The sequence below is a fragment of the Opisthocomus hoazin genome, chromosome 1 (genome assembly GCF_030867145.1).
Source record: "Opisthocomus hoazin isolate bOpiHoa1 chromosome 1, bOpiHoa1.hap1, whole genome shotgun sequence".
Classification (NCBI taxonomy): Eukaryota; Metazoa; Chordata; class Aves; order Opisthocomiformes; family Opisthocomidae; genus Opisthocomus; species Opisthocomus hoazin.
Genome location: NC_134414.1, coordinates 34,077,037 through 34,220,889, shown reverse-complemented (window position 1 = coordinate 34,220,889; position 143,853 = coordinate 34,077,037). Strand labels below are relative to the sequence as shown.

Sequence of the window (143,853 nt, the reverse complement as noted above, 5' to 3'; positions counted from 1 at the left end):
GCAGACTTTCGGCTTCATCCAACATGGACATTTTATTCTTTAAAAAATGTCTTCTTCACAGCATTTAAAAGAACATGGGGCGGCTACTGGTAGTTAAAAGGAGACTCGGGGCAATTCAAGATGCTCTGAGCCACCTGCAGGCATCATGTCCCAGGCGAGAACCGCCAGTGCTTGGGGCAAAGGTATGATGAGTGGACAAGTGCGTGCCAGATCCTGCCCCACTGACAGCCTGGTGGAAGGGTTTTGCAGGACTTTCATGCTGCCATCAATGTAAACAGGCCAAGGAGTGTGTTTTAACTTTTGCAGGCCATTCAGTACTGCATGCTAAGAGGAACTCAACAAATACACGTTCCCCGTCGTCATGGAAGTGGCACCCCCCGACACTTTGTGTGCCTTTCCCAAGTTTTCCAACTTGGAAAAGGGGAAAAGGCAGTCTTGCTGTGAGTTGTTTGCTACTGACTCTAGCTGGCATCAATGAACCTTTGCCTCATAGCACCATGCAGGTTCGCTATGCAATTAATGCTGACTTGCAATGCATTTTAGGCCATTTTCAAGCGAACTTTGAGTGCCTGAACATTGTGCTGTGAAGGGCACTGCTTTCAGGGCTTTGTATATTACTTTGTATATTACTGCAATATGGGTTTTGGTAGCAGATTGGGAGAGCGCACAGATAAAGGTTGCTGAAAAAAGGCACCTTTTTCCTACTCATACAGACTGAAAACAAAAAGTCTTGCTAAAGTTATCCTGATTAAAACGACAACAAAAGGCCTTGATGAGACATACTGAACAGAAACCGTGTTTAGAATTTTTATTGATTACTGATTTACGCTGTTGTCTAGATGCACTCTTCGTGGGACTGGAATACATCGCACGCTGCGTAGCACAGCCATGGCATGCCTGGATTTGTATAACCGTGTGTCCAGAGCGAGCTGTCTGCCTTTTAACCAGATGCAACTGGGAACACGTGTACAGCACAGGGAAGGGAAGCCCACACTGGGCAAGAGGCTAACTGGCTGGGAGGCCAGCTGTGCTTGGATCGGGGTTTTGTCTTCAGGCTTCTTGCAGTCCAGCTTTGACTTCTGCTTGGTGACCTTATAGCAGCCTTGCAGTACCTGAAGGGGCCGACAGGGAGGATGGAGAGAGACTTTTCATAAGGGTGTGTAGTGATAGGACAAGGGGGAATGGCTGTACACTAAAAGAGGGCAGATTTAGGTTAGATATTAGGAAGAAATTCTTCACCATGAGGGTAGTGAAACACAGGCACAGGTTGCCCAGAGAAGCTGTGGATGCCCCCTCCCTGGCAGTGTTCAAGGGCAGGTTGGATGGAGCCCTGAGCAACCTGGTTTAGTGGAAGATGTCCCTGCTCATGGCAGGGGGGTTGGAACCAGGTGATCTTTAAGGTCCCTTCCAACCCTTACCATTCTATGATTCTATGCTCTTCTCTAGGTGCCATCCTGCTTGTAGCTCTGCTCAATCACTGCATCGGTAGCATCTCTGTATATGGGCAAAGCAGTTTTGCTGAGAAATCAGGACTTGTGCTTACTCCTCTCCTCAGAGGATAAGAAAACCAGGGCCAAGTGAAAGCTGTGTGACTAGGCAGAAAATCGAGATAACTAGAATGTGTTAGATGTATTTTCTGGAGCACATGGACACAAAGAAGTGGAGCCTGGCTGCAGGCCAGCACAACTCCGTATGAAGACAAGACTGTGCGGACCAAGAGAGGAACTGGGCAGTGACTGCCGCAGCGTAACTTACTCTGGTGCAAAATGACTCCAGGCTTTAGGAGGAGTCCGAGCCACCCAGCAATTCACCAGTCAGGCTAACGCCAGCAGCTGCAGATCCTTCTACATCAGTGCAACAGGGTTTGCACGGGTATAAATCATGCGCATCGCTACAGTCAGAGACAGCAGAATAAGGAAGGAAGAGAAACAAAGGGCAGAAACAGAGATGGCCCTAAAAGGGAACTTACTTTCTTATGGAACAATCCTGGAAGCAACAACAAGGTACTAAACAATAAAGCACGGCTAAGCAGTTCGTCGCTACGCAAGGTCACAGTCTACCTTCCCCCACAACCGCCTGCAGCGGGAAGCTCATTGTGGAGCGACGGATGCGGAGCCGAATTGACAGTTGAACCTGGGGGATCTGGCCATTTCCCCAGGATGGATCTGACATCCCTGGCTCTTAGGATGAAGACAAAGGGCGGGAGAACAGAAATGTTATGATTCCCATTCTACAGAGGACGAACAGCAGTGGTGTTAAGGCTATCTGCACAACAGGGCGGTTTTATCAGTACCGGAACAGCAGCGTGATATCCTGCAAAGCACGTCTAGCGAGGACAGAGCTATTTCAGTAAAGCAGGAATGTTTTTTTAGCAGAGTAACACCCTCCCGAATGCAGTCAGCAGCGATGCAGCTACAAGCAATGGTTTTGACAGTTTAACGCTCACTAGCCCAGAAGCTGCTTCCCGCTTGCGCGGCTGTGTTAGCTGGGGATATCAGCCATTCCCTCTCCTCACCGACAGAGCTGGCTTGGTTCACCTCATTTAGACTTTCTGTGTGACCTGGGACAATATACTTAGGGTAGAGCTCTACCAGAGCCCTGCTGGAGCAGGAGAAGTGTGCTTTCCCACCAGTTACCGGCACTGACTCTTCCCGTCCCACCCCACCAGGACAGCAGCACATGCAGAGGGCTTCGGGTTTGCCTCACCGTTCGGTCCAGCTCTGGCTCCTGTCCCTGGAGCTCCAGCTTTCAATGTGCCAACGCTGCTGAGAAGCCTCCAGGCAGCTCGGTTTGCTTCCTTCTCCCAACCAGCACAGCTCTGCAAGGAAAAGCTTCAGCAATACGTGGAGTTACGCTGGAAAAAAGGCCGTCTGTCACTACTGCTCACTTTGTTTGAGGAATTGATTCAAGCAGCATCGGCAGAGCTCTTTCGCTGCGTGACGTGCATCTCCCGCAGGCGGTTTAGCTGACAGGATTATGTTGACCATCGCTTTTTAAGTAGGGACAAACTTTCCCAGAATTTGGGAATTGTCAGCCTTCGACAAATAAATGGCTGGCATATCACTGGTTTTAATACTAGTGGGAAAATGGGTCTTTAGAGCAGATGAAGACAAGATGATGAATTAGATGAGAAGTGAGGAATCAGGCTATAAGCAGCCCAATCCTCTCCAAAAGAAATCTCTGGCAAAATACAGACTCTTAAGATAATTAGATGGCCCTCCCTTTACTGTAAAATCCGAAGGTGTGTTCACATCCCCTACTCAGGGAGCTTAATTTAGGAGTTCTAACTACTACATTCAGATTAGTCATGAGTGATTCAGACTGCTCAGACTTGATTCCTCAGACAATGGAGAGATGGAGTTGTGACAGGCGTTAGGGTACAAGCAGTCTGAACGCGGCCGGCTGCCTCGCACTCCCTGGATGTGTTCTCCCTGACGTCCCCCCGGAGCGGGAAGCACTATTTCCATCCTACATACAGGAAAAGATGTCTGGAGCATGCTACCAGCTTGCATGAAACAAGCTGCTTCTACAAGCTTATCTCAGTTTTGCCTGAGTTTACTTTGGCCAAGAGCTGCACTTCTTCCACACAAAATCCTCACCAAACTACTCATTATTCAGTATAATATTTTTTCACTTATGAAAAGGTCATAAGCCATCTTATACTGAGTACGGATATTTTAAGGCAAAAGGGAATTTAGATTTCTCAACAATGGGGATTTTAACATGTACTGCTTGCCAGTATAATGAGCACATCCAAGAAATATGACTCAAATCTTCACGTTTCTTGAAGCTAGGAACTGTCTTGTCTGCTAAATGTGCCAGAGTTTTCCACGGATGTGACTTGGCTTCTATTTTTGCTCTCCCTGTATTATCTTGAATTAGATTGCAGGCACAATGCAGCCTAAATACATATACACAAAGATGTAAATTTTTTTTCTTGACATGTTCTGGACATTAGTTTGATTTATGCATTTCTCTTCACACTGAATTTCTGGCATTTTAGCAGATGACTCCCCACAAGAATGTTCTTTCAATCTCACTTAATCCCCAGCCCACCTCTCTTGACTGCAGCAAAGGAAATTCCAGTGTCTAAGCAACTATTCCTCTTCCCTGGAAGTGTCAGACGTTTGGAGCACGTGGGGAGATAAAGAGCTCTTCTGCTGACTCATCTTGGCAGCCAGATCAGGTGGGCTTCCTTAGGTCCAACACAGGGCTCGAAAAGAGTCTAGGAAGAGCTAAAATGTCTGGATGGGGACAAAAATAATAATAATAAAAAAAGGCTCTCAAGCAAGCAAGGAAGAATTGGTCCTCCCAGCTGTTTGTTTGTTCTTGCAAATATTCAACCTGCAAAAATTCAACATTGAAGTCACCAAAATTTGCCCCAACAGAAAGCTTACATGAAGGACTCAAGAAAAGCAAAGATCCGCCACTGTACATCTGAGAGCTTTCCCTAGCCCCTTGAGCTTTTGTCTAGAAATCCATATCCAAGATGTCATTAACCTGAAAAGTACTTTATTCTGGAACTGGGTAGGGGAAGGAACAGTGAAGAGTATCATCTGGCACTTAGACTTATTCCAAATCTTCTGTCACAGGCTTCCTGCAAATACTTTAGCGGCATAGTTTTGGACACATTTATGCAACCAGATCCCTCACTACAGCAAGAAGTAATAGCTAACCCCATTTCCAAAAGCAACATTGGCTCTTAACACATTAGATGTCTTGGGGGGCCTGGATCCTTGGGCCTTAAATCCTGGATTCAGAGACACATAAGGATCTATGCTTCGCTGATTCACTTGCACAGCTTTGTGACACCTTATCTCAGCCACGAGCTTGATCAGCTGTCAGCACACCAAAAAACATCAACACAAACTGGTAACAAAGATGAGTGAGAACTGCAAAAATAATCGAGGAACTTGCTCAGATAGGGTCAAGAAATTCACATCAATTACTAGGACCTCGTTCCTTCTATTTTTTTTTGCGCACAGCTGTATGCACAGGAGTCCATTCCCAAGAACACCCAGAGAAAGGAAAACCAGCGCGAACATTCATGCAAGACTGTATTCTCATGAACATCTGCACCTGAATAGCATGTCCTGCCATCTCTGAACGCTCTTTGTAGGCCTGGGAGTAGAACTGCTCTCAATGGGATTGAAGGGACCCAATGTACATCACAAAGTTTCTCTTCGCAGAGCATCGATTCTACCATATCCTGGCAGGATTCTTTTGTGGAAGAGGATCTTTTCAGGCAATTCTTGACAGGTATTTCTAGCTTTACAGTATCTAATTAGGATTTTAATCTCCTTGGATTAGTACTACTTGACTTCATCTACCCCCAAAGCACCATAAACAATGCCAGTATTATAATAATAATAACTTGACTGATCTATATGCAACTTGTATTATGTGTCCTGTCAGTTCTATTGATTTGTGGATGCACAAATAAAGTCTGGTTCAGACTTTGTATCTTGCTGCCACAGTATAATCTCAAAAGGACTCGGAAAACACACAGGATTAGTCAATACAAAGTTTCGCACTCAGAGATAGGGTGTCCAAATTCTAACATCCAAAGATTAAGAAAACATTTGAGTACAAACAATTACTGGAAATACCTCAACCATTTCACTGGGAAGCATGATTCATTCTTATTAAAATGAATTTGCTACTAGTAAATATATTGCTAAATCTTAACTGACAATTACTTTCTAGTGCAACTTTTAGAAACAGGTATTGCATCTCATTTCTCTGGGCCAAGTTAGGACTGGGAACACATCTGGGAGAACATCTGGGTTTCTTGCCAGATGCTGAAATGACACGCTGAGACACAGGTTAATTCGCATTCTATTTCTGTGGCCTGTCTTCTTACCCGTGCAATGGAGTTAACTGTACCCCTGCTTCTCTTATGAACTATCACCATAAAACTTATTGTCAGGTGAAAACTGTGTTCTCTTTCCATTTTCATAAATAGATGGTAATAATATTTTATTCACACAGTCTCCCCCCCCCCTTATTTTATAGAGTTTCCCCGTGTCACCAGTTAACATGAAGTTTTCTGATTTTTACATAAGAGGTGTAGTCACATTGCACGGTATTACAAATGCGTCTTACTCTGTTTAAGATAAGAAATGAGGAACTTTGAGCTATAAAAGCAGGCTCTTTTCTTATTTTTGGTGAACTTAGCAGCTATTTTGTATAGGCTATATTTACCAAAATGTTTTCCATTTCAAACACCAGCTTTGAAGAAGACAGCCTTCTCTGTGTTTTAAAGCAAGTCTACATTAAGCTCAAGGTAGCAGCTTTTACTGTTAAATATTCTTAAACACAGCAGACTTCAAAAAAAGTTGTTTGCTGGATGGAGTTAGATAAAGTGATAAGAATTTCTTTAAATACTTCCTCCTTTCCCAAGAACACGAGAAATATAATTCCATAAGAAGCACTTTCATCTCAGTAATCTTTCATGCTGAAGAACCACTGTTGAAGGCATTGTTGAAAGATATCATAAGGAAAAAGGACACCCCCCCCTTCCTTTTCCTTTTATGAGTGTGTATATATATATGTATATGTATGTATATATAATCACGTCAAGTTTGAAGAGCTGACAAACTTGATTACAGAATCTCTATGGTATGTGTCAACTAGTATAGCAATATCACCTCAAGGAAGAATCACAGAGTGGCTGAGGTTGGAAGGGAGCTCCGAAGGTCACCTGGTCCAACTGCCCTGCTCAAGTAGAGTCACCTTCAGCAGGTTGGCCAGGACCACGACCAGATGGCTTTTGAATATCTCCAGGGATGGAGACTCCACAACCACTCTGGCCAAGCTATGCCAGTGCTCAGTCACCCTCACGGTAAAAAGTGTTTCCTGATGCTCAGAGGGAACATCCCGTGTTTCAGTTTGTGCCTGTTGCCTCTGGTCCTGACATTGAGCACCCCTGAAGAGACCCTGGCTCCCTATTCTTTGCACCCTCCCTTCAGGCTTTTATGTAAGTCGATCAGATCCCCCTGAGCCTTCTCTTCTCCAGGCTAAACAATGAGAGGTGCTCCAGTCCCTTCATCATCTTGTGGCCCTTCTTCAGACTCTCTCCACTATGTCCACGTCCCTCTTGTACTAAGGAGCCCAGGACTGGACAGAGCACTCCAGGTGTGGCCTCACCAGTGCTGAGTAGAGGCGAAGGATCACCTCTGTTGACCTGCTGGCAACATTTTGTCTAATGCAGTCCAGGATGCCATTCACTTTCTTCGCAGCAAGGGCCCATTGCTGGCTCATGTTCAACTTGGTGTCCACCAGGACACCCAGGTCCTTTTCTGCCAATCTGCTTTCCAGCTGGACAGCCCCCAGCGTCTACTGGTGCATGGGGTTGTTTCTCCTCGGCTGCAGGACTTTGCACTTCTCCTTGTTGAACTTCATGAGGTTACTGTCAGCCTGTTTCTCCAGCCTGTTGTGGTCCCTCTGGATGGCAGCATGACCCTTTGGCATATCAGCCACTCCCCCCAGTTTTGTGTCATCTGCAAACTTGCTGAGAGTACTTCAGCCCCATCATCCAGATCGTTAATGAAGACGTTAAACAGGACTGGACCCAGTATTGACCCCTGGGGTACACCGCTAGTGACTGGTCTCCAAATAAACTTCGTGCTGTTGATCACCACCCCCTGGTCCCAGATATTCAGCCAGTTTTCGGTCCACCTCGCTTATCCAGGCCATGCATCAATAGCTTGTCTATAAGGATCTTATGGGAGACAGTACCAAAGGTCTTAATGAAGTTGAGGTAGACACTATCCACTGCTCTCCCCTCATCTACCAGGCCACTCATTTCATCATAGAATTTAAGTTGGTCAAGCATGACTTTCCTTTGATGAAGTCATGCTGACTACTCCTGATGATTTTCTTATTCTTTATGTGCCTGTAAATAGTTTCCAGGATTAGCTGCTACATCACCTTCCCAGAGATCCAGGTGAGACTGATCGGCCTGTAGGTCCCTGGGTCCTCCTTCTTACCCTTCTTGAAAATCGGAGTGATATTTGCTTTTCTCCAGTCTTCAGGCACTTCTCCCAATCACCATAATTGATCCAAGATTATCAAAAGCGGCCTCACAGTGACATCAGCCAGCTCCCTCAGCACTCGTGGGTGCATCCCATCAGTACCCATGGAATTACAGATGTTCAGTTTGTTGAAGTATTCCCTGACCTGATCCTCTTCCACCGAGGGTGCATCTTCCTTGCTCTAACCTTTCCGCTTGGTCTCTGGGATTCCTGAAGGCTCATCTTGCTAGTAAAGACTGAGGCAAAGAAGGTATTCAGTATCTCAGTGCCCCGGTTTTGGCTGGGGTTGAGTTAATTTTCCTCTCAGTAGCTGCTGTGATTTGGATTTAGGACAAGAAGAATGTTGATAACACTGATGGTTTTAGTTGTTGTTAAGAAATCAAGGACTTTCTTCAGCTTCTCATACTCGGCTAATGAGCAGGTGTGCAGGAGTTGGGAGCGAGCACAGCCAGCCAGACAGCCCAAGCTGGCCAATGGAAATATTCCATACATTGACATCATGGTCAGTTTGTAAAGGGGGGTTGGCCGGGGGGCAGCAATCTCATTTTTTTTTTTTCTTTCTCTTTTCTGTGAGTTCAAATTCTGTCTTGTCCAGGAGCTCAAACTTTTCCAGGAGTTTGGTCTTTTTCGTGAATTTCACAAAATTTGCAAATTCACAAGTTCCGGGTTCCGAGATCGCTGCTCAGGGACTGGCTGTGAATCTGTCATCAGGCAGTGAGAAAATTGTATTGTGCATTGTTTGTTTTGCATATTCATTATTATCATTAGTATTAGTAGTATTTCCTCTGTTGTCTTTTTAAACTGTCTTTATCTCAACCCACGAGTTTTACTGGTCCATTTCTCCTCCCCATCCCATGGGGGAAAGGGGAGGGGTGAGTGAGCGGCTGTCTAGTGTTTAGTTGCCAGCTGGTGGGTTAAGCCATGACACCCAGCCCATGGCCCGTGCCACTGGGTCTCCCATCTCACTGATCAATGGGTGCACGTTTTCCCTAGTCTTCCTTTTGTCTTCTGTGTACTTACAGAAGTCCTTCTTGTAGCCTTTGACATCCCTAGTCAGATTCAATTCCATCTGGGCTTTAACTTTCCCAGCTTTGTCCCTGGATGCTCAGACAATGTTTCTGGATTCCTCCCAGGTTACCTGTCGGCCCTCTGTATGCTTCGTTTTTGTGTCTGAGTTTGGCTAGGAGCTCTTCTGTTCATCCATGCAGGCCTCCTGGTATTTTTGTCTGAATTTACTCATTGGCATGGAAGTCTATTGAGCTTGGAGGAGGTGACCTTTGAATATTAACCAGCTTGCTTGGGCCACCCTTCCTTCCAGGTCCTTATCCCATGGGACTCTTCCAAGCACATCTTTGAAGAGGCCAAAGGCTGCTCTCCTGAACTCCAGGGTTGTGAGCTTGCTTTTCACCCTCTTCCCTGCTCTCAGGATCCTGAACTCTACCATCTCATGGTCACTGGAGCCATGGCTGCCTTTGACCCTCACATTCACAACAAGGCCCTCCTTGTTGGTGAGCATGAGGTCCAGCAGAACACGTCTGCTCATTGGATCTGCTATCACGTGGAGGAGGAACTTCTGATTAACATGCTCCATGTTCAACTTGGATTGCTTCTGTCCTTCTGTGTTATGCCTCCATCAGATATTGGGGAAGTTGAAGTCCCCCATGAGGACCAAGGCCTGCAAACTTGAGGCTGCTCCTATCTGTCTACAGATGGCCTGATCCACTTGTTCTTCCTGGTCAGGTGGCCTACAGCAGTCATCCACCATGTCACCTTTACCTGTCCTCTCTTTAATTCTAATCCATAAACTGATCTCAGCTGACTCCTCATCCATCCCCAGGCAGAGCTCCATGCACTCCAGCTGCTCTTTCACCTAAAGGGCAACTCCCTCTCCTCATCTTCCCACCCTGTTCTTCCTAAAGACCCTGTATCCCTCCTTTGCAACACCCCAGTCGTGGGAGCCATCTCAACACATGTCCATGACCCCACTAAGACTGTAGCCCTGCAGCTGCATACAGGTCTCTAACTCACCATGTTTATTCCCTGCCCTGAGTGTGTTAGTGCACAGACACTGCACAGAGCCACCCTAGCATGTTGACTTCCTAGAAAGGGTTTGGGGATTTCTTCATAACCGTGCCCTGCAGGCACTTCCTTGCTTACATGCAAGCGCTGGAAGTGACCCTGCCTAAAACCTATTTTGTTGATGTTGTGATCACATCACACCACCCATGCCCTTTGCTCAGCGAACCTGCCCATCACTCCCTCACTCTCCCCCTCCTCCATCACTCTTGGTTTAACGCTCTTCCAATAAGGTCAGCCATCCTGTTGGTGAAAATAGCTTTGCCCTGCTTTGTGAGGTGGATCCTGCTCCTCCCAAGAAGATGCTGACCTGCAAACAGGGTCCCACAGTCACAGAACCCAAAACCTTGTTGCCAACACCAGTTCTGCAGTTAATTATTGACTTGTCCTATTAGTGCCCTCCTCCTCACTCCCTTTCCCCTCACCAGCATGATTGAGACCACCACCTGGGCCCCCATGCTCATGCCTACCATCCCCAGTGCTCTGGACTCACTTTTGATACCATCATTTGCTCCCACATGGAGTAACAGCAGGAAGTTGTAGTCAGAAGGCTGGATGAGCTTCAGTAGTTCCTTCACAGCATCCCAGATCCTGGCCCCCAGAAGGCAGCAAGCCTCTCTAGATGATTGGTTGGGTTGATGGATGGGTGCCCCTGTCCCCTGCAGCAGGGAGTCACCCATTACAATGACTCACTGTTTATTCCTCGTAAGTCTTGCATGGTTTAGGGTTAGGTGGACCATGTTCTTCGCTTGAAGGCACATCTAGCTCCTCTTCAACTTTGAGGGCAGTTGTAAGCCCTTAGGTGGGGCAGGAACCTTCCTCTTGGAGCCAGAAATGACCAGCTTCCATCCTTCACCTTCTCCAGAGGTTTTGCTTACCTCAATAGCGCGAGGTAGACACTGCTGACTTCCCTGTTGCAGATGGGGTCTGAGAATCTTCAAGCTGTTAAATCTCAGAGATCAGTCTCTCTCCCTTTCATCTTCTCTGTTGTGGTGCAGTCTGCTCACTTCCTCCTGTAACTCCTCCATTTGGCAGCACAGCTTCTCTGAAACAGCACACCTCCCGAAGGACAGAGGGCCATCTCTCTGGGCCTCAGAGGCAGGCCCCAGGCAATCCCTGCAACCTGGGACTTGAAGGGCTGCAATGGCCATCTGAAGCTCAGTCTGCATGGAAGCGATACTGGGTTTGCACGGCAAGGTTTTGGTAGCAGGAGGGCTACAGGGGTGGCTTCTGTGAGAAGCTGCCAGAAGCTTCCCCTATGTCCAATGCCAGCCGGCTCCAAGATGGACCCGCCACTGGCCAAAGCCAAGCCCCTCAGCAATGGTGGTAGCGCCTCTGGGATAATGCATTTAAGAAGGGGAAAAACCGTGCAGAATGATAGCTTGAAGAGGGGAGTAAGAACATGTGAGAGAAACAACCGTGCAGACACCAAGGTCGGTGAAGGAGGGGGAGGAGGTGCTCCAGGCGCCAGAGCAGACATTCCCCTGCAGCCCGTGAAGACCATGGTGAGGCAGGCTGTCCCCCTGCAGCCCATGAAGGTCCACGGTGCAGCAGACATCTATCTGCAGCCTGTGGAGGACCCCACGCCAGAGCAGGTGGATGCCCGAAGGAGACTAAGACCCTGTGGGAAGTCCACACTGGAGCAGGCTCCTGGCAGGACCTGTGAACCCATGGAGAGAGGAGCCCATGCTGGAGCAGGTTTGCTGTCAGGGCTTGTGACCCTGTGGGGGACCCACGCTGGAGCAGCCTGTTCCTGAAGGACTGCACCCTGTGGGAAAGACCCACGCTGGGGCAGGGAAGAGTGTGAGGAGTCCTCCCCCTCAGGAGGAAGGAGCGGCAGAGACTTGTGATGAACATCCCCCTGTGCTGCTCAGGGAGAGGAGGTGGAAAATTGGGAGTGAATTTTAAGGAGGGGAAGAAGGGAGAGGTGGGGGGAAGGTGTTTTAAGACTTAGTTTTTGTTTTCTCATTATCCTACTCTGATTTGATCGGTAATAATTAATTTTCCCCAAGTCATGTGTGTTTTGACAGTAATCGCCAAGTGATCTCCCTGTCCTCCTCTTGACCCACAAGCCTTTCGTCATATTTTCTCGCCCCGTCCAGCTGAAGAGGGCAGTGATCGAGCAGCTTTGGTGGGCACCCGGCATCCAGCCGGGGTCAACCCACCAGAGAAGCCTCTGCCCTAGCAGGGATGGCTGCTCCCATGTCTACTGGGGAAACTGCTCGAAACATCTACAGGGGAAACTGAAACAAAACACCTGAATGTTTTGCTTAACTCAGATTATATACCTGACCACAGCAAAGCAGAGCAGATTTCAAGGGGAGACAATAAAACTGCCCTCTAATCTCCCTAGCTCTGCACCATAATGCTGACAAGGGCATCATTCCTTTCAGGCTGAAGAGTTCTACCCGACACTGTCATGTGATGGCAAGGCTAAAAGGAAGGCAAACACGGGCCGCTCAGAATGAAAAGACAGACGCAGGAAAATCATAAGGTGAAAGGCTTTGAGAAAGCTGTTTGTATTTGAAAATTTCAGAATCAGATAATTTCTAAAAATATTTAAATAAAATCATTCATTTATGCAAATGCATTAACCCAGGAAGAGCCAAAACCAAAAAACAAACATCCAGTATGAAGATTTTCTTTACAATAAAAACTCTTCTAGGAAGTATATTAAATATGACAAGAGGGGAAAAAAAAGCATCTCACAATTCATATTCGAGGGCATCACATTTTAGAACAATGTCTTAGCCATTAATAATTTATAAATGATTCACAAAGAAATTAAATATGCTATTCCATAATAGAATAATCTAATTTACAGTTTAGATGTAAGGCTTCACCGTAACATCTCACACCCTTCACCTGGCTCTCTGCATACCCAAGTTGAGTGATCCGTACTTACTCTCCTACCAGAGTAACACAGCATGGTGGTCCTGAAAAACACAGGCCGTGTTCAGGTTTACTCTTTAAGGTCCAACAAAAAGGTATTACTAGGAAGTGTCCTATTAAAAGCAAATGAAAAGCTAGGAGAAATAGATAAGTTACATTTGCTGGTCTAAGATTGAAGAAATGGATTAAATTACACCTTGCAAAGAAAGTAGCTAGCTGCTAGTTATGCCTTTGTTATTATTAGTCATCGTGCGCAACTGGAACACCGCAACTCCAAATCGCAGACTAGAAACACAGTGCTTCCTTTAAACAAAGTACATAACTTTTGTGAAAAAAGTTGGAAAAAAAATGAGAACTATCCGTCTCCATAGCTACCATGTGCATAAGAACTACTTGCTTTATAGAGCTCCAGTTTATTCAAAATACTGAACGTAATACTGATGACAATAATCTCCCTTGGTCTCGCTATGCATCAAGTACAAATCAGAGAAAAACCCTGTCCCAAAACACTCATTTTCAGCCACAAAACATTTCCAGAAATCTCGTATTTGCAACAGAGTTACCTGGTGTTGCAGTTAACGTATTAATTCTGCAGACAACAGTCACAAGTACTTACTAAAAATACAGATATGTTTCCTAAAAGTGAAGCCTTATTTAAGATGACAAAGCTTTTGTAACAGTGCAGGGTGCAAATTTTCGGTATGAAGACATTCAGAAGATTTGCTGCTCAAAGAGGATCTTTTCAAACCCTGGTGGAGGCGTATGATAAAAATCACTGAACTGACAATCCAGAATGGCACTGTCATCAACTGCAGAAGAGAACCAAACAGAAGGAATTAGAGAAGGAACACTCAGTGCGATCCTCTATTACACCATCTTACTAGACTACATACTATGCTCAATCCATGAAGAGTATTCTCCAATACATCTGTTACATATACACAACACAATTAAAAAAAGTACCTTCCACAAATTTGCCAAAGCCCTACACACATATCCAGGGAGAGCAAATCATATCTCTCTCCTGCTGTGTACGTCAGTTGGTAACAGCCCCTGGTGAAGTCAATGTGAACGCCACCTCTGATTTCACCGGGAGTGTAAGCAGGGCTTCAGGCAATTCCCTCCACATTTTCTACTCTGTTTCTACACAAGTCTACAGATTAAGGACATCACCAGATACATATTGCAGGGCTGTCACCTCCTCAGCTGCGTATTTTTCTGTCCACTTCCTAATTCTGCTGCAGTATCAGCTGCCTGCAATGATTTTTCTGGAGGTTTACAAAGTTTCAGATGTCTGCAATGCTTGGTGTCAGACCATCTGTTTTAGCATGTGATCCAAAGAAAGCTTCTCTGTTGCTTCTTTACACTGGAAGTTAACGGTCTTTTTACAATACTTCTCCCAGTTTTGGACCCCCTGCATAATCTGAGACACAAGTGTTACCACCTTCAACGTAGAATATAAAAAAGAAACTGCTGAGGATTTTCACAGCAAAGCTTTCATGCACTGCATTAGCAAACTGAACTACCAAGCCAGTCAGAAAAGCAAGCTCTCCTTCAAAGACAGCTTTTTCCAAGACGAACCTGGTACACTAGCAACATTAGACTGAAATCAAAAAGCTTCATCTCCATATTCTAGTTTGCAATTTAGATATCTCAGCGCCAAGGCAGGAATTTTTCCCTCCTGGGCTCAGTTAAAACTCCTATTGGTATATTTGTACAGTTCTGTGGTACTTGTGCAGTGTTTGCATCTCACTTCCGCAAAAGTGCCTGAGGTACAGTTCCCGCTGTAGGGAACCTTTAAGTCCATTTTTCTGTTTTACATTCTCAAGCTTGACACCGTGTTTGCCTGCTCTATCACGTTTCTTTTAAAAAGTTATTTATAGTTCTAGTCTGAATTATGGATAGAGTAAATGCTTAAGAAACTCTCTTCTCTATGGTCAAATCCCTTCACACGACTAGAAGTTGTTCACATTAAATTAAGGACATTTATAGTTGATGTTTATACCAAGTAAGTGCCATGCAAAAGCAATTTGAAGGCTTCAATTGTTAGAGCTATATGTAGGAGACATGATGATTATGATGAAATTATGCCCACTTGTGGAAGATGATCGTAAGAGCCTGGCAATAAAAGGTGACCGCATTCCCGAGGCACAGAACTTCTTTAGTCAAAGATGATTTATAGTAGGTTAACACGCCACCAAACGTTTTCTGAAAGCAACCTGCATTCTCCTTGCTGTGTAACACCATTTCCAAAATACAGGGACGATGGAACAGTCAATCACCACAGCTTTTTGCGCAAGCGGATCCCGCTACCGCCTGCCACCGCATTTTCGCAGCGCCATCACGTGGCTTAAGGACACATCTCAAAGTGACCACATAAAACAATTTCCACCCCAACAGCTTGGAGCTACAGTTTGTCAACTACACTGACAGTCTTCAAAGGCTCTACATCGCACCTAGAGTATTTTCTTCCTATTTATAAAATTCAGTATTACAAATGTATGAAGATATAAACGGCAACATGCCAACCGTTCATCAGGAACCGACCATGAAATGAAAAAATTATCCATATCACACAGCTAACGGTATCAAGAACAAAACAATTTTGGAAGAGGCTACTACTTAGATGAAGCTCACACAGGAATAAAAACAAACTGGTGAGGGCTGCAGGTGTAACGCAGGGAATCTGATGAGCAGCTACCACTTGCTGTAAGTCACTCGCCAACCCAGAGCGCAGCAGCGGTTACGCACCGGGCAAGGGGAAGCACTGCCTTTCAGACGAGATGTTAAACAGAATTCTGACTACTTGGGAACCACAAAATCACCGCCAAGTTCTGGAAGAGTAAATTGTTAACACACGTCTTGGCCAAATTCCAGCTTCCATAATTCATCAATTCGTTCTCAAACTGCCTATGCAGGGATTAATTGGATACGGAATTTCTTTCTTGTTCAGAACTGTGGTGTTGTATTGATGGATGCTGGCAGAACAGCTACCACAACTAGCTCACCAGTTGCTGGGTCTCAAAACTGGGCATCAATTTGGTATAGCAGCAAAGAGCTGTACCACTACACAGCAAGCAGCTGTACCAGTACTACATTAAAGTTATTATTTCCATAAGAAAATACAAACAGCAATTCAATATCTATTCGTATTTAACACTGAATGGATTTATGAAGTATGTGAAATTAACAGGCATAAATACTAAGCTTCAGAGATAAATCAGATTAGCCCACAAGTCTACATTACTTTGAATTTGATGTTTTTCTTTTTTCCACCTGCTTCACTGTTTTTTCACTTAGCAGTTTTTAGACTGAGTGCAGTAAGTCCCCAGCTTGTTGCATGTGGACACTCTCAAGTAGTCAGTAAGCAGTACTTTGTTTTCTAGCTATTAAGCAGCATGAAAAATGAGGTGAAAATATGCTTTTGCATTTTCCTAGTTTTGTATGTTCATGCAATTTATTGTTGTAATTGCCAAAAATAAATGATTGATGTGTGTTTCATCTAAGTGAGAGAACAATACATAGCTCAGAAGACAGACTTGGTACGAGAATATTGTCCGTGCAGTGAAACAGTTTGAAAAACTCTGACTTACCATAGACCACTGGATAGACAGTCCCTCGGATTCCTGAAGCTGGACAATGCATGTTCTTCCCATTTAAATATACATTTAATTCTACATGGTCATACGTAATGCCCTACAAAGTACAGAAAATTAACAAAAAAAGCATCAACAAGTTTATACATCTAAGATTGCTACTTAATTTAGCTTTCTTAGCCACTGGCAAATTTTAACACCATTATGCAAACCACAGCATCCTAGAAAATCTCACCTGAAATATTCCTGCAAAGGACTAGAAGTTAATAAATTACCAGTAACACCTGTATTTTCAAATACTCAGAATTCCTTAACACTCATTCAGTTTGGATGCAGCACAGTACTGCACACCACATCTTACTAAAGACAGTTTACAAAACAAATTCCCAGACTTTTCTTCACCATGTTAAAGAAACACAAAATTTTCCATGATCTTGAATATTAAGCAGTTTGTGGTCTTCTTGGTTATATCTCCTCAGGGAAATAACTTTAATAAATAGTGATGGGATGAATCAAGTTTATCTGTCCCTACTTCCATATGCAAACCTCTCTCAGCTCATTTTCTCTGCCAGCAGCAACAGACCATGGTTTCATACACAACGCTATAAATATGCTGACTACAGAGCAGAAAGCAAACACTAACAAGGTAATAAATTACTTATTTGCTAGCTAAATGATTTTTTCGACTGTTTCGGTATGGCTGAGTGTGACAATTTGTGTTGTCATACGCTACTTCAGAAATCTATTTTTGTGACAGAACAAAATAAACTGAAATTTATGAAAACTGGGGAGTCAGCAGTAACACATCAGCTACTTTTTTTTGTGATTAGTTGAAGCTGTTCAGACTACATAGGTTGACCAAACCCTGAAACAGTCTGCAATCCTTGAAAAAAGCAATTTCAGAAGGGGATTAAAAGAATAATATGGTATCTGATGGTAAAGGATGAAGGCATCAACCTTAGCTGTTTGGCGCTTCTAAACATGAAATTTCTAACCACTGCTATATAAAGGTAAGGTTATCCTGCACGAAAAAGTAGCGGTGATAAACGGTCTAAACTTCATTGCATTGCTCCCATGTATTTTTGAAAATAAACCTCTAATAGGACATTGAGAAAATGACAGCAATAAAATACAACCCTCTGAACCAAGTCACTTCCAGATGTTCTGAGAAACCTGGAATAGCAAGGTACAAAAAATCTCAAGATTCTCCATTTGCACTCAATCATTCAGTGCGCATTACTCTCTCCCCACTTAATATCTCTCCTTCCCTACAAACGTTTGGCTAAAAATACAATTCATCTACCACCCACGACCTATCTCTGCTCAGCTCTGTCCTTCTAATCATTAACCAGTTAGCCACGGGACCTTGAGTTCAGCTGGGCATGGTGCGTAGCTATGCAATGCATCCCAGCACATTATTTGGTCAGGAAGGTCCCATCTCAAACAACGCAGCATCCTCGTGATGGGAGTTATCCGTCAGGTAGATACCGCAACCAGACCGCAACAGAGCATTAGAAACTGCTTTTCTAACACTGGTAAAGTTTGTCCCTCATTCAGAAATGCATCAATGCTGAGTATGAAGTCCACTGGTATCCAGGCTGCTGATCTGTTCAAACACAACGGGAGTTTGTATCAGCACTTTCCGAACTGGGAGATGCAAGCCGAGCAACTTGATTGAGACAGTCAGTCTGACCACAGAGCTGTAAACGAGAGGAAACTGGAAACAACTGGGGAAGGTAAAGAAACTCACCACCACATCGCCCTCCTGAGGAAGGCTGTTTGCTGGTAGCCTATTTTTCTCCTCATTGTTATAGTAGAGAGCTCCATCATTCCTCATCACCAGGCTATGGACATCTCGACCAAGTGGAATTTGATTCAAGTTTGCTTTCTGGGTTGCAACTCCAATACCCCAAATCCCTAAAACAGGACATGAACACGGTAAGAAAAAACATTATTTTCAAGACTATCTGATTGAAGGAGGACAGCATAAAGAAGGTACTTTTAACTAGTCCCATGCCAGTACTACCAGCAAATATCTCTTGGAAATACCAGGACTACTGTGAGTTAGCCCTGGTAGACAGCTAAGCACCACCCAGCCACTCACTTCCCCCCACAGCCTCCAGTGGGACGAAGGAAGAGGAAAGGAAGAGTAAAACCAACAAAACTTGTGGGTAAAGAGAAAAATTGTTCAATCAGCAAAGGAAAAGTGGAAGAAAGAAAACAGAACAAAGCGATGTAAAGGCAATCGCTCACCACCTCCCACGCGTAGACCGATGCCAAGCCAATTCCCAAGCAAAAGATTGCTAACCTCCCCAAATCCCCTCCACTCCCTCTTGCTGCTGAGCACGACATTATGCGGCATGGAATATCTCTTTGGTTAGTCTGCATCATCCGCTGGGTTGTGTACCCTCCCAATCTCTTGAGCACCCCCAGTCTTCTTCACGCCGGGGGGGGGGGGGTGGGGTGGCAGAGTGAGAAACAGAGAAGGCCTTGATGCTGTGCAAACACTGCTCTGCAATAGCTAAAACATTAGCGTGTTATCAGCATTGTTTTGGTCACAAATCTAAAAGACAGCACCACAGGAGCTGCTATGAAGAACATTAACTCCATCCTAGCCAGACCCAGCACAAGCAGTCACAAGAGACTGAAGATAAACAGCATCTATCCTGAAAAAGAAGGATCCAGAGAATTGTAACCACTTAGCTTAACTTTATTCCCAGAAAAATACGAGAAACAAACTCTGAGAATACAGGAAGCTGTAAAAAACAAATCCAAATAGTGTAAATTTGTGAACAAGATGTTTTCCTTTCCAGGTGGTTAGACAAGCGTTAGGGAAAAAGAAGAAATTGTAAATGTGACAGATCTTGATTTGGTAATGTTTCTGAACCTCACAGAACATTGAAATAGTCAAATTACAAAAGCATGGTCTAGACAGTTAAGCAACAGGAATGCACAACCGGTTAGAACACTGTATTCCAGGACTACTCATCAGTAGCAGCCTGTCAAATCAAAAAAGATGACTCAAGTGGGGTTTGAGGTTTTGCATTGAATGCCTAAGGTCAGATACTGTTCCATATTCACATCAATGACTTCAGTAACACGACAACATGCTTATTGCCAACCTGACAGGACTGCAAGCTCTTCAGAGGCCCCTCAAGCTTTAAATGATCCTGACAAATTGGTTAAGAGGTCTGAAATAAGGAAAATGCATTTACCTTTCCTGAATTACAAAGAACAGCAGGTAAGTAGGAATAGTAAGCGGCAGAAACAAAATAGTGGCTTGGAAACCAGTTCACAGAATATAATTTGGAGGTTATCACAGACCACATGCTGAGCGTGAGTCTGTATGCTACTGTTCTGAAAAACTTCTGGATCTATGGCATGGATAAAGCAGACTTCTTGCACGTACAGCAGATGAAGGACGTCTACTGCTGCTGCACCTGGAGCAGAGCATCCATTTTAAGCATCATACCTCAAGACAAATTAGGTCAATTAGAGGTATTCTAGAAGAAAAAACAAAACCAATCAAAAGTCTAAAAACTTAATCGGTAAGGAGACAGTGAAAAAACTGGGACTGTTTAATCTACAGAAGACTAAGATGAGGCAAAAATATAAGAAAATCAGTTTCAAAAGACAAAATTGCAGAACAATTTATTCTCATACTTACATGCCCAGAAGGAAAAGGACAAGAATGTGAACAAGATTCAGACTAGACTTCAGAAAACTTTCCAATAATCAGGATGACAGCATAGATGACCGTTAATAGATTGTGCAAGGACACTCCTGGGAATCAAAGTTTTAACCTAAATGATCTACAACTCTACTGTCTTGGGGCACAGGAAGACATGAGACAGCTCATAGGGACTAGGAAAGATTATTTCCTGTGTTTCTAAAACTAAGTGTAAGAACTAGTGTAAGAACACGGACACTCTGTCTGTGTGAATAATAACCATATACGAACAACAGCCACGGTGGATTTTTACCCCAACAGAAAGGATACTAAAATTGCCAAGTTAAGACTGAGCTGGGGTTTACACGTAGCTTAAACCTAAACAACTGGTTTGACTGCAAGGTGTTTTGGAGAGATTTGTGTTCACGCTGCCTGCGCTCCAATTCAACTGAAAGCAAACAACCCTTACCCAAAAGCATCGGGTTCAAGCTCCAGCTGGTATCATAAGGCCTGTCCTGGACTAACACTCCCCTTCTTCTTCCCTCCCCCTACACACTTAGGGAAAGAACAGCTTCATTTTCACAGTGCCTATTGTTTTTAAAAACACAGGCAGATTTTTAATGTCAGAATACAGGTAAGCCTGTGCGTTGCATACTAGTGAAGCCGACCGTATGAGTAAAAGCATAATGCTTCCAAATTTCATTCACTCTTAGCTGCCTTGCATTAGATCTGTGCAAAACAAAGAAACAGGGTGCCGAAAGGCTCCTCTTCATAAGGCAGCGTCAGAATAAGCGCTGCACATTTGAAGAGCAGACTGTAGCATAGGGAGTGTTACTCCTGGTTGGGCAAACACTGTGCATGTTAAAAGCAAATGGAGGTAGACAAACAACTACAAATATTGCTGGATAAACTGCACTATTGAAAAAAAAATCCCAACTTTATAGCTACAGTGTTTTATAGGGTCATAAGCATTTACTTACCAGAAAACATTTCTAAAATATCCTAATTGAAAAACATGCATATAACAGCACACAAAACAAGATGGTGTTTTCTGTATTTGCACTCCTTTAGTAATATACTTACCATTCTTTTTAATGTTTCAGCATCACAATTTAAAAAAGAAAAAAAAAGAAAGAAATTTCCTTTTATACAATGACAACTTATAAAACTCTTCCAATGTTCACAAGTTCAACAACGCAATTAGAAAGATGCATGTGCTTGGTATTTGAGATATGACCACCAGCCGGCAATCTGACATACCTTCCAAGTTTAAAGTTGTATGTTTTTGCTGACTAACCTGTGGACTGGATTTTAAACTCAAAATAGCTCTTGTTCTGATGCAAAGGTGCATTGGCTAAGCAGCCTCCCGTGCCACATATTCTTCTTCCATTTTTAACAATGACAACATCTGTTCCTGCAAGAAGAAGAAAACCCACAAAATTTCAAAACATTTTTAGAAGTCTGGAAGCAGCCCTTAAGAGCCCTAAACATTGAGAACAGTTTTGGTTCCTTCAGCCCCAAGTAAGAGCTTCATCAGTCTGTGAGAAATATGACAATGGGGCATGCTTTGAAGTAAGAAAACAGAGGCTGTTTACAGGCTAGTTCATCTTTCAACTAGGGTTTACTTATCTAAAATCTATATGCTGCTCTAATTTCACCTCTCTGGTTTTATGGCACCATGCTGATTACAACCTTTGCTCAGCCACATCAGAAGCATAACTTACAATTTAGTCAGGAAGGGTTTGCTGTGAGACCAAAGCCCTGTACCCTGTCTCTATCCACTGGAGAAAAAAAATGTACACAGAGAAGGAAAAGCACATCAGGTAGAAATGTTTGATGGAATTGCAAAGTGTTTCATTATTCTCCGAATAAATCCTTTTATTAGAAACATGTCTGCAAACAGAGAGAAAAAATCCTCTGCTAAGTTTTCCTTTTCCAGTGGAAGACTTCATCTTTAGGCACTGTTGTCATGGTCGAGAACATGGGAGACAGTCAAGGTCCACCGATACAACTGACTAAAGACAGGCTAATTAACTGTGCTCCAGGATTGGCCACACCACTTTCCTCCTAGCTCTTTCCCCGGCTCTGCTGCAGCTGACGCAGATCGCTTCTCTCCTCAGCAAAGCTGGGGCAGGGCTCTGTGGTTAGCTCACGCTAAGCATGGCACTCAAAAAGGCTGTTTAGTCTGGAGAAGAGGAGGCTGAGGAGGGACCTCACTGTTCTCTACAACTACCTGAAAGGAGGTTGTAGTGAGATGGGTGTTCACAGAATCACAGAATGGTAGGGGTTGGAAGGGACCTCTGTGGGCCATCTAGTCCAACCGTCCTGCTGAAGCAGGGTCACCTACAGCAGGCTGCACAGGACCTTGTCCAGGCGGGTCTTGAATATCTCCAGAGAAGGAGACTCCACAACCTCCCTGGGCAGCCTGTTCCAGTGCTCCGTCACCCTCAGAGGGAAGAAGTTCTTCCTCATGTTCAGACGGAACTTCCTGTGCTTCAGTTTGTGCCCATTGCCCCTTGTCCTGTCACTGGGCACTACTGAAAAGAGCTTGACCGTGCGGTGTTGGTTGCTTCTCCCTGTCTCTCCTAGAGATAGGACAAGAGGCAATGGCCTCAAGCTCCATCAGGGGAGGTTTAGATTGGATATTAAGAAACATATCTTTACTGAAAGAGCGGTCAGGCATTGGAACAGGCTGCCTGGGGAGGTGGTGGAGTCACCATCCCTGGAGGTGTTCAAAAAAACTTGTATATGTGGCACTTTGGGACATGGTTTAGCAGGCATGGTGGTGTTGGGCGCATGGTTAGACTCTATGATCTTAGAGGTCTTTTCCAACCCACAATTCTATGAAAAAGCGGTATGGACAAGACTCTGCATGGCCTGGCTCCTTCTGCGTCTCCATTGCCGTAACTTGCCCCCTCTGCTCTGAACCACCCTCCCGTGCCCAACCCAACCGAGACCTTCACTGCCCGCCGGGCAGCCTTCCCCCCTCACCGGGCCAGCCTTCCCCCCTCACGGAGCAGCCCCGGCCTGCCGCGCCCCGGGGCCGGGCCTGCGGCCTCTCCGCCGGGGAAGCCCCCGCCCGCCCCACGGCACCGGCAGGGGAAAGGGAGACCCGCGCCCGCCCCGCTCACCCATGCGCTGCGTGTCAAGATGCACCGCCGGCATCTCCTTCAGCGGGATGTGGCCGGCGCCCCCATCCCTGCACCAGGAGAAACAGCAGGAGGCGAAAGCGGCCATGACTGGCGGGACCCCGCCGCACGGCGCAGCCGCACCGGCGGCCAGAGGTGCCGGCAGGGAGGGCGGGGCGGGGTCAGCGCCCCCTGGCGGGCGGGAGGTGGCGGAGCGGGGCGGGCGGTCCCCTCGCCGCCGCCCGGCCCGGCGCGACATGGCGGGAGATGGCGGGACATGGCGGGTGGGCTCGTGAAATCGAGTACGGCCTGAAAAAAACCCCAAAACCACCCCGCTGAAACCCCGTCTTTCCTCAGGAAGTCAAAGTTTAAATTAAAACTGAGCGCGGGCGGAAACCTGCTCCTCCTCCTCCGCAGCTGAGGGGCCGTGTTGGAGCACAGTGGTGGCTTGAGGCGGCGGTGGCTCGGCCGGCCTCCCACAGCCACCTACGGACAATTTATATGTATATATATGTGACATTTTATATACACATTTGTAAGAGAGGACACCGATGGTGCCCTGGGCAGATGGTAGGTGTCACCTCAGCGACCTTCACAATGCTGGCCCTGTGGGAAGGCACTCGGTCGTGGAAATTTACTGGTCGGTTATTCCCGGCTCCAAGTAACAAGAACCACATTTATCTTCCCCCCCCCCCCCCCCCCCCCTTTTTTTTTTTTATTTCTTTCTTGGAAAAGTGAAGAGAGGCAGGGCTCCCTGAAGCGACAGGCTGGCGCAGCCCGGCCCGGCCGCCTCTCCCGCCAGGGGCCTGTCCGCCTGCCTCCATGGCGTTTGCTCCTGGTGCAGTGCCCTTGCTCCTCATCTTCCAAACCTGTCCGGCTAGTGAGCCTTAACGCTGAACTTTTTGGGTCCTGTTTGCTTCTGGAGTATGGTCTCTCATCTGTCCAAAAGCTTTGGTAGAGTGTTTAGAGCCGAACTCAGCTGTAAAGACCGCTACAGTGAAAAGCCAGCATGCTATCATTGCACTTAACCGTTTTATTGCGAAGCATACTTTGGGATCAGCTTTGTGTCCCGTTCAGAGAGAATGCCATGGATTTTTAAAAGCTGTAGCTTGACTTGTGGCCTTCGGGTTACACAAGTGTTTCTTTAGCAAAAGCCCTAAAGCTGTCCCTACGGCACACAGCTTCCAAAACAGGGGCCGCAAACTGGACTCCAACAAACGTGGTAAATAGTGATAGCACAGCCTGTACCTACTTCACATGTTTAGTTATTTACAGAAAAATATCCAATATATGTTGTGCCGTGAACTGCTGATCTAGCATGTTTTGCAGACAGCAGATCATTTAAATACGTATGTTTAATGGCTTATTTATCTTCAAACCAGTTTGGGATGAAATTTTTGTTTCCCATGATTTTCGGCTGGTCTCTTACTTTGCCACATTTCACCCAGAAATCTCCCTTAGCATTTTGTTACAGTCTATAATATGATGCGACTAATGTAACCCATGTGGTACAACACTGTCTGTCGGGGGGGGGCGCGGTTTAAACGGATATTCAAAAACACTTGTTAAAAGAAATCTTCACAGCAAGAAATATCTTACTTGGTCTGAAGGAGCTTTATCAGTCACACCTCTTTACTTGAAACATGAGGTGAAACGCTGTCTCTTTCTCAAAATTGTGCCTAAAACCAATCTGATTTTAAGAGCAGCTTTAAAATATGCTTCCTTTCTTTTACTGGCCTTACTGTTACAGCCCATAAACATTTGGGGTCAAGAGCTCACTTCCTTAAAATATGCCAAATGGGATTAGTCTGGAACTTCTAAGAAGTAAATATTAGATGGAAACTGATGTTTGTTTATTTCGTATGGAGGGCATCATGATTCTCATTGGTAGCTTGTTGTTCACATAATTAGTCCCATTTAAGTCACTGCAGGATTTTTATTGCCTGTCACACACTGCGGGTTTGTTACAGTAAATGCTAAATGACAAACATTAATATCTTTAAAAAATATAAAAAAAACTTAGAGACTCAACCTCCAAATGACTCCCCATCCCATTTTTTTCCTCTGTGCCCCAGTAAGTCCTTTTTTCCCCAAAATGAGCCCTGGGAAAACAAACGCATCTCGCCACATGAGGTTAGCATTGCCAGATCAGTTGGACTCACGGGGATGGAGCTTTGACGAGCAGTGGCCGGCTGCGCCTTGCTGCCGGTTTCCTGCTCCGCTGCTTGCTTAACCTGAGAGGCTGGTTTTACAGGCCAGCAGGCTGCAGCACTCGTGGGGTAAACTGCATGCCGCAGCTCAGAGAAGTTGCCGGTGGTGCTTTGGAGCACATCGACTCCAGTGCCGACACGTGCTCAGTGGGCAGGAAGCCTCAGGGGACGAAGGTCAGTGCAGCTCTCATCCCTGCGCCTGTCCTGCCTCCCTCCAGGTGCGGAGCTCAGCTGCTGAGCACCCTGAGAGCAGCTGGTGACAGCTCAGTGTGACAATGGGTCGCGCAGGAACAGCAGCAAAGCTGTACGCGTGCCCTGAGCGAAGGCTTCGGCGCCGGACAAAATCAAGCAGATAACAACGTTGGTCCAGTGGAAGTAGGGCAAAAGTCGGCTGGTCAGCTGGTAAGAAACATATTTGCAAATGTAAATTCGTCAGCCTGTTTAGAGCATATTTGAACACCAAAATGTTTACAGCGCATGAAGAACTGCCCCAAGGAACTGAAGATCCGGGCTGCAATATTTAGAAGTATAATTGTGCTTGGTAATGAAGGGTTAATTCAGCTTCTGCCTTTCTTAAACGTGCATTTCTTTCACTGGGGAGGCCAAGTATTTAGGACCCTCCCACACTGGAAGCAAAATTATGCTCAGCATGCCTAAACATGTTTGTTGCTTGCAGGGTTTTTACTTTATTTCCTTGAACAGTAGCAGCAGAGACATTTTGTCTGGGAACCATGTTAGAAGAAGAGGAAAATGACGGGTCCCATCCATTTCACAAATGCAGGCGTGTTTGGAGGTCCTGCTGAAAGAAAATGATGGTCATCAACTTTTGTTCTCTAGCTCAGAGCTTCGTTCACAAAATGCAACTGTCTCTCATTAGCTCCGCAAAGTCAATCTGCAGGCTGTGGACAAGTGTGTTCCAGAAAGGTTCCCTGATCCCGCCAAATTCACGCGAGAGAAGGGAATTCTCTCCCGTTGTTACAGCATGCAATACAACACAACTAATCAGTTCTCAGAAAAATCATTCTTCTTTGCCTTGCTAGTAAAAACCGCTGGGACTTGCTTCTCCGCTGCCATGAGCTTTGTGGAAGCATTTACACCTGTGAAAACCAATGAAAAAAATAGTTATTAAATATGCTGGAATGGATTTAGTCATGTCTCCATGCAGCTTGCACAGAAGTAAGTGATGGTGCAGGACTGGAAAATCAAGGTCTGTTTATTGAAAGCAATCCTTCCACTCCCAGGGTCAGGCCTGTGGTTTGGAAGATGACACAGACAAGGTCTCAGATGAAAAACAGGTTGTGCTTGTACTTTTGAAATCTTCATTATAATGTGTTCTTGTGAGGATTAACATTCTGTAGGAAGTCTTCTGTTTTATACAGTTAATCTGACGCTTGCCAAGTCATAGAAGAAATTGTGTATGAAAATTAATTTTGTTCCTCGTTGTTCTATTTACTTTGGAGGTCACTTCTCCTTTCCTCTTTATGCGATATAAGCAAAACCCACCGGAGCAGAGCTTTGATCTATAGGCAATCACAAACCTCGTTAAAACTAACAGGCATGCTGGCCATGCTTCGTTCAGGAAGGAGCAATTAAGTTCTTTTACGGCGTCAGAAAGCTAAAAACTAGAAACCGCTGCCCACGGCACAGGGCTACATGGCCAAGCGCTAGGATGAGCTAACTCGTATGAGCAAGCACTAATTTGGGGAAAGTCAGAGAGGTTTCTCCAGGGACTGCCTGCGAATGCGGCAGCGAGCGAACAGATTGGTTGCAGCTGTGTTTGCCTGTGTGCATGTCCGGGACCGGAAAGACCGTGCGAGAGCCAGCAGACAGTGGGAGAAGCAGTGGTGCATGGCCCTGAGAAAAAGCCAAGGGACAGCTTCTTCTGGGCAAGCATCCTGGCGAGAGCAGCAAACTTGGACTGCCGCACAGTACTCCCTCCCGTTCGCTTCCTCTGCGTGCAAGGAAATGGGACGTGGCTGTACATTCTTTGTAAATAAACAGGGTTACACTAAGGAGATAACTGAATTCATCATTGATCTCCTCCCCCCCCCCCCCCCCCGCAGGAAATCTGTCAAAGTGTTGAGTATTAGTTAACTGCGTGGGTCAAAGTTCCGTATGCAAAACTACAGAACTTTTCAGTACCGCTAAAATAGTCATCGGAGACCCCGCAGATGTCAAGGCAATCTCTGAAATTCAGACCTCAAACCAGCAGTGGATCATTTCAATCACTGATGATCCTTCATGGATTTTTAATGCCTGGTATTTCTACAATGCATATTAAAAGTAGCTTTTATGGAACAGTAACAAGAAACTGCTTTCTCTGATCCCTCGTTTGGAGTATTTAATATAGTCCAGATGTATCTGTTGAAAAGAAATGTAGTCAGATATGATACAGTTGTGGAACGTTTATACGTGCGTAAGGTGTTTGATACACAGAGCTGTTTTGAATAGTTTATTTGTGTTATCTTACAGCATCTTCTTACCAAGCTGCTATCGGCATCAAAGCTCTTGCAGATTTATTGTCGTATTTAGCTCCCCGCATCGTACATCTCAGATTGTCCCTCTCCATTTGAGAGTACGCTCACACCAGCACCGCTGAATAAAGCAGTGTGGTTCTAGAAGTCACTGTCCTGATGCTGGAGCGCACTCTGTGTGTGCTCTGACACCTCTGCCACGGGACGTGAAGCCTTAACCTCCTTCGGTGGGCAGGCTTGCAGCCAAGGGTAAGGCTGGAAAATGCCCTCAACTCACCTCTTTTCCTTGGTGTTTCCCTCTAGGAGACAATTACAATCTGGTAGGTCTGTGGAAGCATGGCTTCTGAGAAGCCTTACTGATGGGGTATACAAACCTGGGAGGGGAAAAAAAAACAAAGAAAAGCTGCTTTTAACTCCATCTACATTTATCAATCAGTTTTGTGCCAGACATCTTCTCCAGCACAGCACAGGGGGTGCCTGGGGCCCGGAATGAGCAGCTGGTGTGGCTGAAGGGCAAGGCTGTGTTACTTTTGGCAGCGGTGCTGGCAATAGCTGGCTGGAAGCATTTGTGAAATTCTGGCCTGTGAGGGCAGTTCTGGTTGATGCTGACGTGCGTGCAGGCTGCCACCGAAACAGGCCCTCTCGCTGGCTCATCCTGGCATTGGTGTTTGTTTGGCTGCGGGATCAGCTGGCTGCCAAAATTGATCCTGCTGAAAACTTTTTTTGTTTTGTTTTTAACTGGATTAGCTTTCAGCTCTGTTGGCAAGTGGATCTAGCCTAACATGTGGCCCCATGAATGTTGGAGCCGGCGGAGAGGAGGCATCAGGAAAGCATGACTAAGGGAAGCGAAAAGGATGGAATTATCTCTTTTGCCAGTAGCACAGTCTCAGCTTGGCTTAACCCCCTGTGAATCTACCTCTCGGGGTAAAATTACCTGTTACAGCTTGAGTCCCCTTAATGGCTTGCTTCTGCAGAAAGGGAAAAATCTTGTTCCTCTTTTCCTCACTCCTCTGATGTTAGACCTGGTGATTGCCTGATCTTGCACTGAACTGGTTTAACTCGTTAAATCAGCAGAAAACTCTTCTCCCCCCCCCCCCCGGCAAAGAAAAGGGAATAGGGTTCTGCTGGCTGAACGGGTTGAATCAGCTCAGTAGAGCATCTGTGGGGGCTGGCAGAGCTGGTACAGGTGAGAAGGGCAGCAGCAGTCAGCTCTGAGGTCACTGGCTGGACCACAGCATGCAGCTTCATTCTCAGAAAGTCCTGTCTAAAGGCTTAGTAGAAGAGCCACGATCCGGCTTCTCTCTGTAGTTTAGAGGTAACAACAGGCACTATCCTGTTGTCTTACAACAAACACAGTGCTTGTCTCATAAAGCTGGAAGTTGCCACTATTTTACAATTCCTTCCAAACTCGTACTCCTGTATTTTCAACCGTCCCATGGGTAAGTGACACTTAGGGTAAGTGACATTTATCCTAACACTTCCCTTCAAGCCAGGCCTCTCCTTTGAGCCTAGATTTCCCTTGGTTTTGTTTCCTTATTAGATAGGGAAATATTACCACAGATCTATTAATGCTCTTTTCCATCAGCCAGAACTTTTCTCTGAAGCTTCAGCAAATGGCCTCTGATGCTTGGGGAAGACGCTCTGCGCTCCCTCAGACGCGGGAATGCAAGCTCATAAGCAAACCGCTGTTGAGAAACCTCAACAAAGGGTTACAAAGAGCACGGAAAGGTGGAACTGCGCGTGTGCAAAACAGTTGGTTGTGCGCAGCTCCCTCAGTCAGACAGAGGCAGCAAAATGCCCAAATTGTATTTGATCACGCTTGGGACAGCCATGGTACCCTTAAGTACGGTGCTGGCTGTCCACCAAGCGCAGAAATCCCGTGCTGTGTTTGCCCAGAAGTTCAAGCTTTCATCTTTGACAGACGAAAGCTCAGGCAAGGAGGGACAAGAGTATTTTCAGATGGTCCTAATGAAAAGAGATATCCCGGGCAGGCAGGCGTCCACTCTTTTGCCCATACAGCTCCTTCTTCGTCTCTAAGGAGACAGAGTAGGACCAGTCCAAAGAATTAATGAAGAATAAAATGTACTCTAAAAATATATCAGGAAAAATGTTATACGAGAAATACGGGAACTTAATGATGAATGAGGAATCTGAAATGCCATGTTGCTGTTAATATCTTTAACCATAAAATTACGGAGAGGATTAGTAGAATCAAGAAATTCTTGATATAAAAATGGCTGTTGGGAAAGCGTGGACTGGGGTTACTTGGAAAATGTAAATGTGCAAGCATTGGGATGTCACTTGAACGCAGTTTGGGTAGCTGAGGAATGGATTAAATTATCACTGTTCAAAAACTACCCAGAACTACTTGTTTTTAACAAATGGCAAAGAAGATGCTGGACAATTAAGAATAAAGAAGCAGGATGCTGAAGTGTACCTGAAGGTCCTGGTTGCTTTAGTGCAGCACCTCTACCTTCCGGGGCCGTTCTGCAGTAGATGTGGGATGAAACGCCCAAGGGTGTGAGCACTCTGAGGGGGGTGTTTGAAAATACTTGTCCTTGACCAAACTACCCCCGATGAGTCCAGCTGAGAGGGCAGGCCAGCGCGGGTGGAGGCCGCAGGAGGGAGGGCAAGGAAGAGGAGAGCTCTTCCTTCTGGCTGCAGTAAATTGGGGAACCGCAGCCTCAGCGTGTTATCGAGTGGCTTTTAAAACCCAGATTCCTAAACAATCAGAAGAAAGGTGTCAGGTGTGTGAGAGAGATTCGTTCGATAGAAACAGGGTCTAGCCTGTGACGACACTTGTGCGGGTGGTCCTGAACGTGAACAGTCCCCCCCATGCCGGCGAGTGACGTGACTGTGGTGGGTGAGTGCGGAGCAGGGGAGTGACAGGGGTGCAGGAGGCAGAGCGCCTGCGTTTCGGAACAGCTTTTGACGTTGTGTTTCACAAAGCCTGACTCGAAAGTTGAGTTCAGTTTGGCTGCGACGTGAGACCCGTTGACTGGGAACTAACTGAAGGACTGCAAAAAAGATACAGATCGCAAAGGTCCTCCGCGGTCTCGGCGCTTCCAGCCGTGGTTTCGTAGCCCTGTAACTAGCGGGTCCTCCCAGGCGGACGCGGGGTCCCTGCGGCTCGCTGGGACCAGTCCGTGCCGTCGCGGGAGCCCCGCGTGGGTCTGACAGGCCGCGCTCCTCTCCGACACCTTCACCGGTAGGAGATGGCGCAGCCAGCGCCTCAAGGCGAAAAGGAGCCCATCTCCGTCCCCGGACGAAGCGCGCCAGGACACCCGGCCGCGATACCGTTATTTTCTTCAGGAAGAGGTGGAAGACGCCCAGCGGGATTGCCGCCCAGCAGCGCCCGGCCTGCCGCTGCGCACCGCGGCCCGAGGCCGGGCTTAGCAGCGCTCACCGACTGCAGAAACCCGCAAACGCCCCGGCGGAGGAACGGGCGGCCCCGCCTCGGGCTGCAGACCCCCGCCGCCGGCTTAGGCTCCGGTCCCCCGGCAGCCCCGCCGCCTTCCCCTGCCGCTCCCAGGCGAGCGGCGGAGCAGCAGCCGCGGCAGCTCCTGCCCCGGGGCCGGCTCAGCGGCCGCCGGCCAAGGTGGGTGGGCGCGCCCCGTCCGCGCCGGCGGGCAGCGGCGGCCGGGGGATCGCTTCTGCGGGCCGGGGCCTGCCCGCCCCTCCCGGGCCGAGCGGCGGGGCGCGGCGAGGAGGGGCGTGCGGCGGGGCGGCCGGCGCATGGCGGCCCTCCGCATCGCCCGCTGCCGCTGACCGCGCCGCGCCCAGGTGAGACGGGGCCGGGCCGGGCGGCGGGGGGCGGGAGCGACGGCTGCAGCCCGGGCCCGGAGCGGGGGGCGGCGGCTGGGGCCAGGACGGTGAGTAGCGGGGGCGGCGGCGGCGGCGAGGGCCGGGCCCTGCTGGGCGGGTGAAGGCCGCGGCGGCGGCTCGGCGGGCTGCTCCGGCCGCGGCCCTCCTCCCGCAGCAGGCCCGCACCCCGCGGCTCCCCGGCGGAGCGGCTGCGGCCTCAGGGCAGGCCGCGGCGGGCGGCGGGGGAACGCCGTGGCTGCGGCGGGCGGCGAGGATCCCCCCGGGATGGGGGGGGGGGGGGGGGGGGGGGGGGGGGTTGTTGCAGCGTGCCCCGGCGCTGCCCAGCCGCGCCCGCGGGGCCGTGACCGCGCTGAGCCGGCGTTGCTCGTTTCTCCGGGCCTTGCCGCCCCTCCGGAGGCTGAGGGTGCCGGATCTGCCTGCTGCTCCCGGGAAGGACTCCGGCCGTGGAATAACCGGTTTAAAGCACGGCCACGTTCCTCGGCTCTTTGTGGCCGAGGTCAGTCGCTCCGCGTTGAACCGTCTGCGCTGACCCTCCGCCGGGCTTCGGCTCCTCTCGCTGCGGGGAGCAGAGTTCGGGTCGACGCTGCTGGAAGGGCGAGCTCCCAGCTGCCGTCCCCCCGCCTTGTCTCGCCCCTGCGGGACCCTGCTGTGGGCTGACGCAGCACACCCAGTCTGACAGAAGGCTGGAGAAGTTGCTCGCAGGAGATCCTGCCAAGGAGCGGGGTGCTTGTGAAGGAAGGGAGCCCGGGATCTCTCCTTGCCTAGCTCAGCTGCTCGTGGAAGTGCGGCCTGGCTCGGTCAAGCTTTATTTAGAATACTTACACGCCATCGCAGGAAACTCGTAACTCGAGACCTATCTTTTTGTTTTGTTTGAAGCTTGGTGAAATTTTGGTTTTGCTTTCGGCCCGCTGCTGGCCGATAAACCCAACTTCTGTGCTGAGAAGCATGCTAGATGAATTTCTTCTGGAGCGTGGGAAAAAGCTACTGTGGTTGGTTTTGCTTTTATGGTTTGATTTGTTTTGCCATTCTTCTTCCTAGCGATAAAACTATGCAAGTTGCTCTTGCTGATGGCTGACATCTGCTGGGTTTGTACCCAGAGGGTTTGCGCAGCTCAGGCTCTGCCTTTTGGCCCGTGTGCTGCGAGTGGGGAATTCCGTCCAAACCTGGATCGGAAGCTACCCAGAGAAATTTCCAATGGAAAAGTTGAAATGTTGCTGTAGTTCCTCACACAAATACCAAGCTGTTAATACCAGAGGATGTTTCAATCTCCAGGCAACTTACTCTCTGAAATTAATGTCCTGAAGAAGACAGAAGTTCAGCTGTCCCAACCAGTCCTGCAAGTTTTCAGTGGTTTTGGTGTGGTGTTACTGGTGGTGTGGTAAAAGAGGAAGAAAAACGCTTGTCGACTTCTTTTTTTAAAATCCTAAGTTCTAATGCTGTCATACAGTGTTTTTGAAGTTCAATTATATTTCTAAAACATAATTATTTAATTGGATAAGTGGCGTTGGAATGCACCAGGACAGTTTTATTTGGATCACAAAATCTTTTTGTATATGTTTTTTTGTATTTTTAGGAGCATGAAAGCCTTCAGTGTTTGTCCTGCAATTTTGATGGAACGTGTTGTAGTAAGCATTTTCTGCAGTGGTTTGCAGCCCTCGCTGTCAGGCATGCAAAGCTGCTTTTCCAGCTCCCCAAGTAAGAAGTAAAATTCTCCCTGATAAAGGAGACGGACCACAGCAAATATTTTCTGCATTGTGAATTTCCATTTACTGAAAGATGGGGAAGTGCCATTTTAGTTTTGTAGTTATTATCCTCTCAACACATGAGCACAACGGACCTTTGTGCTGCTACCATGGCTAAAAGCTGTGAGTACAAGTGGGGAAGAGGTAACTATTCATGAAGCAGAAGACTCAAGAGTATAGGGGCAACATCAGCCTCTTCCTGCCACCCCATTCTGTTCATCAGTAGGAGGAGGACGGAAGAGAAACCTTGATTGTTCTAGCACTGAGGGGCGCTTCAGAATTATTTTCTTCCCACAGAAAATGAAGTTTCTGAATGGGATCTGCGGCCTTACAGGAAAACTTTGGCGGTAAACGGAGCCATTAGACCTTTTCTCTGGGCCTTTATCCCCTAGCTGTAGTGGTGGCCACCTTCTGCCTTACGACCTCCGTCCTGAGGCTGAGTAGAAAAGCTGGCAACGTTTTCAGCCTCTCCTTGTCCAAACAGGCGTGGGGAATCCTCCTCGTCACTGGAGAAGCATGGGAGGTTTGCTGACATCTTTCAAGAACAGCCCTTTCACTGTGAAGTCTCACTGGGACTATATCTGCTTTCTTGTGAAAGAAACTCAGAGCTGACCTTGCTTTTCTTCCCTGTAGTTATCTTTGCTTTGGCATTGATTTTATTGCTCTTTTTGTCCTGTGCAGCGTGGATCTTGCTCTACAGCTCTCCTCTTGGCTCCCGTGCTTGCCACTTTTTATCTCTTTGAGGGGAGAAGAACCTTAATAATAACATACAAACTAATTAAAAGAGCTCATTCATATGCCTTACTGTCACAGGCCTACTTTCATGCTCTTTTCTGTGATACATTGTTTAATCTATAACAGGAATTTTATTACATATATGGATGAATACATATTGTATAATATGGAAGGAATTTATACAAGGGAAGCATCTTTCTAATTATAGCTCAAAACTAAGTGTTTGAGAGTTTTGGCTAATACAAACCATCACCCATTTTGGTGTTCATTAGCTATTTGTTTTCCTAGAGCATGCTGTAAATTATAAGGTGTCTGCATCTGAGAACTTCGCTTTGGCTAGAGGCACCGGGAGAGTAGTGTGCTGGGTCCCTTCACTCAGACTTTCCAGGACAAAGAAGTACGTGATAAATCCTCTTCCTGTAGGTCCTGTCCGCAAAAAGAAATTGCTGCGAGAATGGATTTGGAAGTAGAGATTGCGGATGAGTAAAAACGGTTAACAGTTTTGTTTCACGATGAGTTATCAAGGGTTATGGGCAGTTGTTCTTTGAATTATTTTAACTTTGTGCCGAGTAGCTCAACGATAACACGTGCACTTGGTTGTTTACAAATACTGCAGGAGCAAGAGAAAAGCTAACTTTGTAAGTTAGTGGTGACTCCCCTTTGTCTTCGCAGGTAGAGCAAAGAGCCACATCACATATTCTGTAGGTGAAGAAATTATGAAGCTGGGCTTTTTCAGTCACCTTTAATATTGCCTTCTTAGAGTAGGGGTCCATGAGGTTTGAAACATAAACTTTGGATGAGCTGAGCAAGCAGAGAGTAATCAAATCATATCATATGGCGTATCACCTGGGTCTCTTGTGAAAATTCAGTTTCTGGGTATTGCATCAGTGAAGAAAGACGTAAGTCTTGAACTGTTATTATGAATACATGAGTTATTTTCATTCAAAGTCCTTGCTGGGTTTGGCAAGCCTATTTTTCCTGCACTGCTAGCTGAGAAGCCAAAAATGGTTCTGCCTGGACAGGGAGCCGACTTTGTGCCTGCCATCTGGTGGCCAGATACCACAGCTAACTGGACTGGTTGCAAGAACCCAGCTGAGGCTCTGTCTTAAGGATACTCGAGAAAAAAGCAGATCCTTTTCTCACTGAGCTTTGTCTTGGATGGGCATTGTTTTTTGCGCGGTTTCCCTGGAGGAGAAACAGATTTTGTAAGTTCTGTTATCATCTTTCTTCTCTTTCCTAGGACATGATGGAGCTGCTAGAGGAGGACCTCACCTGTCCCATTTGCTGTAGCCTGTTTGACGATCCTCGTGTCCTGCCCTGTTCACACAACTTCTGCAGAAAGTGCCTGGAAGGAATTCTTGAGGGAAACGTGCGGAATGTGCTTTGGAGGCCGTCCCCTTTCAAGTGCCCCACGTGCAGGAAGGAAACTCCCGTTACCGGAGTCAGCAGCTTGCAAGTCAACTATTCCCTGAAAGGTATCGTGGAGAAGTACAACAAAATCAAAGTCACTCCAAAAATGCCTGTGTGCAAAGTGCACAGCGCGCAACCCCTTAACATTTTTTGCCGGACAGACATGCAGCTGATCTGTGGGGTTTGTGCCACCCGTGGTGACCATACAAAGCACGTGTTCTGTTCTATCGAAGAGGCTTATTCCCAGGAGAAGCGGGCTTTTGAAACCCTGTTTCAGGGCTTTGAAACCTGGCACTGTGGAGATGCCCTCTCGCGGCTGGATACCTTGGAAACCAGTAAGAGGAAGGCTCTGCAGATGCTGACCAAAGATTCTGACAAAGTGAAGGAGTTCTTTGAGAAGCTGCAGCACACGCTGGAGCAGAAACGAAATGAGATTCTCTCTGACTTTGAGACCATGAAGCTGGCGGTGATGCAGGCCTATGATCCGGAAATCAATAAACTGAACACAATTCTGCAAGAGCAGCGGATGGCTTTTAACATCGCAGAGGCCTTCAAAGATGTGTCTGAACCCATTATATTTCTGCAACAGATGCAGGAGTTCAGGGAAAAAATCAAGATGCTCAAAGAAACCCCTTTACCTTGTTCCAGCGTGGACATCAGCCCTACGATGAAGAGCTTTGATACCAGCCAGTGGAATGGAATAAAACTAGTGGATGTGGACAAACTTTCCTTACCGCAGGAAAACAGCACTCTTAAATTCAAAATTCCCTCAGTCTTTTCGCGCAGATTTATAGTGACCTCTCTTATTTGCTTGTTTATTCTTGCTGTCACCAGAATGTCCTTCGTGGAGTCAGTCGTTGACAATCTCCAGTGCTGGAAATCTCAGTTCTTTACAATTAGCTTGTCCTATTTGGCAGATACAGTGGAGATAGCAGATCATGCTGTCTTTTACTGGGAACAGATGACAGATGGAGCTTCACTTCTAAGAGAAAAGTGTAAAAACTATACGTTGGTTGTACTGGATAATGTTGCACAGTTTGTGTGCAAATATAAACTCTTGTAAAGTCCCTGCTGAAATACAAGAATGAAGAGAGATCTGGTGAAGAAAACGTAGAACTTCTTAAAATTAATTGTTTTTTAAAGACTTCCAGTGGGAACATTCATGCTGTTTGCATCGTTTGAGCACGAATAAACTGGAAGATGAAATGGAGCTTTGAAGAACACGTTGTTTCTGGATTCTTTTGTCAGTGGCAATTATGGGAATATTATTGACTGTAAATCGTATTTCTTACCAAATCATAAGGCCAAACTGTGTACTTAGTTTAATATTAATGTAATTGTAGAACACAACAAAAAGTGCCACTTCCTAAAAAGTCACAGTTAATTTTTTTTTTTTTTTTGCTAACTGGGAGGTGGTTTGGAAAGAGGAAGAATGGTTGTGATTGAGAAGAGCGCTGTACTGAGAGGCTTCTTGGGGACTGCCCGTCCCCTGCAAAATACAGAGTGCATCGTTCACGTTCTGGATCCACTTTCTATCTGAGGATGTTACTTCTCGCTGAAATAGATACATGTATTTTTTGTATAACCAAATGTTGTAATTATCCCTTGCATTCAGATTGCTGTAGATATTGGTTATTGTTTACATGTTCTATACAAAAATATATCTTCAGGGCAAGCATAAATTCTAGGGGTAAAGAGAAATCAGTTGAGGTTGATAAGAGAAGAACAAGCTGCAAGGTAGTATGAACTTTGCAGACAGTACATACTTTGCAGTTTACTTTTCCAGCATGAAATTGTTGGGGTAACTTCAGCTGTCTTGTTAGATCCACGTTTCTCTGCAGCCACACTTTCTTTAAAAAGTGGCCTTACTGTAAACAGTGCAGTGTGGTGAAAGGCATGGACCGGTCAGCCACACGAAGGCAGCTCGAGCCTCACAAAGGTGGCAGGTGGAGCAGTTTGTCTCTGCTCCCTCTGTGTCTCTGCAGATCGTAATTCCAAAAGCCAGGGAGAATGATGGGACGATTCCTTGGAACAGAGTGCACAGCGTGACAGGAGTGTGGATGTTGTTGGTCTTTGGAAGTGCTGTAGTGCTGGAACATATATAGGCTCTTCTACTGTTACTGTATTTTTGTGTACCTTGTTTCAGGAATTAATTGAATTTTGTGAGTGTATTGACTCAGCTGTAAGATAACAGTGATTTAAAGTGAACTGGAAGCTAGACTTCTCTGAAATGCCTTTCTTTAAGAGCTTACCATACTGAAATACATTGCTTGAAGCACATCTAGCCTCTTCTTGCTGTGGTCCTATGAGCAGCAATATATAGAATGAAAACATTTAGTTGACATTTCTGGGAAACAAATGTAACATGTGCCATACTTTCGGGATATTCGTTGGCCTCTCAAGGTTTAATAAGTTGTGACGGTCAATTCACTGTCTTCTAGTAGTCCTTGCAAGCTGTTCATTTCAAAACTAAAACATTAAATTCCAAGAGTCAAAGTTTCCAAGCAACCAAACCCTGCAAACAAAACTACTGCACATGATATTTACATCTTTGTTGCCTGGGAATCCTGTTGCTGTTCCACACCTCACTCCAAACATTTTGCTAAAAGCACTGAATGGTTCTTGCAGCTGCGGTTGTCTTGCAGGTTAGGAAAGATCAAGTCAGAAACATGTAGATCAGAGAGTTACAATTCTTGAGTGGCTGAGAGAGCAATGAGTAATCGAGAGGTGGTAGTTCTGAGCGTCGGAGGTGTGAGATTTGTAACCCAGGCTTCCACCTTGCAGCAGTTCCCTGAGTCCAGGCTAGCGCGGATGTTGAACAATGATGACTGGGAATTTAAACTGGTGAATGGAGAGTTTTTTGTGGACAGAGATGGAACTTTGTTTAGTTACATCATGGACTTCCTGAGGACTCTCCAGGTCTCCTTACCTACCGATTTCTCAGACTATCAGAGGCTGCAGAGAGAAGCAGAATTCTATGGGCTCTACCCTCTGGCCGACCTCCTGAGCCAGGAACACTTGCTGAAGCCGAGGCTGGAGATCTTGGAAGTGCGTTTCTCTCTCCAAGAGATGCAGGCCTTTTTCCGGATCTTTGGCTCCTGCAGTACCACTGTGGAGACTCTAGCTGAACAGATCACTGTGTTTACAGGGCAGCAATCAGGACAGAGCTGGAACAGCCCTTTTCCTTCTCAGAAACCACTTGTTCCAGTTCCTTTGGAAAGACCATCTCATCACGACATGGTTTTTCGGTGTGGTACTGACTACTCTGCTGGTGACCAGTTTGTGGCCAGGTACTCTCCCCAGTCTGACTTCTCTTTATGGAAATGTCTTTGTGACTTCCAGTTCATGAAGTGTGCGCTGTGTGCTAGCAAAGCTTGTGTTAAAGAAACTATCAGACAGCTGTCTGAGATAAAAGAAATAGATTTCCTTCTTTCTGCTAGTTTAATGTTATCTTTTTCTAGTTCTGAAATACCCAGTTTAATTTCTGTTACACTGATATTTGCCTGTTCTTCAGCTTTCTAAAATACTGTTCTTGATGCTTGTTTTTGAGTTCTGTTGGGGCTTTCTCTCTCTCTGCTCTTTCCACCTCACTTGCTGTCCCAGGCTTTAGAATTTCACAGCATCAGTGACCTTCTAGAGGACTTGAAAAACACAGAGTAAAATGAAGCAAAGGAAACAAAATAAGGAGTGAACTACTGGGGAAGCCGAAAGTCTCCACCAGCTCATGGTCCAAAAGACTTTCGTATGGAAAAGAGGAAAAAGAGAATGGCTAAACAGGTTAAAAACACCAGTGGAACTAAGACAGAAATCAGGGACTGGAAAGCTTTTGGAGAGCCTTTTCTTGGAGGGAGGGAGAAGGGGTAGATTATTAACTATATGCTACACAGTGGGTTTTCTTTGAATTCAGAGCCAGGTTCTGTTTTTATGAAGATTACTGTATATCAGTGATTTTTGTGATAGCAGTATCGTATTCTAATGACAACTTAGATTTTTTTAAACAAGCTTTTGCTGGATGTCTCTATTGTTTGGAGACGTGTTCCTACTGTATAAGAAAATGTAACCTGATTTGTCCTCTGTGGCTGTTAGAACATCTGGAATTTTATGGGAATTTCACTGAAATATTTCCAAAAGGGTTATTTTCTCTGAATATATGAATGAACACAGCAGTCTTTTGATTATTTAAAATAAATAATAAACTTTATGTTTCTTCTAGCTTTCTTTAGCTAAGAAAGTAGAAGAAAAACTACTTTGCATTTGCAAAGCAACATACATTTATATGCCAAACCTTAACTTTATAATGTATTACTGATTTTAATGGACTAACAATTGGTTGAGTAACTTAGGGCAACTTAAATAGTGAGGAAAATGTTCCTGATTCTTCCTTTGTTTCTTCAGACTTTGTAAAAATTTTCCTCTGTGGATCAATAGAAAAGCTTATCTTGAGTAATGAAAGAAGTGAAGTTTGATTATGTTGCCTGCTGAATTTCTATTGACTTAGTCTTTGTGGTGACTGTTTTGCCTTTTTAGTGCTTTCCATGAATGTTTGGTGTACTTTCCCATGAGCTGTGGAACAGTTTCACCCCTGTCAGCTTATGTATTTTGTAATAGTATTTTTACCTGACCTCTGTTCCTCAAAATGTCTGGATAGATTCTTAAACTGTACTTTATATCAAGTAAAATCATTTGAGGCAATGTGAAAATGATTTCCATACTTGTTACCACAAGACCTGCTGTACAAGGTAACTTTGCAATAAATGTCACTGTTTGTAGAGAGCGATCCCGTGTAATGAAAAGTGATGCTGCTGGGGTGAGCGTGACTTCACTGTCCTTTCCGTCATTTACTCTTGCCTGAAAAACTGTTGCAGCATTATACAGAGCATGCCATTCACCTCTCCTCCATTCAATGAAATGAGATGGAGGTTATCACAGATGTTTCTTAAGAAAGTAAGTTTTGGTGTGGGGGTCAAAGAGCAGTGCTTCTTCCCCAACATGTTACTGGATGAACTGAGAATTACTGTTCTTATAATGAGGGAAAGAGCTAGATTGTCCTCAAAGGAGGAAAAAAACCCCAGAGCCCTGGTTGCTGTAAACCCATGCAGCTGTGCTGACTCGCACCATCTGAGGACCTGGTTTGTTTTAAAAAAATTGATTCCATCCTTCAAGAAGTAATTAAAGTGTGTTGTAACTGGGTTTTTTTTGTATTTTAGGTATGTTTCCATAAAGCCTGATAATAGAAAGCTGATTAACGGTACGAATGTGCTAGGCCTGCTGCTTGACACTTTACTCAAAGATGGATTTCACCTCATAAGTGCCAGGACCATCTCCAGTGAAGAAAAAGTCGAATGTTACAGTTTCGAAAGGATGAAGAGGCCAGCAGGCCTTACCATCACAGTGGACCAAACCCCAGGGAGCTCCGGGATAGCACAGGCAAAGAGAAGCCAAGCGCAGAAAGGGAAATAAAGGCTTCTCCTTTCATATTTGAAAGTGGAAGAGGGGTGTGTCAGCACTAGTGGCCTTTTTCTCTTGGCTTGTTTGAAACTGCAACTATCGAGGGAAGTAACAAACAAACAGAGTTTTGTTTTTTTTCAAGTATTCAGGAAAGAAAATTGCTTTCCTGCCTTTTACCACTCCACCCGCTTCAACTTTAAATAAAAGAGCCATGGATTCAATACTGGTTTTGTGGAGCAGATTCCAGCATTTTCAAGGCTTGTTTTTGTTTGTGGCTAAAATTCATTCTAGGACTCACAAAAAATCAGCCATTCCTTCTAGAAAATAGTTTTTATGTTCTGTGCTAATCTGTCAGTAGATTTTAAATATGTGATAATACATGAAGAAATAACAGCTTGACACAACTGTCATCCCAACAGTTTGGAGAAGTGGCTGGAGGAGGAATGCAAACCCCGACGACTGGATATTGCTTCTACTTTCAAAAGATACACATACACTGATTGTCTTGCAGTTAGCTGAAAGCAACGTAGCAGCAACATCCCATGTTGTATTGCTGTGTGACTCCAGACACGGGAACGTGGCGTGAAGCCACCGCTAGTGTCCATGAAATAACGCGCTACTGTCTCTCACAGAATGCTCCTCTGTCCTCTCCTCCCACTCCAAAGGCATTAAGCAGCCCTTCAGTGCTGAGAATTAAATGATAAAGGTTTTTGTGAACAAAGGGTCAGTTAATTTTTAGAGCTTTAACACTGAAAAGAATGAAAATGTGATAGTCCTTCAGATGGAAGAGCTAGTACGGTTTTAAACAAAGGATTTCTTAACGCTTGCTAAATGCAAAACATATTTAGGAGGAAGGCTTGGCAGAAGTGGCTTTAAAAGCCTTGGGAGTGTTGGCCCTGTACAATGCTTTGTAAAGATGCCAAAATTAGCTCAGGTACCAGGAGAGGTTAGTTAATGAGGCCTTACAAATTAAGAATTTTTTGTCCTCCCTTCAAGGCAGGGAAAGAAGATAGCAATAACTTCAAGGATTCATTATTTGAGTCTGACTTTTGTTGTTGATAAAACACCATCTTTCCAAAGTTACAAACAGTCAAGCAGAGCTTGCCTGGGCTTTCTTGGCTCACTAATTAGATCTGGCTTTTCATTAGCTTTAAAATGTGAATTTGTTACTTCATTTGCACCACTTAAAAATGGGGGTGGGTGGTGGGAATCACCTGCCTGTTTCTTCCCCTTAGGAGTTTCAGTGAAAGGGATCTTCCCAGACTGGTGGTGCCACTATCGGACATCTCTCTTCTTTTGCTACCACTGTAGTGCATTTAAGCTTGATGCAAGTTCAGAAGTTCAGTGGCAACAGTGAGGTCCACTTTGCTTGTTCTAGGGCTTTCTGGGTTGAGAATAACGTGATTATGGGACTACATCTCCTAAGCTGCTTACAGGTTATATAATGTAATAAATGTTGAGGAACACAAGAGTGAATGCTTTCAGTTCAAGTGGGATTTTTTTGTCAATAATGTCAATATGTTCATATTCATCTTGATATAAGACATTTTTTTACAGTGAGAACCATGATTCAGTGGAACAACCTCCCCAGGGGTGTGGTGGAGTCCCCATTGCTGGAGGTTTTCAAGGTGTGATTGGACAGGGTCATAGAATCGTAGAATGGTTTGGGTTGGAAGGCACCTTATAGATCATCTAGTTCCAACCCCCCTGCCATGGGCAGGGACACCTTCCACCAGACCAGGTTGCTCAGAGCTCCATTGAACCTGGCCTTGAACACTGCCGGGGAGGGGGCATCCACAGCTTCTCTGGGCAACCTGTGCCAGTGCCTCACCACCCTCAGAGTAAACAATTTCTTATATCTGATCTAAATCTATCCTCTTTCAGTTTAAAGCCATTACCCCTTGTCCTGTCACTCCTGCCCTTATAAAGAGTCCCTCTCCAGCTTCCTTGTAGACCCCTTCAAGTACTGGAAGCCTGCAATAAGATCTCTCCCTGCAGCCTTCTCTTCCCCAGGCTGAACAGCCCCAACTCTCTCATCCTTTCCTCACAGGAGGGGTGCTCCAGCCCTCGGATCATTTTTGTGGCCTCCTCTGGACCTGCTCCAACAGCTCCCTGTCTTTCCTGTGCTGAGGGCTCCAGAGCTGGACGCAGGACTCCAGGTGGGGTCTGACCAGAGCGGAGCAGAGGGGCAGAATCCCCTCCCTCGCCCTGCTGGCCACGCTGCTTTTGATGCAGCCCAGGATACGGTTGGCCTGCTGGGCTGCGAGTGCACACTGCCAGGTCATGTTGAGCATGAGTGTGCTAGATAATCTCACCTGGGCTCCCTTTCCCATGAAAGGTTGGACCAGGTGATCTTTGGAGGTCCTTTCCAGCCTGGCCCGTTCCGTGATTCTGTGAAGAAGCTCTGTGCCAGATGGCCTGTCATGGTGGACTTTGAGGTCAGACTGCTGATGGCAGCGTTTGAGTGACGCAGCAGACAAGCTGTATGGTATCACTGTCCTGAGAGGTTGCTCTTACTACAAAGACAACGCTACTTAGATTTTCTAAGTTCATTTTGAGGTCCATGTACTGACTTTCCAGAAGAGTTCCCATGCCTCAAACTGGGACAAAACTGAAAGCAATGATGATGAGTATTGAGTGAGTCAGTGACTGGGAATATTGCTGGTGAAGAGACTTGCCAATAACAGCAAGAAACACAAGACAAAAGGGAAAGGAAAAACATGAACTTGAGGCTGTATTTAAATATCACGCCTTAAATGATCTCTGATAGCAGCAGTGGAAATTGGGATGAGTTTCAGAACCTCTTGCAGTAACAAAATTATGCTACTTCACCTGCAGCAGAAATAGTGAGATTATTTTCCTTGCTGTAGCAGCCACTTTGAAAACTGAAGTTTGGATTACCTTTTGTTTTAAATAAAGTCAAAGAAAATATTAAATATTTCCATTTTAAAAAAGCCCTGGAGTTTTACCCTATGCCATCACTCATGCTCCATGGCTTTGGCAAAATTAATATTTGGTACAACCATTTCAGTAACACAACTTGCGAAGGGCTAGTGCTGAACACTTTCTGGTTCCTCTCGTGGGTTAATTTTTATTCAGCACATCATTCACAACATCATTCTACGAATGTAATATTTTGGCTCTGAGAAAAGATACCAGTGCAAGTTCCTGTCCTGTAAAGAACCATACATGCTTCACCTTGACCTCGTGTAACAGCGTGCTGTGAGACTACACATCTTTTTGAAACAAAGCACATGACTGTCAGCAAGTCGGGATCCCCAAAGTTCTTATAGCATTTACTCAGCACTGAACTGAGAAGCGTCACCCGCTGTCACTTGTGCACTGGCAGGGAACATGACTAGGCTCTTCCACAATGCTTTCGGTTCATTGTGGGTTTTTTTTTTTGACACATAGTTGCTTAAGTATGTTTGAGAGCATGCGTGTGTGTGAGTAACCTGGCAGAAATCTTGTGGAACTGACAGAGATCAGTGGGATAACCGTACCTTTTAATTGAAGATAATTTGGTATAAGCTGGTTCTTCCAAGGAAAGCACCTTCCTGGATTTCTTTATGCAGAAATTGGAAGCAGTGATGGTAGAGCTACAGGTGTTGTAGCTTCAAGCTACAACAAAATGGCAGTAATCATGGAGGAAAGCATGAAAGTATGTTCATTTGCAGGCAAATGAATATAAAAATAGCATGAAGTTACTAGAAGGGGCTTCAGCTGGCCTGGGTAGCTGCTGCCCTCCACCTTCCAAGATTATTTATGTTACTGTGAAGTGTCACTGAAGCAGGACGGCAGTTTTTCTGTGCCCTCTTAGGAGTGGTGCGCAGCACATCCTGCAGGCACTGAGGCAGCTGTTTAGAAGTAGTGGCAGATATTTTCACTGCGCCTTTTCCCTTCTGAGGTCCAGAACAGGCAGGGGCGCAGCAGAGAGCAGATTGTGTGGTGTGTCGTCAGCAGAGTGGTTCACACTGGTGCATTGCCACAGAAGATAACAGCTCTACAAGTAGAAGTGAACTTGGCCGATGGGAGCCCAGATTAGCTATGAGTCTGAGTGATTTTGAAAGCCTTCTGGTCAAAACCAGATGATGGGTTAAACTGAGTACTTTCACCCAAAGCTTGGCAGGCAAGCCAACTCTAGTATCTCACCATATGATCTCCGCTGGACTAGAAGTGTATTGTAGGTGACTTGGTCCTGCTTTTGCATACCACAGAACCAGGAGCTCTGATCGCTCACATCTAGCTCTATTTTTGATTAAGCAGGAATGGGATTTTGAAATTTAGACTTTTTTCTTCCAATGAAGTTGGAGTTTGTGACCACCAACATGACCCACTTCTTCAAGTCATTGCCAACTTTCGGAACAGAGTTCCCTGTTCCTGGGAAGGTGCAAAATTTGCTGATTTCAGTAAGCTTACTGCTATGTTTTCCTTTTTATTCTCCCTTGGATTCAGGAAAAATGTGCAAACTGTTCCACTGCCTGAGATGCTAGAAACTGTCTGCTGTAGCGGTGGGGGGCAGCCCTCTCGCTCACTTACATCAAGCAGTGAGCTCTCTTCTGCCTTTTAACATGCAAGTGAAGTCCCAGGACAGTAAGATCTCTAGAGGGAAAAGAAACTGAATGGTAGGGTAATGCCGTCATTCTGTCCTACACAGATTGCCGTTTACATGGCAGGAGTAGATTGTTTAAATAGCTTGGTTGTCTGACAGCTTGCTGCTAGATTTGTAAAATACAGATCATTCAGAAAGACAACAGCTAATCTGTCTTATATTTTCTTTCTTATTGTAATCACTTTTACCTCCTTTATAGATGGATTTCATCCTGTATTTCTATATTCAAGACTGTCAAGAGCTTTACCAGTAAAGCCTTGAGATGCATGTTGGATATCCCACCAGGATAGAGGCACCACACTTTTTCCATCCCCCTGTTCTTGCACTGTGTTGACTTCCTTTCATAGGGATTGATTACATTTTTGGGCTTTTAAGTAACTTTTTGTCTGCTTCTTCACATAAGTTCTTTTATGTCCTGCTTATCTCTTTTGGGGGCATGTCATTTATTTACCACCTGAATTGTCCAGTAATCTGCTGATATCAGGGAACAGAGAGTCTGATGTGAAACACTTTCATGTTCTTTAGGTAGTGATTTCAGTATGACACCTCATGAGGGATTTTGTTCTTTAGGAAGTGCAGTCACTGCGTTGTTATAGGTTCTACAATCAGTGATTGTAAGATTGTATAATTGATTAAGAATAGATGTTTAAATAAAGCTATTGTCTCTTAGTGTTGGCCTTAGTAGTGGGAAGTTAGCCCCTTTACTAAATAATTCCAAACCATTTTTCACTTCCCTGCATAGCTGAATCTCATGGAAATAGTAGAAGACTCCACCCTAAGATGCAGTATAGGAGGAATTAATAGCCATAGGGCAAAAGAATGATGCTGGAGTAACTGCATCCTGCTCTGCTTCTACAAGCTTGCAAACAGGGGTTCTTCTGACTTTGGAGAAACTTTTGGGCTATTCCCCCTTTTTACCTATTTTGATTAGTTTTCAGTTTTCCAGTGCTCAAAGCCAACTCCTTTAATCTGAGCTGAGCAAGGCTGATGTGCTTTTTCTGTCTCTGGAGGGGAAAATTCTGAGGTATATCCGACACACAATCTGGGTGATTCTCCATTTTGATCTGCAGCTTAATTCAGTCCCAGAAAGCCACCAAAGTGGATCAGAAGTCCCATCTGAGATCACAACGAAGAATTCATAACTATGAATATATTAGGGTTTTTTTTTAAAATTCGTTCCCAGATTGCTGGAGCGTGTTATTGAATATTCATTGGGAAACAAGCTGGGAGCTATCCAAGAAGGGGAGGGAGACTCACTGCCTTACTCCTTCCCTCTGATTTGTGCTGATCCATTGCCAGGCTTTAACTTTACAAGGTTTATTTTTATTGATTTTCAACAATAAACAGTGGGAGTATCTACAATAAAAGATTTACAGCACATCACGAGGAAATACAACTCCCTACCAAATATTATATTGATCCATTCCCAGATGCTACTGAAAGAGTGCATAAAAGCCCAAATCAAGTCCAGTGATGAAGAACTTCCTCTCTCTAGTGACAGATGCGTATGACTGTTATGTCTTCAGAAGACAATAAAAGGGAAGGGAGTGACTCGGCTTCTTTGACCGTATCTTCAACAGCCCAGTTAAATCTGTCAACTCAATGTAATCCACATAAATAATTTGGGAACCGAGGGAACTGCTAGTGCGTCTGAAGATTCTCATTCTTTGAAGCTGCCTCTCCTGCTGCAGTCAGGCCATAATTAGTCACAGAAGGGCTTGTTGTGACTAGTAAATGGATGGACCAACAATGATTTGAATAGTCTGGAACCAGCTGGAGATATGCCTGGAGCTCTGAATATTCTCAAATGGGTGGGTAGGATGTAAATCAGTAGTCATCGCATAAAATACAAATAAATCTGACTTCTATTAAAAAAAAAGGACAATGTCGGTTTTCTAGACCATCGTGCAGTTTCTGCTGAAATAACCCCCTGAAGTGTGATCCGATGTCTAAATTTTTCCAAGAATCCTTCCTCCATTTCTATTCTGTTTCCATTCTAATGCAATGGTTCAATAATTGGTGGCTTCTTTCTGGTCAGAAAGATGATGAATGTAGCCCTAAAGGTTGGAAAGATTAATGTGTACAAGTCTACTTTAGAGAATTAATTTAGGGCTTTGCTTTCTAAGCAAGTTTCTGCTATGCCAGTCAGCTGAGTGCCTGCTGAAACTCTGAAGACTTGAACGTTGCAACATTGTTCCATCCTGATTCTCCATTGGAAAAAAAGACAAGAGATTGGAAACACCATGTCTCAGGTTTCACTAGCACTTTGGAGGCAGGAACTCAATTTTCTCTGAATTTCAAAGGCAGTTTGTAGCTTTCATTGAAAGCTTTCTGAAAAGGCTGGTCTATGGTTTTTGGTTTTGTTCCCCCATGATAACTAAACTGAGTAATAAAATAATTGCTGACATACCATTTTATTTACAATGTTGCATTCAACAATAAACAGACGGCTTGCTGATCCTTCTGTCCTTTAATCTTTGCATCTTTTTACTGTGTCTTCAGCTCACTCCTTGGCCTGGTCACTGGTGGAATAGAGGAAGAGGATACATGATAAGGGCAAGCAGAGATCCACAAAAGAAAGCAGACCCATTTCTTTCCCATTGCACAGAGGCAGTTAAGGAATAAAATTCAGCTGGAAAGAGTCGCTGCCTTTGTGGGACCAAAGAGACACAACTTACTGTATTGAAGAGAGGACAGTTAACAGAGCTGTCAGAAACTTCAACGCCACCAAACAAGGAAAAGCAGATCTTATAGGGGTGAATTAATGGGTGGGTGATAGCTGCTAAAGGAACGTGGAAAAGGCACAGAATGACTTAGATGGGAGACTTCAACGTTCACGAGACTATAGGGACATTTCATTTTTTCCCAATGTGTTAGGTAAGTGGATCTGCAAAACATTTTACATCAATAGCTTGCACACCTGAAGAACAAAATTTCTCTCTCAGAGATCAGTTCTTCATCTGTGCTATGAAGTGAAACATTGCAGGATCCAGACATAAGATGGGTTAATTGTGTTGATAGCGCACATCTGGAAACAGAAGCAAAGCTTTTGGTGGCCAGATAGACAAACTGAACATCAGAATACCAGCACTGCTTTGGCAGCACTGGGGTTATAAGCCTCCTCGATAACTACTGGATACGTCCTGTTGGTGGCCTTTGTTCCAATCCCAGTTGCAGTATGGTGAGCAGTAACCTGATTAGTAAGCTCAGAATTTTCCCGTAAACTGGAATTGTATCTTCCAGAACAGAGTGGTTTACATTATGTTTTCCCCATTTGAAAATAGATCCTTAAGCCATATAATTTTCCTTTGCTACCTATGATTGTTCAAAACATTATCTTCTGAAGATGGCTCAGTAAACTGTGGATCCCTGGAACACGTTAATGGCTTAATGATTAATATGGCCATGTCAAGTATGTAAATGAAAAATTGTACCTACATGCCCCCTGATGTAATCGAGATCCTTCTCCCATCTTTGGTTAGGCTAATGATGTTTTCTGCTGTTATTCAGTAGGAGTTTTCTTTGGCAACTGAAGTATGATGCAATCCAGAGTTCACTGGTGTTCATATGCGGTCCCAAAATCTCTACGGATACATGTGGAAAAGGATGGGCAAAAGATCACCTTTTTGCTAGACTCATCTTTTATTTCAGAGACTCGCTGCAGAAGCTTAGCTGGAAAAATCACAGAATCACAGAATGGTAGGGGTTGGAAGGCACCTCTGGGGATCATCTAGTCCAACCCCCCTGCCAAAGCAGGGTCACCTAGAGCAGGCTGCACAGGACCTTGTCCAGGCGGGTCTTGAATATCTCCAGAGGAGGAGACTCCACAACCTCCCTGGGCAGCCTGTTCCAGTGCTCCGTCACCCTCAGAGGGAAGAAGTTCTTCCTCTTGTTCAGACGGAAATTCCTGTGCTTCAGTTTGTGCCCATTGCCCCTTGTCCTGTCGCTGGGCACCACTGAAAAGAGTCTGGCCCCATCTTCCTGACACCCATCCTTCAGACATTTATAAGCATTTATAAGGTCCCCTCTCAGCCTTCTCCAGGTTAAACAAGCCCAGCTCCCTCAGCCTTTCCTCATAGGAGAGATGCTCCAGTCCACTAATCATCTTTGCAGCCCTCCACTGGACTCTCTCCAGTAGTTCCTCATCTTTCTTGGGGAGCCCAAAATGCACCAACAGGCACAGGGACACTGGTGTGGCTGCTCCGTTGGCTGTACTTCACCCTATAAGCTGTGCTGCAGCAGTCCCTTGTGCTTAGCTACTGAAAGCCTGTCACATGCTCCCACTCAGCTTCCAAGGTAGGCTTTGAGACTGAACAGAAAAGCTGAACATCACATGAAATTACACAAGGCTAATGGAATATCAGTCTGCTATGGTTCTGATCATCTATATTCTGTGAAGGATCTATACTGACTTTTTGTCTACTCCCAGTGTGAAGATATAGCCATGAGTGGAAGATCTAATGACATTCTTAGGACTTGACATCCAGAGCATTCAGGATATAAGTATGTGGACTTCTGTTCTTCTGAAACAAATGGTGACAGGCATACAGATCTTCTACTGGAGGCAATGACTCCTGCTACAAAGACCACACAGCTCCTTTGGGCTGGGTGGGTAACAAGGTGGAAATAACCCTTTTGAAAGAGCAGGGCATTTTAACCTCGTGGTGAAAAACTTCTAGCTGAAAACATTACTCCATCTGATCTTTCAGATGTATGTATTCACATCTCTTGAGATCTGGCACAGCCAAAGCAAACACTATGCTGGAACTGAGTCATTACCACCATTTTCCCTCCCTTTTTAAAAGATAAAGCGAGATCTCATTTCCATAGGAAGAGAAGTGATGTTACTAATGGTCTAACAGGCTCTCATTAAAACGCCCTGGGACAGAATGGAGTCAATGAGTGATTAAAATTGAAAACACAAGCCTGTCTCTGTGGCAGCTGGTAGGCACTAACCTGTTATAAAACCACTTCAGTGGTTGAAAGGAAAAGGTGGAACATCCTGAATATTCCAGATCAAACAGTCAGACACTCTGCCACACTGATGGAAGAAGCAGTTAGACTGCTACATACAAGAAGGTTTGTTTTTTTTTTTCTCTTTAAGTCTCGTGCTGCTTTGCTGGAGGGCATGTAGGTCTGCAGGGTTGGAAAGCCTGTGCTTGGGACCTGGTGTTTACCCTCTTCGGGACCTAAGAATAGTGTGCACAACACTGTCTATACAAACAGATCACAAAAACAGCTGCTCGAATTTCAGAAAACCCACAAAGAAGTTGTCTTTATAAAGATGTCCATCTTTGGAAAAGTTGTTACTGCTAAAAATGGTCTCTGCTGCACCATATCTAAATTCCTCCCTAGATGCCTTTGGCAATTCTTACCATTTTAAATTAGTATTTTCAAATATTAATTAATAAGACCCTATTTAGCTCATATGGCTTCATAGTCTGGGACCTTAATTTTGGGACAGCTGCTCTTTCTGCAGCAGAGATAAAACTTTGTCTTCCTTTTGCTCCGTATTGATTTTTTTGCTGTTATTGGAGATCATGTTCTAGTCTGATGGCATTTCGTAACGGTTTTGGTATTTGGTAAAACTGTACTGCTAATTTGATCTTTGAAGGCTCTGTATTCACTGGATGCAGGTATTGGGTTAGGTGCTGCCTTGTAGTGAGAAACAGAGAATGAAACATGGACATGGATGCTACTCTGACAGCTGACGACTTGGCAACAACAGGCTTTCTTTGAAGGCTGAAGTTGAAGGTCCGGACGGCACCTCAAGGACCACTGGCGTTCAGGAAATGTTAATGAGAATACAGAGATGCTGAAAAATGCAGGAAGTTCCCATCTCTATAAGCTACCCTAGTGTGAACCACACCTGAACTCTCTACCTAGCGTAGTATGTCCAGCTAAAGAGAACCTTACAGAAGAACCTTTCAGTCCTCTTCTGGTTCTGACTGAGCATAGGAATATTCTCTGTGGAACTAGTCCAGCCAGATGCTGGAAACTTACAGAAAATGATCTATTGGTACCAGCAGAGTAGAGAACGGTTGACTCAATACCAAAGGCTGGACATCCACGGAGGCTCATGAGGGGTGATTCTGAACCCGATTTGACAGCGGGGTGCTGGATTGCTCCATCTGCTTGCAGCTGGAGGATCCAAAGGCAATTTGACCTTGCCAAAATTAGTTTTGGCGTCATTGTTAATGATAATTTCTGCTCTAGCATCATGGTTGCTGAGGGATCCAAGACCACGTATCACAAAGTATCCAAGGTAATTCCAACCCTGCATCATCGGACAGGTTTGAGTTATGCTGCTTCTAAGAATAATTTATGTAGGAGAAAATCAGGATCTGTTTTGCAAATGTTCTGTTCTTCGTCACCTTCTAATCAAGGTCTAGCCACGTTAGGAGACTTGCTGACAGCCTAGGGGAAGAAGTGGAAACAGCAAATTAGTTTTGTCCTTTCTCAGTGTTTCTGCTCAGGTGAACTGGAACCAGAGGCCAGGTGCCTGTATCACTTGTGACATCTTGAGGCAAGATGTTTTGCTTGCTCCGCTTTCTTAGAAGATTCAAGTAAAACTCATCAAGCCAAGTAAAATATATCTTATGTGGATGGGCTTTAATGACACCACTACATGACACAGTATGAGAATGCTAGGGGGGTCGTGCTCATTCATGGGGTATACATCGATACAGAATTCCTCCTGGGCTAAAGCTGTTTCTCCAACAGAAAAATAACAGAAATGCTACGATTTCTAAAACTAAATCCAATCTTAACAGTTATTTAAGTGTCAATATAAGTATAAATTAGTGAATAATAAAAGACTACCTGGTATATCACTGGCTAATGGAAAGCTCTCTTGGTAGCCAGTGGGCTGGAGGAGGATGGCAGGATTAACACAGCCCTTGCACAATGACAGACAGCTATTGCTTTCACAGGTGCTGCTGAACGATGTTTTCCCCTACCAACGGCTGCACGCAGTGCCCGTGTACCAACGCACAAACACACATGGAGAAGAATTCCAAGTATTCTTGAAGACATTTGAATCCAGGAGGTTTTTGGGTTTGTCTATGTAGTACCAAGAGGAGGATGAAAGAAACTGGCAAAGGAAAAGAAGCTGAATATAAATTACTTGGTTTTAATATAAAGGGTGACAGGGAAATTCCTATCCCAAGGACATGCTTTATGGGGAATCAGAGTAGTTTCACCAGGCTTAGACATCTCAAAGGAAGAGCCTGTTGGCAGCCTGAGAAACTCAAACACCATAAATCACCAGGACATGATGCTATTTTTACAAGAACTCTGGAATAAATGTGAAAAGTAAAGATACAGTCAAGAATTTGTCAATTACCATTAAAAATATCTACTTCTCTGGACAACTGCTCAGAGCTGAAGAGAAAAAGGTGCAGTTTTAGAGGTAAATGATTGAGGATACTTTCATACCATAAGGCAGTACCTTTCTCAGGCTACTTTATGCCTGAATAAGCATAAAATCATGGGATCATAATATCACAGCTTTACAAGTAACCTCTATGTTCTAAGCTACTAGAGTTGTTGAACAAAATAAAAATTATAGATATTCCAAGAGCCTTGAGGAAATCCTAAAATTTAATCCCAATTTGGAAATGGACTAAGTAACCACTCCTCAGAAGAGGAAAAATGTTGTATTTTTTTGGATCAGGGTAAGTTATTTGAATCTTCTTCCACCTAGAAGAGGCTCTTATCAATTCCACTAACTTGGGAGGGAGATTGTAAACCTTCCTGTCAAAAAAAAAAAAGAAAAAGAAAAAAAAAAAGGAAAAAGCCTCCTCAAACATTTTAAAAAAAGGAAAATAATTGACAGTAGAGTGAAAGAGGGAAGAGGTGAATCCCCTTGCTGGTTGTTGAACAGCCATGAAATTCTTTAATGTTGCTAGTTGCTCCCTGCTTTCCCTCTTCAGCAGCTTGAGAGAAAGTAGGAGCATAAAGCAGTTTAAAGCCACCTTTACTGGTGCTCTCTTTAGCAATAAAAAACAGAACTTGGGCATAACAGAGGTCTGTGATGCAATTCACAAATATTCAGTTATCTCAGTGTTCATCTACTGGAAACATAAGGTATTCCTTTAGTGAGCTTTAATGGGTACTTATATTTATTGTATGCTCATTTTACTGTTATTTCATGAAACATCTCAGGAAAGGTATATGGAACTTGCAAGGAACTGCACAGTTAGTCCAATAAAAGCAAATTCCACTACCCTTTGAAATCCTACCTGCAGCTTGCTTTCATCTGCTAACGGTAATAGTTATCACTGCCAACAACCTTTGAACATAACTGTTTCGTGACTTCTATTCTTTTTTGCACATATCCTTGATTTAACAGGAAAGATGGGGAACATCTGTGGGCAACTTCCACAGGGCACTTTTTCGGAAGCATAAGATGTCAACTTGAATCCCCTCGGGCTTCTGAAACCCAGGTTTTCCGTTTTACAGAAGAATCCTCTTGCCTTCAGATTTCCTCAGCCAGTTTTTCTTAAACTCTTCTGATGGATTTTAGCAAGTCATGACAATTTTTAAGCAGCTCTTTGGTCTCTCCCTGTCTTTCCCACTCCTCCTCTTCAATCACAGCATGTATTCTTACATCCTTACTCTGTTTTTTTCGCTAACTGTTCTAAGATATCTGATTACAATTGATTTTTGAATGTGTACCAAAGGGGAAAAAAGAAAAGAAGAGTCCTTAAGCACTTTGGCTTTCTTGGCAGCATGCTAGTCTTCTGTTCTGTGTTCTAGTAGAAGATGAATTCTCACATCAGTTTACTACTGTTACAGCTATGGATTTTTAGCCACAAATCAAATTCTTCGAAAGAAGATGAGCTTTTACAACCTGGGCCATACCTGATGCAGAAAAGACATCACCTCTGTACTGTCTGTCACAGAACAGAAGATCCTGTGCCTCTGAGACAGAGTTCTTCCTGGAACCTTCCTTGGGTCATCCATTCCCACCACAGACAGTGCCTTTTAAGCATGGATATCTCACCAGATTCTAGAAATAACTGCTTGCATGCATTCATACAGTACCTACAGCATTCCATCACCACATGGGTATAGTTACCATTACAAGGCAGATTTTAGGTTCCCTTTACAAACACTTAAAAAAAAAGCCAAAATACCTAATACATATCCTTCAATTACCCAGTATTTTATACATTTATTTCTTTTGAAGAATAGGGTTTTTGGTTTCTTAACACATGGGAAAACACAAACTGGAAGTAAGCAGCTAGTTGCATTGGTAGCAACTTAAACCACATGCAAAGGAACAGATTAAAGCAAAACAAACATGAATAAAAAACCCCAAGCCACTTGGTAAAACTGTACCTTGTTAAACAGCAGAGGCTCTCATAGACATGCCTGCCAGAAAGCCACAGTCATTAAATAAGGCTGGAGCCTATACCTGGCTAGTTCACTGCTAGCTTACAAACTTTTATGTTTTAAAATCTATTACCTGTATTCTGGATAGAAGTTTATCTAAATACTTTGCATTAGCCAGGCTGTAAATGGGGACAGTAAATCTTAAGTTTTCATCACAATGACAAAGTACTGTTCTACATTTTCACTGCAGCTCTTTAAAAACAAGCTTCTATAAAGACATTAAGAAACGGAGTGCAGATACTCTAACCAAGCTTTGATATTTATCTTATACATAAGCAGGATAAAACTTGATTCAATGGTAATTTTTACAAGTGCACACAATGCCCCCCCCCCATCCCTTCTCTATTTGTGATATGGGAATGAAAAAAATAGCTTGTTGAGTGCAATGAATTGCTGAATTCAAGCACAATTTATTTCCACAGCAATATAACCAACAGGGGGCTGTCTGGCTACATGATGTTATCGACTCTAAGTGAGATCCTTTTTCTGACTTCACAACCTACCATCCATGCACGCTTCCTAAAACTAGTGGTTGCACAGGTCATGTAACAGATTTCATACCTCCAGAACAGGAGAACCTTTTCATCTTTGTCTGATAGTACTGGAAATTCCTTATTTTTGTGTCTGAAATTTCATTCTACATAGATGGATAATATAGCTTATATATTTATTGATACGTCTGAAAATAACAGACATTGCTTATTGGAAAAGAGGGAGACTTTCACATTGTCTTGATGGCAGGAAAGGTGTGTCACAGCTGTTTCCACATGCTAAGAAACTTTCTATGTGAGCATTTTTGTGTTAGTTTCGTCTGTAGACACCAGTCTTCTGTAGAAGGAAAGTGGCAGACCAAGATGTTGTTAGCCTCTTTAATACTGATTTGAAGAGCAGACAGGCAAAGTCTGTCTGTAGGAGTATCAAGAAAGGAAGAATAAGGCCCTCAATATTCTTTAAATTAGTTTAAGCAATGGAAATTAACTCTAATACTGGACTGCCATTCTCAAGAGCAGAGGGAACTGTTCCTTGGTGCCAGCACTGTTGCTCACGCGGCAAGCACATTCAACTGGCTGAGCTTACCAAAAACTAACCCAAAGTCATTCAGTGAAACCACTGTGGAAATATCAGAGCCAGGCTAATGTTGAAGGAAACAGGAAGACTGTGTCAGTCCCAAACCTGTCTGGCTTGAAAATCACAGGACTGTAGAACCATAGTCGTATATTATTGTTGACTATTCTAACTGCTCCAAAAATATAATCCCTGAAGCTTTTCCTTTGCCTTTATTTCAATAAAATACTAAAAATGTATACATTTGAGACTTCATATTCTATAATTTATGCCTTATATAGTTCAAATTTTATAATACTTAAGTTTTTTTTTGAAGTATTTTATGAGAGATTCCAAAATATTTTACTTTTAAAACCACTTCAAAGTGTAAAAGCTGCTGACAGAAGGTTCTTTTATAGGTAATAAAGCCACATGCTTGCCCTGCAAAAACCATAGGGAAACGTGAAACTTTCTATCTATGGCTGTTTCCTACGGCTATAAACAGCAGAAGCAAACATTACGGATATATTATTCCTATCTCTCAACAGAAGCTAAGTAAGTCAGCCTCTAGCTACTCTGCACTGTATACTTAGGATGGAAGATTCAAACTCGATAAATGATGTTCTAATTAATTTGTTAATTTCAGAACTTTTGAACATAGGTTTCAAATATTACATTAAGACACAGAAGCAATACTAGATAAATTTCATTTGATATATTAGTGTGGCCAGCAGGCCGAGGGAAGTGATTCTGCCCCTCTGCTCTGGTCAGACCCCACCTGGAGTCCTGCGTCCAGCTCTGGAGCCCTCAGCACAGGAAAGACATGGACCTATTGGAGCGGGTCCAGAGGAGGCCACAAAAATGATCAGAGGGCTGGAGCACCACTCCTGTGAGATAAGGCTGAGAGAGTTGGGGCTGTTCAGCCTGGGGAAGAGAAGGCTGCAGGGAGAGATCTTATTGCAGGCTTCCAGTACCTGAAGGGGCCTATAAGAAAGCTGAAGAGGGACTTTTTACAAAGGCATGCAATGACAGGGCAAGGGGTAATGGCTTTAAACTGAAAGAGCACAGACTCAGATTAGATAGAAGAAATTGTTTACCCTGAGGGTAGTGAGACACTGGCACAGGCTGCCCAGAGGCGCTGTGGCTGCCCCCTCCCTAGCAGTGTTCAAGGCCAGGTTGGACAGGGCTTTGAGCAACCTGGTCTGGTGGAAGGTGTCCCTGCCCATGGCAGGGGACTAGGAACTGCATGATCTTTAAGGTCCCTTCCAACCCAAACCATTCCATGATTCTACGATTCTGTTAACACAGAGCTATTACAAGTGAATCAAATTTGGAAAAAATCCTGAGTTGTTGCACCTGAGAGACATTAAATAAACTTCCAACACAAATAAAGTTTAATTTATAGTGAAATAGTAATGCCCCAGTGATATTAGCCCCCTTGCAGAAAGATGAACAATGTCACTCGTGCCACTGCATTTTCTCCATCATTTTTTCTTATTTCTGTTTGTAGTTAAACATTTTCTTCTGATACACACAACTGCCACCTTCAAAAAAGAGATTCATACAAATGTCAGACATAAGTCTTCCTTCAAATACATTTTAAACTTTTGTTTATTTTAAATGAAGAATTGCTGCTCTGCTTCAAGTTAAACTGTGGTTAAATAGTAGATCTCCCCTTCAGATATATTTCTATCAATCATTTTTTGTGACTTCTATGACAGGAGGTGGTGATAAAGAACATAAAGGGAGTCTAAATATTTCAAATTTGAAGCATTACTGCTAGTATTGCTACCTGATCAGGAGAGACTTCCCCCAACACTTAAGAAGATACCATGATTAAGGGAAAAGCTGAAATATTTTCAGATCTCTATCTGAATATCAAGCACAGAACTACTCTCACTCAGTAAAGTGTGCCACATGCAGTACCAAGAAAAATGCTTTGAAATTTTAAGACCAACAGCCTGTAGAAGTCCTAAATACACAGGTGTAAGTCACTTTATATTTTTAAAGGTGCACTGTTTACTACTCTACATAAGAAAGTAAGTGTTACAATTTAACTAGTTCATTCTTTCTGCAACATAGATCTTTACAGGTAAATTTATTGTAAAATATGCTGAAGTTCAAACATGAACATTACCTTTACCATATAAAAGATTCTGCACAATACTGAATGTGTTACCCATGAAACCACATTCCAAAAATGGGACAAACAAGTGTTTAATTATTATAGCTGTATATGCTAAATGAATCAGTGACAAGATAGGACACGAATCAGAGTATTTTGCAGCTTACAGGACTGGACGAACAGCCCATGAATCAACAACATGGAAACTCTCTGTTTCTCAGCTTGAGCTGGTAACAAGGAAAGTTGACTGCTGATCTGGTCTTTCAAAGATGCACAATACTCACCTCCTCCTCTGCAATCAGAATTAATAAATGCCATACAAAATTCCATGAAGGAACGCATTACTGTAGTATAGCTACTAAACAAAAGTGGGTTGTTTTTTTTTAAACAAACAAAAACCCAACAGCCCTTCAGATAAGTACTTATTACCTCTATTTTAAATGTGACATAGTGGTGTACAAACTACAGTAGAATGCAACAGTTTGAGGTACCCTGTTTAAGACGACGGGAGACTATCAGCAGACATAACATTACATAGCATTTGAATTCAAATGACAAGTCCTAAGAAGCTTAGCTGCAAATGTGAACAGCCAGTGTTTCCATCAGACATAAGGGTCTTCAGTCAGACACCTCTGAAGCGAGGAATACAAACAGTATGAAAACAATGGCCTGGTAACTTGTTTAGCATCATACAGGAATAAAGGCAGAAAAATAAATATCACATCCAATTCTTAGGAATTCAAATTTGCCATAACCATGAAGACATGTTTTCCTCTACTTGCAGTCTTTTGTTCCATCACCTACAGATTTTTCTACCAATCTCAGCAGCGCCTATAGCAGGGTAAGGCTTCTTGCTTGCACAGCTCACAAACTTCGCTGGCTCAGCACCACAGCAGGCCAATCCAGTCATTAGATTATATATTCTGTATGATCATGAAGGTTGCTTTATAGTACACTAAACACAAGAGAGCAAATGAAGATTGCAGAATCTTAAAGCAGGAGTTATCTAACTTCTTAGTGTTTCATTTTGTGATCTTCATGTTCTTATTACAGTTTTTACACTTAAGTTATTAGGATGTGTTTTGGCTTTTTCCCTCAAAATCATTTTCCCCTTTGAGTTCCAACTCCCATATTAGTTGAAACATTTTATTTACTTCACAAAGGGCCACAAAGACGATGAGAGAACCGAAGCACCTTTCACATGAGGAAAGGCTGAGAGCTAGGACTCCAGCCTGGAGAAGAACAGGCTTGTGTGTGCGTGATCCTATCAAAGTTTAGAAATGCCTGCTGATGGGGGAAAGGGAGAGTAAAGAAGACATAGCCAGGCTCTTCTCTGTCGTGTCCAGTGACAGGACAGGAGTCAACAGGCACAAAATGAAATGCAGGAAATTCTGTCTGAACAGGACAGGTTGCAGAGTCTCCATCCTTGAAGATATTCAAAACCTGACTGGACACAGCCCTAAAAAACCTGCTCTGCCTGACCCTGCTTGGATCTCCAGAGGTGCCTTCCAACCTCAACTACTCTGCTATTTTGGGATTTCTTTTCAGGACAAAAATTCAAGAAGTAGCTGAGAGCGCTAATAAGATTGCCCTCTTCTGTGCAGAATATGATGAGGGAGATGAAATTGACAGTGATTTCACAGATGACAGCACAATCTACTAAACAGCATGCATTCTCTTCTGGATCTGAAGTGCAGAGCGCTCTAGTGAATGTTAGGAATGATCTGAGGTGTACAAGCCCCATTCCCCAAGCCTGACTTTTCTCTTTGCCTCAGGGCAGATCCCTTCTGTCAGGCTGCTGCTTCTTTCAATTTCAAGAAACAAACAAAACTCCCAAATCTTTGCCCAACCTGTCCAAATCCTTCCAATTTTCCAGTTCCTCAGATCTGTCCTTCCCCTATCGGTTCTCAGCTCCAACCTTTCAACATCAGATTTTTAGACATGGCCCTCTCACTAGCTGTCTTCAGTCCTATGCAGCTACAGTCGCAGTTTATTTTCAAGCAGGCCTATCTTTTGTTTCCCTTTTATATGAAATTAAGCATCTTTCTCCCATACAGTTCCTTAGCCTAGCAGAAAATGAGCAGCTGAACTGACAACAGTGAGCCTTCCTTTCTTACATCATGCACAATCCTTAGGACCCCTGAGCTGCAATGCAGAGGGAATTCCATTCAGCCACAGACTATGGTGCCGCTCATGCAGGTAAACCTCTGGAAAATACAATTGCTAATATTATTTAAGACAACCGTAAACTGTGTGAGAAACAGGATATTCGTCTCAAAGGTTTATGAACTGAATAATTTCAATAGGCCTTCATAAGCACTTGAAGTAATTTTCTTAATCCAGATGGGAACTTTGGTTCCTCAGTTGAGCTCTGGTTCTGCAAATGCTCAAATTGTATTTTCATCACCTCACTAAACTGTTATAAGCTGCTAGGGCCACCAAACAAGGCAGTCCAACCTTTCCCCTTCTTCTTCCCACTCCCTGCCATCCCCTGCCTTGTGCCAACTATAGGGGTTTGCATGGTGAACCAGAAGGAAGCAGCCTGTTTTGCTATTCACACAAAGGCCTGCACTGGCACAATGAAGTAGTCAGGAACAAATGATTTGGCTGCTGGACTTTGACAAAGCAATGCAAATAGACTTATTTGCTGCATGCTCTCAGATCTTTCTGATCACCTCTTTAGATCCACATCTACTCATAGAATCCCAGAGAAAAACCCCATGTACATTAAAATACTGGATCTACAAAAGTAACAGGATGGATGGCCCTCGGCAAGCACCACAGTCTGCAGTGTGCTAACAAAAAAATCACTGACCTTTCAAAGGAGGTGAATAGTGGAAGAATAATGTCTTTTTCTCTTATAACCCAAAGAGTCTGGTCTTTTCAAGCATTTTTAAGATTTCAAATGGCTGAAATGTATGTGCAGGTCTTTAGTATTAAGCAGTTACAGGTAAGCAAATATAACATAGTGCAACTTAAAGAAGCCTCAGTGAGAAAGCTATCCAACTTTGAGCCAGATAGCATATTTTTTCTGAGTAGTTAAACTCATTTTGGCCTCATATTTTAAGAGACCTGTAGCAAGTAAATGTACACACAGTAGTGTTTACTTCATGAAAAGCTGCAGGCTATCTATTAGTGCATAGCTTTACTACTGAGAACTGCTCAGGTCTGAACCAAATCGGAAATTTTAGACATCGGTAATTTCACCAGTTCAAATCCATAGCTGAGGCAGGTAAGAAAAGTGTGATTTTTACCAGCGCATACACCAGACTGAAATTCTATATGGTCAAATAATGCAGATTTATGAATTATAACAGCTGGATTCATATTCATCTGCGTCATCTTTGTACCTGTGCAACTGCACCAGCAGCAGGCCTGTGAAGCCTGAAGTCAAAACAAATCATCAGTGCAGATAAGCTTTTTTCTCCTTTTAAAACATATATATGATGTATAGACTTGAATCTGTGAGCACTTATTTGAAGAAGCCGTGTGTATTTTAATGGTAAAATATAACAGGGCTAATAAAATATTAGCAAGTGATACTGAGTCATGATAGTGAAGAAAATAAAATCTTAAAAGGAAACACACTTTCAGATCTTGACTGTATCCAAAATTAGTGACATTTACATAACCATTAGTCTACATTTGACTCACCACACAGTTCTTGCATGCAGCTTTTAAAAGGAAAGAAGCCCAAGTAATTTCCATTCTCACTGCAGCAATTTCAATCGTCTCAATGAAAGATTCCCCTGCAAGAGAAACATCTTAGTGGAAGATGGAGGGGGGAAAATCAGTAAATTCAGTCAGATACAGAGTTTAAACATCTAACCATAAACCTGTTACCTGTCTATAACAGATACAGTGATTTAAGAAATGTTTAACAAGTTTTTTTTTTTAATTTTGGAAGACACTTTTGCTTTACGTGCTCACTTCGCTAAAAACATAACAAAACATTTCCCAGTTCCATTAAGAAAATGCTGTAAAAATGAACACAGTTTTAAGATTTTTAATAAAGAAATACTGTCATTTAAAGTAACACTATTTTTATAATGTTTTTATATGCATAAATATATATACTTACCAAAGCACTGTTAGAGAGGTGTAGCTTGAGGTGGCTCGTTTAATAAATTCAGCTTTCATGTAAACCAAAGCGTTCAGTTATATACATATATATATATATATCTAATCTGTATTTACCATCAGATACTATGAAGTCCTAAGTATTGTTTCTGAATAGGTGAAAATACAAATAAAAGCCAAGAAAATGTTCATAAACAATAAACATATAATTTCTAACAACAAAAAGGCATCAGAAAAACACATGAAACGTCCTTTTTTATGACTCACATGCAGAAGTGGCTAGCCTTACTTCAGCAGCACAGTTAATACTGGAGATATTTACAGTCTTAACACCAATATTTACGTGCTGCTAAAGTATGACAGACATCAGCATCACAAGATTGACTAATTCATAAATGATGTTTCTCTTCAGGATGATGGAATCCTTGTATTTTTGAGGCAGCACAATATGGCCTGCACCTTTTCAAAACCCACAAACCATTATGTGCTGCTACGTTATGCCAAGGTGTCTAGGATACTTCAAGGAAACAGAAATGTACACTGAAAGCAGAATTTTCTTACTGAACATTAGTTTTCATGTACTGACATCAGCTATATTAATAAACTACAAATGTTTATAAAACATTTGTCCATCACCAAACTGTACGATTATTTACAGTGCAGCCCTAGACTTTATTGCCAACTGTGCGCAATACCTTAATGGGACACGAACCAGGAACTGGACAATTGTGCATCTGATCAAAGGAACTAAAGATTATGCTGATGTTTACTCCAAAACAAAAAAGTCCAGGTTATTTTCTAATCTAACTTTTGGTCATCTGGAAACCTCTGATGTGAAAAAAACCCAACTTTCATATATAAGAGAATAAGAGCTAATTTCAGATTTAGCTTCTGTCAAGTACTGCATCAGTCCTCAAGCCGTTTGTTACCTCTGCAGGTTACCCTTGCCACAATTTTTGGGCAGACAGATTTACAAGTCCTTCTTAATCCATTTCAGCGAAATAAAAAAAAAAAATTAAAAACCCTGTAACAGATTGTTAGCAAGAGCAGTAACTTAACTGTTATTAGGAGCAGGAGTTCATCTGCCCCCAGCCTAAAAGGACCATGCTACTTTACTTGAAGAGGTAGGCAAGAGACTTGGAGTTGAGATCCCTGCCAGGCATCCTTTTCTTCTACTGAAGTATGTCAGCATTTTAAGTGTGCGCAGTACTTTTACTGGTTTCTGAGATAACATGAATTATGCTTTCTTTAACGCTTTTATACCACATTATTAAGACAAAAGCTTACAGACTAAAGACACAGCACGGACACAAGCACTACATTCCATTGTAATGAGCCTTCTAGTCGGTTAATGATAAAACAACTTCTGTAAATTAACAGGGCTATCTGCAAGCACAAGTCTGGCAAGCCACAAAGGGGGAAAGTTTGGTGAGTTCTCCTTTTCTCCCTACCTATTTTTGCTCCTACAATGATAATGCAGGACAATCTCTGCTAGAAGGGTCTGCTGCTACAAGTGTGCCAATTAAAGTGAGATTTGCCAGTGTAAGTTTACAGTAACCGCAGCAGCACTGAGATTTTTATATAGCTATCTAGGTACAAACCCTACTTTAGGAACTGTATGAGCCATTTCCAGTATATTTTATACACACATAACTATATTTACAGCTTTTTTCCCCGTTTTACTATCTATGTTTTTTAAATCGACAGCTAAAATAGGCAAGCTAGATTATATAGGCACAACTTACCCAGTACGTTGGTGAAGTAAAATCTGAATGCGAAGTCAAAATAAACCTAACTGTAAAGGTATGCTGTGGCAGTTGGTCTCCCTCTTGAAGGAACAGTGCTAGGCATAATCCAAGAGAGCAAGAGGTAAAGAAAAATCTCCACCATATATACATAACGTGGAAAGTGAAGATAAAGATAGGTGCCAGCAAAAATGCTATCCAGCAGTAAGAGATTTACTTAAACTTGTCTGGGAAAAGAATCTGAAATATGTTCTCCAGCAAGAGGAAACACTGCTTCTTACTTGTAGATTTACAAGACTGAAAGGGAATTATTTAAATATGAGAGCTGCAACATTTAATACCTTTGATAGCACATTTCTCATTTGTACGTTCAGGCCAAATTCTTCATCTGTAAACTTTGTTTAACTAGATACTGTTATTTCAATTGCCTAGTTGTTTTTAGCTTCTAGCTTAAGCATGGAGTTTTTTTCTGTTGCGTAAGTAAATCACTCTAAAATTAAACTACACACCATGAAATGAAGACTTGGCAGCACTATTATGCTATTTCCTACAGTAATTAAATTAGTAAGACAACTTGCAGGTAATTCCCCCCACCCACCGTAAAACATGAACCGAAAACCTCACAAGCATTAAAGGATTGGGGGGGTGGGGTGTATTTTTTTTTTTTTTTTTTTTAAAACTTCACTACCAAAAATGCCCCAAAACAAAACGGAAAACCCCAAACACAAGATGACTACATATTTTCTACATTGCTATTCAAAATATATTTTATCTGTAAGGAGAATAAGCAAGTTTTCACATAAATTCCAGATGTTGTATGTGAGAGAAGGGGTTCAAGAACAGGAAAAGGATGAAAGGAGGAAGACTAAGATAAAAAGTGTACCGATAGCTAAGCCAGAAATCTACTTAAATACAGGAGTTTCGGCACAAAGCTTTGTACCTTTATGTTTCCATCATAAAGCTAATATAGTCATGCTATCAAGAGTGCTTCTCCTACCTCTATGCTTGTGCCTTAAGATGGGGGTCTGTGGGTGAGAGACAGACAGACAGGAGACCTCAGTAAAAGCTAGCAATCACATATGCAGGCAGCTCCACTGGATCCCTCCAAGCCTCTGAAAGCGAGAGCTCTGCTGAGGAAGATGGAAGAAGAGAGGATTCTGAAGACGCGGAAACAAAATCCCATAGAAGCAGGCTCTTTACACATACACAGAAGTCAGGAATGCTGTTAGAAAAAATTAATTAAACTGTTTAATTTAAAAAAAAAAAAAAAAAAAAAAAAAAGGGTGTGTTTTTGCCATTGGGGTATTGCCAATCAAGGAAGGAGTCTTTCCCTGATTTCAGTATTTCTTAGTTGATTTATCAAATGCCAAGCCTAATATAAAACATCATGTTCAAATTTTATTGGTTTATGGTTAAGAGTTTATGACAACACCAAGCCCAGTTCAATCTCTTTCTGACCCCACCAAAACTAGCTACAAGTGAATTTCTGGGTACTATAACTACTAATAAACTCCTTAAATGCTAGTGTAGCTCCCAATAAGCTCCTAAAATTCTATGTAACGTACTGTATCTGAAAAGGTACCACTAGCCAGCAATCTGACAGTTCAATGATTCAGAATAAAACATATCAAGGCCTTTCTGTTAAACACTGTATATTGTCTCAGATGTCCAAGAACATGACATAAGATTAAACATTTACCTTGTGCCTTTTGCTCATACAACAGAAGCAGTCTCTTGATATTTCTTGGCCAAAACATCTTCCTCCCTGATAGCGTTACAGACTACTTGCACACGATCATATTCCATTGCTGTGTTACCTACTCATTAATACAAAGCAATTCAGTTCCACTACGAAAGCTACGTTATTGTTTCACTGTTCATTGTGACTCTCTCCCAACCTTATTTCAGTTTAAAATTAGAAATATGAAGGTGAAAGACACAGAAAGACTCTTCATGTTCCACAGTCTAAGCATTATTTGTCCACCAGTGCTACGCTCCCCCATAGCACAGACATCAGAACGTACATATCCATGTCTCAGTTTTCCCAGTTTAGCTTCTTAGTTTAAACTAAAAACGAGGCAGGGTTTGCACTCAGATGGCACAGCACAAAGTCAGGCAGTTTTGACAAGCGTGCCCTGTTCTGTGTATTCCATGAAGAGAGTAACTTACTCCCACGGTAGACAGGTCATTTTGCAGTGACAGCTTTTGTGACAACTGCTGGTGAATTTACAAAGTTCTCCTCTCAGTTCACAGTTCAGTGCCACTAATACACTATTCTGTATGAATAAACACACTCAATGTTCAACTCTTGCTGCAAATATGTTGTTTGTTTATTTGTTTTACTAAATTAATCTGGGCAAAAGACAAAATTAGAGACAATATCACTTCACTACTAAGAAATCTAACCACTTCTATCCTCAAACATCAAAATTCTGAGATCTAAAAGTGTATGTAGCTGTATCTTGATAATATACTGTTTACTCCCCCACACCCCTTTAAATAATAGTAGTTTCACTTTATTATTGTCATATGCTTACTCAACGCTGTAATATCTATACTGCAAACACACTGGAATTTGTAACTCTTGCTCATTCTTAAAACTTATATTTAGAAGTATATTCTTTTACTCCTGCCTTCTGACTGCTTTTGTTAAGGAACCCTCTTTCCCCCTAATTCTTAGTGTTAGCAGCCTCTAAAGTGATATGCATATATTTTTTAAAAAAGGAGAAAAGATTCAACTGAAACATTTCAAAGTATTACTTCAAAGTTTTCACTGTAATTTTCGCTAGTATTACATTATTATTTGGTTCAGGTATAACCTACAATATTGAGTTAATTCACTCAGCTAAATTGAGGCTACTTTGTGGTCATAGAGGAAGAAAAATTAAGAGAATGAACTCCCTTGATTGCTATTCTCCTGAAGTTACAGTAAGATTTCAAACTCATGTTTAAGATTACAATTCTGAAAAACAATCTGTCTCTAACCTAGCAATTCTGTGCTAGGGTTGGTATGTTCTGTGGGTTTTTTTTTGGTTGGTGGTTTTTTTGTTTGCAATTAAATGACTGTAATTCTGCAACAAATTAGCCCCACTTCACCTCCAAAAGAAGCAGTCATTCAGGATGAGCTTGTACACACTCTCCATGTATAACAGATCTTCCCATACCTTCTACCAAGTAGTTGAATATTTCTAAGACTATTATTAATTTGTGTTTAAAATTGACAGTTAATGCTTTGGATAATTTTCTGAACACAAAGATGAATATTTGAGCAGAGATAACTAGCACCAATCTGGAGTTTTGGTTGAAAATCATGGGTAAAGTCGAGCATACAAACTTTGACAAAAGAGGGATTGTCTATTAACTATTTCCTGATCATGTCAGCAATTTTCCCCACATAACCATGGCAAAAGACTGGGGGAACTACAGAAGTTGTTTGCAATGTAAAATATCAATAGTAAAAGCCAAGCAGGTAACTGCCGATTACTGTTACTAAATTAGGAGAATCTGTGTCATGTGTCCAGCCATCTCTCCAAGGATCATGAACAAACAGACTAGCTGGAGAACTACTGCATAAGATAAACATCAAATAACAAAGCCAGCTAAAAATAAAAACCAGGAAGTAAAACCATTAAGAAATTCAGAAGTATAAAAATACCTGGAAATTTGGAAATGCAGTTCGGGTCTATGAGGATGAAATTCAGTTTTACATCCTTTTTACTTCACCTCAGCACTCCAGCCGCTGCTTGTACTAGCTTGACTCACATATTCATTTGTACTAGGCGCACTCCCAGCCGCCCCTCACCTTACAGTCATGAAAACAAATCAGAGTGAAGACAGTTATTTTGTACTGCAATATTGGTGCTTCTATTGGAGCAATGAACAGCCACCAAAATGCAGTGGATTTATGTGGAAGGCAAGAAACTGAAGGTAGTCAGTTCTGACTTGAACAAGTACAGGATGTCCAACAGTTTTTATAGCTTTCTATCTAAAAAAGCAGAACTAAGGCAAGCCAACATAGCACACAAATATTATCAATGTATATTTTAGTATATTATCAGCATATCTGAGTATCAACTCTAGTTTAAAAAATTGAGTAAGACTAACTTCTCCCACCTCTTTTCCCAGTTTCTAAAGAGTGTTTTGTCAGATGTTGATGCATTAACTAGATTACTATATGAAATACTTTACAATGAACTTGTAAAATCTAACAAGCTCTGAGTTCTAACAGAGTTTGCAAAAGTTGTATTTCAGAAAAGCTTTCCAGATCCCTCTTGCATGCACTGGTATAGCTTGCACTCAACTTTTTAAAATCTGTCTTCCCTGCACCTTTGGCATGCACACAGGAAGAAAACTGTGTGAACATTTTCAATCTGTACCAGCATTCTTTCTGCTTCAAAGGACACATATAAAATTAAGAAAAATGAAGAAGCTATTTTCTAAGTTCTACAAATGAAGTTTTAAATTTCATTATAGTGGTCATTAAAATGTTCCTTTCCCCTGATTTTATCACAAAACATATTAATACTCCGTCTAGTGGATCTACCTAAAAGAAAGCCAGGTCTGTCTCAAAATACAACTTCAGTTTCTAGATTAGTATTTTAAAAAAATTTCATAACTCCTTTTCAGATTAAAAAAAAAAAAAAAGATCAAGTTACTTTCCCCCCCCCAAGTTCTCCAATAAACATATCCTTAGATTATTACACTATTACATTCAGAAAAGATTATTCTATGATTATAGTTCAAGTTTAAAAAACCTGAAGTACACAGAATCATTGCTGGTAAAAGAGAAAATGGAACAATCCTTCTCCAAATAATAATACCCATACAATACAAACCAGCTATATAATGGAAATTTATTAAGATAGGGGAAACAGGTTCTTCTCAAATATATTAGATTCTTAACAAAAAAAAACCCCAAAAAATCCCCCCAAAACACCAAAACACATCAGCCAACTATTAATTTTGTGTCCCTTTCATTAATTTCTAGCTTTCTTAAAGAATTTTAAAAAAAGTTAGATTTATTAAATTCTCAGAAGACTTACTCATTTAGTCTATGAAGCAGTCACAGACCTAGTGTAAAATTTTCTGCTCTCCTAAGCTGGCATCCAGTCTTTTATGAAAGCAAGCCATGCAGAGATTGCTGTTTAAATCTTCCAACTCTATCATATACAGCAAAGCATTTCTTGTGCTCAACAGAATACTTTATACTTAAGTAGCATTTTGCAGGAACCCTGGTGGTCTGCACATAGGATCAGTTCCCAAAGTACTGCTGGGAAAGTGGAAAATACATTAGTCAGTGTTAATCAGACTGCCTTCTTAGCTGCTATCTTATCTGAAACTGCTAAATAATAAAAAATTATAGGACAGTAGTATAGCAATATATATATATAAAAATGGCCTGATATGTAAATAATACTACTTGGACTACACAAACCCACAAATCTTAAATTTTCATTTTGTTACATCTCAGCATTGTATGGAACGATCATGCCTAAAGACAAAAACCAGGCCCATAGCTCAGAATGCAACCCCACTTGTAAAGGGCTAAATTTGCTGCATGTCTGCTTCCAAAGATTTAGGGTCAGAGTGACAATGCTATAAAATAAGGGTCAAAGCACAAAAAGACCAAGGCCACAGAACAAAGAGCTTTTCGTGTCCTGAAAGAAGTTGCTTTTTGTAAGCCTGCCTTCTGGTTCAGACAGTAAATTTGTCCTTTTCTTGACATCCTCCCCACACGACTTCTATAAAACCTCAGACAACTGCATGACTTATGAAAGGTGAGACTGAACTGCTAGAAGAAATCAATGCAACTGTTAAGGGAATCCACTAGTTAACAGCAGAGGAACACGTCGTAGTAATTGCTATAACCTTCCCCATCCTTAGCTGTGTTTCTACAACTTCATTATTTAATTAGGCACTCCAGCAGAAGTTTCAAGTGTCCTTAACACCTTTGGGGTGCAGATTCCTAGTCATATTATCTACTTAGATTATTGTTTATTCAGTGGTAGCTGAGGAAATATGCAGAGGCAGCAACTCAGAAAGTTGTTTTAATCTTCCCCCCACCCCTCTGTGAAATACACATAGAAGAGATACCATCTAACACACAGACATGTATACTCCCTTTCAAAAACATTTATGGGTTGGTTCCCCACTTCCCCATCAGTGAGACCCACTACACACAGAATTGAGATAATGCAAAATAAAATGGTGCTTTCTAAGGCTGACACAGATTGCTAAGCAGTTTTCCAGCTAGAAAATGAACTTCATTTAGGACATGTTTTTCCAAATGAAAAGAACTTTATGCACTTAAAAAAAAAAGGTAAGGACGCTGGATGCCTCTTATGGCTTTATATTAAGCTAGATTTTCAATATTTCACTAACAAGCTTAAAGTAAAACCATACTGAATTAACTAGAAGTTAAGATATTAAAAAAAAGATTTATAATACAATACCTAAAACACACTAGTATTAAAAAAAACCCAAAAATTGTACTGTCAGCCCTATCAAACTGTCTAGTAAATATCCACAAACCAAAAAAAGACATTAATCTCTGAACAATTAGCATATGACTTTTTTTTAATAAAAGGCTAGCTGACAGTACATTCTTTGAGCAAGTATCAGTATTGCAAGAAGTCTCCTCCATCATAACTCAAACCTATATGAAAGAATCAGAATTATCACTAAACTGTGCATTATCTTTTTAGCAGGTCTACAGCATGACATTTTGAAAATCAGATTTTCCTTACTTCAAGTAATTATTTTCCCTTCCAAAACAGATGGCTTCTGCCCTCAAAGTTACTATATTTAATTTTTTTTTCAGTCCTACTAACTTACTTAAAGCTGGAACTGGAGATTCAGGTATGTGGAACTAGGTTAAAAAAAAAATATAAAAAACTTACCTTTCGACTGTGGAGATCTACAATGGTTTTTGAGTTTCAGTGCCAGCAAAACAGAAGTTTTATGTTTTCAAAAGGAAGCAGATTCCTTTGCTTTTACTCTGCATTAAGCTATAATATGTCTGGTTCCTATTTTAAACATCAAATGTAGCATTTAAGAACATTATTTTTTTAATTCCTAAAAATTTTATAGAACTGAAAAATATCTTATTATAGGAAAAGCCTAGTGTAACATATGAAAGGCCTACTCCAATCATTCTACACTTTCTGAAGGAAATGATTACTCCTCATCTCTCAAGAAGCACTGGTGCGAGTATACTGATTTTCCTTGTGGTGAATAGCAGCCCACAAGTTAAGGAACTGATGCAAACTGGCAGATTTCCCCTTCTAATTCTGAGTCATATGCGTCATCTTTTTGTGAAACGCTAGGAAGAAAAAGAGTCTCTCTTCCAGCCTGCCACATGAAACCACCTGCTTAAAGACAGAACAGACCAATACTGCAATATTGGTCTGCACATTGCTGGTACTTACACATTTGTTCTTGCTTTGTTCAAATAAACAAAACTCTGAAGACAGTCTTAATGCTAACTTAATGACAAAACCTACGTCTATGATTTAGGGCCAAAAATCAAGCTTGTAAAAGGAAAAAAAGGAGACGAGTCACATTGGCATGAAAATGCTTATTCTTAAATGGGTAGTGTCTTACCTGCAGAAGAATAAGGATTCAGTTCCTTAAAGCTTACATGTATGCTTGATTTAAGCACTTGAGTATTCAGATAAGATTTGGTATAAATATTCACATTCTCAAAATCAAGAATTCATGTATGTGATTAAGACCTCTTTATCACTGTACCTGATTACCAACTAATTTCTCACCCACCCCCACCCCTCAACAAAACCAAAACCCTCCCCTAAACCCCAGAGAATCTAACAACTTCAGTGGGTTAAATTCCACATGTTCCTTTTTTTTTTTTCTTTCATGCATTTTGCAAATTAAGCAGTGAGTAAACTATTTTCTTCTTTCACAAATTCATCAAGGTCAGTCATTGTTGGACTATATACTCTGTGATGACACAATCTCTCTTCCAAAGGCTCCAGCACCGATTAAGGTTGGGCACATCATTGCCAGCAGACTACATATTTTCAAATTGCACTGGAGTTGCTGATCAGACCTGCAGAAAACATGTGTAAATGTTTACTGAAACAATGCATGGTAGTATTTCTATCGACTTGTGGCACTGTCAGAGTGACTTTAAGTAAGTATTGTTTATAAAAAAAATCCATGAGAGCAGTTAAAGCAAGAATAAGTTTTAGACATTTATAGTAAGTTGTGCAAAAGAATCCAAAGGTAATACTACTTGAAAAACTGGTACAGTGTTGGCACAATCTTGCCATTTTAATCTTAGATTAGCTCTTTCATATACAAGTATACATAAAAAATATTGTAATATATTATATATGTATATAAAATTAGATAGACAGGTATAAACAAACACACACACTTATAAAACGCCCTTGTGTTGAAATTGGTACTGTGGCACAAGCATCTACATGGCTGGGTGCATACATTTCAATATAATGAGGGAATTTGCATTGCTAAAATAAGAATTCTTGAGTGCTTTTCAAGAATCATGACATACCATTTGCATTACAGGTTGTTATTTACAAGCATTCAGGATACTCTGTAAACCTATAACGAACATTGAAACTGAAAACTGTAATTTATTATGTAATGCACTGTTATATAAATTGTTTAAATTCTGCACAATATACACAGATGATCTCTCCTCCTCAGTTAAATATTAAATACAGCACCTGATTGCTCACCTTCAACTTTTTTTTTTTTATATTTGAGATAATGTATTTTTCTTGATAAAATTATGCACACAAAGTACCCGTCTGATGCCTTATCCTGTTTGTGGTGTGGTTTGGTATTTTGTTGCTTGGTTTTGTTTTGTTGGGTATTTTTAAATGAAATGAATTATTTATACTGTCTTATTAATTAGCATAACTTTGCAGTATTTTGTAAGAAATTTGTAAGAATATATTTTCCTCACCCAGTATTCCAGTTTCCTTGATACTTAATGAAAGGCATTTAAGTTTCAGTGCAATGTTATCTTACCTCCCAAACCCTAGCACCTTTCAGACACAGGGTTCAATGTAGCACCAGATCAAATTCAAAGCAAACAAACAAAACCCACCAGTGAGTAAGTTATGCCTTTTTGACAGTGGCAACAGTGAGTAAGGTAAGACACTGCATAAGATGTCTTAACTTCTAATTCAGCAAGCATAAGAAGTGGCTTAACTTCCTCCTCATTCAGTGGAGCACTCAAGGATGCATTTACTGGATATGAAAAGCGAGTTAAATAACTGATTTCAGAGGGTAATGACAAAGACCAGCTTTTGCCTGGAGGAGACCCTGGGAAAGTCTCCATCGGCTCCCTCTCTTTCAGCACAGGGCCACAGGCACCCGTAACTGTTCTGGGGTAAGCTGCTGCTTTGAATTGCCCTCTAGTGTTAGCCTTCATGAATTCCTACCTCAGTGACAAATTCTGTTCAGGTTTTTACATAATGGAAAGTGGGTCAGCAACATAAGTTATATTAATCTAAAAATAAAAAAATTTGAACAGCATCTCGAATGATCATTTTCAGGTCAGAAGACTGTGAGGTTAACAAATTAAGTATTACACACCAAAAATCCAAGAAGAAATCTGCACATCTAAACAGAAAAAAAAAATCAATGACAAAAAAATTAAGAGATAACTTATGAACATTCTTGTATTTCACATTTCTGTTAGTTTCTCATGCAGTTTCACAAAAATATCAATTTCGGAAACAAACACTCAGTATTCACAGCCAAATTCACTGTAATTACAGTGACATAGCTAGGATCATAAACCTTAATGATAATTGAAGAGTTGCTGGTATAAAAACAGAACAGTCTAGCAGTACTAATACCCTGGAAGGAATTATTCTCTCACTGCCAATTCAAGAGTCTCCTAGTTACACTCTAAACCTGGATGCAGAACAGGCACCATGCAAATGAAGATCAAGATTTTAAACCTGGTAACTCTAGGAAGGAAAGTGCAAGAATTTTCCCATGAGTTTTTCAAACTATATTTTATTTACTCTTGATTAGAGACACCATGAGTTTAGGATTGAAGAAGTACAGAGAACATATTAGTAACACCTGCATTATCATACAGGCTATGGATTTCCACACACACAAAGCATTTTTTTTTTTAAACAAAGGGTCATATCTTTAATACTCTGGTCATACAGAACTACGATCCCTTACTAATACTCACTTTGCCTGAGAACTGAAACATATTGTTAGAGTTAGGTGATAAAACAGATGAAGAAAAATATACATTTGACTGCTGCTTGTATAACTCCTGTGCTTGGCATCGAAAGCATCATTCTCCCTTCTCCTGAGAAGCTGGAAGAAATATTTTGGTTTTTGAGAGCATGGGGACAGGATAACCAGTTCATACCCATTCTTTATGATAAGGATTTTTTTTGCTTGTGCAAGATACTGACATAAGCATAACACCATCAACAGAGAACTCTGTTCTGCAATAGACTTTTGAATATGTATTTTGATTTAGAGACAGGCTTTCTTGTAAGAGTCATTACAATGTTTCACAACAGATGGAGCATCCTTCTTTTCTAATTCTTGATCTTGACTAAAATATGGACTAGCTTGTAACAGGAGGAAGCAAAGTGGTTTCAGAATTATTAAAGTGATCACACACTTAAGACCACAGTATCTACCCATCCTACCAAGAAAAAATTTTGCCCCAAGAGTATACAGAAATTCTGAAGCAAATGTTCTGATTTATCAGATCCACTGGAAGTCCTGTCTAAATCTAAAGTGACTTATATTATACTATATCTATTTTGAAGTAGGAAATTACCAGTTAAAGTTGGGAAGATCATAATTATGATCATAATTACAATACTTTCAAAATGTTTGTTAACTTTCATATTAATACTTAAATCCATTTCCTACGTGGGAGAGAGGGGGAATTAAAAAAAACAAACCAACAAACCGCCCCCCCCTTCACATCAACTAAGAAGTGGATGGATAAAATCATTAAAATCTTTGGCCCGAAGGCTTAAAAACAGCAAAACCCACGAAATAAAAAAAACCCAGAGGACACTCACAGGAAGTAAAAAGTAAGCTCTTCAAATTTAGTGGGTTAATGGAAAGGTGTAGACATTTTAGAGATATTTGCACATTACTAAGATTTTATGTACTGCACATATTAAAAAATAGATATTGCTGATTTCTTGCTTTGAATAGATTGTCTTAGTAGTATACTTCTCTAAAAAGCACCAATTTTATCAAAATATTACTGTAAAAACTTAGAATAATGTAACAGAAAAAAACTTGTTCTCTGAAAAAAAAAAACCTGGCCCCAACAAACTTAGGAAAAAAATTTACTGTATATCCATGTATTTAAAATAAATTTAAAATTAACAAAGCTAGAAACAGTGATTTATTAAAAACACACTATGCACTTAGCAATTGCAGCTTCCTACATGCCCTTTTTGAAGTTAGTGTGCGAATAGTGGTCTAAAAGAAGGGGGATTAATGAGCCATCAATACAGTAGCTGAACATTTAAGAACTTTGAGTACATTTCTCATTCCCACACCCACATCTTCAATGTATGAGTTGACGTAAATTTCTGCTTAGGTGTTTGTTGAAATAAACAAAAAAACATATAAAAGTAAAAATAATAAAAAAGGGACAATACCTTACTTTCATATATTTGCGTTTGAGTGAGAAGGATAAGCACTTAAATATCCCAGTTAGCATATTTTAACTGTTTTTCCTAAAGAATTTGTATGTCATTTGTTTTTCTTTTCCTATTGCCTTGCAAGACCATTTTATCAACAGACAAGGAAAAATGAGGTGTAAGTATACCAGCCTTAAATCCTTCCTGTATACATGTTTCATTAAATGCCTAATCTAATAATAAAAGTTAATATCTATTTAAATCTAACAGTACACAAAACTCCATTTAAAAATTATGTTAGGGCTGGATCTAGTTTAAAGTAACAAAATCCAGAAAATTCAGTTGTTTCAGATTTCAAAACTTAAAACAGCCATGCCTAAGATATCATAGGGTTTCAAACAATGGCTGATTTCACATGTGTTGTAATAACTAGGCATGGGTTGCATTTATAGCTACATATCTCTTTCAGGAAAATTATTTAAGTTGCCTTTGAAAAGCAAGAGAAGTGCTTAAAGAAAGCATAGATGAGTTGACAAAGTAATCTGCAACAGTTCTTTTAGACGAGCAATAAGCATGCATTGTCAGTTTGCAAATTATGATTCAGTCAACAAGGTCTGTAGAGCCTCGAGTGTATACCTATAGTATGAACAGTAAAAGTGGTCATGAAAAGTTACATGAGAAGCACTTCAGCAAAGTCTGTACATTTTTATCTTTTCAGCTTCATGACAAGTAGATGTTGCAAAACAGTTTACAAAGTCAAGCGTACAATCTGCAACAGCCACACCAACAATTTTTAAGGGGCCAGCACTGCAGCCCTTATTTCAGGCTCAACTTCCAACAAAATCAATTGTAGTTTTGCTAAACAAGAACTACAATAGCAGAGGCTAAGATAAGAAAATATAACAACCCCCCCCCCATCTCTCTCGCAAGTTTTACCTAGTCTTCAGGTCATGAAACAGCCATGCTGATTACCAAATACAAAACAGTTCTAGGAAAAATATGTAATATGGGCCAATTTTCAGCATAAAAATGTTCTAGAGCAAATCAACACTTAGAAAGTGGATTCTAATGATAACTGACAACCGCAGCACTCTTGAAAGGTATTTGAGCTTGTAAATGAGTAAGACTCAGTTACTGCATTACTGCAAAACTCTTCTCTTTGGACTTCCTAAAAATTATTTAGACATGTCTCAAAGTTCAAAATACTTTAATATCTTTTATTCATTAAAGGAAATAAAGTTTGCATCTAATGAGAACATGATTCTGCAAATCCTTATTCATGGTAGTGGGCCATTTAGGACTAGTGTATTTAAAAGTTTGCAGGATTAGGCCCTAAATTTTAAATCCCTTTGATTTACAGTTGGGAACCAGAAACCATATTTTTTTTGCTGAATAAGAATCTATGAGAAATACTCTGAACTTGTGTCAGACCAAGGAACACTTCATCAAACTTTCACCTTTTAAATATGTCACAAGGGAGCCTTAGATACCTTTGCCTTGCAATATAATCCTGATTTTCATTAACAAGAATGTAATTGCATTTGTACAGAAAAAAAAAAAAGAATGAACAAATTCAAAGAAGTGTTGTGTGAAGTCCTTATATTTTTAAGAGAATCAGAAGAAATAGAAAAGGAAAACAAACCCAGAAATGCAGTGCACTCAGAGCAGTTTCTGGACAGACTGTGAAATATTTATTTATTTGGGAGTTGATTAGGCATGTTACCCAAACATTGTTACAGTATTAATAAAAATACTTTCACTGTGATTTTTAAGCACAGAAAGAAAGACAAGATTAGAAATTAAAGAACTACCTACTCAGCAATCACAAACTGCAAAGCTTATATAAAGTTATGTTTCACTTCCTATACTTTCTGTATTCAAAGTTCTGTTTCACAGCTGATGACTTTCTGTAGGAGGTCTTAACTACCCTAAAATCACAGTATTATACGAAAACCACATTCAGAACATGTCTGCCTTAAATACTTCTATAACAGGAGGTGTACTGCTGGTAAAAGCTGGTAAATTCTTCAGTTAGACTAGCCATTAGTTACAACAATGAGGAAAGATGAAATTTACACCTCACTGGATTTGCTTGGTATAAACTAGCAGTCACTGGGATAATCTAAAATTTGGGGTTTTAAGACTTCTCTTATTTTATGGTACAATTACTTTCTACAAAAAAAACATGCTCTTGAAGACAGACCGATTTGATTAAGGATAAAAACTGCAGTCCAGCTGAAAGCTGGAATTGCTAAAGTCACGACATGTTCATAAAATTTGTTGTACTGTAATATATTTTGCTGAAGATAAAGTCTTACAATTTTTACTACTCCATTTGGTATTTAAAACAAATTTACTCAATCCAAGAGCAGTTACTATTTTAATTTCAGTTGTTTATGTAAATGGTTAGTTAAGATTATTCATATACAAGTAGATAAGTTATGATTACTCTGAATGGATTTCTCAGTTTCAGCCAAATTAGTACATTTAGTGCAAAGCAAGACTTGCAGTATGAGTGTAGCATATGCCATATCAATTATTCTCAAATATTCACTGTTTTACTATAGAATATCTATTTACTGACAAATATATAAAATAAATAAGATTTCTGACTATTCTGGTACAGGTGGAGAGCTCTGAAGGCAATTTTTTCCTGTTTTCTGCCTCTTTGCTTATCAAGTAGCTAGTTTATTAATGCCTTTAAAAACATATTTTGCACAGTACACTGAAATGCACTCAGCTAGCTCTCTGCTCTGTTCTTTTACACACCCTCTCAACAAAAAAAACAAAGTTACTTAAAAATAAACACTATATTATCCATACTCTTTTTTTTTTTTGGATTAGCAACATTTCAGTTGGAGTAATTCCCAAGACAACAATATGAGAACAACACTATATGGAGAATTTATATAACTCCAATGATCAAGGCTGTTGCAAACTCAGCTTTTTATACATATTTTTGGCCACTTCATTTCCTTCTGAGCACAGCTTGTGTGAATACTTATACTTAGTCTTTTGTAATTTTACAGAAGGAGTGTAAAGAGGAATTATTTTAACAAATAAAAAAATATTGAACAAACCGAGCAGAATTGGTCTATTTTTAATAATCTGAACAAGTTATACTATTTTAAAATAAAGAACATATGTAATAAGAGATATGTTAATATAATATATACCATGCTCGTGCTCCATCAACCTTCCAGAGAGAGTTTTTCAATCATAGGAGTAAGCCGTTCTCCAAAATCAGCTCTCCATTGAAAGGTCGAAACCTGCAATAAAAGTGTCATGTATTATAACATATTTCCAACACCCACAGTTTCATGGTTGATCCCCAAACATAGATGTAGGTCATCGGCTTGACCCTTGCATTGTCTGTGTTACAGGAAATCCTAATTTTAAAAATACTTATTTTTTCTAACCAAACTGACTTGATTAGGAACACCTGTGATATGCCTCTTTATTATCAGAAGCCTCATGAAACAAATCAGATTAGCATGTTTCTGCTTTCATTCTTCCCGAAGCATTTTAAGATGAAAGTAGTAGAAGAAGAAAAAAAAAAAAAAGGAGCGGGGGAGGGAGGGTGTTGTTCTCCCTGCCCTCAGTCTTTCCCTTCACCCTCAAACAAGCAACCAGGTAAGTATAAACTGCTTAATGGATGTGTGATTACTACTGTCATATTTCCTAAAATATGCTATTGACTGTTAAGTATTTAACTTCTAGTGTTTTTCTTTAGGGAGCTTTAATTTTTTTTGCTCTTCAAGGCAGTACCATTATTGCCTTTATTAAATGTAGCCTGCTAATATTAGCTACTTTAAAACATATAATGGAAATATTACAGTCATATAATACGCTCTGAGAGATGAAATAAAATTTTAAAACTAAGAAAAAAAAAAAAGAGCCATGAGAGTAATTGGCCATGATCAGGTAAGAACAAAGTATAACTTCATAGAGGTAGTAACTACAGTCAAGTATCTCCTGGAGAAAACAATGCATTCACACAGCTAAATTCTTAAAATTTATTTTTACTTTATTGTGGCTTTTTCACTGTAGATACCAGGACAAGACACATCCTATGCCTAATAAATGAGTAGCATATGCCTAGATCAGGTCACCTGTTTACAAATATTTCCATAAATTTGTTTTTTATTCTTTAAGTGTATTCCAGAAAACACTAAAACCTCCTTCACAGCTATGGAACTATATAAGCACCCTGATTTAACAAGAAAAAGGAATCTGTCTTTATTTTCACATATTCCACACACCTTCTATTTCACCTTTTTAAAAAAGTTTCTGTTCTTTAACCAGAAACAAAAAAGTTCTTCTGAAAATTCCCCCCCCCCCCCGCTTATATTGAGATTTAACATACTTCAAGAGAATATTGAAACTGGACTTACACAAAACCATTTAAAACGAAAATACAAGCTTAAGCACCATTTGATGTGTAATTATCATTTTCTCAGACCAGATCTCCAAGTGAATTTTAGTTGATGCTAAATAAAATAATTAGTTCCAACTAGATTCAATGTTTAAAAGTTTATTAATAATCTGTTTACTATGGATACACTCACTGCAGTGTCTGAAAACAAACTAAATAGTCACGGGGTGGGGGGGTCCTCTTTCTAACAGTGGTTTCCTTTAGACATTACTAACGATCACTGAAAGTCACTGCTGTTTTTCAGTTTTAAGCAATATAACAATATCATCTTCAGTTTTAGAAGACATCTCAGGAAACTTTCAACAAAATAAAAGCTAAATGTATGTAATTCACATTTTCTACTGTTCTGTGTATGTGGTAACAAATGTATGTGTGAGGTCATCCTTACACACTAGCAACTGTTCATTACCGAGATATGGAGAAGTGTTCAGAATTATATAAAGTTCTGAAATGTAGTATTTTACTAAAACCTATTTTTAATGATATACTAAAATATTATTAGATGCAAATATTAAAGTAAAAAATTGCCAAAGCGTTAGCTGCACTAGAGCTCCAGTTCTGCTACCCTCCTCTAATATTCATGGCAAGCCTGCTGGAGTTCTCACACAACAACATACGAAGCTAAGATCAAAACTATTCCTCAACTGTTGTATTATCAACTGTCTAGTGAATACATAGACCCCAAAGTTTCTTTACTACAACTGAATCATTTTAAAAACCTACCATAAAGGGTTAAAAGAAATAGTTACAGACATTGCCTTGCACCCTATTAAACATGGGCAGAAATTCTTATACCTAGCTCTTTCTAACCGTTTCTGAAATTGTCCAGTATCCAAAATTAAGATATTTTTCAATAAAGAGATTCCTTTTGAAACCTAACTTATCTAGCTTGTTGTGTATTAACACATCAGTTACCTGCAAATTCTACGTAAATCCTGCCAATAATGCACAAAAGAAAAAAAAATTGCAAAGCAACATTTTCACTGAGTAAAAAAGTTACCGAAAATCTGTGGCTACACATCTCCACTCTGTCTGATGTCCCCTTCATATTTTGTGGGGCATATAATTTTTTTTCTACATTTAAAATACATTACTAGTTCCACTAAAAAAATACATGGCTGTGAACCGAGTCACAGGGGACTGTGTACAAGTATAATTTCGGCAGCCTGTTGAAACAGAATTTTCCAAGAATTACTACTGATAATAGAAAAGATCATAACTTTTGAGATCAGGTTCCAGTGTTAGATGCTAAGTGTTTAGAACTTGTAATAATAAATACATGTAAAAAAAAAAAAAAAAAAAATCTGGTGTTTAAAAAAAAAAATCTACACTTACTGGTGTACATAAAGTTATTTCTAGTTTTAAAAACTTTATCATAAAAATAGTTTTCTGTTTGTACATAAAAGCCTACAATTTCATTCCCTGTTTCTTTCACAGACAGTCAAAACTAGCCCAAGATGCGCTCTACCTTTGACAGTCTGTAATGAATGTAAATTACTGGAATGACTTGCAACAGGCCTTTGGGTGGAGGTGGATGACTATCTACAAAACAGAATACCTGCAGCATATTCTTAGAATACAGTGATAAGCTTCTCAGTTCTCCCTTATATATTCAGTAGTTAATTGTTTCCCAATGAATGCAAAGAACAAAAACCAGTAAGTTCCTACAAAAGAAATGCTGTTATGTGGCTACTTTTTATGTAAAGAAAGGTCGTGTGCTTCTACATATGTAAAAGTGTTACAGAAAAGCGTTGGTACACCTGTTAGGATAGCTTTTGACAGTCAAGATGGATGAGATGTGCACCTTCCCTACAGTGTTGACAGGCAGGGTGTACATAGACAGGTAGCGTGTATACAGTTCCAGTTGTAGTTCACTACAGAATCTGACTTATTAGTCATAAGGATGACATAAGGATAATTAAGGAAATAAAGACTACAATTTAGCAGCAAAATTCCTTTCGTGACATTGCATTTGGATGGAACACTAAGAAGTTCAGAATTCTAGAAGCTAAGCAAAAAAACCCCAAACAACCAATCAAACAGAAAAAGAACCTCATGACACCTTGTCATCGTATACATAGTCTGCCTTTAAAATGTTACTACAATAAGTTTCTTATGTAATACTACCCTAACACTTGCAAAAGTCACACAGATATATAGTCACACTTTCAAATTACTGTTATTTCCGAAAATTAAATATCTCAGAGTTACTCCAAGCTTCAGTAGATTTATACCTATAAAATAAAAGGGTACCTCTTGGAAACTTTCAGTACAACTCAGTTGGCTTAAGGGGAAAAAAAAAAAAAAAAAAAAAAAAAAAAGACAAGCTTATTTGGATGTTTTTCCTAAGAATCAAGATAAAGGATTAGACTGACAAGAAACAAATTAAAAAAAAAAAAAACACCACACCCCCCCACACTATGCTACATGGTATACCTAAGCAATATTCTGTTAAGCATAGACCTTCAACTTTCACTCACTGATATAATGTAAATATATATGTTTAGATCTTTAAGTTCATTTGATATTTCTTTCGAATGTAACTTTTCCAGGGCCAAGTAATCCCAGTTAATGTTTGACATTTTAACTAAGGTGAAAAATGCAAGCAGTTCTACAAGGGTCTTTTTAAGCTACATGATTTTTCCCCCTAAATATCTCAAAATAAGGAGTACATCACATGTAAGAAAGGAAACCCTACTTAACATATACTATATATTGATAATAGATTGCTTACTGCTTTCATTTTAGCCACACCCACCTTTATGTAATTGTAAAATATGGGAATGGTGCAGCTGAGAAATAAAAAAGCTGAAAAGAACAGCTGGTTTCTGTAGTCAAATATGTGCTAAGCGCAGATTTTAATTAAAATGAAAAATAGGTATAAAATGCATGCTATTGAACATCACTGTCGAATAGTGGGAAAAGATGCATACGCACCTGTACAATACTGAATTATAGTTTTATTTTCTAAATTAGCTAGAAGTCAGGACAGTTCTTTCCTTGAAAGTGAAAGTCAGTGTCTGGGAGTGCACTTCCACTGCTGAATAGTGTAAATCTCTTCAAATCCTGATATTTCGAAGTATACACAGCTACAATGAAAACAGCTTTCTGCACATTCCCATACTAAGTGTTAAAAACGTTTCTGAAAACACTCTGAAAGTAATGACGCGAACCTAAAGAAATAAGTGCTAAATTTCAATAGGATCTTACTAGTATCACAATTTCAGAGATTAAACCAAATTTTCTAGCTATCAGGGTATAAAGGTATAAATCGCGGAGACAAACGAAGCAGCTATTCCCAGGAAAAAAAGGGCTGAAAAACTGTAATCTGTGTACTGGATTAAAAGAACGCAGGGAAACTAAGGGTTCGAGGCAGAAAAACCTCCTTGAACCATTGTGTGTCTGCGTTGCACAGAAAATACCTTGAATCACAATACAGTTGCCATGCTGGAAACGCTAAGTTTTGCATTTCACTTTAAGACTACACGCTCTCAGCCGCGCACGCAGCAATCTTTTTTCGTACAGCACTTCTGCACCCCAACTCTCCTCTACGTCCCTCCTACGTTCTTCGTTTAACTCGTTATTCTCGGCGGCGAGGGTGCTAAGCGCAGGGCGGCCGGGTCTGGCTTTGAACGGCGCGGAGGGATGTGCGGGGGGAGCGGGGGGGGGGGGTTGGGGGAGGGGGGTGAGAGGAGTGGGGAAAGGCTGTGACCCGCTCCAGCCTCTCAGCCCCGACACCGCGTCCCCGCAGCCACCCCTGGAGGCGGGGGGGGGGGGGGGGCAGCAGGAGCCGGTCCAGAACGGGCGCCTTAAGTGGAGGGGGGGGGGGGGGGGGGGCGATGCTGCCTTGGCTGCGCATCCTGCGCGCCCGCCAGCTCGACGGCAGCCCCGAGCGCCCGGCGATCACACCGCGTCGGGGAAAATATCCATGCGCCTCCCTGCCTCCGGGGTGGCGGGGGGGATAAATAAATAAAAAATAATAATTAAAAAAAAAAAAACCCAACCGAAAACGGTCGGTCGGCCGAAAGCGAAGAGGGAAGTAGGAAGAGGAATGAAAAGTAACGCTTCGAAATTGTGGCTGGGAAGGAGCCCGCGGGCCTGCCAGCGCCGGAGCTCCCCGGGCCCGCCGTGCGCGGCGTTATCCCCCGCCGCCACGCAAAAAGGAGATGCCTCGCGTGTGCGCGGCGTGCGCGACTCCGAGAGGAGAGAGCCCACGCCGAGCCCGGCCCCGAGAGGGTTAAACGGCGTCGTGGAGGGGGAAAAGGCACCGTTGTCACATCTCCTGCGTCGTGCGGCGGGGGGAATCGCTCGGCGGAGGGGCTGCCCGAGCCGTTTCGGCGCCCATCGCGGTCGCGCTGGTACGGCTACGAGAGACCCGGAGCTGCCGGCCACCGAGAAATGACATAGAAACAGCCACCAAAAAATAGCTAAGCCAATGACAAATAGCGACCCGGGTGACAGAGACAGAGAATTTTGTAGGCGGAGAAGAGGAGGTGAATGGCCAGCTCCGAGCCCAGCCTAATACTGGGATATCTACGGGCAGGGTTATTTACTCGGTTTTGGGGTGTGTGGGAGGAGAGGAAAAACACCTACAGATAGCTGGCACGATTCAAACGGCCTCGGATTATGTTCTCCCCCCCCCCCCCCCGCTCCAGTTCAGGAAGGAAACTCGCGTTTTAACGCTAGAAAAGGCGGGGGGGGGGGATAAGACCTGTGCAATACGCGATGAACACCACTTTGGTCCTTCGCTAACACCCGAAGGGACAGGGATGATAAATGCGAGAGCATGTGGCAGCATAACCGTCACCCCAGGTTTCTGCTAAAGGCGGCTCCGATATCGTGACACGGGAAATTAAGCGCTTAAGTGGGAGGTGGAGGAGAAAGCGCTTCAACAGAGAAGTTAATCTGCTAACATGGAAAGGAAACAAGCGGAGGAAAAAAAAGTGAAGGTTGTCCTCTTATTTGGCGGGGGGGGGGGGGGGGAAGAGAAGGGAGGGGGAAGAGAAAGAGCGAAGGGGCATTAATCCGGGTTACGAAAACACGGGGAGAGAGGAAGAAAGGGGGGGGGGGGACGACGACGAGGGGACGAGGGAGAGAAAGGGAGATGTGCCTGTAAGCGGGGAAGTCATCCTGGCTGCTGCTGCAGCGCCGGGAAGCGGGAGCCGCCGTGTCCCGAGCGCTGCCCCGACATTTCCACGGCGGAGAGGCGGCGGAGCAGGCGGGAGGGAGGGATCCGGGGGGAGATCAGAGGAAAGCCTGTCATGTCATGTCACGGGAGAGCGCGGCGACCCTCCGCGCCGGCTGTCCCGCGCCTCCCGCCCGCCCCGAGCTCCCCCCCGCCCGCCCCCGCGCCGCGCTCCCCCCGGGGCGGGCCGCCGGGGGTGGGAAGCGGCGGCTCCCGGGATCCCCGCCCGGGCGAGACGCTGCCCGCCGCCGCCCCGGGGAAGCGGGGTTACCTGCCGGAGGAGGCAGCCGCTCCCGTCCGCTCCCACCCTCTGAGGCTGAGGGAAGCGAGTGACAGATCAGCCCGGGAGCCGGCGGCGAGACCTGCCGCCACCTCCGGGAGCCGCCCGCCCGCTGCCCGCCGGGCTCCCGAGGCGGCTTTCCCCGGCGGCGGGCGGCGACGGGGCACACGTTGCCTCCGTTGCCCGAAGACGGGGCTTCCCCCGCCCGCCCCGCTCCCTCTGCCCCAGCCGCGCCCGGTCCCTCCGGCTCTTACCGCCTATGCCGGTGGCGGCACCCGCTCCGAAGCACGGCGGTGGTGGCGGCGCCGGGGGTGGGGGGGGGTAGCGCAGGGGGAAGGAGGCGACTTTTGGCGGCGGGCGGCCCCGCGAGCCGCGGCTCCCCCGCCGCAGCGATGCGATCGGGCATCACTCGAAAATGGCGCCGAAAGAGCAGGGCTCTTCATTCAAATTCGTTAGAGCCAGCCCCGCTGCCCTGGGGCATGCCGGGAAGGGGGGGGGGCGCGCGGGGGGAGAGCCGCTCGCGCTGAGGCAGCGCTGCGGACACGGCGCTCGCTGTCAGTGCCGCCCCTCCCCCGCCCGCCGCCCGGCGCGCGCGCTCCACGCCCTCCCCGCTCGCGCGCGCTCCCGCGCTCCCAACCCAACCGCCACTAATGGGGGGGGGCAGGGGAACGGGGGGGGGAGGAGAGAGAGAGGGAAATGTCACCCGGAGTCCCGGCCCGCGGGGAGCGGTGGCGCGTTAGAGATGTGTGGGGGAGAGAGAGAGGGGGAGCGAGACCTCCGCCGGCCCCGCGGACTTGTCAAGGTAAAGGCGCCGGGGGGGGGGGGGGTGCAGCGCGTTTTGGGAAGGTAGGGAAAGGAAGCCGGCGGCGGGGGGGGGGGGACGGGACGTGCGCCGGAGGACCTGAGGAAAATACGGAGAGCGCCTGCCCCCCCCGGACCCCCCCCCCCGGACCCCCGCGGCTCCCGCAGCGCTCAGGTTGCAGCCCCCCCCACCCCCCCCCCGCAGCCCGCCGAAGCGGGAGGGTTCGCAGCGCTCGGCGCTTGCCCACATCGCAGCCCGCGGGCCCGATCCCGCCCTGGCGGCCGCCGCTCCCCCTCCCCCTCCCGCCGCCTCACGCGCTCCGCCGCACCGGCTCGGCGGCAGCGGCCCGGCAACTCCCCCCCACCTCGGCTCCGCTCCCCCCCCCCCCCCATCCCGCCTCCGCCCGGGCTTGCGGAGTGGCGGAGCGCTGCCGTGTGGGCGCATCGCGGGGCAGATTGGGCCGGGAGTGCCGTGCGCTCGGTCATTTGAAAAAAAATAATCTCTCCGAGGAACTTGAGGGAGCGAGGTTCAACTCTGAGAGCGCTCCCGCCTCGGCTGCTCGCAGCGCTCGGGGGGGGGGGGGGGGGGGGAGAAAGGCGAACTTTCATTTTCACGCCGCGTCCCCCCCCCCCCCCCCCCCCCCCGACGCCCGCCCCAAGCTGTGGCTGATCGCGAGGTACCTGATGGCCGGTCTGGCGCTCCCGTCCCGGTGTCACCGACGGGGAGGCCGAGGCGGAGGCAGCCGGCTGCCGGGAGCCGGGCAGGGGCGGCGGGCTGCGGTGCCGCCCGACCCGCCGCGCTGCACTTGACTGCTGGCGGCCGGAGGGTTCCTCCCTGGAAGGTCCGCTCTCCGGACCCCTGCCCGTGCGGAGAGACCCGCCGCATCCCTGCCAGCGGCTCCTCGGGGTTTTCGGCTTCAGCGGGGTCTGTTTCTTTTCTTTTTTTTTTTTTTTTTTTCTTTCTTTATCTGATAACGCTTTTAAAGAGGGAAAGGAAAGCCGTCAAAAGCAGAGGCCTCAGACCTGCAGCCTGTCGTTCCCCTGACTTTGGGGAAGGTTTTCGAAAGCACATAGTGAGAGTTTGGGAGCTGCGTTCCCACTGACTTTCAGAATCTTCCCCTCCCGTCTGCGAGCGGGTCCTCTTGAGCTCAGCTGGACTCCCTGCAGCCGAACGTTAGCGGGCTCAGGGCCTAATGCTCCTCATGATTCCACTGCTCCGTTCTGGAGCTGCACCGACAAAAACACAAGCAGAACAAGTTTTGAAGGGAGAGGTAATTTCTCTCTATTTTTTTTTTTTTTTAACTGACTGACACGGTGGAAAACAGCAAGCTTTTGGGCTCAGAAAGCTTAGACCATCATGGCTACGAAAACTGCTGCTGCTCAGAAAATATGTAATTCTGGAGCTGCTTACTGAAAAAGTAGCACAAGGAAACATGTAAGTAATCACGTAGCTAATATTATGCATTTATGTTATTATATTTTCCTCAGATCTGGGAGTTTGGTATTGCTAAAGAAACTGATTCCTAATTTTTTTAAACCAAGTTCTCAGTGAAAATTAGCCAGATGAAAAAACTTAAGTTCGTAAAACCTTTCTGTTAAAAAGGAGGAAATATTCATGATTTGCGGTGTATTTATATTTTTGCTCCTATTTTATTACAGTTACCATAAGTGGAATTTTAAAAAAGTGTGCCTTTCAACTGAAAAGGATAGTGAAAGTCTTCTTTTTTTTTTTTTTTCTGAAGGTTATGTGCCTGTGAAAAGAGGACTTTGCTGTAGAAATAGCAATGAAAACAGTAAATAAAAATATAAAAATATGATGTTGCTGATACCACTTCTCTGCACTTAGGTTATGTATAGTTTTGCCGTAAAATAATTGTAGTTATTATTTTTCACCCATTTTTCCAACCCTAATGTAAGAATAAGACATAGCAGATAGTGTGTCATTCTGTTTCACGGGACATGGTATTCTCTTGTATGAATCACACTATTGTCCTTTCAGCTGTCATTCGTAAGGTTTCATCAAGAATTTTAATAAAAATGAAATTTTTGCATCCCCCTAGTATCTAATATTTGCTCTCAGATTCCATACTTAATACACATAGGCCCCGATCCTGTGCAGACTGAGATGTATGTTATTATGTGTAAGCACACTGAGTAGTTCTCTTCATTATTACGCTCTTGTATTTCAGACTTAAGAAGCTGATAGTGATATTACAGAATCATTATTCTCAGTATTACTTAGGGCTGCACGAAACATGAACCTAATGTAGTAGTCTTGATTTACATCTCCCATTCATATCTCTTAAGTTAAATGATGCGCAGTTATGATAATTTCAGGGTCTGAATGGGTAAATATTTAACTGAGTATCAGAACAAGTGAGAAAGGCAGTTGCTATAGTCTAAAACTCCATGTAATACAAGGTGGGTATTGCATTCTCTGGTGTAGCATCTGGGAGAGGATCATCAGTTTGTTTCCTCAGTGACTAGGGAAGCCAGAAAGCCACAGCAGAAACGCTGCTGAGGGCAGAAGGGGGAGGAAAGGGATTTTGAGCATCACCAAAAGTGATGTCAATTCTTTAGATCAAATTTCCCTTCCAAACAACTTGGGCTTGTCAGAATGGTGGAAGTCTTATCTGCAGTGGTAGCAAACAGGAGGTTAAGCTGCAGTTTCTGTAATGGACTTTTTTCCTCATACATTTCTCATTACAGCACTACCCAACCACTTTCTAGTAGTGCCTGTCCTCTGTTGTAGATTCTTCTCCTCAGAGAGTGTCATTATATTGTCAGAGAATCTCCTCATACTGTGATAAGTGACATGACCAGCATTTGTCTGTTCTCTTGTTGCCAGGGGAAGGAGCATGTGCAGTTGAATGTTTTCAGTTTATTTTATCTGTCTCTTCTTCCATATACATGTTATGTATTTATGTTAGAAAGGCAAGGTCAAAGTAATGTGTTTTGTTCTTCAAGCAACATTCACTTAGGTTTCTGATGGCCCATAGCTCCTAGGCACATTCATTCCATAGACTTGCACCAGCCCCTAGAAAGTTCTGTCTCTGGAAATGATAGCTTTTTCCCCCTTGTTGCACAAGTTCTCTTATGTCAGAAGAGGGAAACTGTTGACAAATGGATCCAGTCTAGAGACCTATCAGGCATTTCTTTAGGAATCCTGGGTTTAGGCCCTGGAGAATTGTGAGACCCTGAACTGGTAATTTAAAATTCTGGAGAAAATCAGAATAGAATGGAAGAGAGGGACTTATAATAACTCACACTGCTGAGATGATGTCCCCCCAGCTTCCGGTACTTGGAATTTCCTATATGCAGCAGACTTCGTGCTTGGATAAAATGAATTGTCTAGGTCCAGCTGAGAGGTGGCAAAACCAAAGCGAGGTATTAATCTGCCAAAATGGCACAGAAGCTCATAGCTAGTCAGGGACGATGAGAAAGCTGGAGGCTGTCTTCTGACTCAGGCACACAATACTTTACAAATTACCTTGCGATGTGTTTGTAAGATTTATTTTACAATTATGAGGATTAGAGGAATTTGTTGTAATGAAAACTGGCATTGTGTCATTACTGTGTAACTTTTTAGTTAGATTCTTTGGCTTGCCTGGGTACATGCGTGTTATTCCATTATCTTCATCTGGTCCAGTTCCTAGGTAAGTTAGACCAGTTGGAGGACACCAAGATGTGCCTACATGTAGTGATCATAAGAATCTTTTCAATAATTGCACACCTACATATTATTTTGGTATTCTGTGTGGGTATGGCATATGGACATACAGCCAGTGGGAATTGCAAAATTTTTTCTATTTATTTTTCTAATCTGATTCTTGCCTTGCCCTTGATGCTCGTCCAGCCTTCGAGATCCCTGTTACAGATTCATCTAAGCCTCCCTTCAGACCTCTTCTGTAAATTTGATACCAGTTGAAGTTTAAAGTTTCAGTTTAATAACCTAGTAACTGTAGTTGAATGTCCTCTTTAATGTATGAGTTTTCTGCTTCCTTCTGTAGCTGTTCAGTCTCTGATTTACATTGACAAATACAGGATTTGGAATTCATTACTTTTGCAATTTCAGTCTGCTAGCAGTAATAGAGGTTGTAATCTGGAAAGGACTGAAGTGGACAGCATTTGCTGTTGTACAGTGAAAACAGAGTTCTGACTTTGCCAGTGTAGACCTGATGTAGGGATGCTTCTGTAGGCAGTAAGGACTGCAAGAAGCATGTGCTGGCTTAGAACTTGCATCTGCGTTATTGGATTTCCTATAAACTTCCAGATGAAAAAAAAACCCACCTAGCTTTTTTTTTTTTTTTATAAACTGCCTTCTGATTTTTCAATAGGCAACTTTCAGTGTAATCTTTTTTCAGCCTCTAAAATACTCAATGTAGCATAAAGGCTAATGGTGGAGTCAGAAGGTTTGATTTACTATATTACATTCAGATCTTACAGTATTGACTCTAAAATAACTATAGGCCTGACAGATAACAATGAACATATCCTTGAGGATTTAAGAAAGATTTGTTGTTAAACTTAGGTTCTGTGGTAAAGATTTGCTAAAATGGCCTGACTAACTTCTAAATGTTTTAATATTTTTGTGGGTTTAATGGTTGTGAAAAGTGCTGGCTTGGTATCTGTGAAAACTGAAGCCCATTCTTTATTCATGGATTAATTACAGCAGAGCAGTTGCCAGGCGATCTTCTCCACAGCACCCATGAACTTCAGCCTTGATCTGAAGAGGACTCATCAAATGGTGAGAAAATAGTGCGGCTGTCGTGACTATTAAGTTATTGAGGGGATGTTCAATTTTTTTCTTCCTAGAAGTGGTTCTGTTATTTAATAGGTATCAAAGTTAGATTTTTTTGTAGGGTAATTGCTGGAACCGTAACCTAACTTCTCCCTCTCCGCCAATATTTCAGCAGTTAATTTCTCAAACTTTGCTATCTTCTTAGCTGTCCTTGACTTTTCAAAAATAATTGTTAGTGATACGCTGATTTCATTAGCTAATTTCTTTATTGCTTGCTTTAGCCTTAGTCCTGTGCATGTGCTTAACTCTGTTCACATCAGTAGGTTTATCAGTAGCAACTTCTCTAGAGGAGCGAAGTTCAGAAATGTGGAATTGTTTGAAAGATTGAAGCTTAAACTTTGCAGATACATGTGCCTGCATTTGAATGAAACGTTACTGAAATGAATGCAGGAGTGAGGGATCTGGAAATGCTTTAGCTAGTACTAATTTGTTTGCTTTTATGCTGTTCAATTTATTTCTTTTAAGACAGCTTGATGCAAGTTGTTCATTTGCTTCTCTAGTTTCCCAGTTTCTGGGAAATTTTGAAATCTGAGCTTCAAAACATTTATAAAATTTTAGTAATGCTCATAATTCTCTTGAGAAGAACAAAACATTATTTTATTGAACCATTTTATGAACAGGTGACTGAATCTATAGAGTAGCTAATTCTATCTCTAACTCACTGTCTTAGTGAGGTCTTTAATCTTACTATAGCGCCCTACCTTCATTAAGTAATGATTCTTACATGTATGGATTTATTAAGCATACATCTTGAAAGCAGGGAGCTTCCTTTTTTACAGCTATAGATAAAGGATTGAACGTTGGTAGCAAGGGGTTGTGTGTGTAAGAATACAGTTGTGGAGTGTTGATATTGGCTTCCTGGTCATTTAGATAGATGACAGCTTAAAATAATAGCGCACAGAATGGGCCGTAGTTCAGGAGACAGATTGCAATGGTCAGAAGTTCACAGGATGCTGAGAGACACCCCAGACCTTTTTTGGCATCTCAAAAAGTGGTTCAGTTCCTGTTTTCCTTTAGTAATAGCAACTTATGATTTCCACATTTTCTCCTATCGCTATGGTTGTTGTCATAGAAATTGGCATATGGGATATTAACCCTCTCCCAGCTATTTGCCAAATTGGGCTTGGAAGTGCAAGTGTGTTTAAATAGGTAGGAGAGATGGTGAGCCTTTTATACCGATAACTGAACTACACCCCATGTTAAGAATTATTTTAATATTGTTATCAACCACTGAACTGATTTAACCTCTGTCAGGGTTATTTACCATTTTGTGTATTAAAAATAAGATTTAATACTTAAGCCAGAAGGAAGCAGTGGTTTTCAGGCAGAGCGCACAGAGATATAACCCAGAGGTCATTTATTTTTAATACAGATTCAACAATCTGTCTCTTTCTTCTTTCTCAGCCACTTTTTCTTTAGTTTTCTTTTTGAGACCTGATTCTTGAATTAACTTTAAGCACTTATTTATTTACATTCTGCTTCATCAAACAATTAATCTTGTACTCAAGTCACAATACTTGCATGAGTATGACTTTTGAGAGAAGAGTTTGAATCCACGTTAGTACTTTGTGTCTCATACTTGACTTTGCCTATCTGATAACCACTAGGCCGGATCCAGACTAGCGCCAAAGTGTGAGTCTGCAGGTCAGCAGGGTTGGGATTTGGGACTCAGATTTGAATGCGTACTTGATACTACAGACAAAGTGGATGATTACAAGATGATTTAAATTTGTTTTCAAATTTAAGCACTTCTTTAGTTGTTTAGCTGGGCAGAGTTTAGATACTCACAGAATGTTCGGAATCACAGAATGTTCGGGGTTGGAAGGGACCTCTGTGGGTCATCTAGTCCAACCCCCCATACTCCATATACTTAAAGTTAAATGGTTCAAGTTAAGTGGCTTAAAGGTTTTCCCAAAGCATTTTTGGAATTGATGTAATTATTTTACTTCAGTAGGAGAAGAGATAGGCCAATGTCAAACAGTTTTGAAAAGCCCATTCTGATTGTTCTGCTAAGAAGACATTCTTGTTTCTTTTATTCCATCTCCTTTTTTGGCCAGATCACTTTCACTTCCCTGCCTCTTCTTATACCCATTCTTTCCTGCTAACCTTTCCTCTAATGTCCAGTTTTCTATTAACTTTTCCACACTGACTGTTCTTTGTCTCTCCTCTTTTTACTGGAGTTTTGGAGAGTTCATTATACTTTTTCAGTTTCTTTCCTTCTTTCGTCAGTTCCTGGAATCCAACAATAAATAAAACCCTCTGATTTCAACTATGCATTTTAGGTGAGAAACACAAAATTCAAAATTTAGAGCTACATCAATAGAAAGGGTAAGCAGAGCACCGTGGATGCCGTTTATAAAAAAAGGGAATAGGGATTTGCATATTATTAAAAATTATTCCCTAAATTGGAATATCAGGATCTGGATCTGGGCAGCAGGATCAGGATTTTAAGGTGATTCTTTACAAATCACTATGCTTATTCTAAAAAAAAAATAAAAAATCCACCAACCAAAAACCCCACAAAAGAAAAGGCCAGGTGTACTGGATAGATTCATTAGACTTAATGTCACAGTTCTTTTATTGAGCTATGTATCACTGAACTTCTCTTAAGCCGTAGGAGAGACAGCATGGAACTGGAAAAGAAGCAGAGATCTCCATGAAGAGCAATCAACTACAGTCTTGGTAAGTTAAAAAAATAAAGTTTTATTTCTGTTATATTTTCCCCTTTATGAAGCAACATGTATTTAGGGCTCTGTTCACAGTGGCAAAACAAAGCCAGTTTTACTGAAACAGTCTCTGCATTCTCTGGATTCATTTATGTGATCACCACGTAAAAATCTGTGCTCTGTTATAGCTGCGTTTGCGATGTAACTCCCGAATGAAAACAAGAAGTGACAGAAAATTCATTAGTTATTTTCACAATGATTATGCTACAGTGTTTGCATGCCCAGTTTCTGAACAAGGTTACATAGGATTGTGTTGTCTTCTAATAACTTTTGAATCCACTACTTAATTTCAGCTGCATTTGATACAGAGATAGAGGTCACAAAGTCAAGTTTCTATGTTTTGAGTGAAACTTAGCAGCTGGGACTAGAGAAAGGACTCATATTAGTGCCCCCAGGGTAGAAAAAGCTGCAGCATGGACTCAGAAATTTTCTGTTCTGTTCAACCTGTTGACTTGCCAGTCAGCACACTGGGTTGGTCTGCCAGTCAACGCATGTGTAGCTCAGACCTAGCCACAATGTGAGCTGCCTCTTGTTCTGGAAGTCAAAGCTGGGGTTTTCTGCAGGAATTCAGGGAAATCTATTTAGAAGGGAATGGGAAACCAGCCAGGGTAGTGTCAGCCTGGGATTACTGTACAGTGTGTTGGTGGCACGTACAAGCATGCTGATAGGTAACTAGACTTCATTACTTCTGCTATTCGTGAAAAAAACTTGGTTTTGCCAGGGCCTTCTAGTCTCCCAAATCCCTTGTGAATCATTCCATTTTATGGTAGTTTCTATACCTGGATTAGATGCATGTTTTTCCTGTCCACGTCAGAAAAGAAACAGTTGAGACAGCTTCAGTATTTCGTTTCTTTGACTGTTTGGATGTCAGCTCTGAGCTATTCCTTAGGCTGTCAGAATTGTAAAACTGTGTTTTCAGCTCTCTCCAGAAACTGACTGTAATTTAGACTGCAGCTATGTGTCGCTGACCCATCCTACAACCTACACTCTTGGAGCAGTGCAGGAAGCATGCATTGTATTCCAATTAACTTCCTTTGTGTAGAAAGATGTGGAGCTAGGCACAGGGACAGAAAACAATACAAGGATCTGGCTGCATCAAGTTACCACATTGCATTGCAACTTGGGAAATGCTAAATCTGTAGCTGCATGATTATGGGCACCACGATTGTCCTGAGAAGTGTGGTCTGTCCATTCTTCTCAGTCAGTGAGAAAAGGGCAGAATACACGTGCCAGAGGTTCACTCACTTTGCAGGCTCAGGTAGGCAGCGCTAACTTGGCAGATGTCTGATATTTTTAAATTTTCTGCGTAAAGTTAATCAGGAGTCAGGATATCTTATGACACTTTTTAAACAGAACTTAGCACTGTAGAACTGTTCTTTAGAAATGGCTGAATTTCTCAGAATAACAGAAGCCTAAGAGTCATGCATATGAAACATAAAATTTAAAAGCAGTAACATGAGAAGAAACACTTCCAATTCAATATTGTAAGACAACTGCCTTGCAATTTGTTATAAAGTCTGAAATGTGTGTTTTATATTTTTTTGTTTGTCCTCTTGCCCAGGTGAAAACCCATCAGCCTGGCAGCAAGGAACAAAAAACTGTGATACTCTTCTCCATTTTCTGGTTATTTTCATGTCTGTTCATGAAACCAAAGCCAGTAAGAGAACAACTGATTGTTAAAAAAAAAAAAAAAAGACTACATTCCATTTCTATGGAACTTTTGGATCTTCTTTTAGATTCCCAAATCTTTTCATTTGGTCCCACCTTTTTTTTTAGGAAAATATCATTGTTTCCCTAATGCTATCTGTAGTAAAGGAATGAAGAAATGTCTTCTGCATGTTTCTAGGATCTAGTGGTTGTTCTTGTAACCTTTATTGTCAGTACTCTTGCATACTGTCACCAGTTATGTATTATTTCATGTAACTTATGGCTAACGTGTTTTGAAATGGTTTGTAATATATAAAAACATTGTAGCTTATAATATTTTACTTTTAAAGATCAACATAGATGTGTTTTTGATAAGAACATTAAGGTCAAATCATGAATGTTTAAGTTTTGTGTGAACAGCAAAGTGGTGGTATATTCTTGTTTAACATTATGTTGTGTGCTTCCTGTGTTTTAAATGGTGTTCACTAGGAGCTTAAACTTAGCAAGTAATTAATTATAGTTGATTTTCATAAGGATTTTATGTTTAATAAAGCTGACCCTTTTTAATCTAAATAGAACTAATACTAAACTACTTTTTATCATGTGTTTTTGGAGATCTTGGTCTTGGATGCTGCTGTATGTGGTCAGATACTTTCATGATCATGAAGACCTCCATAAATCCACAGGCCTGTGCTCTGTCCCCAAAATGGATGTTGTGGGACAGATTTTAAGAAAACTTAAGCACTAAAAAGCAACTTACATCATAGACCAAAGAAACTAGGATAATTAACTTTTAGACGAAAAATAATTAAAAATTCATATTCCAAATACATATCAGTAAAAGCTCCCGTAATGTGCTTTCACAACACATAAAATCCATAAGCAATTTTAAGCCAACGTTCTTTAAAGAAGGAGCTAAAAATTCCTATAAATACTATGCAACTTAAAGATGTAAGGAACTCCTTTATTATGTGCTAAATGCTGTAATAAACCAGGCTATCAGTAGGTTTTGCTGCATGTTGCTAATTTTTTTTTTTTTGTCCCAATATTTTTACAGGTGTGTGGAGGAACAGGTCCTGTTCTCACTGTTGTTACTCCCACATAGGCGGACTCTGTAATTGATTATGTGTGGGTAGGGGCCTATTGAAATTAAGGAGATTCTGCAATAGTGCAGGGTTCTTTTTGTGAAAGTTCAGTTGCAAGATCAGGACCCTTCTGTGACTCCTTACTGTGAATTCTGTCAGTGTATCATTGATTGTGCTGGAACCTGCCTTTTGGGATAATGTAAGTTCTGCTTTTCACCCAAATGTACTTTAGACATGAAATAATCGTAAAACATTTGTAATTAGAAAATTAATATCATTTACATGCGTTCTTTTAATTATGTTTTTTTGGCAGTACCAAATAATATATTCCTCAAAACTTCTTAATGGCACTGAGGCTTTGTGGATAGTTGGTCACATGATGAGAAAATTCAGCTGTAAGTACATTGAAATGATTGAATTTTTCAATAGTTAGTCTTTACTGATGTTGACAAACTAATAATGATTAAAAGGTGAATCAAGAGGTTTGACTTACGCCAACTGACTTCAGTTATTTTTAGAAAATATATACTATATATCCGTTAGGATTTCATTATTCTTGGGTAATTCACCATGTGGACCTGGAGTGCTTCCGTACTACTGTTAGGTGTGGGGGGGTTAATTTGTTTGTTTTCTTTATTTTCAGAATAGTATGTCTCTGACTTGCTCTGTATTTTCACCCATAAAATTTCTGACATTCATAGATTTATAAAAGCTGTTTATACCACCAATATTTGTGTAGAGATTGCAAACCAATTTACTAACATAATTGTCTTGCTGAGTTGAACAATGAAATGTTAATAAATATACACTTATACTTGTGTCAATGTAACTTGGTAAAATTAAACTAAACTGAGCTGGCATTATGAGTGACTTTGATCATACATACTGATTAGCTGTAGTCTTAGGCAGGAACTACGTATTTTATTGTCCCTAAATACTTTGTGCTTAATCAGTAATATTTATCCGTATCATATGTCAGTGGATTCACCCAAAATAACTATAAATATCTATATTTGGATTAAGGAGGAAATTCTTTTCCTGTAGCTATGGGTACGGTCATTGCTATGACTCCTATTTTCATATACAAATGAGCAAAACCTACATGTAGGTGTTTTCCCTGTATAACAAAAGGGGTGTTATGAACTTCATGCTCTTTTTTATGATGCCATGTTTCCTTTCTGGTATTCAAATACAAGGATGTTTTCAATGGGGTCTTAGTATCTGAAAATGGAAGAACTGGAAATGTTATTGAATTTGTGAATAATTATTAAGGGGCTGTAAAGGTCTAGAGGAGTCGTGTGTAAGGACAGTTAGATTCTTTCCCGTGGAGCAAGGACACAGATAATAATTGGTGAGCAAAGATTAAGGAGGAGAGGATTTTTTTTTTTTTGCTTGGCACAAGAGCAGCGTGAAGTGAAAGTAATTCGAAGAAAGAGCAAGACCAAAGAAGAAATCATAAACTCAGATCAAAAGCAGACTAGAGAGTCCAATTAAAAAAAAACAAACCAACCACAAAACAAACAAAACCAAACCCAAAAAATGGATGGCAAAAATATACACCTGAAAGGAGAACTAAGTGCATAGCTACTGGTATTTCTTATTGCACTGAATACATGGTAGATATAAGTTTAAAACTTCCAGTAAGTGTTTTTTCTCAAGGTTTTTTTTTTGTGTTGAAGGGAAATATATGGACTTTGAAGAAGACTTGGTGACTAGTTATGAATTAACTGTATAAATTGGGGATTCAAGATGACAGTTGCAACTAAGAACAGAGGACATTGTGTTATGTATGCTGAACTGCAACTAGTGCTAAGCAGAAGCCATAACTTCTTGTTCAAACACAGAACTTAATTATTTTGAAATGTATCATCTTCAACAGATCTCAAAACGCGATTTCATTATGGGTGGGAAATTTCTAGGTTAAAAACTTAACAGTAATTATTTTGAGATTTTGAGATATTGCAATATAAAATGAAACAGATTTTTCAAGATGAAATGAAATCAAGATTTGAGAACATTGGATGTTTCATTTTGCCTAAAAAAATCTTGATCAGCATATTTTGTTTTTAAAATGTGTAGACCCAATGGTTACTGTTTTCACCTTTTAATTCTATTGACCATATTTATTCTTACCTGGATGAAGCTGGGTAAAAGAAAGAAAAGGATGAGATGAAGTGAGTGCAGAAAACCCCAAACACAGCCCTCTAGCCTTGCCTGCCCCGCCGAGAACCAGATCAAAAGAAGTGCCGCAGAATAGATCTAATTTCAGAGGAGAAAAGGGAGGAAAGTGACATGCTAGTGAGTGGGGTATGAGGAATCCCCTGGATGTTTCAAATGTATCTGATTTTTTCACTCATCACCACTGAGAGGCAGATCACCTAGGTGACTGCTTCTCCTTCCTGTGATGGCAACTTCCCAGTACTTTGAGGGAGAAAATGTCGGGGCACAGCTCTGTTCTGCCTGTGCTAGTGCCGCTACAAATATTATTTGGAAGAAAAGGAACTATGAATTGTCTCCTGCTGTAACCACTCTCCACTGCTCACTGCTGCTAACCCCCATTGTTGAGCACCTGATCTGATTGTTTCTTTGGTTTAACACATGATGTGATGCCATAAATGAGTGAAACTAGGAGAACAGCAAGAAAGCAGAAATCGAGAGGAGTTGATTTTGTGGAATGTAGGGAGTGGGCATTCGCTACGCAGCTACACATTGTGTGGGCTTTGAAATACTTCGAGAGCTGGAATACCAAACTACAGCATCAGAGAGTAAGTTTCCTTTACAGTGGCAAGCCAAGGTGATAGCCCTGGTTCTGTGCACTGAGAAGGAAGAGCAAAGGAATGTGCCTGAGCATTCAGCATGTTAGTTGTTGTGAGTTTAAGTTGTGAGATCTTCTCCTCTGCTGCTGTTTGCACTTGGCTTGTATCGTGACTGTCTTGTCTTCAAGCTGGATGTAGCATGTTTTTGTTTATGTATGTCAAATGAGGCACCCATCATATTATAATGTCACAAACATTGTTTTTCTTCAACAGTGGAAAGTCAAAACGTGGTAGCATAGATCGCTGTAATAAGTTAGTAATAAATGTGACATGAAAGAATTTTCTCATTTCACATTATTTATAGGAAAAACAATGTTTTATGTGTTTCATGTACTTCCTCACATCTTCTTTTCCACTCCTAAGCAGACCTAATGCATGAAAATTTTCTTCAGTGGTGCCCTCAGTTCTTTATTTCCAGTTACAATGATTGGTCTTGTGTTAGTAATTTTTTTCATATTTAGTTTGAGGCCCTCACAAAACCTCTCTGCATCCTCTGTGAATGACACCATCATGCTATCATTTGTTTTAAGTCATCAAATCTAGGCTAAATCTGAGTTTTTGACATCTTTTTCCAACCCTTCCAAGGATGATCTTTCTTCTCTGTCAGATGATTGTATTTTTCATCCAGGTTTCCTATGGATCATGTCTTTATTAGAAAATTCTTTTCTTTTGCCTTGACAAATGCAGTCTTGCCATGCTCGTTATCTAGTGAAAGTGCTACTCTACTGTAAATATTGGTTTCCAAGCTTACTCCTTTCGTATTTTCAATTTCCTGCTTCAGGTTAAAGCAATAAAGATAAGCTATCTGTCTTTATTTTTAAGACTACTACTACCTGATACGTCTCCTTCAGTATCAAGAGGTTGACTCTGGTTTTGATGAACATATGATGCCAGCTTTCCATTATTCAGTTGTTAAATTTTCAGAACCTCACTGGATATTTTCTCCTCAGCTGCCTTTCATGTATTGGTTGACTTCTTCATAAACAGAACTGTTCACTATCTTCCTTTAATTATCTTCTTAAAAGTTTTATGTACCGTGAAGCTTAAAACAATCCAGCTAGACAGCAGTTATATCGCAGGTATATTAATGCCAGCACTTATCACAGTAGTGCTGTGTCGGTGCATTTGTACTCTGCCGTAATTTCTCTGGTGTCTCTTTATGTAGAGTTCAAGCACATCTACTTTTTGTTGTGTGTTTATTCATGGCCCAGCATAAGGAGGAGTGGTCCAGGCTGAGGCCTCCCAAGAATTACGGTAATACAAATAAATAATGATGAATAGCCACTGGATACTGCAGTGTAGCTGTTGGATTCTGCTGTGCCTAATGTCATATCATATTTGATGCAGAAGGAAGGTGCTCCAACTAGAGGCCTCACAAAAGGGAAAGAAGTGAGTTGCAGCCAGCAGATAAAGTGCTAGCCCCAGGGGCCGTCTCAACTGTCAAACCCAAGTCAATAGCATTGTGCCCTGAATGCATCCCTCTCTTCTCTTCTCTGCGGCAGTAAGAACAGACTCTCCCTTCTCGTGGAAGGAAGTAAATGCAAATATTACAAATTTCTGCAGAGTGTGCAAAAGGTCAAAGGACTTTTTATACTTCCATAGCGTCTTTCTGCTCTTTAGTGGATTCCTTGCCTGACACAGCATCTCCTGGTACAGAAATCTTGAATAACCACAAGCGGTTGTTCCTGCCATACTGTTTGGTCAGTCCTTTCTCAAATGCTGTCTGATCTCTGTTGAGAAAGAGCCTGCACTAGTTTTGATTTGGTATCTTGGTACATTGCTATCTCATAGTACTCCGTTTCCATTGTGCCTTGGAGGTAATGATTCTTCAGAAAAGTTGTAAGCATGAATTCCATCAGGAATTCCCCAGGTACGTCACTCTCTTTCTGGAAGTGGGTCTGCGTGTATCACTTTTCTGTCTTTCAAAGGCACACTGAAATGTCAGTGTATAGATTAATCAGAGATGATAGAATGTTTAATGCCTAGCTGATACAGAGATGGTAGCTTGGACTATGCAGAAAAATGGCACTGTATATACCAAAGAAAATATAGTCAAATAAGTTAATTTTATCAGAATAAACCACAAAACATAGTTACAAATGGTTCTGTATCTGAATGGGAGAAGTCTAGGAAGAGTTCTGGACTAGTTGATGTGATGGAGACAGTGACTGTGAAATGCTGTGGGAGACTGGAGAGGCTATAGAACTCAGGAGCTTGATCATAACAAGAGTTCTCAGTTATCTATCTACAGACTGGATAAACTTAACATTAGGCCACATTAGGCCATCATGCTCAGGCTGTATTTTTAGGTATCATCAAGAATTACTTTTTGAACAAATCAGCTAGAGAATCCAGAAGAGGGGGGGCAGCCCTTGATTTAGTCTGGATTAGCACACAAGAAGTGACTGTAGAAGAGCCATTCAAGTAGCAATATCTCATACTCAAGTTTCTCATACATGTAGGAGAGAAAAAGATTAAAATAAAAAAAAGTGTCCAGTGTTGTTTAAGAAAGATCAATTGCATACAAATGAAGACAGAGTTTAAATAAATATTAAAAGAGACATGGGGACTTTGCTTTCTGATTCTAACTCAGTTGAATCAGAATTGTCCAACACAACTGAACAGTAGAGGAATTTACTAGAAAAAAATAGAGGTTTTCAAAAAGCGAAATGCAAGCAATCAACGCAGAAAAGAGCACAATTCTGGCAAGTTATATGTAGACCTATTATAAGGCAGAACAAAAAGATTTTGAAATGCAACAGGCTAAAATCCTAAAAGCCAAACCTCATTTTTTTTCAAGTGTAAATTTTGCTAGCAGGGAGGTGAGTTCTGTAGATAATTGTGGATGAAGAGAATATTTAAAGACAAAGACATCACAGAAAGAAACAAATTAACTCTTTGCATTGACAAGGTTTGTGACAGGGAGATTAGGGACATTCCCACATAAAAGTTGTTCTTTGTAGTGAATATTTCAGATTTGAAATATCAATAAAAGATTAATTAACAAATTGATTGAATAGACATTAACAGATTGCCACATAGCATGCCGTTCATTCAGTAGCCCTAGAGAAATTCAGAAATGAAATTGGTGAGCCGTGAACTGTGTTATATAATCTAAGACTTACATAAAATAGCAGACAAATGGAAAGTAACAAATGTGACATTAGTTCGAAAAAGGGCTCTAGGGATGATCATGGACTAATGGACTAGGAAGTGTGACTACCGTGAGAGACAAAAGGCTAGTGAATGTAGTAAAGAATGTAATTAATAGGAAAATGGATCGATGTAATAGGCAACCATCACCTTGGCTTTTGTACAAGATAGTTTTGTCTAAGAGCTGTCCTAGCTATTTGAAAGAGTCAGTAGACACACAGGAAAGGATGACCCAAAGAGTGTTAATAAAAGGAAGTAATGAGTTAAAATTCTACATGGATTTGTAAAGGGTTACAAGATAAGGAACAGTATAGCAACTAATGGGCAGTTTTAACAGTGCCACCTCTCTAAGATTTGTACTGGCACCTGTGCTGGTCCACCGGTTCCTAAATGGTCTGAAAAAGTGCAGTGGTAAAGACTGCACACGATAAAAGGAAAATACTCAGTTGGAGTCAGACCTAATGTTGACTGTGAAGAGTTGCAGAAGGATCTCTCAGCAGGACCTGTGGTGATCCAGGAGCCGTGGCTGTCACGGAGGCCAGATGCTGTTGACCCCACTGTTCAGCCATATCTATCAGCAGAGAGAGGCAGTGGCAGTTGGATTACAGCAGCCATCACCCTGTAACCTGTGAGCTCAGCAGGCTGTGAGCAGTCCTGCGGCTCAGGAAGGCAGGGACTTGTAGCTGTTCTTTCTAACCACAGCAGGGGCTGCAAGCTGAAGAGAAGATTCATCCTCCCTATTTTTCAGGTTTTCACAGCCCCGGTGAGCTTAAAGTACAGGTTTTGATCGTGGAGTTCCTGCCAGTCACAGGGGTGGAATATCACCATTAAACTGATCGGAGGTATCTTGTTGCTGTGAGAAGCCAGGGCTCTCAAGCAATCTGACAGGTGTTTGCGTGGATTTTTAGCAACTCCTTCTAATTTCCTAATATCTTTCTCGATGGAATTGATGCTAGCAAAAGGTGGCAAAATGGTATTTGAAACAGAAGTGGCGCTGGCACGCTGGTCAATTTTGAGCATTGATGAGAACTGTATATGATACAGAAAAGGATGACTGAGAGGTGTGGCATAGTTCTTCTGCAGGGACAGTAAATGGATCAGGATTCCTCCATTTGGAAGAATGTTGGCTGAGGAGTAGGTAATGTGGAAAAGGTCTCTAAAACCATGAATACAGGGAGGTGTTTAATAGGGGACTATAACTCCTTGTTTCTCGTAATAGGAGAGCAAGGGGCCTTTGCCTACTGTTCTGTTTAATTTAGGTGATCTTTAAGACAGCAAGAGGCTGCTTAGCACCAGTTTTATCTGCCATAGTTTTGTGGATACATCTTTTCAAGTGCACAAAACCCAACTGTTTACTGGCTTTGAAAACTCCACTTGTCCTGAACCAGCTGTGGCCAAAATCCAACCTGTGCAGAATTACAACTTTTCTGTAAATAAAGTTTGTAGTCCTCATTGATTCATCGATTTTCAAACATGTATCATATGTAAACTGGTCCCATTTACCAAGATCTACAGATATTTTTTTATCCTCTGTTCCTGTTTGTTCCTTTATCTGGTAATAGCAATATTATGGATGGACAGATCCGTTTTACTTCTGTTGTTTACAAACCTGCGGGCAATGGAGAATGCCAGTTTGCTGCTACTTCAGAAAGCTAAAAGCAGTAGCAGGCCCTAAAATTAATCCCAGGGGAAATCAGATAAAGAAGCAGAAAGGTTTCACATGGCAACCAGAAGGTCTAGAGGGATGGATGGAGTAGAAGACATCACTGTACCTTTGAAACAGCTGGAATGATTTCCAAGCTGTGGTCCACAAACCCCTGGTGGACTACAGGGCTATGGTAAGTTGAACAGCTGTTTGGCTCAACCATAGTTAACAGTGTTTAAAATAGTGTTTCCAATTAAAAGTTTGATCAGACAGGTGTGTGGTGGTTTTTGAACAATGTTAAAGGCTGATAATCATCTGTGGTTCCAAAAATATGAGAACCACTGTTCTGAAGTGTATGAAAAGGTAGAGAGCACTCCCCACTTTCTCAGCTTCAGATAGGTTGCATGCCTCTCCACCAGAAGCAGCAGCCAGAGGTTCCCAGAAAGGAGCCGGGAAGAGGAGGCTGGTAGCATTAATCCTTCTGTCCCCACCACGCCCTCCCCAGTAACAGAACTGGGGTTCTTAAGCATTGCATTGTCCTCAAGTATCACTAAAAGTCTTTGCTACCCCTACTTTTCATATATACTGATGACTAGTAGATTTAGTTTTCTGAGAAGTGAGTATGAGTTTTCAAGTCTTGAGTCCTCATCAGACAAAGATTAAACTTGTCAATTCCACTAGATTAAAATATTTATCAACCTTTGAATTAATACCTGGTTTCTCATTGCTAGAAAAAAAAGATTTTAATATTTTCTATTCTGTCATTATTAAGAGATGTAAACTTTCCTTACAAGTGTTAGTATATCTTATTACAATATCTGTTTGTTACTTAAAAAAAACCCTCCAATTCTATTTGACCAACTTCTTTTAATTTATGTCAAATCCCTGACGGTAGTTTTACATTGTAAAAATCTTCTTTGTCCTCATATCAGGTATCTTTTTTTTTTTCCTACTGAAAATTTTCCAGAATCATAAAGCTTTTCTATTATCAGTGCTTTTAGTTGCCCTTGACATAGGTTACTTCTCATTGTCCTGAGTACCATATGAGTGCATACATAAGTAATTTGTAGAGATCTTGTCTTTTCCAGCATACGGCTCATCTTTATGTTAGGACTTATGGTGGTGTCAAATTTGAGAAATGTCAACTTAAAAGCCGTACTCAAATGGTGTAAATATGTTTATCCTGAAAGCATCAGTTACCTAATTTAAAATTAGTGTACTTTGTGAAATTTAAACAACATACTGGAACCAAATGTTATTGATAATAGTGTTTTAAAAGGAACTAAAGAAAGCTGGTAGGTGAGCATGCTCTGTGTAACCTTTTTTTGTTCCATATTTGTTATTTGTGTGTTTTGATACGTATATGGAAAATGGGAGGGTTTGTGCATGTTTTTGTATTATCTTCCTAAATACCTTTTTCTAACTTACATGATTCTGAAGCAGTGTTTGCTCAGGCTTAAGCTTCTAGCTGAATATGAGATCGAGGGGAATCTTTGCCTTGTATCAGAAAGGAACACGTAAGCGAGGAGAGAGTAACTTCTGCTGTAGCATGGAAAAAGGTTGTTTCCTAGTGTCATCTGTGAGTGCCAGGAGAGAGGGATTCGTGAGTCTAGGCAAGGCATATGGGTGCAGAAGCAGTGATGGGGCATGTGGGTAGGACTAGGGATCAATGTATGTGAACGAAGAATTTGGAACAGGAATCAGAACAGGGTTTCCTTAAGAGCTGGATAAATATATTGGGGTCAGCTGGAAGTCACTTCACCACAGAACATGGCTACAGCTCTCTGTCTGAATCTAGCTCACTCCAGACTTGCCTGAGCTATGCCCTTCCCCATGTCTTCTGGAACCCCAGCTTCTTCTCCAGTTCCTGCGCATGACCCTTGTAAGTGGACAACCTATTTTCCTGCTTACTCCAGGAACAGTTAACATGCAAAGGTACAAATAGGGCCACAAATCCCTCCCATTTAAAGCTGCTCTTCTGTCCCGCTATACTTTCTTCTGCCTCCTGCCTATGGGGTTCTGCATTGCAGGTGCAGACAGACAAACCATAGAATAGATTCACAGAATCATTTAGGTTGGAAAAGACCCTTATGATCATCTAGTCCAGCCGTAAACGTAATGTTACCAAGTCCACCACAAAACCATGTCCCTAAGCACCACGTCTACCTGTTTTTTGAATATGGGCAGCCTGTTTCAGTGCTTGACAACCCTTCCTGTGAAGAAATTTTGCCTAATGTCCAATCTAGACCTCCCCTGATGCAACTTGAGGCCATTTTCCTCTCATCCTATTGCTAGTTACTTGCGAGAAGAGACCAACACCTGCCTTGCTACAGCATTTTTGTCAGGTAGTTGTAGAGAGCGATAAGGTCCCCCCTCAGCCTCCACTTCTCCAGACTAAACAGCCCCAGTTCCCTCAGTTGCTCCTCATAAGACTTGTTCTCCAGACCCCTCACCAGCCTCATTGCCCTTCTCTGGACATGCTCCAGCACCTCAAAGTCTTTCCTGTAGTGAGGGGCCCAAAACAGAACACAATATTCAAGGTGCGGCCTCACTAATGCCAAGTAAAAGAGACTCAGATGCTGTGGAAGTGCTGGGTGCAAAATAAGAATGCTTTCCAACATACAGTTTGCATCTTCTCCAAGTGGGACATGTCCTGTCATTTGAGATCTGCTGATCATAGATGAATTCTTTTGTTCTTTTTTTCCTCTTCCTGTAGTACTCATTAGAATGTGATGATTTTTTTCCACATGAGGAATTACGATTTTTTTAGATAATGTTTGTCTTACTAAACAGCAGAAAAAATCTCAGATTTCTAAAGCCTGGTCCCTTTGATTTGCATTTTATTGTGATCTATGAACTTCCCAAAAGTAAATAAATTAATTAATCCAGTGGATGATAGCACCTACTGGTGATAAGCTGAAGTTTACTGACAAGATGGTTGCTTTTCTTAATTATTATTTTGCAGATCCCTTAAAAGTTCACGAAGAATAAAGAGTCTGCAGAAAGATTGAAAGGTAGTGTCTTAGGGCATGCCCCTAAACGCAAAGGTTGTTTTTAAAAGCAGGGTGGGTTTTTTTTGGCACAGATCTTTTCGTGAGTCTTAATCTTTTGTTTAGCAGTTTTCCTTCTTTATATGTGATTGTGTACTAGTGTCTATGACTAAATCCAGCGAGCCAGAAGCATGATTTCTGTAAAAGTTTCAAATTCAGTAGTTAATTAATAAGCCTTTCAGCACCTAACAGTACAAATAAGTTAGGTAGCCAGATCACCGTAACAGTAATAAAATAAAGCATACTCTTTTTTTTATTGTTGGAGGGAACATTTTAATGGAAAACTATTTTGGTGTTTCTTTCTTGGGCAGATCTTTATGGTAGATATAGAGATCACTCTTTTAGTTAGTCAATGTTGGTCCCTAAAAATTGGCTTTACGCTGGTTGCTTGTCATATGTAATTTTACCTTTAAAGACTACGGGAGTTTGTGATTAGAGAGGTAACACCTTGAAGTTTTGGCACTGTCCTCTACAAAGTAACTTAGCTGACTTTCTGTTATCATGTCAGTGATACATCAAATGTTGATACTATGTGTGAAGCATGGCTATTAAGTTGCTTGAAAAAAATCTTGTAAGGATGGATTTTGCATTTAGAAGAGCTGACATCCAAACCGTATGTCATGGACACAGGTAATAAATGTTGTTTATGAATGGTTACAGGAGAAAAAACATTTACATTTGTGTACAGTATGCTAGTCTTAATTATTTTTATCTCCTTCTAAATATCATAAGCTCGTTATAAAGTATTTAAAGACATGAATCATTTCATTTGTTGAAGCATTCAGTGCATCATTTAAAATGGCTACTAAAGGAGAGAAGGGGACGTGTGCTTCTCATAACGCTAAGCATAAAAATGAGGTATCAGATAATAATATGTTTCCATTGTTACGTTTTGCTGTATGAGCAGAGCTCTTCACAGAATGGGTGATCTCATTCTAAGATTACAGTTATCTAAACAGATTTTCATTGCTAAACTTTATTCTGGTGATTTTATATCTTTGTTGGAAATGAGAGAACACAAACACTTAAATTTTAAGTCATTGATCTTTAGCCACACTAAAAGCTTTCAGGACTTGGTATTTCACCCCGGGATTGGATCCATAGCCCTTCTAAATTTGGGGATTTCAGAAATTGTGCAGGTGAGTAGGAAAAAGCAAATGTGAAAGGAAAAAACTGAGATGGAGAGGAGGAGATTATTTCGCTTTACAGAAGGAAGGGAAAGATGAAAAACAATGTAATGAGCATAGGAGAAATAATAAGGTGAAAAGGGAGGAGTCAGGTAAGTATTTACACTAATATTTTGTATTTAGTGCTCAGACATGTTATACTTTATGCTTGCAGGAAAAACAGATTGAGACTTCAGCTTTCCGACTGACTGCTGTGCTGAGCTGTGCTTTACCCTCTGCATTTTTGCTTGAGCACAGTTGCTCCTAAGGAAGGCTTTAAATTGAGTTTCAGAGCCAACCTGGATCACAAAATGCATTACCCTACTAGAAGATGATGGCTGTCCCAATGTTCTGTCTTCTGAATTTAGCTTGTTAAAAACACACTATTAGACATCAAAAAGTCAAAGCCAGCTTTTTGTATATATTTCTGTTGGTAAATGTAGTCACTAGTATTTGGGTCAGGGCACAGGCAGGCGGGCAGGCAATAACACGTAAGAGTGGCAAAATTTGTGTGCAAAACCTAATTGCAATAATGCTGAAATTGAAAAACAAAACTGCTAGTTAATCATTATTCAACAGGACTAGGCAAAGTCAATTAATTCATAACCAAATACAGCTGTAAAACAATGGATTACTTACATTGGCTTTCATTACAGGTTAGACATCAGTGTGTGGATTTCATCCATAAGCTGTAATAAAATAAAATAAATTAGGAAATTGGCAAAAACAGTTTAATTCAGTAATTTGTTCATTTATGTGCTTAGTTACTGCATGATTCCCATGAGTCTATATGATATCATAGCGGAGTAAATGTTTAGGGAAGTGATACACTTTTTAAACTGAGCAATTAACTAATATTGATATAATGACTATAACTGGTCTTCACGAATTACTTTGCTAAAAACTTGTGTATTTTTAAATACAGAGATAGGGACCTGCCATTTTCTTGTATTTACTTGGTGGTGTGCATAAAACGCTTTTAACTGTCCACCCGAGCACCACTTCAGTGTAACTGAGCCCTGCCCCATTGCTGACTGGGGACAGAAAGAGTGAAAATGGGTGGAGCAGGGAGAGGCCTTACGGTGCCATTCACAAACAATTTTGGAGTGATAACATCCACTTTTTTTGGAAGATAGTGTATTAATTTCTGCCCATAGATAGGTCTGCATAAGAATTACACTATAAATTGCTGTGTGATCAGGTTCCCTTTCCTGTGCAGCATCTGCGTCACTGAGCAGCAGCTTTTAAGGGCACCCAGTGAAGATACAAATACTGAAAAACTGACGTAGCTGTACTCTGTATGTTCATTCTAACAGGAAAATGAAATTAAATGCAGATACAACTTTTAGAAGTTCTAGATAAGAGACTTCATGCTATATTTTATAATTAGCCTGTACTGTTACATTGTTTTGTGTTAGTGTTACACTGTTTTATGTTATGTGACTCTAGAATTGTTTAGATCATATAAATTCTTCAGTGCAAAATCACATTTCAAGTGGACCAATATTCATATTTTAAAAGTGTCTTTTTAATTGCATTGTAACTGACAATTCTTGTGTTGTCCTCATGTAATAGGTAGTATCAGGATGACTGTATTCTGAAATAGTCATTAATGGAAGACCATTGTATGCGTAGGTCTCCAGTGAGAAGTGAATTGCACAGTCCCAGGATTATGTCTCTCACGCTTTCTTTATTAACAAGAAAGTGCAGGCTGTGAGCTGTACCTTTGGTGTATATTCCAGCCTCCAGATCAGTGCCCAGGAGGAAAGCTCCCTTTCCCATCCTCTTGTCTGGTAATTTATGTTTTGGTACTGCAGTTCTGTGAGAGCAGAGTCTTGTTTTCGTGTCAGGGCTAGGAAGATGGTGAAGGTGGTATGAAGAGGTTGCCCCGACAGGCCTGCTCCACAGTGAAGCTTCCTGCGCAGAGGCTGAGCTATATACCAGCTTTAAAACCAGCCCTTCACCCATGACTCTTGTGTTTAATGAGAGTTAATTTAAAATAACCATAACACAAATATCCATGACCATGACGTAGTATTTCAACATTTTTTTACAACAGTATTTACTGTATTTAGTAACAAATTACTGAAATATCAGCAGTGCCATTTTAAGTATCAGTTAAATGTGGTATTTCCTGAATCAGGTCTTAATGTTGGGAATATAGAATCCCAGTGATGTCGAGCCTTGATTTTTACATACAGCAGATGATAAAGCTCCAGTAGTACAGAATTAGTCCTAATAGAAAAGCAAACTTTCTTTTATTTGGGTCAGACTTCATTTTTGTGCTCCGTATAGTGAGCATGAGTAGTGTTCAGTAATGAGAACTATTACGCAGCACAAGCCTATTACATACACTGTGCAGATGAAAGTCATTAGTAAATTGCCTTTGCTCAGAGTAAAGGAAGTTGAAAATACGCTGTTTCTCGTATTATTTTAATCCAAATGTTGTTATCCATAAGTATTCAGCTTAAATATATGCTGCTAGGTTCACAAATACCTAGTGAATGTCATAAAATTAATTACATTTCAAATATGTGATTCAGAGATTCAGACCGTAGGGTGGGATGAATCGCCCTCTGGAGGTGCCCGTTTCAGTCTGCTGACTTCATAGGAATCCTGCTTTGAACTGGCAAGCTCAAACTAAAAGCTGAGTGGCCTGTCACCTTAAGAGAGGAATAACTGAGCATTTCATACTACCAGGTCTTTTCTGTAGACCTCTTTCTTTGTAAGAGTGGCTGCCTTATTCCTCACCTTGGTGAGGAATAAGGTCAGTGGTATTCTTGTACTGTTTCTAAAATGAGTAAACACAATTGTTACTGTTGCCATTTCCTGTGTATTTTGTTTTTTCCTGTCCTTTTCGATCTTGTTATCTTATCTTTCCCTGTTTTTTTTTTTTTTTTTCCTTTTCACTGGCTTTTTTAGCTACCATCTCTTCTGAAGCTTTTCACTTGCTACCTCTCTGACCATCCTACCTTCCATGTTGAGAGTATTGTCCTAACTTCTGACGTGGAAGATGGCTGACCCCTTCCTTTGATGCCGATACCAGTGTTTTCTGTGAGAAATAGTACAGTAGTGAAGACATAGAAAAAGAAGAACATGGCACTCATGAATTTTTTATGATTTTGAAGAGTCAAGAAGTATTGTTCTTCTGCCTTCATATAAAATGTGCTGGTTTCCTAATGTATTTGTAATTTAAAGATGTTTGTAGAAATGTAAAATCAAATGTGAAGAGTATAAAATCCGTATTAAAGACATTTATATTTAACAAAATATAGCATTAGTCTTTATTTTAAAAATTGAGTCCTACATGGCTCACTTGCGAAAAGTGGGATAGATTTAAAAATTGTGTACTGGTGAAGTCTGACTTATTGAAAGGTGAAAATATTTTCTTCCTCCCTATAGTAATATTTTCTTGGTATATACCTGTTAAAGTGCTCTCCTTCTCTTGAGTTCTTTGTCTTCGCCCTTTTTTTGTTCCTTTTGTTAACCTAAATTTCCTGTTCCTTTCTGCACTGGACTCTACTAACTCTTTTGGTTCAATACCAATCCATTTTTCTCTTTTTCCTATGCATCCATTCACCTAAAATATTGCCTTAAGCATGATCATATACATTCAAGAATATATTTACTTCTAAATACTGGATGGATCTACTGTTTTAGAACTTCCTATAAACCACATAAGAAACTTAACAATCCAGTGACAGCATTTTAGGTTTTTTATGACACATGTGCCTTCATAGGATCGAAGTAACTTGCCTCCTACATAAATGGAATAACAATTACAGACAGAGATAAACATTCTTGTAAAAAAATGTATATACTTATGGTGCTTTTTCAATGTAGGAATGCGAACTTAAAAAGAGCATCTGAATGAAAGTAAACATGCTGCATTCATAAATGGTATGGCAGAAGTTTTCAGATTTCAGTTGCAGATAAAGTGAAATGCTAATGGAAAGAGTGCTTTGTATTGATAGTAATATATGCAGTTAAAGTATAAAAAAAAGAAGATGAGTAAAAGGTATACATCCATAAAATCAGAAGAATTTTTGCAAATCATGATTTGTTATAGCAGAAATATTAAATAAAAGTTAATGTTTTCTGAGGGCTAGATACCTACTTATTTTATTATCTGTACTAAATGTTCTGTAGATAGTCTGAATTCTTTGGATTGCAAGAAAAGGAATGCCAACGGTATGATAAAACATAAATAGTGAAATTCAGAACTTTTTGGTTTAGATGTGTAAAATATGATTCTGAAGCCTCTTGTGATACTTACAGTAATTTGCAATAATGGTAATAATAGCAGCTTCCTAGAAAATGATTGGAGATATGGCTGAGAATATCATTTATGGTCCTTAAAAGTTTTTAACTAGTGTAGTTATGAGCAGGACTTTGCATAATTTTGAGCCCATTAAAAAAGCACCTTCTTTGCCAGATTCATTTACTGAGCATGAGGATGACATTACAGAAAAGGATTAGAAGGCAGAGGAAATTTGGAATCTCTAAAGCAGTTACACTGATGGTGAGTTTTTATGTTGTACAGTAGTAGCAGTAAGTTTTTTATTATCATTAATCAACTGCAACTGATGTTGGAAAAATGAACCATATGAAAATTACCCATAGAAAACGAAAGAATGAGTATTAAAAGCTATGTAAAACCTGTTAGAATTTTCTGGGGTAAATCTTCAAATGGTATAAATTGGCATGCGTAAAGTTAAGTCACCACTGCTTACCGAAGATGTGTCCTTTCTATTAACTATATAATACAACACAGATCCTGAAATAGTCCGTTACTTAATACTTGTATTCATTTTACAGTAGAGTAGTTATGGAATAAGGTCTTACTCATCATGAGAAATAGTACAATTCTAACAATGGCATATTGTTAAAAGGAAGTACATCAAACTGACTTGAATTAGCGTCGTTTTAGAAAATTACTTCGGTTTTGAGAGTACTGTATTGATATTGCTTGTTAAGTTACAAAACTATTGCTTGTTGAATAGTACTACTAAAATTTAGAGTTGTAGTTTGAAGATAAAATTATTTTTTACACTCGAGTTTATGTATTTTTTATGTGCAGTTTTTGGGTGATAGTGTCTCCGTTAAAACAAGTGGAGATGTCTGTCTTCTTAGTAAATGAGGAACAGTGAGGAAAACATAGCTGGAAATACTAACAAAATAGGAAAGCTTCTTCAGCAAGTGAGTAAGTGTAACCGTAGGAAGCACTTGCAAGAAGAGGATAAAGTTGAGTGAATATTGCTACATTAAGATGTGAAAACATACTTCATCTATAAATTCCTGCAGGAAACAATAATGCAGAATTAGGTCTTTCTGTTCATAAACACGGCTTAGGTACATGTGGTTTTGAGAGATGGCTGTACCACCACAAATTCCATGAAATGTTCTTTCATTGCATTACAAACAAGTCTGGCTAAGACATAAATAGAGTATAACTATCTGTTACTATATAAGGAAGACAAGGTGAGGGAAGCATCATTTATAATACCACCCTCCCTGCAGATCCTGCAATTCACGTGGCTGGCAGACACAGAGATAATTGCACAACTGAAAATGTAAGATGCAAAATCCATGACGATTGTATTGAAGGTTTGACTTTTTCTAGGATTATGAGGATCTCTATAATTACATATATACACATATTACATGTGTATTATACATATGTATGTTGCTATGTACATGAAAATAAATGTGGGAAAAACTCTAAAAGAGGAATTTGAGTTACATGTAAGAAATGTTTCAAAATAGGCTACAGGAGGATATTTTAGTATAGTACTTAAAACAACTGGAAGAAGTAATGAGAGTTAATTTTGTCCTGGATCTGACAGTGATCAGAAAAAAGAAAGATACTAGATCTAAAATGAAGACCTTATGAATATACAATACTTGTGGTGTAACAGAGACCAGAAAAAAGGGTAAACATACTGTGAAAATCACTGACAGAAATGTAAAGACTTTGAAGAGCAGAAAGCTGGTTCAGTAAGAACATTGCAATAGGATAAGAGCAAGATTCTGCTGTAAATAAATGTTTAGTGAAGTATAAAGTAGGAGAAAAGAAAATGGAACTGGAAATGGGAACTTTAAGCTTGCCATCATGCAAAAATGTAAAGGGAAAGAAAGCTTGGATCACGTGATGCTATCTGTGAAAGCAAAATTATCCACTTAGTATAGTTTCGCTAATATAATGTGAAAATATGTGAAACTTTAAAAAAAAAACACTAAAAAGCAGATTTTTTTCAAGTTTCTTCAACTTTCAGTTTTTCGCTTTGTTTCTAATAGACTAATACCGAATAAAAGGAAATCTCAGACCACTGTCTACAAATCAGATTATTTCTTTGAAAAGATAGTTGAAGAGGCAGCAAACAAAAACAGTAATTGAAAATACACAAAAGTATCTGAAAATGTGAAGGGGTCCAGATTCTGTACCCCTGTTCTGCCCACTGGAGGTAGCACAAGGTAGCCAAGATCCCTTCCTGCTGAAAAGGCTGAGGATGCTGCTGTGGGGAGGTCGCAGTCAGCCTGACGCTGGTCTGTCCCTCTCCCGTGCCAACAGCTCTCATCCTTGGCACAGGTTTGGTAATTGGAGCATGAAAAGGTACGCCTACTCTCTACCAATTTTCAGCTACGTTTAGTTTCTTAGATGACATCTGTACTAGAAAACAAAATGGACCACAGCCCAGTCAAGAGTTGGTAGCAAATTACAGTTCACATTAGCATGGCTAACGCATCTGCTGGCCTGAAGCAGGGTGGCCTCATTCATACTGCCTGCTAAAAACAGTCCCTAACCCGTGCTGTTCCCCAAATCTTGCCGTGCCTTACCTGAGTGCTTGTTGGTCTGGGCCAAGAGCATACGAAAGAGCATGCCAAAAGTTAAATGGCATGGATTATCCCATGGTAGAGCCGAAGCATGTGCCTGGGCCCTGTTCAGCTCAGTAAAACAGATGTAACCTAGTGAACTACATCCAGTTTGCAATAATTACAACTGTACTAGCCTCCCCTGAGTTAAAATAGCAGTGGCATGAGAACTAATCTTTCAGACTGCTGTTTCTTGAACAGAAATGTCAAGGATTATATAAATTTGGATGTAATATGTGACTTAATTAAAAGGAAAGAAAACAGAAAATCTGAAAAATCAGTAAATTAGGAAAGTCAGAAGAGGACAATAAAAGGCCAAACAGTACTTATCTGATGTGGAAGTATTTTTAAATGGAAACTGGAAAGCCAGTTAGATGAGTGAATATTCTTTTCAAAATCAGTAAGGTTACGATCAAGAAGTCAGTATATGACTATTTGGGTAAATAGATTTAGTTCATTATTAAAATGCACTTTGAGTCCCACCTGTGTGGACCTTCTTGTAGGATAAAAAGCTGAAATATAATGCATTTGGTTACGGTGTTTTATTCTGAGACTTCTGAGAAGGACCTGATGCTGAAGTGGGCATCCTTCAATATAAAATAATGACCTCATCGTGCACGTGACGGGATAAGTGCTTTACTGAATTATTTATACAGATTTCAAAAAGGGATATGCAGTAATATTTTAGGATTAACATAATCTCTGTATTACTTGAATGGTTTTCCAATATGTGATGTAATTACTATTAGGTTCCAGGTCATATTTTGACCTAGTGAGGTCACCAGTTATTTTCATGATCGTTTCTAATTTTACAGGTTGTAGAAAACTATGTGCAGGATGCACAAAAAGGGGAGATAAAATTGCATTCATAGACTACTTTGTGATCTGGGATTAACTCCTTAAATCTGAAGATAGAAAATAAAAAGGGAAGGGAAAATGTGGCCAGTCAGACAATGTTGGAACATAATGCGTTAGCATTCAGTTGGATATTGTCTTTGAAGTTACTCAGAGGTAAAGAGGAAATAAAAAGCTATATGCAGATTCTGAAAAGGGGTCAGCTCCTCTGGTGATTGCTAACGATCTCTACTTCCTACTTTACTTTGCAAAATCAGTGCTTGAAATACCTGTCTGAAGTGTGGTAAACTCAAGAAAGGTATCACAGTGCCATTTGGTTTATATGAAGAAAATTATCACTATTTTTGTTTGTATGTTGCATGCGAAAATATAAAATTAAGGAGCTACTAGATCTGTTCTATATAGTGCTGTTATAACCACACCTATAATGCTCGAGGCATTTTGGTATGGTGTCACCGGTAGTTTAAAAGAAAATAGATAAGTGCAAGACAAGGTAACCACTCTCATGAAAACACGCTTAATTTATTAAATGTATGTAATCCACAAATGAAGCAATTAGGGGTGATGAAAATTTTTCTATGTAAATTCAGTCAGTGTATAAAGGACATAAATGAAATAAATAAATTGGGCAAAATTTTAGGATGCCATAGGTCAAAGGAAATAGGGCCAGAAGTTGAGAAGGAAGGTTGGGAGTAGGTGTTTGGAAAAAATTCTTAATAGGAAATGATTGTTAGCGGAACACTGGGAAGCAAATAAACCATCATAACAACTCTTCAGCAATGAATTTACCTATAGATTAAGTAGCATAATTTAGTTGGAGAAGCAGTCCTGCAGAAATGCAGGCAGCTTTTCTGGAAGAACTAATTGGCTATTCTGGCTTTACTGTATTGCTGTCAACCATATGTGCAACACAGTGGGAACTGTGTTGGGAAAAATCACTTCTGTAATATGAATGTACGATTCCGTACCTTTGGCTTGCTTTGGCTTCAGAAGAGTTATGTTCTTGCAAATAATAGAAATCACATTAAAAAAAGCAAGAGAGTTATCAGTGCAAAATATAAGAAAGTAGAATTACATACACATAGATGGAGAAAAACATAAAGCAAATCTACATAGGTAGCTGGAAAAAAAAGTGTTCTTTCTTATAATGACCTTGTAATTTTAAAATGCAAATGCATTATATAAAATTCTAATACTGTGATCCCCTTCAGCATATTTTTAGAGAATTACATGAAACAACCAAACAAAATAGTTGAAGTTGTCCACTTCTATCTGAATACATTGCGTGTTCTAAACCTAATGCCTGAACTGCCTGAACTGGTAGTTCCTGTTTTGAGGAAAAGAGTCATTTTAAGACTTATGTGAAAAGAGATTCTGAAAAATGTTATGGCAGATAGTGCAGGTATGACTGACTGCTGGAGAAGTGTTCATAAACTGGTTCTCTCTTCATTGCAAATATCTTCTGTGCCCTTCACTCCTGCTTAAACAATCGCTTGTCGAGGGTTTGCCTCTCTCTGTTTCCTAAGGAAATGGGGGGACATAGTTTTTAGGACCTGCTGGATGCTACGTTTGAGAATGACGAGGAGGAGGCGACTACATCAGAATTATGGCAGAAGGGTAGAAGAATTGTAAAAGGGCTTTTCTGTACGTGGGGAATGGGTGGCTCTGAGAAGGAGCGTAATGCTGCTGGGAGCCCATAAGCCTATTTACTCATTTAGTATATGGAGAGCACACCTAGGTATCATGGGATTTGGATGTTCTGCAGTTGGATAGATTGACTAAATTACAAAGAACAACTACTAAATTTCAGGAATTCATTATGAAAGTACCCTATGAATAAACTATATGAATATTAAAAAGCAAAACCAAACCATAGAAACCACTTCTTAGATGAACTTTCATATGCGACTGGGGTATAGTTGCACAGTCTGTGCAAGTGAAGTACAGCAAGGAAGCAGAAAATCTGGGCTAGATGTCATAAACTGGTACCCAGTTTTTCACTTTTTCCCCCCCCTTCTCCTTTTCAAGGAAATAATTTGGAGATTCCTGGATAAACTATCTCTAGTTAAAAAAAAGTAAAGAGACTAGATTCTCTAGAGGCAGGCATCTGGAAATAAATGTGAAGACAGCCAGCCACTGCAGCATCTTCTTTGATCTGTTATTATCTTGCATCCTTTGTTTTACTTCGCCCAGAATATTTTTGCTTTCTTCAGACAAAACTCATTGAAAACAATACAGAATGTGACATTCTTTTACCACAAACTAATAATTGTGTAATCATAAAAAAGAAACTCCATAGTATACTTCAACTAGCAACATCCTTCTGCCTGCATTTCAGAAGATATTATCAGTTTTGAGAGAGATACAGGCTTTGAGTCAAATCTTCCTTCCATTATGCTTGATTCTCAAAGAAAACTAGAGTTATGTCTGTCTGTCCATCCATCTGCTTATTTGTGAACAATATTATAATGATTTGTTAAGCTGTTAAACGTAAAAATAAATCTTATAGTATTACTAAGCAGAAAGCATACAAAATCCCTATTCTATCCAGTTGTTTGAAGAAAAGGAAAAAAATAAGAACAAGTGAATTATTCTACATTCAAAGAAAAGTGTCATTGCTAATTTCCAAAAAAGTTACTGAAGCAGTGAACAGATGCATTTTGTTTCAAGGGTCTGTGGGTACCACTAGAGTACCACAAAATTTCAGGTAACAGGGATACTACCCAGTTTTACAGGTGAAGCAAAATCAAAGAATGCTCATGCAAAATTGCCAGAATAAGTCAGTAAATAAAATTGTTATATCTCTGTGTTAAAATGAGATCTGGCAAAGGAAAATTATTTTGATGTCCAGGTAAAGGTGAAGCCATAGGAAAGCACATGCGTGAAAAGGTTTTTGGAAAGCAGGGTTGAGAAGACACATTTTGAAAGAGTTGCATCTGTTTAGTCTAGGGAAAAAAAGACTGGGGAAAATAATCTGATATTGTCATGGGTTAATGCTGAAACCAGGACAAATATCTAAAGATTATTGTGGAGAAGATGGTCATCAATTGTCTTTTGTACCCAGTTGTGGAAGGACAGAGAAAATGATCTTAATTGACAGAAAAGAAGAACAGACTACATATTTAGTAAATCCTTCTAAGTACAAGGATGGTTAAAGACTGGAACCAGGCTATCTGGCAATGCTGGAACATCTTCCTCGATGGCAATTTTGAACAGATTAGACAAAAAGTTTTTGTCATCACAATGCTCTAACATCTATCTATATTTTAATTTTCACTTATTTTAATTTTAAAGTTCATATACATATAATTTGTATTTACAGATCGTCGATAAGGATAAAGCATTTTACCTGTTCATGCAAGCAGTACTATTACTCTGCTTACACTACTTGATCGTCCAGGCAGGAAGCTGGTTTCAGCATTGTCAATACCCTTCTTCCTTGGCTTCTAATTCTATCTAGCACATGCTTTTCAGGTATGTATAGCATTGCAGATATTATGCGGAAATACTCTGCATTCAAAACACGTGTAGTTTCTTTTAAGTCTCATAGAGCATATAGGTAACTAGAGTTTATTGTTTGACAGAATATCTGAAAGTCTGATTCCTAAACAAAACCAGAACTTCGATGATTAATTTTACTTTCTGTGGTTAACAGCCTATTTTTACTCTGATAATTATAGCCTGTTAGTAATAAAAATGAAACCTAGTATCTATGCTGTGATAATGGAACCCTAAAGTGAAATTAGTTAGTGATATTGGAAAGTATCACTTGTATTTCTTCTCCAAACCTCAAGATGTTTTATTTCCCTGTAGTCAAAAACAACATTAAAGAATATGGATGGTTCATGTTACCAACATTCATGGCCTTCGTTATAATGTGGATCATTTGCATATATGCTTTTGTGAGAGCATAAAATATGTAACGTAAGAGAGCAAGGATAGTGAAAGAATGACGATTACTTGCCTATTCAGAATACTGACAGAATTCAGTCTATTCAGGATACTGGCTAGCATGTCTGTTCATTCTAAGAAATTAAATTTGAAGGATGCTGAGAAAACCATTTCTATTTATTACTGTGATAATATCTTAGCCACATAAGGATTTACATGTTCATATCAAACAATAATTAAAGCCTTCAAATTCAAGTCTTTGTCTTCCAGTGTTTTTTCTTGTATTGGGTCTGTGGCAGAAAGGCTGTGAACATTTGCAAATGAACACTTTGTTGTACCTTTTTCCCTCAAATTGTGTTAGAAACCTTTAGATTATTAGAAGCAGCTGTATTACAAATGTGAATAGTGTACACAGAATCAAGTGGCTTTCACTCAATTAACCTCCCAGAGAGGAAGATCTAAGTAAGAGAAGTGGCACCGCTTCACTTAGGTAGCTCGCTCTGTCTTGTTATCTTGATACAAAACCAAGAGTTCCTTCCAGTATAACTTTTCTGTTTAATATTGTACTTGAATCATCTAGATTTACCTGGCTTTGGTTTATGTTTTTTTGTTTTTTTTTAAAGTAGGAGACATCTACTTATGCTATTTGAGAATTAACTTAGAAAGAGACCACCAAAGACTTAAACCTTTATAGTACAAGCCAATCTGGAGAAAGATTGTTGTCAACTTGATGTATTTAATTTTGGGAGTCTTACATGCCAACAATAATTGACTGCGTTATAACTTTGTTTGCTGCAGGCAAAGTATACCGTATGTTAAAATTCCCACAGAACTGTGGAACAAGAATATGAATCACATACCACTGCACCTTTATGTTGATACAGTTTATGCAGAAGAAGAACAGTATAGGTCAGAGAAACTTTTGGAGGAACGTGTCTGGCAAGTAACTTTAGAATGTTTAACTCGCACTTTTTCACAAGGATAGGAAAATATAATTCCAGGATAGAAGTGAAATACTGCTTCAAGAAGGCCGCTGGAAGTTGAGTGACTTGACTTCTCATGAAAGTCAGAGAGGTAGCTTATGATCCAAGATGTTCTGTGAAGAGAGAATAATGGTTCTAAATTGTGAGATGCCTGAATGAATTGATCAAATTGAGAAAAATGAAAAAACTACGAAGGCTCTTTTTTCTTACAATGTAAATCCAAGGTTGTCTGGTTTTACTTGTCAGAACTTGCTCTTCGACATGTATTCTAATTTAATAATTTTTGTAATTGAACATTTACATTTATATTTGTAGTCTGAAGTTATAAAATGCAAACTGTATTTTCAGCTTTCCCATTTAATATTTTATTGAACAGTTCAAAAAAGATTTTTTGTGGAGTAAAGAAAATATTTACTTAACCAGAGGGCATTTATTATGATGAGAAATTTAGTTTTCCTGCTGCATATCTTCACAAGACCAGTGCAGCTACTACAGAAATCAATGCTCAGAAAGGTGCTCTGTCTAGAAAAATACAGAGCTAAGAATACAGAAGGGTCTAACTCCCATTTTCAAAGGTGCCAATGAATTTATCATTTAATAATTTTGAAAATACTGCTTGTGATTAAATAAGGACATTCAGAAACAGTAAGAAGAACTAAAGGGTGTTTAGGAAGAAAAAGAATATATGCAGTTTGGTTAAGTGAGGTAAACAACCATATGCAAGGAAACTGGAATGATATAATATTTATTTAAGTTGGCAGGAGAATGTAGAATTGAAGGTAGAATTGGGAAAATACGGTGTGCAGTTATTCTGAGTTACTCTATTATAGCAGATTTAATAATGTTTTAAAGTGGTGATAATCCTTTTGTTTAACAGAACCGCAATTGGACTGGACAAAGTAGTAGAAACTGTACTTCAGAAAGACAAACCTATGGTTGAATATAGGTTGGAAAGTATAAGCATTAGCATTGAAGAATGTGGAAGTTTGTTTGGCAAATTTTGAGAAATAAATAAGAAAATGACAGAATTAAGAAAATATTTTCTCTGGTGTGCTAGAAAGTGTATTTGTATGTACTTTGGGCTCTCCAGACTAATATCATGATGTACAATAACAGTATAAAGAGACGGTTGCTTTCTTAATGCAGTTTGTGTGTGTGTTAATTTGTATACCCCAGTTTTGCACCTAAATTGGCCAAAGCACAGAGAGTTATTTTTATTGCCAAATTTTTGTAAAGTGCATGAATAACTCGTCTGGGATGCTTCTGGCTGCTTCTTTGAGTGGTTGTGTAGACGGATTTTGTTGCTGGTGTGTTTGTGTACCCCATGAGTGCAAGGACAAATTATTTATACAAGGAGAGTCCATTAGACGGTATCAGCAGACTACTGCTTGAAGCACCCTCATGTCCTCTACCCTCAGGGCATTAAATAGCGACATAGGTACAAACAGTGATGATTTCACTATTTCCGTCATACCACAAAGATGGAAATAGTGCAGTATACGTACTGTATGATTCATTTAACTTTATCACAGAATCACAGAATCACAGAATGTTCGGGGTTGGAAGGGACCTCTGAGGATCATCTAGTCCAACCCCCCTGCTGAAGCAGGGTCACCTACAGCAGGCTGCACAGGACCTTGTCCAGGCGGGTCTTGAATATCTCCAGAGAAGGAGACTCCACAACCTCCCTGGGCAGCCTGTTCCAGTGCTCCGTCACCCTCAGAAGGAAGAAGTTCTTCCTCATGTTCAGACGGAACTTCCAATGCTTCAGTTTGTGCCCATTGCCCCTTGTCCTGTCGCTGGGCACCACTGAAAAGAGTCTGGCCCCATCCTCCTGACACCCACCCTTCAGATATTTATAAGCATTTGCTAGGTCCCCTTGCATCCTTCTCTTCTTCAGGCTGAACAAGCCCAGCTCCCTCAGCCTTTCCTCATAGGAGAGACGTTCCAGTCCCCTCATCATCCTTGTAGCCCTCCACTGGACTCCCTCCAGTAGCTCCTCATCTTTCTTGAAGCGGGGAGTATAATTAATTTCATGCAGTAAATGAAGTCTTCTTATGACCGTTAGCAAAATACATTTTAAGTTAACATACTAGATGTGTCTTTTCATACATGGATAGAAGAATCACAAGTTACTGGGGTTTAAGATACTCTCTAGTGTGATTCTTCAGAAAGCAACATGTCGCATAGTAACGCTTCTTTTTTCCAAGAGGAAACATACAGTGGGGGAGGGAGGGGGAAGACTTCCCTTGGACAGAAATAAATTTATTCCTAAATTCCACTAGTAAAGCCATAGTTATGATTTAACACAGTATCTCTTATTCAGTGTCCTCAAATCTGTGAGTCTAAGCTTCTGGGACATATCCAGTGTCTATTTGTATGGGCAGGGAAGTCTGGTGGAGGCAAGAGGAGCGTGATTCCCAGCACAAGTTGCTGCCCGTGCACGTAGCGAGGGATAAAAGATTCATCAGCAATACAGCGTCTTTGATTCATGTATTTTAAAGCACAGGGCCTGAAAAGACCTATTTTATTACTTGCATGCTCCCTGCAGGGACCTTGGTAATGACTGGCTTTGTGTTGAGTGCCGTATGTATTTATAGTCCTGATAGTAGTGGTCGTCTTTGTATTTTCAGTACTGTGTTGTACCTAGTGCTGAGTGACTTGTTAGTCTCATGGCCTTTCTCGCTCTTACTCTCTAACAAGCTATCCGGCTTATTAGAAACAATAATCACCAGAAAAAGATTCCCTTCTATGACTGGCTGCAGAAGCAAATGTACCATTACAAATCGGTGACAGAGCCTTCTGTATCAACAACTTTACAGAAAGGGCGAGGGGGCTAGCAGTTCCCTGTCAGCTGTCAGTGCCTCAGCACTTTCATTTGCTCTTTCAAATTCAGACTGGAGTAGTATCTGTAATGTCCTAACCAATCACTAATTCTCAGGGAATTTGAACTGCCAGCCTGCAAGATGTCTGTTTTTTCACAGGGGTCTGTGCAGCAAAGACGTTAGATTCCTGACAGGAACACTGGACCGCATTACCGAGTGCTATACCCTTCAGTCTTTCTTGTGAACCAAGCAGGAATTTTCTGCTGGTTTTGTGTTTCCCCTGCCTCATCCCAGGAAAAGCAGCCGTCATCACAGCAGGTCCCAGAAGATAAAGAACTGAAGTCTAGTACCACAACAGACGATTGATTCGGTTCACACGGGTCTAAAACCGTATGATCAATAGTTCTCAGACTTACAAAACCAGCGACATTGATTTGGAACCCTTGGTTATGGTTTTGCTGTTACATGTCATATTATCAAGAGCTTTTTACCTCCCAGAGGAGAAATCCTAGGGAGTAACAGGTCAATTAAATCAGCTTCTAAGTCATCTTTCAGGATCAGTAAAAACATCTCAGCATTTATAGTCTCTCACAAAACATTCTGTGCTTTGTCTACATTGTGCACAAAGTTGACTGAACCCACTAACTACCTGGTAGATGCCGCATCAGATATCTATGGTACACAAAGAAGTCCTCTCCTCATTAAACTGAACAAACGATACTCAGTGCAGTGTTGTCTTCATACCTTAATGTACCAAGGGTCTGGGTGACAGACAGGTCCTAGTCAGAGGTAGGGATCTGCTTGCATTCATAATCTCTGTGATGCTCAGGGGATGCTTTGTCTTCATCTAAATATCTCAGAGTCATGACCCTCTGCCTTGAACAAAAAGTACGTATGGTTTCGTTTTTCAGGGACTTACCAAACGGGTGCCAATAGTCAATGTGACAGTTAATTCTGTGTTTTGTCAACAAGCCAGTGAGGGGCAAGACCATCTTCTGGAACTTTTATGTGACGTACGGCTCTGACTTAAGCCGGTCAGAACCAGGCAACATTTTGGGTTAGAGCTGGTAACGTTAGAGGCTCTGAGCCTTTCTAACCTTCAGCATACCTAACCCTCGTAGCAGGGAGTCAGTGGCAACGGTCTGTCATCCAGAGTTAACATTTTTCACACGGGGACTCCTAAACGTGCACTTGTTCGTAACAGACACAAATAGGTGTCCCGTTCTAACTAGAGGAATGCTGAGAGCTCCTGAAAAAATGTTTTGTTTACCTGTTTAATAACATGGGTTTTGTATTCCTTTTTGCTGTTTTAACCTTTCTTTTTGTCTTGTGAAACTTTCAGTATGGTCTTTTTACCTGCTTAGCCAAACATACTCTTCCGAAATAATAATCAGATCCTGCAGCCAAACCCAGTATGATTATAGCTGATAGACTGGGTGTTGCCTAGGTGAAATCTGCTGACAGAAACTATTTTGCAACAGTACAGATCATTTTGTGTCAAATAGAGTCACTTTAGCCAGAGTTACTCACAAATCTCAATGAAAAGACTTTCTGTTTGAGTATCCTAGCATCATCAGTCTCCCTTAACCTCCTCTGCTTCAGTAGCCTGGGACTGTTTAATAGCTTTGACACTAACTGGAGTTTACAGAATTTCTCTAAGAATGCATTTTTCTGCAATAGCTGCTTATCTTCTTCTGTACAGGGATACAATATACCTTACCTTGTAGTAAGATTTCTGAAGGGCCTTTGTTTATATTTTTGCCTAAGACGGAGACCTGTCTTGCCTATCCGCATAATTTTTTACAAATAGAAACTGTGCTTTCCTGCCTGCTGGAGAAATATTCCTGTGCCTTGTAAACCACATAGCAGGGAAAATGGGAGAATACTGCGTGGGTTATGGATCTCCTACTGAAATAATAGGAAACTCTCACAAGCTTCTGCTGTTTTAATTATTATGTTAACTGTGCCCACTTAAGGTCTACTGCCACACTCTAGAAACAGTGCCCTCCTTTAGAGCAAACTTGAACTACTGTATCTTCAGTTTTTAACTTCAGTTTTCAGATAGTTTACATTGATTCCTTGAGCTTTAGTTCTTCGCAAGTAATTTTCTTAGAATGGGGCTGATTTCTGTGGATTGGCAAATTTTCTTCTCTTCATTTCCACTCCCTACTATTCTTTTAGATTCTGCTTGCAGAAAGACCAGCAGGGTTTTAAGAGCACAGTATGCATGACTGCATCTTTTCCTCTAATGCATCTTCCCTAACAGTGGGAAAGAATGGCTCTCTCAGAATGTGCTCATCTAAGCTTCCAGTTCCCCAGGAGCTTGGAAGGACTTCTGTGCAATAGCAGCTTCAGCATCTGCCACAGATAGCAGGCAAACTGATGGTTGATTGGCAGAGCTAAGAAGAAATAGATTTCCAGCACAGGGGCAATTGACTCTTCTTCAGAGACTTTAATTACAGCATCCCTTTAACACTTCTTCAAAACAGCAATAAATGTTTTAAAGTCACACATGAAAAGGACAGACAGAGGTCAACTTTTCACCTTCTCTATCAGTAAGAAAATGAGGGTGTATCAGATGAAGCTGGCAGTAGGCATATTCAAAGCGAAAAATACAATAAATTAATATTGTTTTGTGTTTCCATGGGTAATATACTCATTACATTCTTTGCCTAGACAGTATGGATGAAAGAAGTTCACATGGATATAAGGCGAGACTGTACAAAACCTCAGAAAAGAGATCTCGTAAAGGTCACCGACTAGCCAAACCACATCAGGCTCAGGAAACCCCCCAAGCTAAACTAAAGTTGGATGCTGGAACCCATGGGCAATGTCAGATATGCTTGTCCTGGTCCTGCTGTTCTCTGAGTGAGCACTTGGGTAAGAACTGCCTTGTGTCTGCGGTTGGAGATAGGTAAATGGGCCAAGTGTACGCCTGGCCTGAACCAGTCTGACCTCTCTGGTATTCTTAAAATATGGTTTATTTATGAATCTTGGCATACTCACAGTCTTTGCAAAAATGAAACAAATACTTTCAGGACTTTCCCTTTTCTAAATTCAACCAAGTAGAACCAACCTTAGTCAGTCCTTCCCTTCCCTGTTACTGCGCTGTCAGCTTTGCTAACTTTGTAGTCTGTGTGTGGTATTTCAAAGACTTTATGGCATATGTTAATGAAATGCTGCTACCTCATCTCTTTTTCCTCACTTCATCACGTTCTTACCTAAATCAAACTTTCTTCATCTTTATCTCTCTAGGAACTTGTTGCTACCGTTGTTAATTTTGAGTAGTGACTTTTCTTGTTCCTTATGCTGGCCTTCAGAGTCTCTCTATACTACAGAGAGGAAATCTTTGAGCCCACCCAAAGAAAAGAGCAAGAAAAAATACTAGAAAATCCATGGGACAGTGTTGTTTCAATCACAGTAATTTGGGGGGAGCAATTTTGTTCTAATCCCTGTTAAGTGAATAAATCGAATTCACAGATCTGAAACGCCAAGTCTGTAAATCGTGTTCCAAAATTCAGCAAGCCAGGATGACAACTTTTGCCACTCTCAGAAATAACTTTTCTTCTCTTCCTTTCTGTATGGGGAGTTGTCCTGATAGTAGGTTTATCCTCCGAAGTCTCTTAGCAAGGACAATGAAATTCAATGGGGAGTCTCTATATTTAGCAGAGATTAAGGTGGTTGATGCTTACGTTCAGTTCCCTGGTTAGCTTAAAGCCCTTCCAATGTTCAGTGGATGGTAGGCATAGGTGAACGCAGCTACAACTTGGGGAGGAGGGGAATAGCAAGGGATGGAGGAACAGGGGAGGGTCTAGAGCCCTTCGTAGCATCCTTTCACCCTCTGCCTCCTGCTGCTGGTAAATCTGCACCTGAACAGCCAGTGCTGGACAAAAAAAAAAAAGCCTCTCCTGTTTGGCTTTTTACTTTTAACACCTCAGGTGTTGAGCAAATGAAGGCAAACCTCTGTGCCAGGGCTCTGTCTCCTTAACTTTGTATGTACACCAGCAGGCACAGTAGGAACCCATTCTGTTTTGAACATACTATAGCATCAAGGGCTGATAAATCAGAAAGGAAGGAATCAACATTTTCTGTTACTTGTGTGGCCTCTTGGAATGATCAGTATATATTTAATGAGTTCTAGATGAATGCTTTATTTAAATTAAATGTTTATTTTTTAACAAGACCACTTAAAATTAAGCACGGAAGTAGGGCGGCCGGTATTAAGGTTAAAGTTATTATAGTATTTTAAAATAACACAATAAAAATACTATGCAATACATTTTTTTGATGCCGAAGTTTTAGAGAAAGTCAAACCACTGAAGGGGTGGAAGTCATTGGCAGAGCAGTTGGAACTGTAACCTACAGAATGCTGACCCCGCTTCTGATAGCTTTTGTTTTTAATCTTTTAATGTACTCATCTACTTCATATTAATGACTAGTATGTTCAAAATCGAAAAATCCACTGGGAGATGAAAAAGCAGGCAATTTTTTTTTCTCATCAGGTCCATGAATGAACACTGTAAGAAGATGAGATGTACTAGTTCTAAGTCTTGAAGGTCGTGCTGACCAGCAACAATCACTTAAGTTCACCAACTAACAGTGATTAGTCCTTGTGAAATAAATCAGTTTTCAGTGCAATATGTTCTGATATTCTTTCCTTACATATTATGTACATCTGTCGTTATTTAACTGATTAGAAATGAACTGCTCTTTTGCTACATTTTAATTGAATTCCGTCTACACACAGTTTACAAATTATAATTGGAAGGCTGAATTACATAGTAAAGAAAAGCCATTAAATTTTCCATCATAAAATGTAAAAATTAAGGATCAGAGGTTAGCTATATAGATGATTAAATAAAAATTGTATGGGCATGGAATAACAATCTGCATAGCAAGGAGAATCCCATTTGCTAAAGAGGGTATATTTAGTTGAATAAGGGCCTTTAAAATGAAAAAAAAAACAGGCAAATGTACAATCGTACCAGAACAGACTGTGTAAGACAAGGTCTTTCTCTTTTCTGTTTTAAAAGGTAGCTGGCATTGATAATTTAACTCAGAGACACAAACCAATCCACCCAGTCGGCTGATAACATGCACTTGTAGTTCTGGGTCCTAAACAAACACAATATGGGCCTTGCAAGCGCTTTAGAAAGCCCTAGTTAATAATCAGTTGTCCAGGAGTCCCCTCTGACCTGTGCGAGCCCTCCTTCGTCTTGGAACAAAACCCCGGCAGCTGCTGCCGATAGGAGCCATGGTGGTGCAGTCACTGCACCCCTCGCCGCTGCCTCTGCCTCCCTCGGCCTTCTCCCTGCCCACAGCGAGAGAAACCTGCGTCTGCTGCTTGCCTGAAGAGCAAACTGAAGAAAGCTGGGCAGCTGAGTTACTGAGACCTGCCTCAGATCAAGGTAGAAGGAGAGGCCTGAGGATTAGATGACCCTAACTGTCGAGTGTGTTGCCTTGACAAAGAGTAATTGCTTGACAATTGCTGTAGGCTTGGAAAACATATGTTATCATGTTCATGCTGTATCCACTGATAGAGGTTGTTTTCATTACGCATACTGGATAGTTCTAACTCCACTGGACCTACTGATGTGTGAAAACACAGATAAGTTCAAACCAGAGGTCTCAGACTGGAAAGTCTGAAACTTGAAAGTCTCCCCTTTGAATTACTCCTTTTGGCAAGCGGATGGCTGTCTTTAACTCAGGAATCAGCCTATGTTCAGCATCTACAGTGGTCTTTGAAATGCTTTTTTTTTTAATGGTGTCTTTGTTAGAGCTGGAGAAGTTTTAGTGAAAGAATATCTCAGTTTTTGTCATGGTGAATGCTGTTGTGTTAATTATGCCCTTTTACGGGTTTCAGCATTAAGGCTGTTGGACACATTAAAGAGCAGTCCACACTCACAGCTCAGTATTTAAGGCAAATGCAGAAGTTCAGCATTGATTGCGTATTTTATACACTGTAAGAACTTACATTTTTTTTGGTCTGTACTGTAACAGAACTTCCTTTTGAACAGTCTACAGTTACTATTTCTTCCCCTTTCAGCAAAAGTTTTGGTGATAATATAGATGTGAGCCTCTTTCAGTTGAAGAAGATTTTATTTTCTCTGAAATAAAGTATTCCAAATATTTTCTGAAAGGCTGCTGAGTCTCTCCCTGAAATAATCTAATCTTTTCATGCTGTTCTTTATATCTTAGCAAGTGTCTGCTTTACGTCTCAAGAAGCTGCTCAGTGCAAGAAAGGCTGTAGAGAGCTATAAAAGATGGCAGGAATTTTTTTTTTTGGGGGGGTATAGATTGCTAAAATAAAAAAAAAGGAAGGGAAGGCAGCATACGATACATAGCACGGATGTGAGCTCAAGTGGTTGGAGAGGTGTATGCTTGCTGTATTAGAGAAGAGGTGACAGGAGTCTGTCATGGGTCAGTATGTGGTCATTCATGACCTCAGGGGATAGACAGGTAGAATCCTTTTGACATGATTTGCGAGAGATGTGTGGGCTTTGATGCATTCATTTACACAGCATCAGAAAGTAAATAGAATACTGCTTTCTTATTTGACAAAGAGTTCGGTCACCCACCTCAGCATCTTCCATTTAACTTGTTTTCTTATCTTTCCCTCCGTTTCCATGTGCCTCTTGCATATTACCAGCAGGCTGTCCCTCTAGAATGATGAATCTTGTGCATGAGAAAAGGACAGTTTTGCTGCTACTTTTAAATTTGTTGTCATATGACACAACCTGTCATTATTTTAAGTCTTGCTTTAAAATGAAATGTCTGCTAGTCTGTATGTTGAAATCGTGTCTTATTAACAAATACAACAGTAATACCTAGATGTAATACACAGCTTTTTATCTAGAGATCTCAACCTTTTTTTAAGCCGGAATGAGATTTTGTTCCTTTAAAACTCACAGAGCTCAGGCAGAAGTGGCTGAGGCAAGGTTAAACAGCATTTACACCTGCTCACCGTTGGGCCGCTTGACAGATGCTACCATGATGATACAGCTCTTGTAGCCTCTGAGTGCGGCTGACTCACAGCCCAGCATCTATCCAGTGCTTTGTGCAGACTCTGCTGCTGCACCCAAAACTTCCCCGATTCCAGCAGGCGGAGGCTTATGGCTTCCTTCTGCAATTCCTACAGAAGGATCCTTCCCTGGGTAAGACAGGAGGCTTTTACGGACTTTTCCCCATCTGGTCTTCCTATCTCTTGTGAAGGGTGTGAAAGGTTGGTGAGGATTTCAATCACTGCAGCTTTCAGTTCTTTTATGGAGAGATAGGATACAGTGTGAGAACTCCTGTAAGGGAGATCTTCCTAGCTGGATTAGCCTTTCGACATTCAGTAGGCACTGTCAACTAGACACCTTGCCCCTGGAACTATGACTTTTCTATTTTGAAAAGACAAATACATAGGTAAACAAAACGTTGCTAAACACTTATCTCAGATCTTATGTAATTTTAGACTATTTATAACCTTAGTATATGTAGCCTTGGGACATCCTGTAAACATTATTTTGTCTCTCAGATTCAATGAGAGGTGGGACAGTTTTAATTGTCCCTATCTTAGAATCGAAAAGCCATTGGTGACATTCTGAGTCGTGGGCAGGGTTATGGCCCTCGTTGGAACTCACATTCCAGACCTTGGTGAGAACACCCTCTATCTTCCACCTTGGTATAGATTTAACATCAGGTGTATGATTTAACTTGAAATGTCTGTAGGAACAAGAAGCAGTAATCTGCGCTCAGATGGTGGGATGAAAGAGATAGCAATGATATTCTTTGATGTGTTAATCAATCAAGTTTATTTAAGCGTGTTCAGGAAATTATGTGAAGTTGCTTAATTTATTTTTTCATTTGTTTACAGGCCTGCTGTACCTGTAGTGCTGAGCTATGGTGATAGTTTGGTTTTTATGGCTTGCGTCAAGCGTGAAGCTTTCAAAACCATGTGTCAAAGGTAAGTTTGTTCAATAGTTTTCTTATTTGTATGTGTCCCTAAAAATATCGTACGTTTATAGGGGAAGTTTTCATGACTTAATTGAAGGCTCAGCTCTGTTGATAAGGCACAGTCCTGGGCAGAGGATGTTGTGAAGCAGTACATGTTCCTGCAGGGAGCTCTGAGAGAGATTTTTCTCCCAGTGCTCTCCAGTACGCTGGGAAAGCGTGCGTACTGCACCCACTTTTAAAATAGTGCAACCTGATCCTTTCTTTACAGCTCAAAGGGTGGGGGTGGGGAGCAAAGGTGAAAGAATGGTAGACCAGATCCTCCTTCCCATTTTGGGTCTGGTTTTCTCTGTTGAGTGAAGAGAGCATTAATTGTGCATGACCGTTGTGAGAAGAGACCCTTTGCTCCCACCCTTCGCAGTTCTTGTGACATAGGCCAGGATTAATCTAGTCTGTGTTAGGAGAAACTAAGTACACTTACAAGGTTATAATAAGCTTCCCCATCATTTTCATTTTCCCCTCACTGGTATGTAAATCATTGCGTGTAAGGGATAAAAATCTGTAGGAGTTACAAAACTGAAGTGATTGCACTAATGTGGAGCTCCTTCTGGTTAGTCTGCAGTGTTTATCGCACTGTTTAGTGTTGTAAAACTAAAATGAAATAAACTCCAAATCAAAAGAGACTATCTAATGTTTCTCTAGCCAACTAATAAAACTAAAATCAACGACCTAAAGTAAATTATTAAACAAATCTTTACAAACAAGGATAGACAATGTGCAAGTCAGGAAAGCAGTTTGCTGGAGTTTGATTTGTGGGTAGGGATTTCAAAGTTATCCAGATGTAGTAGTTTATAGATTTAGCGTGGAAAGACTACCAAAATTAATATTTAGTCAGCAGTTGTGACAGCCAGTCGGTACACTGACATACAGTGGATCTTTGTGAAATTTATTCTTTTATAAGAAAGGATGTTCATGCACATGCCACATTTAGCCAGAAAAGAGGATGCTAGGAGTCCTGAAAAGTACAGTGGGTTCGATATTCTGTTTTGCCAGCTAGTGTTGCCCAGTTTTCAGTGTATTTATTTTTTACTTCTTCCTGCAGTCTAAAGGGCGTATTTCTCATCTGATGAACTACTACTGATTTCCTCATTTCCTTTCATCTTTTACAAAAGATTTATGGCTGTAATCTGTGCTGAGAGTGCTTTTTTTAGTCTGTGTGCTAGGTATGTCTTGTGTACACATTATCTACACATTTTTAGGTAATGCCCTGATGAGCCAATACCATCTATACATACATAGTATTGACAGTGTTAACTGTACATGTAGAAAATACTCATTAAAACTACTACAGTACTTTAAAATGTTCAGAAAAATATATTGGTTTTTATGAAGCATTAATGGCAAGCTTGAAAACTGTTCCATCAGACGTCCGTCAATGTAGCTAGAGGATAAGACTCCAAATCCAGAAGTAGGTTCAAGAGAAGGAACTGGGGAAAACAATAGTTCTCATTTCTAGATACTAGAAATGAAACCTGCATAAAGACTTCTCCAAGAATGCTATCAGTCTTCAGTTAGAAGGGTCATGCCATCACAGTCTAGCTGCTGGAAGGGAGAGTTTTCTTTCCCACTTTCCATAAAACACCAGTTACTATAAAAGGACAGCTGGAGCTGTGCTGCTTTCTCCCTGTGCCTCAGGCTCCATTTTTTTAAAAGTTTTTGTCTCCCCCTGTATCTTACCCGTTGTGAGTGCCTACTGCACTTTCCTGCGGTTAATAGTTTTATCATTTGACTGCAACAGTGTAAAATGGACATTTCGGATAACTTAAGAGCTGGGTACAGGCTTCTAAAAAGCAGTAGCTGGACTTACAGTCTTGTTAGTTATGCATGGCTGCTGCGTGTTAAAGTGCTGCTGTGCAAAAGCTGAAACACTGGAACTGCCTGCTTGCAGAACCAGGAAGACTGTGCTGTCTGTATCAGTCACATTTCCAAATGCGAGTTAGTAACACCCTTTACAACTGAAAAGTAGAAGTGTGGTTGAACGAAAGCTTTAGAAGTTCATAGCACGGGCCTTTACGGTCACTGGAGAAAACTGCTTGTTATCATTAGGAATTATGAGGCTGCACTTTTTAAAAGAACTGTGGAGGGCGGGGAAGTACAGAATTACATTCAAAAAATAAAAAGTATCAGACACCAAATGGTACAGTCAAAACGGTCACAGCTACAACACCGCGGCAGGACTTTGCTGATGATCTTTTTCAAGAGTGAAAAGGGAAAGGAATGGTCATTCAGACAATCATATGCTAAATTACTCGGTTTTGTAATTCAGGTAATCAAAAGAAAAGCAGGCCTAGATAAATTAATAATAAGCTATGTTTTTGTAACCCCCCCCCAAAATATTATCTTAATCTTGCAGACCTAAAAAGCCTTTGTATCGTAACATAAAATCGAGTAAAACCTGCATATAGTGTATATTAAAATACAGGTTTCAACCTCCCAGTGAGTTAATACAATTTCACTTTTCTTTGTACTCTGGTAACTCAACTCCCGTCTCCAATGCTTTGAACAGTTAAATCAGAAGAGACTATTAATGTGAGGAGATATGTATGTGTGTGTGCATATATATATATATATACACACACATATCTCCTTCCTTAATGGATTAATTTCAGACATATATGCAATACAGAGAAAGTACGCTCCTATTTTATTTGCTGACCACTAACACCTTTACGTGTGGGATATCGAATTAACATTGGTTGTCATCTCCGGGGGTGTGACAGACCTGCAGAACGACTAATCGCCAACCCCAAGGCCAGAATTTGAGAGCGAGGTGGGTTTGAGGTACACAGAAACGTAGCTCCCGGTACTGGGAGTTGGCTCCAGTTTCTGTGCCTCGGTCTGTAAACCACATCCCTACCCAAGCCGTTTTCCAATCCACCTAACCCATCTACCCGCCTTTTGTTTTCAGAAAACGGGCGGCGTTGGGGTTGGTTTTATAGTGTTGCCACGTTGATTTCTTTCTGTGACAAGCTCCAGAGCCGGAGCAGCAGCCCGGCAGCAGCACTCGAGCTCCGCGCGCAGCACAACCAGGGAGCCCTCCAGGAGCCAGTTACAGCTCTCGGTCACCGGCCAACCCGTTGCTTGTAGAAGTCAGCATGCTTAAGTTGACATTGATCCCTCAAGGGACGAGCTACCAGCTAAAGAAAACTGGAGCACAGGGCTAGCCAAGCATAGATTCTCTGTGACCCCGTGTCAGGACCTGTGATCCTGTTGTAAAAGCCAGCTATGTTATGTTACCTCCTTGCCCTCCAAGACTCCCAGGGAATCCCCAAGTAAACGAGGCGGGGAGTTATTTACATCTCCTCCGCGTCCCTGTCCTGGTCTTTTTTTAGGTTTTGGGTTTTTTTGATCTAAAAACAAGAGATGATGGAATGCTTCAAAAAGGCGTATCTGTTCCCTTATGAAGGCTTACTACAACAAAGCAAGAATAATTTGCCCCATTAATTATAGATAATGGAAAATGTGTACGTATCTACGCGGTTGAAGAGGTGAGTGTAGCGTCATTGTAAGTATCTACGCGGCTGAAGGGGCGAGCGTAACGCCGTTGACAGTATCGTGGCTGTTACGTACAGCCTGGAAAGGCAAGATGCATTTGAATTTCACTGGTGGGTCTGAATATTTAGAAGCTGGGAGACCTGTAAAGCCTGTCCATGGAGCACACTGGGGGTAGAAACGCTCATTTGCTTGTGCGGAGGAAATAGAGCAAAGATACACCAGGGCAGAGCGAGCCAGCGGGACAAAGGAGATACTATTGACTCATTCCAGACTGCCGACTTAGCAGCCCAACTTTGTTTCCTTTTAACTTTTGTAACAGTAGGAGCTCAAAGCCTCTCGATCTATTTTCTGCACAAATAGAAACACCCAGACTTCAAAAAGTAACACGCTTTGAAGAAACCCAAACCATTAACACATTAAAAGCTGCGCGTGCGCTCGCTACTACACGGGGCTTCACGGTTACTTGAGCTTTGGAGTGAGTAAATGCGGAGGTTTTAGTAATAATTTTACGCTGCTGCGTTCTAGCGGGGAATTCCCGACGAGGATCAGGGCTTTTTGGTGCTTTTAGCGCGATACGGATTTATTGGCTTTGCAGTGGGGTAAGTACTACTACAGTATTTTCGCAGACTGAGTAAAAAACTCTCACTTCCCCCCCCGCAGTAGTGTATTGCAACAAGTTTCTAACCTTAAAATATTACGCTGGTAATCCTAGGGGAATATTATTATGCTGATAATCCTGGGGGAATATTATTACGCTGGTAATCCCGAGGGAAAGCACACGAGGTGTGAAGTTTAGATTTTTTGCCCTCGGTGCTCGAATCTTATTTCCCGTTAAAAAAAAAGGGGGGGAAAAGAAGTTAAAAAAAATCAGTTTTTTGCGTTCCGCTCCGGACAATGCAGTGCCCAAGGCCATCGCTGTGACAGCTTCCCCCTGCTCCCCGACCCGGGGCGGGGGGGGGGGGGGGATGCGCGACGCTGGGGACAGGGATTGAACTCCACGCGCGACGTGGGGGGGGGGGGGGCCGCGCCCCTCCCCTGTTGGCGCGGCGGGCTGTCACTCAGCCGACGTCACAATACGGCTGTGTGAGCGCCGTAAACACTCGGGCGGGCGTGTGTGTGTGTGTGAGTGACGCGGGGGTGCGCCTCCCCCCCCCCCCCCCCCCCCCCGGCTCGGGCGTACGCCCGAGCCGGGGGGGGGGGGGGGGGGGGGATGCGCGCCCCCGATGTTTCCCCGCGCGCGTGGTAGCGGCACGAAAGGTAGCATCACTGGAGCAGGGGATGATGTAATTCTCCCTCCGGCCAGTAACTGCCTGCGCTTGCACCGATCCGACTGGCAAAGGGGGGGGGGGCTTGTTTTACGCCTCGATCGTATCAGCATCTCCTGACCGCCCCCCCCCCCCCCCCCCCCCCCCCGCCCCGTGCCCGTCCCTTTAAAGCCCGCTCCCGGAGCGCGGAGGAGGGAAGGGTTTTGGGGAGGGGTTGCGGGGGGAGGGGAGTGGGGAGGGGGGGGTAAACACGCCGCGCCGAGCGGTAAACAAGTCCACGGTGCCCTCTCCGCCGCGCCGCGACTTGCCGCGGGTGGGGTGGCCGCGTCCCACGCCCGCCCCCGGGGACACACGCACGCAGACAACACTTCCCCCTAACAAAAGCCCCTTTAATATCAGCGTCAGCTTTTGTTCGGCGGGCAGCGGCAACCGGCTCCCTCTCCCGAGCACCTTATTTCACCGGGGGGGGGAGGTGTCCCCCCCACCCAGCAAATCCCCCGCTCATCGTTACACTCCCCCCCCCCCCCCCCCCCGGCACTAAGCGCCTCCAAATTCTATCCCCCCCCCCCCGTCCCCGGAGCGCCGGGGTCCCTCCTGGCCGCTCTCCGGGGCAGCGGGCAGGTAGGCGAACAGGCAGCTCCCCCCTCCCCGTAGAAAAGGCAGTAGCTAAATGGCACTTACTGTCAGAAGAGGAGAGCGGGGGGAACCCTTCCCTCGGTGCAAAAGCAAAATAGCCACTCGCAGGACGTTGCCAGCATAGGGGAAAAAAAAAATAATAATTTTCCAGTAGCGGGGGGGTGGAGGGGTGGGGGGGAGGAGGATTCGCTTTTTAGCCGGAGAAAAACAAAATGAAAAAATAACCAGCCACCCACCACCACCTCCACACACACACGCTCCCCCCCCCCCCCGGTCCCGGTTGCCTTTTTTGTGCAGTTTCAGCAAAGCTGCGAGGAAGTTGGTCCTTTTGTTCCACTATTTATAGATTGCGTCAACATTGCGAAAAGGAGAAGGCGGAGCGGTGGCACTTACTCCTCGCCGAGGGAGGGGGAGGAAAGAAAGATATCGGGGTGGAGGGGGGAAATCGCGCACACACACACACACACAGGGGAGGACGAGCGACCTCGGAGCTCTCCCCGCTCGTTCTCACCAGGAACCGGGGGGGGTGGGGGGTGGATCGGGCTGCTTCCCCGCCCGGCTGCCGCCGCAACAGCAGGGCCCCGCCGGCGGCGAGGCGAAGCTCGGAGAACCGAGCGGCGGGGGGGCCGCCGCTCGGTTCTCCGAGCTTCGCCTCGTCGGTAAATCCTCCGCCTCCCCCTAAAAACCTGTTGCGAACCCCCGGGTGGAAAACCTCGGAGGGCAGGTGCACGCACCCCAGCCCCCGTGTTTTCTTTCCGAATTGTTTTTATTTGGGTTTTTTTTGGGGGGGGAGGGGGAACAGTTGAAAACCCGAAGGAGAGGAATTCGTGATAGTTACAAAGTCTCCACTCGCGAGTTTGGGGGGGGGGAGGGGGGCGGGGAACCGGGTGACCTCCTGGCCGAGGGCCAATGTTTCCAAACCGAACGTAAACAAAGAAAAAACTGCGAACTTGTTTCTTTTTGTGTTTTTGTTTGCTTTCAGCTTCAGCTTCTTTTTTTTTTTTTTTTTTTTTGGAGAGGGAGGGCTCGCCCCTCCCGCCCCGGCAGCCAGAGCCGCCGTGCCCCGGGCCGGGCGGAGGCCGGGCTTGCCCGAGCCTGCCGGGCTCTCCCGGCTCCGGCCTCGGGGGCTCCGCGGAGCTGCCGGTGCTTGTAACGTGCTCGGGGAAACGTCGGCGGGACCCCTGCCCCGTCGGCAAAAAAAACCCCACAACACCCCTCCCGCGTTTAGACGGGGAAATTCCTCGCTCGCTCGCCCGGAGGCCGGCGGGGTGTCACGGCCGGGTCGGAGAGGAGCTGGAAGGAAGGAGGAAGGCTGGAGGAGTGCGGGACCGTCGCACCGGCTGTGCGATCGCCCTGAAAACACCCGCGGTGGCGGGACAGGAGGGCGATGCGTTCCCCCGGCACAAACACAGCCGTCGGACCGGGAGGGGTTTGGATTAGTGGTTTGTTGTTTTTTTTTTCCTCCCCCCCTCCCGGCTCCTCGCTTTCATGAAATCTATGGGCGGGTGATTTTTCCCTCTCTTAGTTATGATTCGTGACAGCGGATGCCATCCCGATGGTGATTTTTCCGGGGGAGAGTGCGAGTCCCGCTCGGAGATCTCCCGCCCCAGCCCAGGCACGGCCCCCGCTTGCTGGAGCGCAGGTAACGGCCGGGGAAAGCGCCGAGGGAATAAAATAAAATCCGGTAGTGTTTTTCCTTGCTTGAAGCGTCCCCTGAGCCCGGGCTTCCCCCCCCCCCCCCGAAACTGCATCGAGGTCCCCGTCCCACCTCGCCGCTCTTGCGACAGAGCACGGCGCTCGCCCGTCCTGCGGGAGCTCTCCGTGGGGATAGCGGCTGCTCCTCTGCGTAACTCCATGGTTAAAAAAAAAAAAAAAAAAAAAGAAAGTAAAGAGGGAAGGGAAGGAAAAAAAAAAGAAAAAGAAAATAACGAAAATTACCCAGCTGGAGGGCGGACGGGGTTCCGTGTCACTCGGAAGACGGATCGCCTTTTGCGCGCAAACCCTTGGCAAAAGTGAACTCTTTTCTTAGCCGTTTAACTAGTGGTGTAAAACTTGTCTGGTGGTGGAGAGTAGTAAATAGCGGTGGTAAAGAATAGATCCAGACTAGGAACCGTGGATAAGCCTTCCTGGAAAGAGCGGAACTGGATAGAGAGTAGGTAGGCAATCCGAATATTTAGAAGAAAATGGGAGTGTGACGCGCTGGGACTTTTTTTTTTTTAAAAAAAACACGCCTCTGAGACAAAAGATAATTTAAAAAAAAAAAAAAAAAGTAGCGTCCTGATGGAAATGGGCGCGGGGAGATAAGAGCGAAGGCGAAAGGCGGGGGTGCCGGGAGCCGGGGGCACCCCCAGGCAGCAGCAGCCGCGCCGCTCAGAAAACGTTGCGAGGAAGCTTTGGCAGGCTCGGAAGAAAAGCCGAATTGTTCGAACTTAGGTAACTTCAGGAAACTCGTTATGACCTACATTGCCGTTCTGAGTCAGCAGCCGCAGCCCTGGCGGGTCCGGCCGCGCTCCCGCCGCCGCGCACCCCCCGGGCGGGTGGGACATCCCCCATCCCCCACCCCCCCATCCCCCCCCCCCGCCGCCGGCCGGGCTCGCTGCTGCTCCCCCGGTGTACAAATAAACTCGCCTGGATCGAGACGGTTTCACTTCTGCCGGCAGGAATGCCACCGCCTTTGGGGTGTTTTTTTTTTTGGGGGGGGGGGTTGGTTTGTTTTTTGTTTTTCCCGGCAGGTTTGCGGGCGGAGCGGCGTGCCTGCTTCGGTGGCGGCTGCCCGGCTGGTCGGGGGGGGGAGAAAATTTAGGCAGAGGGCAAGGGGTTTTCTCCCAAGTTTTTAAGGGCTGTACTTTGTTTTCCGAGGGGATACCGATTGTTTCCTTTCCCTTGGAGGCATCTGGGGAAAACTTACTACGCGTTGCACCCTGCTTTGCCCTTCAGATAGGCGAGGAAACTGAAGCTGCTGTCAAAAGCTTACCAAGCAGCTTTCCGTGTTCCTTCTACAAATATAAAAGTAGCAACGATTAAGCTCCGAGTGTCCACGTTCTCAAGACTCGCAGTTTAATCCAGTTTGCAGCGAGCTCGGACAGTCCCACCGAGCCTTTATGAAACGCGGGGTCGGCGTCGGGGGGGGGAGAGCCGGGAAGGTTTTGACAGCTCGGTTAGGGCAGCCTGTGCGCGAAGTCACCGCATCCCCCCGGCCGGGCGAGGGGCTGGGGAAATCACCCAGCCAGCTGCATTTTACCTTCGAAATGACGAAAAGAGCCGAGATGAAAATGACCTCAAAAAAACCCACCTCCGCCTGTTGGAAAAGAAGCGCCTGCTGCCTCTCCCACCCCTCCCCAGCCGCTCCCCCTCGGTTCTCGCTCCGGATTTTATCGGCATCAGGGGGCAAAGAGAAAAGCCGAAGCCCAGCTCCAAGCGCCTGGGTCCCCCGGCCGGGCGCCCACCAGGTGCGCCCACCGCCCCGAGCCCTGCGCTTGGCGCTGCCCACCTTCTCACCCACACCTTTTTTATTTTTGCAAACTTTGGGGGTTTTATTGGCCGGGTACGGCAGCTCACCGCGTTTCAGAACGGGACGGAGAAATCAAATCCGATTTCCTTTATTTTTATTATTATAATTTTATTTTAAAAGGCAGCTTTCACGGCGGTGGCGGGGGGTTGATTTGACCGACCTTTACCGACCGCTTTTAGCCGCTGCGGGTTGCCTGCGGCGGTGGGATTTCGGTTTCCCTTCTGCGGAAACCGGCGAAAATCGGAGACGGTGATGGAAAGCGGCTCCCCTCAGGTGCCCCTGAGCAGGGAGCGGGGCGGGAAAGCGCCGGCTCTGATTTTGGGGGCCCGGGAAGGGTTGCGTCTCGGCGGCACCCCCCCAAGCCCCGTTCCCCCGCCCGATGGGTTTGGGGCTGGACGCGGTAATAAGGGACACACACACACACACACACTCACACGGCCCCGCCGTGGGGATGAGCCCCGGGCAGGCAGCCGCCCCCCGGGCTCCGCGCTGGGATCGCCGGATAAAGCTCAGCGCCTTCGCCAGCCCGAGTTATCTCCAAGAGCCCTCAAAATTCCCCCGTGGTGTCACGGAAAGAGAGCGGTGGAAACCGCCGCTTCGGAGCCCCGAACGCCAAAGGCGTTTGTGCTGAGGGAGAGCAAATAAAGTTAAAGAGAAAAGAAAAGAAAAGAAAAGAAAAGAAAAGAAAAGAAAAGAAAAGAAAAGAAAAGAAAAGAAAAGAAAAGAAAAGAAAAGAAAAGAAAAGAAAAGAAAAGAAAAGAAAAGAGAAAAGAAAAAATCAGACAGAGCTGAGGGAGGAGAGGGGTGTGAGGTGAGAAGGGGTTTGGCTGTGCCGGGGCTGACACGGTGACTCTCAGCCCTTCCAGCGCAGCGGGAGCGGCTCCGGCACCCCGCGCTCTCCCGCGGCGATTTGCGTGGGTGCAAATCAGCCCCCCCCCAAACCCCCCACCCCCCGGGGTCCGCGGAGGCTGCCGACCGCCCCCTGCCCGACCCCCCCCCCCCCCCCCGGAACCCTGGGCAGCCGCCTCCCTTCTTCCCCCAAATGCCCGCAGGATGGGCTCGAAAAGCGAGATTTTGGGAAACCTGTGGAGGGAAGCGACGCGATCTGCGCCTCAAAGCGAAGCCGGAGGATCATCAGCCGCGGTTAACACCGTCACTTCTGCCGAGGTTTTGGGGCTTTTGAAACTTTATTTTTTTTTCTCCCCCGCTCTGGAAACTTTTTTTTTTTTTTTTTTTTTTTTTTTTTTGTGCGTGTATCTAGAGCTGCGGGATTTCGTAATTACTTTTTTTCGGACGCCATCGTCTATATCCAGCGTGTGCGGCCAGGTTGTTAAAGACTGGATCTATTTTTTGCTCCGACCAAGCGGATCCCTGCGAGATTTAATTAACCCCGTACGCCCCGTCGCGTTGCTTTCACCGCAGAGAGCCGCGATCTGAGCAGCCTGCGGGCAGCCCGGCACCGCGCCGTGTTGCGGGGCTGGAAAGGTACGGTGCGATGGGCGCGAAGTGACTGTCGCCTGGCAGGGTGTTACCGAGGTGAAGTGAAAGTCCCGGGACGGTGAGAGCAAAGAACCGGTAGCTGTCCAAGAACAAAATCGTTATTTTTAATTTAGCCGAGTTTCGTGCGTTTTGTTTGGTTTTTTTCCCCCCCTTCTTTCTTTTCTTTCTTTCTTTTTTTCTTTTCTTTTTTTTTTTTCTTTTCCTAGCCTAACTGGAAAGCGTCTTTGTCCTGTGTAAATTAGCGGAGGCTTTAAAACCTGCTCGTCGCTATTGACTGGCGGGAGGATGCGTACAGCAAATAAATAACGACAGCCCTTAGCGAAAGCAGCGCAGGAACCTGGCTTTGGGTAGCGGTGTCCCAACGGCGACTTGTCTTTCCCTGTTTCCTTTTTCTCTTTTATTTTCTTAATTTCTTTTTTTTTTTTAAACTATTTTTTTAACTGTTTCAGCGCTGTGGCCGGGAGCGGGGGGGGGGCGTTTCAGCGATGCCCGTCTTGGCCCCCGAGGCTGCCGGGGCCGGGGGCACGGGGGGCTCGCTGCTCTCCAGCCGTGAATGCGAAACACCCCTCCGCTTTGTCGTTCCCCGGTCCATAGATTTTGGCTGAGGATAACTAAATCTCTGCGGGACGGCTCGCTTTCCTGCCGGGCTCGACACCCAGCTCATCCCCTCGATGTCAGGTTTCTCAGCGTCCCGTTTGCGGACACGGAGATGTCCCCGAGCCCCTGTTTTTATGTGTCCCCCCTGTCCCTCTCCCGCCGCGGTGGCACCGGGGCGACCGGTTTCGCTTCTTGTCAGACTCCGCGTAGGTTTGGGTGTAAGTTCAGGTAGTATGAGCTCTACGGACGGCGGTGTTATCTTACTACTTGGCCCAATTAAATTGAGCGATTTTAAATCTCGTCGTTAAAAATAACAAATGCAAATACTCGGCGCCTTGGGTGTCTTCTGGTACTTTTGTTTCTCCCGGCACATAAAGAGTTATTTAAGATACAGAAAGAAGGGAAGATCCCTTCCTTTTAGCAAAAGGTCACACGGTGCAATTAACCAAAAAAGTTCAATGAGTCGGGAAAGGCTGGAACAACGCAGTAAAAAAGCAGCAACAACTGAGGTTGTTTTTGTTTTTTTTTTCAAGTGTAACCGCCTGTTAGACTTGAGGTGGCTGCTTCTGGGTTATTTAGCCGTCCGGAGAAGACACCGAGCTCCAGAGGGGCCCGATCCTGCTGCCGAGGGGGTCCCGGTGGCGGGGCCGGGTGCCGGAACCGGGTCCGGACTCGGCTTTTGGTCGGGCGAAGCGCGGGGGGGAGCCCGCTGCGGGTCTGCCCCCCGGGCTTTTTTTGGCAGCCGGGGGAA

At 42.2% G+C, this 143,853-nt stretch overlaps 3 protein-coding genes and 3 long non-coding RNA genes across 17 annotated transcripts; 3 read left to right on the top strand and 3 right to left on the bottom strand.

Moving 5' to 3' along the window:
* Positions 1–12,618: 12,618 nt before the first annotated feature.
* SPRYD7 (SPRY domain containing 7) lies at positions 12,619–23,562 on the bottom strand. Its single transcript, XM_075421505.1, has 5 exons — positions 23,402–23,562; positions 21,568–21,684; positions 18,351–18,517; positions 16,598–16,700; positions 12,619–13,813 (listed from the first exon to the last, which is right to left on the bottom strand). Exons 1-5 carry the CDS (start codon positions 23,505–23,507, stop codon positions 13,716–13,718), a joined length of 591 nt encoding a protein of 196 aa, XP_075277620.1. The 5' UTR covers positions 23,508–23,562; the 3' UTR covers positions 12,619–13,715.
* Positions 23,563–25,314: 1,752 nt separating this feature from the next.
* LOC142361442 (uncharacterized) lies at positions 25,315–31,674 on the bottom strand. The gene is made up of 3 exons (XR_012764069.1): positions 30,520–31,674; positions 28,360–28,456; positions 25,315–26,705 (listed from the first exon to the last, which is right to left on the bottom strand). It is a non-coding gene; the product is annotated as an uncharacterized LOC142361442 (long non-coding RNA).
* TRIM13 (tripartite motif containing 13) lies at positions 25,992–38,509 on the top strand. 6 transcript variants are annotated; one of them, XM_075421441.1, is made up of 2 exons: positions 25,992–26,010; positions 35,625–38,509. In XM_075421441.1, the coding sequence occupies exon 2, from the start codon at positions 35,628–35,630 to the stop codon at positions 36,855–36,857; it is 1,230 nt and encodes a 409-aa protein (XP_075277556.1). In that variant the 5' UTR covers positions 25,992–26,010; positions 35,625–35,627; the 3' UTR covers positions 36,858–38,509. The 6 variants fall into 6 exon arrangements, with proteins under 6 accessions (XP_075277556.1, XP_075277518.1, XP_075277524.1 ...); XM_075421403.1 differs by lacking the exon at positions 25,992–26,010 and adding an exon at positions 31,054–31,680; XM_075421409.1 differs by lacking the exon at positions 25,992–26,010 and adding an exon at positions 31,782–31,865.
* On the top strand, positions 38,497–42,928 carry KCNRG (potassium channel regulator). The gene is made up of 2 exons (XM_009942779.2): positions 38,497–39,084; positions 41,002–42,928. Exons 1-2 carry the CDS (start codon positions 38,507–38,509, stop codon positions 41,252–41,254), a joined length of 831 nt encoding a protein of 276 aa, XP_009941081.1. The 5' UTR covers positions 38,497–38,506; the 3' UTR covers positions 41,255–42,928.
* Positions 42,929–46,688: 3,760 nt separating this feature from the next.
* Positions 46,689–110,522, bottom strand: LOC142361441 (uncharacterized). 3 transcript variants are annotated; one of them, XR_012764067.1, is made up of 6 exons: positions 110,401–110,522; positions 109,316–109,365; positions 79,063–79,155; positions 62,077–62,171; positions 49,293–49,438; positions 46,689–48,376 (listed from the first exon to the last, which is right to left on the bottom strand). It is a non-coding gene; the product is annotated as an uncharacterized LOC142361441 (long non-coding RNA). The 3 variants fall into 3 exon arrangements; XR_012764066.1 differs by lacking the exons at positions 109,316–109,365; positions 110,401–110,522 and adding an exon at positions 86,041–86,192; XR_012764068.1 differs by lacking the exons at positions 79,063–79,155; positions 109,316–109,365; positions 110,401–110,522 and adding an exon at positions 62,504–62,772.
* LOC142361440 (uncharacterized) lies at positions 86,484–112,160 on the top strand. 5 transcript variants are annotated; one of them, XR_012764065.1, is made up of 7 exons: positions 86,484–86,588; positions 87,913–88,022; positions 91,260–91,334; positions 94,000–94,070; positions 95,676–97,241; positions 107,426–107,474; positions 111,599–112,160. It is a non-coding gene; the product is annotated as an uncharacterized LOC142361440 (long non-coding RNA). The 5 variants fall into 5 exon arrangements; XR_012764062.1 differs by lacking the exon at positions 107,426–107,474; XR_012764063.1 differs by lacking the exon at positions 111,599–112,160 and having other exon boundaries at positions 107,426–110,413.
* The last annotated feature ends 31,693 nt before the right edge of the window (positions 112,161–143,853 follow it).

Coding starts and splice junctions, on each gene's coding strand:
- SPRYD7 (XM_075421505.1), bottom strand. CDS start 23,507: ATGGCCGCTTTCGCCTCCTGCTGTTTCTCCTGGTGCAGGGATGGGGGC. Junction 21,685..23,401: donor TCTTGACACGCAGCGCATGG/GTGAGCGGGGCG, acceptor TTCTTCTTGCAG/GAACAGATGTTGTCATTGTT. Junction 13,814..16,597: donor TGTCTATCCAGTGGTCTATG/GTAAGTCAGAGT, acceptor TCTCTTCTGCAG/TTGATGACAGTGCCATTCTG.
- TRIM13 (XM_075421441.1), top strand. CDS start 35,628: ATGATGGAGCTGCTAGAGGAGGACCTCACCTGTCCCATTTGCTGTAGC.
- KCNRG (XM_009942779.2), top strand. CDS start 38,507: ATGAGTAATCGAGAGGTGGTAGTTCTGAGCGTCGGAGGTGTGAGATTT. Junction 39,085..41,001: donor GGTGACCAGTTTGTGGCCAG/GTACTCTCCCCA, acceptor TTTGTATTTTAG/GTATGTTTCCATAAAGCCTG.